At 38.0% G+C, this 144179-nt stretch overlaps 1 protein-coding gene, 1 non-coding gene and 1 pseudogene across 2 annotated transcripts; 1 reads left to right on the plus strand and 2 right to left on the minus strand.

Moving 5' to 3' along the window:
- Positions 1–18886: 18886 nt before the first annotated feature.
- On the minus strand, positions 18887–19040 carry LOC142178751 (U4 spliceosomal RNA). The gene has a single exon (XR_012707005.1). It is a non-coding gene; the product is annotated as a U4 spliceosomal RNA (small nuclear RNA).
- Positions 19041–44893: 25853 nt separating this feature from the next.
- On the plus strand, positions 44894–54167 carry LOC107790851 (uncharacterized). Its single transcript, XM_075247972.1, has 3 exons — positions 44894–45570; positions 45798–45917; positions 53694–54167. The coding sequence occupies exons 1-3, from the start codon at positions 45013–45015 to the stop codon at positions 53709–53711; spliced, it is 696 nt and encodes a 231-aa protein (XP_075104073.1). The 5' UTR covers positions 44894–45012; the 3' UTR covers positions 53712–54167.
- Positions 54168–54301: 134 nt separating this feature from the next.
- Positions 54302–105086, minus strand: LOC142178449 (lysine histidine transporter-like 8; annotated as a pseudogene).
- Between the last annotated feature and the right edge of the window lie 39093 nt (positions 105087–144179).

Genomic DNA, 144179 nt, shown 5'->3' on the forward strand with positions numbered 1-144179 from the left:
AAGAGATAGAGATTGCTATTTCTAGATAGTGCGCCAAATAGCTGGCGTTGTTTATTTTTTCTAGCCGATATATATAAATTATATGTATATTATACATAATATATATATCCGTCAGCTTATTTTAATTTAAGAAGTGAGGTGTGCAGCTATGTGAGTTAATTCTTCTACTATTATATACAAGGGTGTTATTAGCTGACCAAATAAGAAGAAAAAGATTGCCTAATTGGTTTAGTGATGTGTCCTTTTTTTCTTTTGTTAAAATTCTATATTGCGATTTGCGAGTAAATAGACATCTTTAATTATTTATAGTAAGAACTTAACTAATTCAACCACGATTTTTTTCAGGTGAAATAAGTTCTTGTTACTGAATAAAGTAATATTTGAAAATGTACAGTTGAAATAAATAAACACGTGAACTGTCATGTAACTGCAGAAGTTGTACTAAAAGTCTAAAAGCAAACCAAATCCGTAGGAGGTACACTAAAAGATCATTAGGTCAGAGATTAGGGCTAATTCAAATTAAAGGATATAGATGAGGTAGCATACGTGGCAAAAATGGCCTTTGGGAGTGCCCAAACGTCAGTTAGTAGGAAACAACAAGGGCATGTCTATGGCCGTTGACCTATGGTAGTTATTTATGGTGCGAATAAGCAAAAAATTAGTACACTAATGGAGCTGTTAGAATTTTAATTATCGATAATCGAGATTAATAGCTGATTGTTCATGATTAAAAAATGAAATTATGAAAAGCTAGCGGCGTAAGCGGCGAGTGGTTGCCGTTGGCTGGAATATTCTCCGGAATATGCAGGATTTCTCCGCCGGTCTGAGCGTGCTTTCCCCAGTTCTCAAAAGAATATTATCCTTTTGTAGCTTTCTTATAAACTATACCCCACCATATAAGACATTATCCTCTGGAGTGTGGGTCAAAGATTCTTTTTTATTGTTATAAAATCATACGATATTTTGAAACTAATTGTTCCCGACTAATTTTGATTCATGTTGTGTAGCGTTTTTAATAGGGAGAGACACTCTTTACAAGAAAAATTTTTCATTTTCAAAACTTAAATTGAGACCACTAATACCCCGTGCATTCCTTGGAGGAGTAAAACGTAAAGTTATCTTCGTATTATTTATAGGTCACGAGTTCGAGCCGTAAAAATAATCACTAATATTTACATTAGAGTAGATTGTCTACATCATACCCTTATGGTTGCAGTCTTTTCTCGAACCTTACATGAGTACGAGATACGTTGTGCACGGATCTGCCATTTGCATCCCTTGATGGCAGTCTATTTTATACGTCTATGCTTAAAATGCTTTTTTGTTTATGATATAAAATTCAAATCAGATAAATTATTAACATTTGCTGCCGAAGACTATGGGCAGGAAGGAGAAGATCTAGGCGCGCTGCTGGTATTGCTTAGTGGAGTAGTATGTTTAAGAGTTTGTAAATAATGAGCTGGCTGTGGAATACTCGACATTACCACATTATTACATTTAGTACTAAACTTTTACTGGAACCTTTTACTATTCTAGTATGTACATAACCTAAAGCACCGACAACTGATAATTTACGTTCTTTTATATTTTTACAGCATATTGCTAACCTTTCTTCTTCCTTTAAACAAACAAACAAAAAAATCAAAACAGTGAATTCCATTTTCACGTAAAAAGGTACATTTTCTATAATACTGTGCGTTATAATATTTAAAAAGAACATCTTATAGTATAATCTTTTTAACTGCAGTAAAACCAAAAAAGGAAAAACAACTAGGACCACTTATTCTCTCATTGAACATGAGAACAGCATATTTTTTCCCCTTTTCTTTGTCTAATAATTTCATACTATTGCTCTGGTTTTCTTCTCTTTTGAAAAATATAGAAGTTTATAGATGAAGCATATATAATAAAATAAAAAAATATTATCTATATAAATCACAAATGTGCATGGTAGAAATAAAGAAGTTGAATCACTCAAATTTATGTTGGAATATTGAGTCTTCAAATATATATCAGAGAGTAAAATGATTTTAAGATATGGGGTACATGGAGATTTTTTTAGTTGATAAGAGTGAGAAGGGTAGTGGAGGGAAGGTCGTTGTCAATTGTCAAATGTCTTGCCCAAAATTGAAACCTCACTAGGAAAAAAAGACATGTTTTTTTGGGTAAGACTTATCACAAATGACAACGTAGTTAAATAATGCATTTCCTTCACTATAATAGAACAAGATATTTTTTAGGTCTATTCGCTCTCCAAACATGTGGGGACCTGTAAATACTGGCTCCAGGCCTCCTTATTAGGCTTTTGGGCTGACATTGGAAGAGACTTTGGTCCATTTTCTTTAATTTAGGCATAGGCATGTAATGTGTGTTCGATGTCCGCATTAGCTGTGTGAGAGTAACTGATTTGAGGTTGAGTCAGAACCTATATCCATTTCGTCATATGATATTAAAATCATATGCATTTCAATTCAAAATATGTTTACTCTATGTTGGGCTAAAATGTTATAGTTCACGCTCAAAATTATATTTTTGGTGTTGCGTAAGGGGGGGAGGGAGTGTTCGATGTTCCATAATGGTGGTGCGGATATCTATCTCTTATATGAATACTTCTAAAATCAATCTCACAAACTTTTGGGATTAAGTTATACTTCACGGGATTTTTGAAACATGGGTGTACCATTAAAAAAAAGTTTTTTTAAAAAAGTATTAAGTGAGAATCAATCCCTAATTTTTTGGGTAAATTATTTATTCGCGCTTAAACAAGTTTACCATTTAACATTTTTGGAGCGTGTCAGCAACATATAATATTTGACAAATTTTTAAAAATATATAAAAAAAATACTTAGTTTGACAGAAAACACATGAGTTTACGATCAGCATCAAATCCGCCCCTCGACTTAGGGTCGGTACACAAAGGGGGCTGTAAATCAATTTCAGTGAGTGTAATCACATTCATTACCTTTTAATTTGCAGAAATAAATTGACATGTGTTGTCACAAGAAAATATCAGGTGCAGTGACATTCATTACCATTGATAACATCTTGAATTTATCTCTATTTGCACATCGCAGCTCCTATCAAATAAGATGGGCTGCATTATGAGAAATAATGTGATTTAGGACCACCATGAGTCCGTACCATATTAGTGGATACATATAGAGAACCATGATTTGGTGTAGATAGATGTAGTAGACCCTAATTAATCAATGAACCAACTAAAAAATACTTTTTTTACACTTAATACTCCCTCCGTTTTAATTTATGTGAACCTATTTGACTGAGCACGGAGTTTAAGAAAAGAGAGAAAACTTTTGAACTTGTGGTGTAAAATGAGGCACATATATTTTGTGTGGCTATAAATCATTGCATAAAGGTAAATTGTTTCCAAATAAGGAAAGAGGTCATTCTTTTTGGCACAAACTAAAAAGGAAATAGGTTCGCATAAATTGAAATGGATGGAGTATTAGTTTGTTCTTGTACAAAGAAAAGTCTTTTGGTAAACTAACGTGGTAGGCTGAGGTAGATCGAGGATTTGAACTTTGTGGGTTTAAATAAATAGTTCTACCACACCCTATCTAATTAAATGAGTTCAAAATTTATTTTTTGTACATATGATGAGTTCTTGGGTAAAAATACAAAGTATGAGCGAAAGATATGAGTACTCAGATGAACCCATAACCTCTATACTGAATATGTCTCTGGCTGTAGGTTTTATGTAGGGCTGTCAAATTTGGCCCAGACCCAAATGACCCGCCCAACCCGCCTAATATTGGGTTGGTTATTGACTCACCCATTTATTGAATTCAGTTGATCTTGACCCAACTAATCTCAACTCATTTAAAGTTGGGCTGATTTTTCGCGCAAATTGGTTCATGGGTAACTTTGCCAAAATATCTTTAAAATATTTTTTTTGGTTGATATGTTATATATGACTATAGATCCATAACCACAAAATGTCTTATTTAGTAATTTTATACAATTAATAAGAAAATAATATATATTAAGTAAAGTTTGATAAGAATTGGGGGTTGGATTATGACCCAAATTTTAGTTCATCTTGATCCAGCCCATCTTAAAACAAGTAACTTTTGGGCGGGTCAATAAGCTATTTTAACACGCAAAATCGGTCCAACCCCCATTTGACCCCCTAGTTTTATGGTGGCAACTAGTTGATGAATCTATTTTAGGGTAGCTTCCTCCCCATTTTGTGTTCATATGTATCGCGTTTCGAAAAAGCAAGAAATTTTTATAAACAGAGCATTAAGATGAAATATGTAAAGGTCAACACAAAATCTCAAATGTGATACATACACATTTAACATAAGAATGAAAATTTTAATCCAAAAACTTAAGAGGTCCTCCAAGTGTTCACATAAGGAGAAAAAAGGGGAAGAAGAAACATGTGAAATGTGGAAGTTTTGACATATTAATACTGCTATATCTTTCGTGCTAGAGTTTTTTCTCTTGTTTACACTGGACAGACAATTAATTGTCATAATATTACATTTGTATTATATATGTACCATTTCCTCGTTGAAGAATATGTTGGAAATGTTTTGCAGCTCTGGAGACTGGAGCAAAAATAAAAATAAAAATGGGATAACGATAAACTAAACTAAAAGTAAATAGTTTTTTGAACAACATTAAGAACAGAATGACAAGGAGATAAGAACGAGTACGATTATTACATACATGATGTGGATGCCGTGCTAGCTACGTGGCACCATGTCAGCATATTTTTGTTTTTCAATTTTCTCAAATTAAATTAAAGTAATCATATAATCGTATGCATTTCTTCCTTCATTCATTCATACTAATACTATAAGTGTGAACCTATGAAAATTGAAAGGTCAAAATATAACCCTATAAAAATTTAAGTGACAATAATACCCTTCAATAAATAAATCATACATTAAGTTAACCACTAGCCAACCTCTTCGTTGCTTAATGTATAGAGAATGTAGGGAGCTGGAGTGAAAATTAATTCAATTAATAAATAGTGAAAGGAAATCAGGCAATTTCAGTTAACCACTAGCCAACCTCTTCGTTTTTAAAACTTAAAAGAAACTGAGAAGGTGGATAAATGTACATTAATTCAATTAATAAAAATATGAATTTAAATCAAGCAATGCCAAATTGCCAGTCATGAAAAAACAATATAAAGGCGAGAAAGGGTTACATTTCCTTAAGTCTTGCTTTCCATCGTTACCGACTCTGATGCTTTGGATTTGAAGTTTTGAACTTTATTTTTTTCTTTTCCCTCGAAAAGTTTGCACAAAAAGAAAGAAGTTGAGAGATGATGATGCTAGAATCATAATAACCGTTAAATTTAACTTTCACTATCCTTAAACTTCACGGGTGTAGTATCATTCTCCAAGCGACAGAGCAAACATGATGAAGAAGACAATCATGCGCGACGACCACCATCTCCACCTATCCGACCATCAGTATTGTGATGTTTCTGATGATAACGCTGGCAAAAATATGTCAGCTATTGAGATTAATTTCTCCGGCCGTTTTGGAATTGAAAATAAGAAATTAATTATTTATTGTGTAGTCTGATTATGATAGTATTGAATGAAAATATATATGTATACTCCGTATAATATTTCATAAGTAGGTATTTACATCTAAAAAAAATGGAAGTGTGTGTATTTTGCGGGGCTTATCTAATGGTATGTTGGCTAGGACTGTGTATTTGGATCGGATATCCGAAATCCGAACCAATTCGCTCAATTTGGGATTTCAGATTTTGAATTTCGGATATTTGGACCAGATTTCGGATTATGTTTAATAAAATTTTGGATATCCGGATTAGATTCGGATTGGTATAATTTTAATCCGACCCGATCCGAAATCCGAAATTATTATGGCATATATAAATACTAAACTTTAATTTCTGATAGCCAGTACTTTCTTTACATTTTCCTCCAAGTTATTACCTTTACAATTGCTGAATTTAGCTACATTGGCACCATAGTACCCTCAAATTGCAGAAACATAAATTTTTCTTGTTGTATTGCCTCTTCTACAAAGAAAATTAAGTACGAGTTTTGCAACTTAGAGGCATAACAACTCAAACCTCTAGATAAATATTTTCTTAGAGATGCAATGATAATAAAAGGGATGAAAAGCAAAGAGATGTCTGTATTAGCACAGAACACAGAAGAAGCAGATAAGGCAGATGTATTAGCCAATTAGATTAGTAATAGCCTTAATAATATGTATAATCCGATCTGAAAATTCGAAAAATTTATCCGATCCAAACTTAAAAATTCGATCTGATATTAATTTGGATCAGATTCAGATTGCATTTTATAAAATTCGAAATCCAAAATTTCAATCTAAAATGTGCTAAATCCGATCCGATCCAATCCATGCACCGCCCTAGTGTTGGCCACTTCAATCTTCAGTTGTTTCTGGCTAGCTGTCTTCACAATGGTATTTTTGAAATTGCTTGTAAAATACTTATGATAGTTTTGAAGCGAAAAGCTTTCCATAAGTAGGGAGAACTAGATCTATTTTTTCTTCATTTAGTGTTTACAAGTACAACGCCATGACAATTATGTTTAGTCATGTGCATCACTCAGAAAGAAAGTTAAGAAATTAGAAGAATATATTATACAATTGAGTTACTGTTATAAAATAAAAGTAACTTAGTAAAACATGAACAAGACATGTTGTTATATGAAATAAAAGCAATTTAGTAAAACATAAACAAGAAATGGAGATAGAGAGAAGGAAGAGATTTTCTTCTTCAATTGTATGTATTTTCTTATCTATTACAAGGTCTTTGTATATGCATGAAAAGTGAAGAAAAATATGTCATTAAGCATAGAAATATGTCATTGAATATGTCATTAAGCATAGAAATATGTCATTGAATATGTCATTAAGCATTTGAGAAGATCATGGAGGAAGAGTAGACATCCACCATAATTTGATTTTTCTTATAACACTCCCCATTGGATGTCCATAGATAATGTGCCTCGTTAAAACCTTATTAGGAAAAAACCCTATGGGAAAAAAAATTCTAGTGAAGGAAAAAGAGTACACGTGTTTAGAAATCCGCCTTTTGGTCGCCTCGTTAAAAACCTTGCAAGAAAAACCCAGTGGGACAAAACCTTGTTAGAAAAAAAGAGTACAACGCGTATTAACTCCCCCTGATGAGAGCATCAATTCACATCCTTGAGCATTCGCATCGCAATCTTGTACACTAGTTTCTTGAAGGTTGACGTCGGTAGAGATTTGGTGAACAGATTAACCATATTATCACTTGAACGGATATGTTGCACATTGATATCACCATTCTTTTGAAGATCATGTGTGAAAAATAACTTTGGTGAAATTTGATTTGTCATATCCCCTTTATAAATCCTCCCTTCAATTGGGCTATGCATGTTGCATTGTCTTCATACAAAATTGTGGGTAGTTTGTCACACTTCAAACCATATTTGTCTCGAATAAGGTGTATTATAGACCTCAACCATACACATTCTCGATTTGCTTCATGAATAGCAATTATCTCAGCATGATTAGATGAAGTAGCCACGATTGATTGCTTAGTCGATCGCCAAGATATGGCAGTGCCTCCATATGTAAACACATAGCCTGTTTGAGATCGAGCCTTGTGTGGGTCATATAAATACCCAGCATCGGCATAACCAACAAGATCGGGACTACAATCATTGTCATAAAATAATCTCATATCGATAGTCCCTTTTAGATACCGCAATATGTGTTTGATTCTATTTCAATGTCTCCTTGTAGGAGCAGAGCTATATCTTGTTAAGACATTAACTGAAAAAGTTATGTCAGACCTTGTAATATTAGAAAGATATATTAGTGCACCAATTGCACTAAGATATGGTACTTCGGGACCAATAAGCTCTTCATTATTTTTATGAGGTCAGAATGGATGTGCTTTATCCATATATAATCGCTTTAAAATTATTTTAGTGTATGCTGATTGATGGACAAAAACTCCATCTTTCATATACTCAATTTGTGGACCAAGACAAAATTCTGTCTTTTCAAGATCTTTCATTTCAAATTCTTTCTTTAAATAGTCCACTGCTTTAGGAAGCTCCCTAGGAGTTCCAATGATATTTAAATCATCAACATACACTGTGATTATAACAAATTTAGATCCATGTCTTTTTATAAAGATACAAGGACAAATTGAATCCTTTTTGTACCCTTCTTTCAACAGGTACTCACTCAGGCGACTATACCACATGCGCCCTGATTGTTTCAATCCGCATAAGGATTTTTGAAGCTTTATTTAATAAATTTCTTGGAAACCTTAATATGCTTCAAAACAATTTAAATCATTCAATGATTTCCATTATACGCATATCACGTTTTTCTTATATTACTAGATTAAAACCTGAAATGGCGACATTCACTACAGGAGAACATGTCTCTATATAATCAATGCCTGGATATTTATAAATTTTCTTGTGACACAAGTCGTCTTTATGTTTATCGACTTGCCTTTTTTCCCGTACAAGAATACATTTATACCTCCACTGGCTTTATACTTTCAGGTGTTGGGACTATCCGTCCAACTTCATATTTTTGAGGTGAAATCAATTTTCATTGCGTATTTTTTATTTGGCCAACATTTATCTGTCCAAATTTCATGATAGATTTGAGCTCAAGATCCTCGTCAATATTAATAATATTGAGCGCTACATTATATTAACAATATCGTCGACGATCATTTTATATCGGTTCTACTATTACCCAATAAAGACATAACTTATTGAGATCTCTTTATCTTATTATTTTCAGGTACCTGAGCCTTTCCCATGAGGTCTTATGAAGTGTTATGTCGTGGTGCTCTTCTAGAGCACTTGCCTCCTTATTATGACCATCTTGAATATTTGCTCCTCTCCTTTTTCAAGGAGTTTTATCTTTGGAATCGATTAGTCTATTATACTTCATGCATGCCATAGACTCTATTCATTATGAATTTTATTTTATTTGGAGAATTAGCAGCTGAATATGATATTTAACTTTGGGTCAGCAAATACGTCTGGCAATATTTTGCAGATGAATTATCCCTTGAACTTCAAGTTCACATTTTCTCATATGAGGATCTAGATGTACTCATAATAATTCATTACATGCATTACTTTTTCAGTTGCCCATTTTCTCCCCCTATTGTTGGGATCACCGACACATATCCCTAGCCTTATTTGGGGATCCATCTTTGTACATTGTGGTGGAACAATTAAATCATATAGCACATTCATATTTCTAGATGGAAATTATTTGGTTCCTGACCCTGAACCGATTGTGATAGGGAGAACTTATCTTAATTTGTCTAGATGCATACAAGTATTGTTGTATATTAAATAATACATCATATACCAAAATTTATTTGGGAAATTTTGTTCTCATAACTAATGGTTTAGTTATAATTGGAGGCATACAATTTCTGCTAAACCAACTTGGATTTAAACCAGTATTATCAAGATAAATAATCATAATTTATATTTTGGAACTGTGCTCTAATAATTTGAACAATCAATCTTGCAAAAGCCAAACTACAAGTTGATAACAAATGCACATGTGACCAAAGAATAGATGCATCTATTAAAATTATATAATAGTAAACGGTCGACATGGCAGGTGACTGGGCCCATATATTTATCACCTTTTATTAGTTTCAGAAATCAAAAGATTCAATCCCAACTTTAACTGATATATCATGAGGATAAGCAGCACAAGAGAATTCTTGAAGAATCTTATATTTCTTCAATATATGTCAATGTAATTCTCAATTAATTTTTCGCATTATAATTGAACCGAGATGGTCAACCGGTCATGCCAACTAATATTTGTTTTAGTAAACCTCTAGTTTACTTGTGACATATGATTCCATCATCATGCTTATATTTGTGTAGTACAAATAAAAAGAAAATCGGGTAATCTTTCATATTTATCTGTTATGATTATAGAAATATAAAAATATTCAATATTCCTTTCATTTATAGTCTCAATATGCCAACTATTTTGACTTATACATTTGAAACTCAAAAAGTTTCTTTTGAGACTTTACAATATCAATGCCGTGAATACTTTTATTCATCCGGGTAGTAACAAATTAATTTTTTCGGAGCTCTTAACAACTTTTGTACTACAAGATCTTTTGTTACACCATTCATATAGTAAATGTCTCCTTCATGGAGAAGGCACAACAAAATATTTTTTGGCGTATCACATGTACGCAATCAATGACATATTCATGTAACCACACAATACTATTTATTCTGTTTATTTCACTCAAACCTCCCTCAGAGGTGAGTTGTGTGGTATTCATCCAATCATGTATTGCATGTCTTTATTAATTACTTTTATCACATATTACAATATTCACCTTTAGGAATGGGTTTTCATTCTCAATGCTTATCACAAGTCACATTCTCTTCAATGAATGTATCATAATCGGCGGCGTGCTTTATTATTTTGCATACCAATTTGATGGTAAACATTGCCTTCACATTTTGAAGAACTATTATTATTATTGTGAAGGGAATGTTTACCTCTTGAGTTAAACTATTCATAATGTCATTTGGATATAATTCTCAACAATAGACTTTCGTTTACTCAAATCAGCTAAATAATTAGTGTCAAACTGATATATGAAAATATAAAATAATATTGAAAATTCACATGTGGTCTTTGCTGCAATAAGCTTACTTCAAGATGAAAGTGATATGACTAGAATATTAAAGAAAAATAATGTATCAAATAAAATAATATAGTACTACTAGTTACCATGTACTTTTATGGAAACTAAGTATTATGTTCTCTAGAAAAACAAAGAGATATAGCAGAACCTTTAATTGAAAAAATCATTGACAATATTTTTAACATTAATGAAAAAGTCAATACTGGAATGACTCTACCATCTTTTTGCCTCCCACATCAGTTATAAAATATTAGCAGTTATGTATTTTAAGTCACAGGAAACTAAACCCTTTTTTTATTGAATGGAGTGTACTAAGAATATCGTGTACAAATAATAAAAAATTGGGTTGCAGAGATACAAACTCACTCAATTTTTCAATATACGAGAATTAAAAGTTTTGATCGGCCAATGCTAATTCAAAATATTTTTTCATTTGGATCGTATATTTATTTATCAATAACGTATGCTAGTTGTGCTATTAAGATTACCCGAGAGAAACTTACCTCACATTACCTTTTCAAAAGTCAGAATGGCGCATTATATGATACCATTAGTTAAAAAGAATTAGAAAATGTATCTTAGCATTAGTATTATATGTCTTATCATAGTGTACTGGTCTCCTCAACCCTATTGTTACTTCATTCATGTTTGATACCATTCTTTGAAATTGCTAAATGAGAAAGAAAAGCTTATCTCTTCAAGATCAATAGTAGGCACGTCAGAAACATGCCTTTTATGATGTAGGACAATTTTGTAGATGTAAGTAACTCAATTGATTAGGGCATCGTGCTGATAACGTGTTATAAAATAAAAGCAACTTAGTAAACATGAACAAGACATGTTATATGAAATAAAAGCAATTTAGTAAAACATGAACAAGAAATGGAGATTGAGAGAAGGAAGAGATTTTCTTCTTCAATTGTGTGTATTTTCTTATCTATTACAAGGCCTTTATATAGGCATGAAAAGTGAAGAAAAATATGTCATTAAGCATTTGAGAAGATCATGGAGGAAGAGTAGACATCCACTATAATTTGATTTTTCTTATAACAGTTACCATTATAAAAGAACAATGAAACACATAATAAGAATTTGTTCAATTGTTTCAAATCTTTTGTATATTTACAAACAAGAGGCTATAGATACTTTCTTAAAATAAACAATCAACTTAAAATATTAATTATACTAGTGGCTGATTTCAAACATTAATTTAAAGATTTATAAAAATTGTATAATTAATAAAAGTAATCATGGATGAAGAAATTAATCAAGGTTTCTTAAATTTTTATTTTTTAAAAGTTTGACCGTAACTTAAAATATAGAAAAGGCAACATTGGATTCCACAAGTTTTTTTTTGACAATCTATCGATTTATAGCATATGCCTTTAGACTCTAACTATTGGCATTATTTGATCATAAGTTAGGACTTTCTTTATTACATAATGCATGAATATGTCACAAGTTCAAAAGAAATTCAATTTTTGAGGTCAACACCAAGTAACTAAAATAAGATTAAATTTTATCATTTTAATTTTACACTTTTTTCCCATATTGTTTTGCACCCCACCTACATGTTTTTGTATATTTATGTGTTTTTAAAATTTTTATATTGATTAAATTTTGCTTGAATGCTATTGCTTTTTTCTCATTTTTTCTTGTGCCAGGGGTCTATTAGAAATAACCTATCTATCTTCACAAAGGTAGGGGTAAAGTCTGCATACACTCTACTCCCAAACTCTACTTGTGAAATTTTTAATGAATTTATTATTTTATTATTATTTATACTGATAGAATACTGCATTAGGGAAGCCGCGAGAGAGGTATTAGGGGTCTCAAAGGATTACTCTAGTGGTCACAAGGGAGACTGGTGGTGGAATGGAGAGGTGCAAGAAAAAGTGGATATCAAGAAAGCAGCGTATCTGAAGCTAGTGGAAAGTGTAGACGAGGAGGAGTAGAGGGCGAATATGGAGCATTATAAGTTGGCTAAGAAAGAGGCAAAGCTAGCAGTTACGGCAGCCAAGACTGCAGCTTTTAGTCGTTTGTATAAGGAACTTGAGGGCCGAGGTGGAGATAAGAGGTTGTTCAGGTTAGCCAAGGCGCGAGAAAGGAAGGCGCGTGACTTGGACCAAGTGAAGTGCATCAAAGACGAAGAAGGTAGAGTTTTGTTGGATGAAGGTAAGGCTGGCAAGTGGGCCGGTCCAGGCCCGGGACCGCGGGCCAAATGGGCCAAAGAGGCCAGGACCGTAAGGAGCAATTTTAGTGTGCCCGGGCCGGTCTCGTGGGCCGGTCCTATGCTTTGGGCCCGCCAGGACCGGGATCGTTTGGTCCACCAAGGATCGGGACTGGTCGCCTCGCGGGCCAAACGGTCCCAACGGTCAACTTTTAAAAAAAAATTGAAAAATTTAAAAAATAGTCGTTGGGCTGTCAAAAATAGTTGTTGTGCTATCAAAAATAGCCGTTGGCTATTTATAAAATAGCCATTTAATCCCCTCCCCCCAACTATGTTTTAACTCCAAACTTTTTATAATTACACTTTTTTCCTATTTTCAACTATAAATACCCCCTTATTCTTTCATTTTTCTTATTAAATCATCAATCTATCACAATTTCTCTCTAATTTTCTTCTATAATTGCTACTATTACTTACTTTATTGTTACAATTTATGAAAAATTGTGAAGTTGGTGTATTGAAATCTTCAAGTCTTCAACGATAATCAATTTTCAACAAGTTGTTCATCATTTCATAATTATTTCTTTGCAAATTTGGATTGTCAAGACTTCAAAACAACCGTACATACAATAGGTGAAAACCAAAAAATATTGTAAATTATAACATAATCGAGTTTAAGCAGTTATGATAAGGATAATGGTATCAAATAGTGTAGTAATATGTACATACGGTAATATATTATTTACTCATGTCTAATTGAGAAAATGCTTTTGATCAATTATTTACTATACAATCATATATTTACAATAACATAATTTTGTTTTGGAGTCTACTAAGCTTATGTTGTCAATATGGTTTCCCTTAATATATTTTGTTCTAGGCCAAAAATAATTTAAAGCCCCCAATTGTTGCGATAGATTTAATCTTTTTTAATGCTACAATAAAATTACAAGGCATTACTTTGAATATCCATTTACAATATTTTTGTCTTTAGACTTTAAATTTGAATTAAAAAATTTAGGTCACAATTCTATAATAAAATTTACAAGGCATTACCTTAGATATATTTTTTAACATCCTTTTGTCTCTAATTTTTATTTATTTTTTTTAAATATTGGGCCCACTTAGCCCATTTAGCCCGCGGGACGGGACCGTTTAGCCAGGGACCAAACGGTCCTAGTCCCTACAAAAAGACCATTTGGCCAGGGACCGTTTGGCCCGTTTAATTTGGGACCGGCCCACTTGGCCCGTTTAGACCCGGGACCGGCCCACTTGCCAGCCTTAGATGAGGGGCTTATATGTCGGAGATGGAAGACCTACTTCCATAGTCTCTTGAACGAGAAGGGGGACATGAGCATTATACTAGGTGATTTGAAACTATCCGGGAGTCGTTGTGACTTTGGGTATTATAGTCGGATTAGAGTTGATGAAGTTGAGGGTGCTACGCGTAAGAGGAGCAGGGACAAAGCGATCGGGCCGGATGAAATCCCTGTGGAGTTTTGAAAGAGTATGGGCAAGGCGGGCTTGGAGTGGCTCACTAGGTTATTTAATGTCATTTTTAGAACGAAGAAGATGCTCGAAGAGTGGAGGTGGAGCACGATGGTTCATGTATACAAGAACAAGGGTGATATCCAAAATTACAGTAATTATCGGGGTATCAAGATGCTTAGCCATTCTATGAAAGTCTGGGAGAGAGTGGTAGAGCTAAGGGTGAGAAGGAGTGTGACTATTTCCTATAACCAATTTGGGTTTATGCTGGAGCGTTAGACTACAGAAGCCATCCATCTTGTTAGGAGATTGATGGAGTAGTATAGGGAGAGAAATAAGGACTTGCATATGGTGTTATCGACTTAGAAAAGGCGTACGATAAAGTTTCGAGGGAGGTTTTGTGGAGATGTTTGGAGGCTAGAGTACATGTTGCCTACGTTAGGTTGATTAAGGATATGTATGATGGAGTAAAGACTCGAGTGAGGACGGTAGGGGGACTCGAAAAATATTTCGGTTATTTTGGGGTTGCATCAGGGGTCAGCACTCAGGCATTTTTGTTTTCTCTGGTGATGGACGTACTGACGCGCCACATCCAAGGGGAGATGTCGTGGTGCATGTTATTTGCAAATGATATTGTATTGATTGACGAGACGTGAGATGGTGTGAAAGCGCAATAGAGGTATGGAGGCACACCTTGAAATCTAAAGGTTTCAAGTTGAGCAGGACCAAGACAGAATACTTGGAGTGTAAGTTCAGTGGCAAGACTCTAGGAGGGGAGGGGAGGATGGACTCGCAGGTCATCCCTAGGAGAGGGAGTTTTAAGTACCTCGGGTCTATTATTTAGGGGGATGGGGAGATTGATGAAGATGTCGCACATCGTATTGGGGCGAGATGGATGAAATGGAGGCTCGCTTCCGGTGTTTTGTGTGACAAGAAGGTGCCACCAAAACTTAAGGGTAAGTCCTATAGAGTGGTGGTCAGACCAACGATGTTGTATGGGGCTGAGTGTTGGCCAGTCAAAATTGCTCATGTCCAGAAAATGAAGGTAGCAGAGATAAGGATGTTGAGATGTATGTGCAGGCACACCAGGTTAGATAGGATCAGAAATGAGGTTATTCGCGATAAGGTGGGTGTGACCTCTATTGAGGACAAGATGTGGGAAGCGCGACTTAGGTGGTTTGGTCATGTGAGGAGGAGGAGCACAGACGCCCCGGTGAGGAGGTGTGAGAGGTTGACATTGGAGGGCCTACGGAGAGGTAGAGGTAGGCCAAAGAAGAGGTAGGAGAGGTGATTAGGCAAGACCTAGCGCAACTTCAGCTGACTAAGGACATGACCCTTGATAGGAAAGTATGGAGTTCGAGAATTAGGGTAGTAGAGTAGGTAATGTAGAGTGTTCATAACATTAGTATTGGCACACATTCTCATTTTCTGTTGGTAGTAGGTTTTTATGACTAACCCTTATTTTCTTTCATTGTTGATCACTTTACTGTCTTGTTGTTTTATTCTACATTTATATGGCTTTTTGATATTGTCCCTTCTTACTTATATTTTCATTAATATGGTACTTATACTATCATGAGCCGAGGGTCTATTAGAAAGCCTCTCTATCCTTATAAGGTAGGGATAAGGCCTGCGTATATACTATCCTCCCCAGATCTCACGGTGTGAGATAATACTGGGTATGTTATTGTTCTTATATACTGATAGAATACTTGCACGCAGCGGGAAGTACTCAGAAGAGGATGCGAAGACCGTTATGGTACAGATACTGAATGTTGTTGCATTCTGTCATCTCCAGGGTGTTGTACACCGTCATCTTAAACCTAAAGTAAACAGATTCCTCAAACTCGCGTGGCAAATTAGAACACTAAGAACCAGTTTGGACATAAAAGAAATTTTACTTTTTTCGAAATTATTGTTTGGCCATACAATTTTTAATTTTCACTTGAAAATAAATTTTGAAATTTTTCGAAAATTTGAAAAATTTCAAAAAACTGTTTTTCAAAATTTTCACTCATATCATTCATAAAATTTTAAAAACAACCCAAAATTATATTCATGTCCAAACACAACTCAAATTTTCAAATACCATTTTCACTTGAAATCTATTTCACTGTTTTTGGAAATTTACATTTCTTATGTCCAAACGCCCACTAAGTTATACTTTTTTTATTTTCACTAGTTACAAAAGTATATCTAATATTCTAATTAGGGTGTGGAGGTCGAGCATTAGAATGGTAGGTTAGGAGGTAGCTGATAAGGTTCGTCCGGGTGGGAGGCTGGTCTGATAAGGTTTCGTCCTAGGCTGCTAGCGATTATTGTTGTGTCCATACTATTCTTTCATTTTTCATAGTATCGGGACATATTCACTGATTTTTGTTATTATTTTTCATCTATTTTCTGGTTCTTGTGTTGTTGCTATTACTTATATGGTTATGTTAATAGTACTAATATATTGTCTCTTTTCGTTTTCTTGAGCCGATGGTCTTTCGGAAACAACTTTTCTACTCTTCGGAAAAGAGGTAAGGTCCGCTACCCTCCCCAGACCCCACTTATAAGAACTCACTGGATATTATTATTATCGTATACTGATTAATATGTGATACACTTGCAAAACACGTGTCTATAAACTAGTTAACTAAAGACCACGTTGATTTGAAAACACTATAAATGAAGAAGTTGATGGTGATTGCTTTACTCAATATCGTTATGCCGTCTCTTTTCCTTTTCCTTTTTGAAAAACATCGTTCCATTAGCGCGCAATGATCGAAAATTTAACATATACATTTTATTTATCATTCGTACAATGATTTTAAATTAATAAAATTCAAATATTTATATATATTTATTAAATATTTTAATACATGTATATAGAATCTAAAAAAAATACTTGGTTTGAGGATCTAAACAAAACTACTAGGGATGTTCAATTCGAACCGTAATAGTAGTTTAATGGCTTATTGGCAAGGGCGGCCCTTCCATAAAGCAAGTATAACAACTACTTTAGGCTCCACATTTATGGGGACCCCAATTTTTGTTACACCTAATAGCATATGTATAAGTTTAAATGTTTTGTGAAGTGAAAATGTTTGATTTCTTTCTCTAACAAGTATAGAGAAGAAGGATTTGCAACTGCTGTGATTTTTGCCAAGTAAATTGCACTTGAAATGAATATTGAACCCGAATTTCGTAAGAAACGTATAATATATAGAAAGTAACAATTTGATGAAAATATTGATAATAAAATCTCAAAATCGTTCGAAGAGTCCTTTGGAATTGATTATTGTATACATAGTAGGCATGGTTATTTTTTTACTTTAAAATAGATTTGAACAATTCGAAGCATATGCAAATATATTTGGTTTTCTATTTAGCGGTAAAAATTAAGATCACTAGATGATGAAATTTTGAAAAAATATTGCCTTAATCTTGAATGTTCCTTAAAGCATAATAATCAATTCGATATTGATGGTTTAAATTTATTTTCGGAATTAGAAATATTAAAAAAATAGTATAATTAGAAGATAACGGTTTAATTGATACACCGGTCAAATAAAAAAAATTGATTCTTTTTCCAATGCCGATATTACTTATGGAATAATGGTAATAACTCTTGTTTCCGTTTCAGTGGAAAAAAAATTTCAAAATTAAAATTGATAAAATCTCACCTAAGTTAAACCATGTCTCAATAAAGACTAAATGGATTAACTATATTGTCAATTAAGAAAGACTTATTAGGAGTTATTGATTATAAGAAAATTATTAATAACTTTGTATCTAAGAAGCGCTAGAATAGATTTCAAATAAAAAAATATTTTTTTATAAAAAAAAAAAGTTAATGCCCCTCATAAAGTTCGGCTTTAGGTCACAAAACTCACCGGGCCGCCCCTGCTTATTGGTATCGAGTTATCAAATTAACAATTGGTGAATGAATTGAAATTTTATAATTAACGATTTTTCGGTTCAGGACAGGTTACTTAATTTCCTTATTGGATAAACTGTAAACCTGTATTTATATTTTTACCCATTATGAAGCAATTTCTTAGCAGCTTGAGCTTCAACGTCATCATAGGGTAGAACTAGGCAGATGTTAGATAGTTTGATATATTCCTGCTCAAATAAATCATTTAACTTAGTAACTGAAGCAAAACTATATCCCAAATTTATGTTAACTGAGCTTCTATTACTGGTTAATGATCCATAATTTGTATTTTAGCTTTGCTTATTGTAAAAGAATTAAAGAAGAAGAAACTACCATTAACAATGAGAGCTTCATTCGTAACTTTTATTGCTTATTTATGTAACTTTTATTGTCTATTTAATTTAGACGATAAATCGCCCGATAATCGCTAATTCGATACGCCCAATATCTTATTGGATGGCTAGATAATTAATACATTTACAAGCCTACAACAAATATGGAACCCTAAAAGCTATCAGACTCAGTAAAGGCTTTGCAATAAGTATTCCTAAACACTTTCACAGTATATCACCATTACAAATATTGAAACTTAGAATTGTAGGGCATTATCCCGAGTAAGGGAGCCCTTGCAAAAATTCTCATCGGCCAAGGCAAAACCCAGGCCGAAGAGGGGGTTTGGAAATAGTTTTCAACCAGCAATAGACGCGCCTCGGTTAGAACCTCACTAGCTGCGTCATTGCCCCAAGCGCAAAGATGCCTTATGTTTCTTATTTGCCCTGACTTATATACGCCTCGCTTCATCCATTTTCTTATTCAATATCGATATGGGACGCTGTAATTTCTCAACAAAACTGTGATATAATGGACATTCAGCATTATTAAATCGAAATCACTTCACCTAGTTGAAAAAGGAAAGTATGGTCTTTTAATTGCCAGAATTTCTATACTTTGCCTTCACGTTTTGGATTAATAGCAATGCTCTGAACAACTAAAAATCATCTTTTGCTTATGTTGATGTCAATAGCTTCAAATATTTCCTTAGCGTCTTGTAGCTGTCACATTTAGATCTTGCAAATCCTTTCTATACACACATATGCCATATCGTCGAATTTTACATTCTCTATTATTTTGTTTATCTTGAAACATTAATTTTCAGTTTCATTTGGATTAAGAATTAAGTCTATTTTTTTCTTTAATCCAAGATAAGAAACATTAATTAAATTATTGTCAATCAGAATTCTCAATCAATTTTTAACAAATTCAATAGAAAGAATTGATTATGCTAAGTTTGGCTCGACTGTCCCCGTACCTTAACCGTGAGAAATTCAAAAATAGTCAGATTTACAAGTGTTAACTGAAAAATAGCCACAATTTCAAAAGTAATCGAATTTTAGCCACTTTTCATGTAAAGATAAATCTGAACGAAAATACTGTTCAAAATCCGAAAAATATTCCGGCATAATATACTGGAGTGCCAGTATAATATACCGGTCCAGCATAATATGCTGGAAGTTCATACATAGGTGCTTCAATCTCTAGTATATTATGCTGGAACTTTTCGCGTGTTGGAGTTCCAGCATAATATGCTGGAAGTTCATACACAGGTGCACCAATCTCCAGTATATTATGCTGGACCGGTCCGTGTTGCAGCAAAATAGTGACTATTTTTCAATGACTTTACAAACGTTGACTATTTTTCAATTATCAGTATGAAAATTGGCTAGTCCGTGCTATTTTTATAACCTACTCGGTCAACCGGACAAGCACGGTGCAGCCCCTACAATTGTTTATGAGGTGGCCAATTTTCACCTTTCAATTTTTCCAAAGATAGCCAGTGTTGATAAACTTTAGACAAAATGCTGATAAAAATATATGAAGTTCAGACATACATGTCTACGAGCCAAACTTCAATCGCGTGTATCTGGAGTCTTTCTATGGCAAGCCAAATATCAATCGTGAATATTTAAAGTTTGCTTGGACAAGCAACATGCCAAGCTTCAAACGAGTATATCGAAAGCTTGGTAGTAGCAAGCCAAACACATATGTCGAATTTTTGCTTGCACAAGCAATGTATTAAAATTCATGTAAACTTTGTAATTTCTGACGTGAATTTTACAACTTCTATCGCATATGTCGAAAGTTGTATCTGAAGTGGCTAAACTTACAAAAATTATAAACCTCGGTTATGCCTTAAATGGAGGGTCTCAAAATCGGCTCTCTGTGCACTTTCCCCGTAAAAATTGTATGGGTCGCCCTATTTGGTCGCCCATTTTTAACTTGTACCCGTTTTATTTTTCGTTTTGCATCCGTACCTACTTTTTTTGTTAAAAGTATTTTAAAAAGATGATTATGTCTTTCTTTAATGAAAGACTACTATTTCTCCAAGTATACAACATATTATCTCTTGTCTCTGTCTCTCTATCCTTCTTTACAGTTTTTGATTATTTTCTGAAATTAAACGATTTTTGCCATTGCATTCTGCTTGATTAGCAATTGTTTCGTCTCTAACAAAATTAAGTATAATCATATGTATGGTCTTAATGGTTGCTTTTGTACATTGCATTAACTTTGTATAGGGTTTTAATTTAGGATTAGTTTCATGATTTAATTTCTGGATTTTTTATTGATAGTAATCTTAGTTGAATCGTTTTTCTTTTTTTATTTGTGCTAAAATAGTTTCCTAGGTTTTACTTTGATTAGTGCATTAGTTTTATAGGTTTTACTTTTACGATTAGTGTTTTTAGGTTTTTTGAAACTGTATTTGTATTTTTTATGAAAATTCTATATATTCTTCAGTGATTGTTGAAGATGTTAAAATTTTTAAAAATTTCGAGACTCAAATAGATGATGCTATTAAAGTGTGAAGTTTATAATACTTCAAGGATACTTAATTCTAGGAGCTGAAATTTTATTTTGTGTTTTGTAAAAGTAAAGTATGTTTTGTTTGCAGTTTTTGTTTTGTTTTTGATGAACTCCAGCATTATTGGAGTTGAAGTTGTATTCTGTATTTGTAAAACTACAACATGTTTTGGTTGAAGTTTTTGTTCTGTAATTGCTAAACTTAAGTATTATTAGAGCTGGAATTTTGTTCTGTATTTGCTAAACTTCAACATTCTTATAGCTGAAGTTTTGTTCTGTATTTCTCTGAAGTTAGAGGGCTTTAAAATATAACTTAAGTCAAATTGTGCTGAAATTTTAAATATATTTTTTGATAATGTTCTGAATTTATTCTTCCCACCTTTAATTTTTTTGAACAAATGGCATATACAAAGTCCAAAGCAACTAAAGATCCTAAAGCACCTAGAATACATAAAGCCCTTTAGGTCCCTGTTGTTGTACCTACAAAACTAGGGGAGAGATATTATGAGTTTCAAGATTGGTTTAACTGTCGTGCTTACTGGAAGGAGAACCACGATTTGTGTCACGACCCAAAACTTAGCATGTCGTGATGGCGTTTAACGTGATACTAGGCAAGCCGGCATTTCAAAATACTTTCAACACTTTTAAGTAAACAATAAAATAACACAGGTTTGAATAATTAAAGTCCTCATAAACTGGATAGGAAGTCAAACTCAATACGGAAGTTCCCAAAATCAGGGTGTCACTGAGTACATGAGCGTCTATACAACACAAGTCTTAATATACTATCTATGAAAAGCTGAAACTAAATACATAAAGCTGAAAGATAGGGAGGGAGAGTCAAGGTTTGCGAACGCCGGGCAACTATCTTGAAATCTCCAAATGATCAGACTGTGCGGATAATCAACACCCACTGTGATCAGAAGCACTTGGATCTGCACACGAAGTGTAGGGTGTAGCATGAGTACAACCAACTCAGTAAGTAACAAGATTAACTATTGGACTGAAAGTAGTGACGAGCTTCACGGATGCAGTTCAATTTACAGACAATACAATACAAGAAAAATAGGCATGCTTCCAAGTTTGACATTTAAAGCCAAAACAGTTAATTCATGTCAAGTTCAATTGAAACAGAATATAGAATCTCTCAGAATTTCATTACAGTGATATATGCCAACTGAAGTACAACAGTAATGAAATCAAGTGCACATACTCAGAGTAACAGTCACTCAGTCCTCTCATTCACTATCTCACAGTCATGCATTCCTCACAATCTCTCATTTCTCTCAGACACTCTGCACTCGCACTCAGTAGGTACATGCGCTCACTTGGGGTGTACAGACTCTGGAGGAGCTCCTTCAGCCCAAGCGCTATAACAAGCCAATCATAGCATAAATCGATAAAACATGATGCGCGTTCAGCCTGCTCCCATAAATATTCTCACAATCATGCCCTCAGCCTCACTCAATCATCAATCTCTCCAGTCTCTCGGACTCTCAAAAATTATGATAATCAGTCCAAACAACAATGATATAATGTATCAATAAAGAATAATAGAGACTGGGATATAATATGCAGTAAAACTGTGACTGAGTACAAAATAACAACTTAGTAGATAATTCCAACATGTAATACGACCTTTGTGGGTCCCTACAGTGCCAACACATAGCCTAAACATGATTTCTAACATGATTTGTAGTCTAATTTTTATAACACATGGAGAATATACGGATAACAAAAGATTATTCAACTATACAGTTTCATGAAATTGACCAAGTCACAATTTTTATAGTGCACACCCGCACGCCCACACGCCTGTCACCTAGCATGTGTTTCACCTCAAAACCAATCACATGGTACATAATACGGGATTTCATACCCTTAGAACCAAATTTAGAATACTTACTTACCTCAATCCGTGCAAATCCCTACTCCAACACGCCCTTTCCTCACGATCGACCTCCAAATACCCCCAACCTAGCCACAAACAGTTCGATACGATCAACTCGAGCTAAAGGAAATAATTCCACAAGAAAATACTAAGTTATTAATCAAAAGTCAATAATTGACTTAAAAGCCGGCCCCCAGGCCCACGTCTTAAAATCAGATAAAAGTCATTAAATTCGAAAGCACATTCAACCACAAGTCTAACCATACCAAATTTATCAAAATCCGACACCAAATCGTCACTCAAATCTCCAAATTAAACTCTCCAAATCCCTAACCTCAAATTCCCAATTTACACTTCAAAACCACACAATCTAGGTAGAAAAATCAACGAAGAAACATAATTATTGAACAAATTTAACCACAGGCGATTTACCTCAAGAAACCCCTCAAAAATCGCCCAATCCCGAGCTTGAAATGTTCAAAATGAAGAAAAATCGTGAACCTTTGAATTAATATGCACTGTTAGTGGCTCCACTTTTACGGTTCATTTAGCCGCTTTTGTGGCACCGCTTTTGCGGTCAGGGATCCTCACCTGCGGTCTTACACTCAACCCCCGACCTACTGCTTTTGCGGCCAAGGTCTCGCACCTACGAGACCGCACCTGCTGATCTCGTCCAATTTCACTCCTCTATTTGAGGATATGAAAATGGTCGATGCAATAATAATACCCAATAGAGTCGGGGTCGAATTCCACTGGGAGCTATGTGAATGGGTGATAGTAGTATATATCTTAATGCGTGGATTTGTATATCTTAATTTGCACTTCCGCAATATTGGGTTTTGTTTAAAAATCTAACTTAAACTATGAGTGTGATTTTAAAGAACGAAACTAGGAAATTGTTTTTGGTTGTTTTTAAATTGATAAAAAGGCCTGGGGCTATGACCTTCACCCACGTGTTCGCCTAATGGGTTATAAACTTTAAAGCTTATTTTATTGGTCGGGGTATATTGTAGCTATCAACACTCAAGTACCCACTTAATACCTCTCGGTCAGAGAGTAATTTTGCCCAATTTGGCTTTCTCAAGTCCAAATGAGTATTGAACAATGCAGTTGATAATAAGCTCAAGTTGAGTTTTACTATCTCTAGGTTCAACCCTTTAATTTGGCTTATCAATCTCTTGATTGACCCAATTTCTTGCTAGCCAAGTTTTTCTAGCCTAAATCTCTCTTTCTCAAGTAGAGACCAAGTCAAATAGGCATGAAATAATGTTTGCAACCATTAATTCTTCAAATTAAAGCAAGAACTAGGCTAGATAATCAACACCCAACCATAAACAAGCAATAAATCAAAAACCCATTAAGTTTACACACTAGGGTTGGGTTACAACCCTAGTGAAAATCTAACTACTCGTGCTTAAATTGGAAGAGGGAGAAGAAGTGATAATTAAACCCATATTGATAATTAAAATGATAAAATCAATGTTCAAAAAGCTCAAAATGGCAAAAACTACTAAAAAGAGTAAAAGAAAACGTCTACTGTAGCTGCTGATGTCAAAACTTATCCTAAAAAGGTAAAACTCTTCTATTTATACAGAGATGGAATTTTCGGACAAACATGCCCTTTCGGAGGTTCTGCGGCCGCACAATTTCATGTGCGGTCCGCACTTTGCTTCAACCTGACAGGATTGGAATCTTGCGGCCGCACAATTCTGAACCGCGGCCGCATCTCTCTCTTTATGCGGTCCACACATTTCTGAGTGCGGTCGCACATGGCTCTTTTGCAGACCACACAAATACAACTACGGCCGCGTAGCTGATCTTCTGCGGTCGCACAATAATTGTGCGGTCCGCAAAGTGTGGAACTTGACTACAGGTTCTCTGAACGTTTTGCTCTTCCCCAGGATATGCGGCCGCACATTTCATGTGCGGACCGCACTTTGCATTTGGCTCTGATGGGATTTGCTTCACAATCTGCGGCTGCGGATGATAATCTGCGATCCGCACTTTTGAGCTTTTGTTCTTGTTTTTGTCCTTGAGTTCATATCACTCCTTCTTGAGTTGGATTTCATCTTTTGGGGCTCATTTTCCACTATTTTTGTAATTAAGCATATTTCATCAGTTTTCGGGAACACAATTAAACGCTTTTGAACTAAAATGAAAGCAAAAAGGTACTAATAAGTAGTCAAAATTCTCACATATCACTTGCGGCACTGCGATCGCTTCTACGCGCCTAGAGCCAAGACCAAATTCCGCGCCTGCGACCACAATCCCGCTTCTGCGGACTCGTAGGTGTGCTCCTCCTTTCGCACTTATGATGCACACAATGCCAGACCAACCTCGCTTCTGCGCCACTCCAGCCGCACCTGCGGCCAAGACCCTCGCAGGTGCGATCACACCAGAAGGCTCCCAGTTCAGCAATGCACTAAATCTCCTTTTAGATCCGTTAACCATCTGAAATCAACTTGAGGCCCGCGGGACCTCGACCAAATACATCAATAAGTCCTAAAATACGATACGAACATAGTCGAGCCCTCAAATCACATCAAACAACATCAAAAACATCAATCACATCCAATCCAAGCCTAATGAAAACTAAGGAATTCCAATTCCTACAAACGATATTGAAATCTATCAAATCATGTCCGATTGGCCTCAAATTTTGCACAGAAGTCACAAATGACATCACAGGCCTACTCCAACTCCCAGAACCCCAATCCGAGCCCGGTATCCACATAGTCAACTCTCGGTCAAACTTCTAAATTTCTAATTTTTTGCCATTTCAAGCGTAATTCCACTATGGACCTCCAAATCACAATCCGGACACGCTCATAAGTTCAAAATCACCAAACTGAGCTAACGGAACCATCAAAACTCTATTCCAAAGTTGTCTACATATAAGTGCACACCCAGTCAATCTTTTCAACTTAAGTTTCCATCATTGAGACTAAGTATCTTAATTTATTCTGAAACCTCACCGGACCCAAACCAACTATCCCGGAAAGTCACAAAACAAATATAAATCATAAAATGAGCAGTAAATGGGGGAACGGGGCTACAACTCTTGAAACGACCGGTCGGATCGTTACAATTTGAATGGTTTAATTGCAACTTTCTTGACTCCTGCACAACAGGAGAAGCTGAATAATAGTATATTTTGGTATATCATGGCTATGGAGAATTTTCGTTACAGCATGAAGTTGGTTCATTGTTTTATTCTTTCTCGCGTATTCACCAATGATCGAGATTCCATTAGTTTCAAGATTTTTGGTTGTGATGTGTCGTTCAGCCTTGAAGACTTTCACATTATGTGCAGTTTGAGGATCACATCACATAATATTGAAAAACTAATTAAACGAGAGAGTAAGATTCTGAAGCATTATTTTGGGAAGTCTAAGGGTGTGACATTGAATGACATTCGAGAGTATATGATACATAATCAAATTAAAAATGATGATGTGAATTTCAAATACGTATGCGAGAGTGATGAAGATGCTATGAAGCTTATGGAAATTCTTATTGTGGAGTCTATTTTGTTCAGAAGAAAGCATGAATCAACTGTGTTGGAGGAGTATGCAACTATTGTTGAAGACAATGAGGTTTATCTTAATTATCCTTGGGGTAATGCGTCTTATGGGAAGCTTATTACCTCAATAAAGCATGCTTTGGACAACAAGGACAAAAATAATCCAACTGAATATACTGTAAACAAATTTCCATATTCATTATGTGTTTGGTTCTATGAGCGCTTCCCGGATATTCGGGACAAGTATTTAAAAAATGACGACTACCTTGATGTCCCTCAGGTTCTCAGGATGTTACATTATCCATCTTTGGGAGAGCCTAAATTTAAGAACTTCATGCGAATTACTTCAGTAATCATAGTGTAAGTTAATGTTCTTTATTTTTCCTTTTTTCCTGTAGTTTGTTAATATGTTGACGTATCAGTTTTTTTTTTAATATACTTTTTTTTGTATTAAACAGAAATATCGAATATTTACGGTATTGGAGATAATTCCTATCGAAGAATAATTGAATTCAATGCCTTTAATTGGATAATTACCATGCAACCGCAGTCGTTCGAAGGTACTGAATACAGTTTCTTTAACTGGTGAATCACCACGTAGTCAGAGTCGATCAAAAGAAACCAATCGAACTCCTATAACTGGAGAATCACCTCGTACCCAAAGTCGTTCTAAACGTTCTACAACGGCGTTTGATGATGAATTAGTTAACACAATATATCGTGTAAGTTTTTTTGTGTTTAATCTAAAGTTTTTAATACTATTTTTTGCTTAATTATAGGATGTTTTATGTAATGTTTTTGTTCTGTATTTTGCTGAACTTTAACATTATTTTTTGAGTTGAAATTTTTGTTCTGTATTTTGTAAAACTACAACATGTTTTGTCTGTAGTTTTTGTTCTGTTTGTGATGAACTTCAGCATTCTAGGAGCTGAAGTTTTGTTTTATATTTTGTAAAAGTAAAGTATGTTTTGTCTGCAGTTTTTATTTTGTTTTTGATGAACTTCAGCATTCTTGGAGTTGAAGTTGTGTTCTGTATTTGTAAAACTACATCATGTTTTGGCTGAAGTTTTATTTCTGTATTTGCTGAACTTCAATATTCTTAGAGCTGAAGTTTTGTTCTATATTTACTGAACTTCAGCATTCTTAAAGCTGAAGTTTGTTCTATGTTTCTATTTTTTGAAATTGTTGTGCTATTTCTATCTCTATACTAGAGGGTAACGAGGGAGTCTAAAAACCATGCAACAAAAGAAAGACGCATGATCGCGAAAGAAGTTGTTCAAGAGTTTCGACAGGATGATGACGAGCGCAAAACACACACTTAAATTATGCTCGCTAGTCAAAGATAGTATAGTATAATTATCCTCTTCACATGAATTGATTTAAACATTATTCTCATAGTTCGTAGCTAGATTGCTATTAAGGAGAATCAACAGTTGAGGTTTATATAATTAATAATCTAAAATCTATAGTTATTGACTAATGACAATCGCAACAAGGTAAGAAATAGAGTTATCAATGGGAGAAAATATAGGTTGATAGGATAGGTGCAAGATAATTGTTCGGGATCTAACTCTAGATAATTCACTTCTAATATTCAAGTGAGTTTCTCGAATTCACTTAATTATCAGTACATATGTTTAGTAGAGACTCCTCTCTCGATTAAGTCTCAACCTCACAATATGAACCAATTTGAGCTCGGTGAAGATATGCAAGAATTCGTAATGGATTTGTCTTTAGGAGAACCTCTTTCGATTATCCTCCTAACTAGGTTTAATCAAGGGTTCAACTAGCCTCTTACGATTACTTAGAAGAATCTATGAACTCAACCAACAATATAGTGCAAAGATATCACAAGTTATGCCTCTTTTGATTACAAGAACAAGTGAACATAGATGCAATAATTAAATCTTCCAAAAATGATTCAAATACATAAAAATAGAGTTATAATCCACAAACAACCATCAATACACCAAATCTATCAAAACCCAAAAGGTTCTACTCCATTGACATGGAGAAGTTCTTCACAAATGAAATAAAAGTAGAGAAAAACACAAATACAATCCAAACCCGGATCTTGAGTGAGGAAGGAATAATGAAATCCTTGTGCTTGTGTTTTTCAAACTCCTCCTTAGCCTCCTTGACCTCCCTAGGTCAAAATTTGTCCAAAAGTCTGTCAAAAATGGTGTTTTGGGGTATTTAATCTGCCCCCAAAGCAAATCCCGAATGAAACTACCCTTTCTTAGCAAAATAGGGCTTTTACCGGATAGGACATGCGCGACCACGCACCTGGTCGCGCACTTTGCACACCATTCTGCCCCAAGTGCGCGCCCAGTGTGCAATCGCGCACCTGGTCGCGCACCTGGGTTGTATAAGTTAGGAATTTGCGAAAGTGTAAAACATAAAAGATGTAGGCCTTTTAAATATCTTTCCAAACTATATATTGTGAAGCACAAACGGAGTTCCGAGCAACAAGTTATGTGCATTTTACTAGACACTGCACAATATGCCTGCTCAATTCTTTGTTTCGTTCCACTATCATCCGTTGATCCCCGAACTCGATCCCGACTTAATCCTTGGGCTTTTACTCAGACTTAAAAACTCAAAAATAGCATGAATTCATGCCACAACATTTACATGGCTCGAAATCACTCATACAAGGCATAAAACACACAATAAGTGCAAAACACGCCTAATTAAAGCTCAACATAAGTAAAGTGCAGTGAATTAGAGTGCAATAAGCGACTAAAATACAGAATTATAGCCTACCATCAGATGAGCGATCTGTTATTGTGGATGAGGTTGTGAAAAAAAATCAAGGTAAGCTTATTTATAGAGAAGTCTTTTTTCCTGCTAATGTTACTCTTTTATTCAGAATAATCATTGTTCGTAATTGTTTATAGGAATATTTTGATGAGAAGTTTGAAAAGTTGTCTGAGATTGTCGACAAGTCAAAAGGAAGAAATGATGGTGATGCAAATTTTGAATTCATGAACTATCGACAATATGATATGACTCATTCGAACCTCAATCTAATATTAATGCTAGTCATGATGGACTACATAAAGTCACAGACGAAAATATAAGAGGTGTGCAAGTATCTCTTGAAGGCCAAGTTCAAGCATTCGAGCAAGTTCAATGTGTTGAACGACAAGTTGAAGTGGAATATTCTAGTGTTGATAGACTGAGAAATGTTACTGGATATGATGAAAAACTATCAACCGAGAATGTAGGAAGCAGGAAAGGTGCAGATGATGAAGTTTTCGGTACTGAAGAACGTGTACCGACTTATGATTTGGGTAGTCCTATTGCAAAAGGCAATGTGTTTGCGGGTGCAAATGATGAACTTGTTGGTACTGAAGAACACACACCGAGTGATATGGGTACTTCTATTAGGAAAGGCAATGCGTTTGCGGAAGCATTAGTTATTTGCCAAGAAATTTTAGGTGCAGAGACACAAGAAGTTGTCACTACATGTATAAATATTTTCTATGATATATATATATATATATATATATATATATATATATATATATATATATATATGTCATTGATTTGACTATATGAATGTGATGACCCAAAATGTCATCTTTAAATTTAATAATTAAATTTGTATTCTAAGACCTCAAAAAGTACTATTTTTCATTCCTCGACTTGCGTGCGCAATCCGTAAAATTTTCCGAAAAGTTTTCAGGTGAAAAATGAATTAAAATGTGAATTAGAGCTTTAAAACTCAACAGAGTTGACCTTGGTCAATATTTTTAGAAAATGGACTCGGATCAGTGTTTTAACAGTTTCGGTAGGTCCGTATCGTGATTTGGAACTTGGGCGTATACCCAGAATCAAATTCCGAGGTCCCTAGCACGAGATATAGAATTTTGAAGAAAAATTAAAAGTTTAAATTCAAACAGTGACCGGATGTCGAATTATGTGCAAACAACCCCGGAATAGAATTTTAATGATTCCAACAACTTAGTATGATGATTTTAGACTTAGGAGCATGATCGGAATTTTATTTGGAAGTCCGTAGTGAAATTAGGCTTGAAATGGCTAAAATAGAAATTTAAATTTGGTAGTTTGACCGGGGAGTTGACTTTTTGATATCGGGGTCGGAATTAAGTTCTGAAAATTTTAACAGCTATGTTATGTTATTTATGACTTGTGTAAAAAATTTGAGGTCAATCGGACTTGATTTGATGGGTTTCGACATCGAATGTAGAAGTTTAAAATTCTTAAGATTTAGTAGGCTTGAATCTATGTGTGATTCGTGTTTTTAGTGTTGTTGGATGTGATTTGAAGACTCGACTAAGTTCGTATGATGATTTAGGACTTGTTGGTATTTTCGAACGGGGTCCCGAGTACCCCGAGTGTGATCCGGATCGAAATCGAATCAATTTTCGGACTTAGGCAAATTCTAAAATTTGCAGCTTCTAGTGTCATCGCACCTGCGGAGGGACTTACCGCAGGTGCAGACTCGCACAAACAAGCTATGGCTTGCAGAAGCGGACGAAGGGCTGCCCAGTTGGTGCCGCAGATGTGGCTCATGTTGCGCAGAAGCAAGAGGAAGGGCGCAGGTGCGAGCATGTCCGTAGGTGCGATGGAATTTTTCGCACCTGCGAAGGCGCAGATGCGGTCCAAAACTCGCAAAAGCGAAGGCAACTGGGCTGAGCAATTTCTGCAGATACGGTATTTCACCGCAGATGTGGGACCGCAGGTGCGAGAATTTTGTCCGCAGGTGCGAAAGCACTGACCAGATTACAAAAACAGAGGGGTTCCGATATTTTTGACATTTGGACATTTTCAACACGGTTTTGGACGATTTTTCAGAGAGAATTCACGGAGAAACTTGAGGTAAGTCACATGTGATCATTGTTGGTCAATTATATTGGATTATCATTGAATATTTCGAATAGATTACATATTTTTGAGGTGAAATTAGAGGATTTGGGCCTAGGAATTTCAAAATGAGAATTTGAGATTTGGAGGTCAAGTTGATGTCGGATTTTTATAAAAATGGTATGGTTGGACTCGTAGTTGAATGGGCGTTCATATTTCTTAATTTTCGTCGGATCCCAAGACGTGTTTTTGAGTTAATTTCGGATTTTATTGAAAAATATAGTATTTGCTTATGGAATTGATTCTATAATTTTTGTTGACTGTATCGAATTAATTATGACTAGATACGAGTCGATCGGAATCGGAAAATCGAGAAAAAAATATACTACTTGGTTAAATTGGAGCAAGTCGAGGTAAGTGACTTGTCTAACCATGTGTGGGGAAAATTTCCCCTAGAATTGATATTAATGTGATTATTGAAATGTGTTAAAAGTTGTGTACACGGGGTGACGAGTATGTACACGGGCTAAATATAAAAGATTATATTTTTAAATTGTGTAGATCATTGTTGCGCATTTATTAAATTATTTTATCTTCTTATATTCTTCATCATTGATCTGAGATATATACCTTAAATTTGTTTGATCTTTTCCTGCTAATTGTTATACATTTTTAGTTGAAACTTGGTTTCTTTTATTATGTGCATTATTTGAAGGGTGACATTTTAAATTTGATATTGAAGCAACGTATTAAAGATTTTGAAATATTATTTTCCTGAATTATTTATTCTTGAATATTTTGTAAGATTTTTTGTACTCATTGTGATGGAGCCGTGAGCTCTTTATTGTGAAAAAATATTATTGATGATTTATTTTGGCATGAGCCGTGAGCTCTTTATTGTGGAAAAATATTGTTGTTGAATTATTTTGGCAAGTTACATTATTTGAGCACTTGAGGTGCAAATTATGATATATTGTGGTATTGATACGCATGCGGTGGTATAATGTCTGGGTATTGAAACGCATGCGGTGAGATAAGGGTGGCTTGATGTGCGTGGCTAGTAGAGGGAACTACTAGAAATCATGTGGTGTGATAAGGATGGCAAAACGCGGGATGCTATTTCGGGAAAAAGGAAATGAGATATTGTGAATTTATTTATGATTTGGGACTACGAGGCGGTACCTCGGGAGTGCCCTTGTTGATATTGATTTATGGCCGCAGTTGCCTTTGATTATTGTTGTGATTTTCTTAAAGTTGAAAAGAATTATGTTTTGTTTCCACGAGGTATTTATTTGCCATTATTTGATGTAATTAAATGTGACATACTACTTGATTCATTTCCATTGTCATTTTATCTTATAATATTATTTAAACATTTTACCATGCCATTATTTATTCTCCAGTAGGGCCTGACCTGACCTCGTCACTACTCTACCGAGGTTAGGATTGACACTTACTGGGTACCGCTGTGGTATACTCATACTATGCTTCTGCACATCTTTTTGTGCAGATCCAGGTACATCTTATCAGACCACACATCAGTAAACTAGATGTACGAGGAGACTTCGAGGTATATCTGCCAGCGTCCGCAGACTCCGGAGTCCCCTTCTATCTTACTATGTTGTCTTCCTTATTTGCTTTAGACTCTGATGTATAGAGACATAGAGAATAAATTCTTAGAAGTTCGTGACTTATTTCTACCAGGTTTTGGGAGTTGAAATTGTTTGAATTGTAGTTTATTTATTTTATATATTTATTATTATTCCGCATTGATAGGCTTACCTAGTCTTAGAGACTAAGTGCCATCACGACATCCTACAGAGGGAATTGTGGTGCTTCAATTGATACGACTCAAAAACTCTCCGATGATGCTGCATTGCATGAAGATAGAGTCGATAAAATCCTTCCGCAGAATACTCCAAGGCTCCCCGACGATGCCGCACCATTGAATGAAGCTGGAGTTGCTGAGATCCACAAAGGTATGCAGTCTGGCGATAGCACAGTGAAAGGTAAACGTCAAGGTATTCTATACGTCACGAACTTATTACATTTGATCCAAGTTTTTATTTTCGGTTTGAAATTTTACATACTTTCTTTTCTTTTTTGTGTTTTTTGATGATTATTCATAAAGACTCGATGCGGCCAAAAAAGAAATTGGTGAGCTCATTCGGCTGTATGAAAAAGGAGAAATACATCTCTTCACACCTGTTGACTCACAGACAGGTGTGAAGTATATTTATAGTATTTTCAAAATTTAATCAGTATTATTTAATATTTTTGCCTTTTTTTTGCATGAAGATATATGCATATATGAGGGTAATGCAAGCGGATCTGTTGGTATGCAAACACCATATGTGTCGCAACACTTAGATCAGGTAGTTATTTGTTGCAATTCGATTACAAGGCATTTTTTTGCCAAATGTGTGTTTGTATCAATTGTATTTATGTATATATTTTCCTTGTTGTTTGCAGATCTCATCTGATGTATCACAACTTCTTCCAAATCCTAAGAGAATGAGTTTCTAGTATTCCTAATATTTTGCGTGACACCAGTGATATGCTCAACTTTAATTTATGTTCATTTTTGTTGGGTAGTACACAAAAGACTGGTTCATAAGCTAATTCTGTTGTTGTTGTTGTTGTTGTTTTTGAAGAGAGACAAGAAGATCATGAACAACAGGGAGTTGGAAAGGTATCTGTCCCTATCTGTCACGAGCCAAAACTAACATGTCGTGATGGCACCTATCATGGTACTAGGCAAGCCGACTACGCAGAAATTTCCAACACTCTAAAGTTTTGAAAGATATGGAAGACATTAACATTAAAGAAAACCTTTTACAAACAGAGTAAGAAATCATAATTCAATACAAAATCTCTCCCAAAATCAGGGTGTCACCGATTACATTAGCATCTATATAAAGATATAGTCTGGTATACCGTCTAGAAACAAAAAACAGAAACAAAAAAAGGGAAGATAAGGGAGGAGAGTCAAGGTGTGCTATAATAAGCCAGATCCAGGCATAAATCAATAAATATGTTGCGGCGTACAACCCGATCCCATAACTTTCACTCTAAATTAGGCTCTCGGCCTCACTCAGTCATTAATCTCTCCGGTCTCTCTCTTCCGGGCTCAAAATGTCGTGAAACTAGCCCAAAAATGATGATATGATATAGCAATAAATAGCAACAGAGACTGAGATATGATATGCAATGAATAAATATGATTGAGTACGAAATTTCAATGTAATCAATAAGTCAACAACAAGAAACGATCACTATGGGTCCCAATAGTAGCGGCATAGAGCCTAAATATGATCTCTAACATGATTGGCAGCTCAATTACTTTATCACATGATGAAAACATGGATATCAACAAGATAAATCCACTATACAGTTTCATGGAATCGACCAGGTCATAGTTCTTATGGCGCACACCCACACACACGTCACTTGGCATTTGCGTCACCTCAACACCAATCATATAACACATAATTCGGGTTTCGAACCCTCAGGGCCAAGTTTAGAAGTGTTACTTACCTCAATCAGAGCAAATCTCTACTCCAACAAACCTTTGCCTTGCGAAATAGCCTCCGAATGCCTTGAATCTAGCCACAAACAATGTGATACAATCAACACGAGCTAAAGGAATCAATTTCATAAGAAAATACTAAACTCTTAATCAAAAGTTAAAAGTCGACTCAAAAGCCGTCCTCCGGGCCCACACCTCAAAACGCGATAAAAGTCACAAAACCCGAAAGCCCATTCAACAACGAGTCCAACCATACCAAATTTGCCAAAATCCGACACCAAATTGCCACCCAAATCCCTAGCCTCAAACTCCCAAATTCCACCTTAAATACACACAAATTAGGTGAAAAAATTAATGGGAAAACACAATTGTTGCAAAAATTAGACCACGAGTGACTTACCTCAAGGAAACCCCCGAAAATCCTTTTAAGAATCGCCAAAATCCCGAGCTTGAAATGTTTAAAATGGTGAAAACCTCGGAACCCTCGTTTATAAAACACTGCCCATGATTTTCGCACTTGCGGCCAAATAACCGCACTTGCGAAACAAATTTTGTGGTAAAATCATCCGCTTCTGCGGAAACCAATTAAATACCCAAGGCTTGCATCTCCGCTCTAGGTTCTGCACCTACGGAGGCGCTTCTGCGGCCCACAATCTGCTTCTGCGGAAACAGACCTCGCCCCTCAACTCCGCATCTGCGGAGCCTTGCTCGCACCTGCGGGCTCGCAGATGCGGTTACACCCTCACACCTGCGTCCTGCTTATACCTGTTAATCGGGGCGGGGTGACCTGTTTACAACCCGGGTCAGCCCGGTACTGTAGCATTGGGGGCGGGCTGTGACGGGTTGGGCGGGGAACGAGTTTCAAATGAACAGTTTTTTGATACTGGTGCACCGGAACCCGCTAAGCCTGCTAACCCGTTAACGGGTTTTTAATGGGCTATAGCCCGGTTCAACTCGGTATCCGTTACAATTTTTTTAAAATTTTTTGGACTGTTGCCAACGGTCAAATTCAAAGAACCTCATGTTGACATGGATGAACTTACAAAAATGATGCAAAGCAAGTGATGTACTATTTCTTATTTTTTATAATTGTTGTAAACTTTTAATTTGCAAGTTCAAAAATAAAAAAATAAAAAAAGAACTTGTAACTTAATTTGAAGTATTATATATTATTCAATAAAAATATCAAATAAAAGCCTTTGGAGCTTGATCCTTACATATTGCCTATTGGTCTTATTAAATAATTTTTTGTAGACACTTACTTTCAAATTTTAATTTTAAAATTTTAAAATTCAAATTTCAAATTTAAAACTTTAAACTTCAAAGTTTAATTCTAAGCCTTAAAAGTTTGCAAACACTTAAGTATCAATAACATTGAATAAGAAAAATAAAATTTACTTAAAAAAAATAAAAATAGCCCGGCTCGGTCCAGCCCGCTAAGCCCGAACCCGGACGGACAAAAAAAACCCCGAAAGAGTACAACCCGCTAACAGCCCGCTAATTCAGCCCGCTAACAGCCCGGAACGTTAAACAGACGGGCTGGTTATTTTTGTGTACAGCCCGTCCCAACCCGCCTGTTAAACACCTCTAGTCCTACTCCAGCCCAGCCCAGCTCCGCACCTGCTCAAATCCAGCCGCATCTGCGGCCAGTCCCTCGCATGTGCGATGACACTAGAAAACTCCCAGTTTGAGCAATGCACTAAGTCTCCTTTTTCGATCCATTAACCATCCAAAATTAACCTGAGGCCTCTCGGGACGTCAACCAAACATACCAACAAGTCCTAAAACACGATACGAACTTAGTCGAGCCCTCAAATCACCTCAAACAACATCAAAAACACGAATCGTACCCCAATTCAAGCCTATTGAAACTAAGAAAATTCCACTTCTACAAACGACGCCGAAACCTATCAAATCACGTCCGATTGATCCCAAATTTTGCACACAAGTCAAAAATGACACCACTGACCTACTCCAACTCCCAGAACCACAATCCGAGTCCAGTATCCACACAGTACACTTTCGGTCAAACTTCCAAATTTCCAACTTTCGCCATTTCAAGCCTAATTCCACTACGGATCTCCAAATCATAATCCGGACACGCTCTTAAGTCCAAAATACCCAACAGAGCTAACATAACCATCAAAACTCCATTCTAGAGTCGTTTATACATAAGTCAACACATGATTAACCTTTTTAACTTAAGCTTCCAACCTTGAGACTAAGTGTCTCAATTCATTTAGAAATCTCTCCGGACCCGAAACAACTACCCCGGTAAGTCACATAGCAGTTATAAAGTCAAAGTGAGCAGTAAATATGGGAACGAGGCTACAACTCTCAAAATGACCGGCCGGGGCGTTACATTCTCTCCCTCTTAAATAAATGTTCGTCCACGAACGGGTCTAGAAACATACCCGGAGTCTCAAATAGGCATAGATAACTGCTCCGCATCTCCCATCCGGTCTCCCAAGTAGCCTTCTCAACTGGCTGACCTCTCAATTGCACCTTCACTGAAGCTATGTCCTTTGAGACGGATCACCGACATACTTCCGGAGCATAGAAACATGAAACACTTGATGCACACTCAACATACTAGGTGGCAAGGAAAGCTTGTAAGCAACCTCTCCAATCCTCTGAAGCACCTCAAATGACCCAATATACCGAGGGCTCAACTTGCCCTTCTTCCCGAACCTCATAACACCCTTCATGGGTGAAACCTTGAGCAGTACCTTCTACCAAACCATGAAAGCAACGTCGTGAACCTTCTTATCGGCATAGCTCTTCTGTCTGGACTGTGCCGTGCAAAGCCGATCCTGAATAAATTTAACCTTGTCCAAAACATCCTGAACCAAGTCAATAGCTAATAGCCTAGCCTTCCCCGGCTCGAACCAACCCACTGGAGATCGACACCATCTCCCATATAGAGCCTCATATGGAGCCATCTGAATGCTCGCCTGGTAGATGTTATTATAGGCAAACTTCGCGAGCAGCAGAAACGGATCCCAAGAACCCCCAAAATCAATGACACAAGCGCGTAGCATGTCTTCCAATATCTGAATAGTGCGCTCGCACTGTCTGTCCGTCTGAGGATGAAATATTGTACTCAACTCAAACTGGGTGCCCAACTCTCGTTGCACGACTCTCCAAAACTGCAATGTAAACTGCGTGCCCTGATCTAAAATGATGGACACTGGCACACCGTGAAGGCGAACAATCTTGCAGATGTAAATCTCAGCCAACCTCTCTGAAGAATAAGTAGTCCCAACTTGAATGAAGTGCGCGGACTTAGTTAGCCGATCTAAAATCACCCAAATAGCATCGAACTTCCTCGAAGTCTGTGGGAGCCCAACTACAAAATCCATGGTGATCCGCTCCCATTTCCACTCTGGAATCTCTAGCCTCTGAAGCAATCCACCCAGTCTGATGTCCATACTTTACCTGCTGACAGTTAAGGCACCGAGCTACGAACCCCACTATATACTTCTTCATTCTCCTCCACCAATAGTGCTGCCTCAAGTCTTGATACATCTTCGCGGCACCCCGAATGAATAAAATATCGCGAACTGTGGGCCTCCTCAAGAATCAGCTCACGTAGCCCATCTATATTAGGCACACAAATCCGACCATGCATCCTTAACACTCCATCCTCCCCAATAGTAACATCTCTGGCATCGCCGTGTTGAACAGTGTCCTTAAGGACAAGCAAATGAGGATCATCATATTGGCGCTCTCTGATGCGATTATATAAGGAAGACCGAGAAACCACACATGATAGAACCCGACTGGGCCCCGAAACGTCTAATCTCACGAACTGGTTTGCCAAGGCCTGAACATCAAGTGCAAGCGGTTTCTCACCAACAGGAATTAATGCAAGGCTACCCATACTCACTGCCTTTCTACTCAAGGCATCGGCCACCATATTGGCCTTCCCGGGATGATACAAAATAGTGATATCATAATCCTTTAGCAACTCCAACCATCTCTGTTGCCTCAAATTTAGATCCTTTTATTTGAACAAGTGCTGGAGACTCCGATGATCTATAAATACCTCATAAGACACACCATAGAGATAGTGCCTCCAAATCTTTAATGCATGAACGATGGCAACCAACTCCAAATCATGTACATGGTAGTTCTTATCATGGGGCTTCAACTATCGCGAAGCATAAGCAATAACTCTACCATCATGCATCAAGACACACCCAATACCGATCTGAGAAGCATTACAATACATTGTATAAGAGCCTGAAGCTGAAGGAAAAACTAGAACTGGATCTGTGGTCAAGGCAGTCTCGAGCTTCTGAAAACTCTCCTCATACTCATCCGACCACCTGAAAGGAGTACCCTTCTGGGTCAATTTAGTCAAGGGCGATGTAATAAATGATCTCTCCACGAAGCGACGATAATAACCGGTCAAGCCGAGAAAGTTCTGAATCTCCGTAGCTGAGGAGGGTTTGGGCCAACTCTGAACCACCTCTATCTTCTTCGGATCCACCTGAATCCCCTCACTGGACACCACATGCCCCAAAAATGCCAGTGAACTAAGACAAAACTCACACTTGGAGAACTTGGCATAAAGCTTCTCCTCCCTCAACCGCTGTAACACAATCCTCAAATGCTGGGCATTATCCTTCTGGCTACGAGAGTACACCAGGATGTCATCAATGAATACTATAACAAACGAGTCACATTTACTATAGCAATTATTTTGCGTTGGGGTATGTGTTAGAGTAATAATTACATTTATGTGACATTCATGCACCCTTCCCGGTATATCACATTGGACATTCAAATTTTCTTTATGTCTTTTCATATATAATACAAAAGTTTTTTTCGCCTATATAAGTACGCTATACCTTGTGAGTTTATTCGCTCAAGCACATATATTTTTAGTTGCTAAAAAACAAAAGAGAGAAAAATGGATGCTGTCATCAGAAAAATCATTGATGAAATAAAACAAGATATCATTGTCACGACCCAATTTTCCCTCAGTGTGACGTCGTGACGGCACCTAGTCTCTACAACTAGGTAAGCCTAATATTTTGCGGAATAATGAAATAAAAATATAAATTTAACCAACTATTCAAAAATACACAACAAATCCCAAAAACCGGAACATCGTGAATCACAAACTACAGAAGAAAAAATCTAGTATCTCTATACGTGAGAGTCTAACAAGGAAAAATACATAAGATAATGGATATGAGAAAGAGTAGAAGGGGACTCCGAGGTTTGCGGACGCGACATATATACCTTGAAGTCTCCAAAACTGTCCCGGCTCACTGATAGTGCGGCTGATAAGGTGCACCTGGATCTGCACATGAAAATAAATATGTGCAGAGAGTAGCATGAGTACACCACAATCGGTACCCAGTAAGTGCCAAGCCTAACCTCGGTCGAGTAGTGACGAGGTCAGGTCAGCGCCCTACTAGTAAATATATAATAAAACAATATAGAGAGTAATACCACAATAAAATAAAGGCTGAAAATTAACAACAATGGAATCATAGAAGGTAACAACTCAATATACAGAAACACAATAGGGGATCTCCCGAGATACCGTCTCGTAGTCCCAAACGTAAATGTGCAGGGAGATCTCCCGGAATACCGTTCTGTAATCCCAAAGTAAATGTGCAGGGGATCTCCCGGAATACCGTTCCGTAGTCCCAAGGTAAATATGCAGTACATGAGGATCTCCCAGAATACTTTTCTGTAGTCCCAAAGTAAATATGCAGCGCGAATGATAGAAATACAACTACATCACGAAATTCTTATAATTTAGACTAAGTACCAGTCAAGGAAGAAGCAGAAAATTCACTAAGCATGCTGCACATAATTCACATAAATAATTAAGATACGTAGACATGTTGTATTAGACTAAACATGATAGCTACACATATTGGAATAACTCAATTAAGAATGAAAATAGATTAGTACTCATTAAAATGGTATAACTCAAAATAACAGGAAAACATATTGTTCCTCGGTAAGAAAAATTAGGTTTTACCACAACTAGCCCGTGTACGTACTCGTTACCTCACCTACACGACGCTCACATAGCACAATAGTTCCAAATCTTAAGGGGATTTTCCCTCCACAAAGTTAGGTAAGCCACTTACCTCGAACCAAGCTCAATCAATCGATCACAATGCCTTTCCCACGAATATCCGGCTCCGAATGGCCCAAATCTAGCCAAAAGCAATTACATATCATAAATACAACAATAATAGACTCATCTAATTAACGAAATCAACATTTTAATAAAAATTTTGAAATTAACTCAAAATCGCCGGTGGGGCCCACGTCTCGGAACCCGACAAAAGTTACAGAATATGAACGCCCATCTAACCACGAGTCCAACCATATAAATTTCACCAAAATCCGACATCAACTCGAACCTCAAATCTTCAATTAAAGTCTATGAAGATTTCTACCATTTTCAACCCAATCTTTACCCATTTGAACTTAACAATCTTTCCACAACCTTATTGGTATGTATACATAATACTCTTACACCCAAGAATCATACTATTAATCACCCATCTTTACTCCAAACCCGAAATTGAAGAATTGAGGAAAGAAATTCTTACCTCTTTGAAACCCTAGCAAGATCCTTGTGAAGTCTTCAAACCTTGAACAAGAAATTGATGGATAAATGACTAAGTTTTCACTTTCTCTCTCTAAAATGCTCTCACGTCTCTCTAAAATATCAGATGAAACCCTTCAAAATGACCCCAATAGTGTTTTATAAGAATGGGGTCGGGTTTATAAAACCAGAAAAATGAAGTTCTGGAACAGGTTCTGCGGTCTCATATGCGACCGCATAATGGTTATGCGGACCGCATATCGGTCGCATAATCAGTGTCCAATACTGGCAAACATCTGTCTGTGTATGCGGTCACTATGCGGCCCGCATACCTGTTCTGTGGTCGCATAGTGAACGCAGTACAGTTATGCGGTCGCATAGTTAACCACAGATTTCATCCAAACTCGCCCTCTTCTGCCTCAATTTTGCGGCCATTATGTGGCCCGCAGAGTGATTATGCGGTCGCATAATGAACCCCAGAAATGTGTTTTTCCGCCAAAATTTTTTCTTTACTTCCCGGTGCATTGTTCAACCCAAAAAGTCCGAGCCGCGACGCCTTTGTACTAATTGATCTACCTCGACACCACAAAACCTTAATTTTTCCTTAGCAAAAATTCTCCGAGTCACTACTCATACGTCAACATCTGGTCAACTTTTTCAACTAAATTTTAAAACCTTGGAACTAGGTGTTCCAAATCATTCAAAAAAACTCACCGGACCCGAACCAATTACCCCCGACAAGTCACATAATAATTATAAAGCATAAATTGAGCAGTAAATGGAAAAATAAGGTTATAATACTCAAAACGACCGGTCGGGTCGTTACAATCATAAAGGCATTCGAGTTGAAACTCGATGAGTTCATAGATAAGTACGAAAAGGATTTGGAAGAAATCAACACAAAGCTTGACAGGTTGGAGATGCTGGCCAGAGATGGCTCCTATGATAGTCTTGGTGATCCAGTAGCCGCTCGTGGGTCTGACAATGACGACGACAATGATGGAATGGATGTTTAGTGTTTTTTTTTTTTTTTGTATAATCCTTTTCGTCAAAGGGTTATTATCTTATTTTTAGTTTTAAGTAATTTCTTTATGTAATTTTAATTTCTGTTAACGTAGTTCAATGAAGTATTATATGTTTTTGTTTTAATCTTTTTGTGCGTTATTTTTTTATATTAATTCTCTTCAAACTCAGAAAATAACAGAAGGAAAAACATAATTGCAGAAAATAATAAAAAACTTAATAATAATATTTTAATGCATAAAATAAAGAAATGGATATTCGTATGAAATTTATAATAAATATAAAAAACATTAAACATTATATAAATTTGTCCTAAAAGAGTTGAAAATTAGTTATGGATAATTTAATTTTAACATCAAATTAGTTATGGATAAAAAAATAAAACTTTAGCATGTTTTTGTATGAAATTTTAGCAAATAAACTAAATAATTTCAGCATACATTAGCAAAAACTCATTAGAAAATTACATACTGCAAGACAAAAATTTAAGCATGTTTAGTCTGAAAATTTAGCAAATAAACTAAATAACTTCAGCATGCATTAGCATGAAGTTTTAGTTTCAACGTGAAACAACTTCATGCTAAATTAGCATGAAGTTTTGGTTTCAATGTGAAACAACTTCATGCTGCATTAGCATGAAGTTTTAGCTTGTATTTGATTAAAACTTCAGACTTCAACGTGAAACAACTTTATTCTATATTCATGCATTAAATTTGAAATTTTAAAAAGTTTTTGAAGATCTATAAGTAAAAACTTCACGCTATATTCGTCAAACAATTTCATACAAGTGTGATTTGTAAATGAGCATAAGTGCAAATATCTTTAGGCGTTAATTGAATTCATATTTTATTTTTTAAGTTCAAAACTTAAAAAGCACGACGAATTACGAAAATAATTGCAGAAACATATATCATGAAGCTCAATCAGTTTCACAAACTAATGCGAATTCTGAAGATGAATTGCAATACTTACAATGTATTTTGTAATTTTGAATTCGGAATATGAATCTGGTTCAAGTTTCTGTTTTTTTGATAAAGCTGATGAGAGGAGAGGAGATCTTCGACCAGGGTTGGAGGAGATCTTCGACCAGGGTTGGAGGAGATCTTTTGAGGAGAGACGGAGTGATGAAGGAGATCTTTTTTCACGAATAAGGTTGTAGATCACGCGATTAATGCGTGATGCAGGTTTTATATCTTTTGTCAGGGGTATAATTGTCATATTATTACATATTTTTTGTCAGTTGGTTATAAAATTAATAATTTTTAAAAATAGGGTACAAATTAAAATGTGACACAAATATATGGTACGACTGCAAATTCCACTTTCACGGCCTACCAATTACCTTGGCCCAATTGTATAGTCTAGACGAATTTGGCCCAAAGCAACCACATAACTTCCCAAAGGTAAATACCAAATGAGAATTTTTCATAATTGCTTATAGATTCAAAAAATATTCCGTAATATACAACCACAATAAGATTTTCAAAATTTACTACTTTTACGTATAATCCTAAAATATGGTAGAATCTCTATAAAAAAAGGAATGTAAAGCTGTAACGTATCCAATTTCTCATCCTATCCCATAATTAATGCTTACAAATTCTGCATTTTCAATATAAACCCATTAGATTATTACTATCTCAATCTCCATCTTGGTCCTTAAAAATTCTCCATCGCCTTTTTATTTATATTATCCTTCAATACATTCTCAACAAATAATTCATTATTCATCAATTTCTCCTTCTCCGGTAGGAGAAATATTCGTCAAATAAAACTACCCAAAACAAGTGATAGTATTATATATTATATACCAATTTCATAAAAGTTTATATTATATAATATACTGTATACTATAGTTATCAGTAGTATACATCAAATAAACTAAAGTGATATTATACAATGAAGGTATATTGTATCATATACTATACCAATGTTATATAAGTTTATATTATATAATATACTGTATATGATATTTGTTAACAGTATACATCAGATTTTTCTTCTTAGTGTATACATTAGATAACTAAAAATGATATTATACAATGAAGGTATGTTATATTGTATACTTATATATTATTTTCACATTAGTTTATACTATATAATATATTGTATACTATATTAATTATTAGCACGCATCAGATACATATTAATAATAGCAGAAGAGGCTTGGGATATTGAGATATACTTGAATCCTTTTAATGAAGAAATTAGGGAAGAATTAATGCAGATAGATACATTTTAGGTTTGAGAGAATACAAGAGATATATATGAATACTTTTAGGTAACAGAATATATAACATATATTAAAAGTTATAGAATTTAAAATAAGTTGTATCTTATCGCAATTGTAACATATTTAAATAAATTTTAAATAAGTTATATTTTGGGTAAATTCCTCTACCAAAAACTCCACTTCAAAGCCCATATAGAAACGGGGAGATTATCGGCGACGGAGATTGATCCGAACCTGCGAAATTGCCAAAATGCCGAAGAAAATGGGAGTGAACAGCAAAGCCGAAGAGGCTAGGTCACGGAAGAGCGCCGTGGAATCGGAACGCAAAGCGCGTGAATCTCGAGAGAAAGAAGAACAGTACTGGCGCGAAGCTGAGGGAGCCAAGTCACGCGCCGCGAAGAAACGGGAAGAAGAAGCCGAGAAGCGAGCCGAGGCAGCTGCCAAAAAAGCCGAGGCGCGTCGGCTTGCCGAGCTGGAAGAGAAAGAGCTGGAGAAGTCAATGAAGAAGCCGGATAAGAAAGCTAATCGAGTCGCCATTCCGGTGCCAAAGGTGACGGAGGTGGAACTCCGGCGGAGAAAGGAGGAGGAGCAAGTGGCGTTAGCGAAGAAGGCGGAGGAGGACAAGCGGAAACAAAGCCGTATGGCTGCGGAGGAAGAGTATGAAAAACTGGTACTTGTGACAAATACGAATCGCGATGATTCGATTGTAGAAGCCAGTACTGTGGAGGATGCAATTGCTCATTTGGCTGTTACTGATAATTTGCCTGTCGATAAGCATCCCGAGAAGAGACTCAAAGCATCCTTTAAGGTATTCTTCATTATTTGTTATTGGTTGAATAATTGTGTTACTAGAGGCTGAAATATAGTAGAGTGGTTTCTAAGTAAGAGTTTGATTCTTCATAATTGCAAGTTTTCTACTTAAAAAGTCCAACTTGGTGGTATGGTTTACATTTTGTACTAGGATATGCTAATGAATTATTAATGTAGCACATTTACGTTTTGTTTGGTGATCGTTGTGGTACTTCATACTTGTAGGCTTTTGAGGAAGTTGAGCTACGTAGGCTGAAGGAGGAGAAGCCAGGTTTGACGCACACTCAATATAAAGACTTGATTTGGAAGCTATGGAAGAAATCTCCGGATAATCCTCTGAACCAGGTGCTTTTTGTGTTTATAAAAAATTCTGACTAATTGGATAAGACATGTGATCTTTAATGTTGGAAAGTCTTTCTATTACTTCTGTAAGTCTAGAATCCTGAATGATGTTTATGCTTCATGTCCTCCTGTGTATATCTCGTGAGTGCATGAATCGTGCAGTATCTCTGTAGATGTACAATTCTTGATGAATTCTAGGATCCCGTATTTTGCTTGCTACCTTAAACTATCAGGATTTCGGTATTAACATTGAGGATAAAAATATCTGTGGGATTTTAAAGAAATGTGCTTTATTGCTTTTCCTTAAGCAACATCGATTTCCATTTATGATGTGGTGGTGTTTGGACACTTATCGACTATTCCACTAGATACCTGCAATTTCCCACTAGCAAAGGTACCCGGTAATTCTGACCATCAAGCTTAGGCAAATAGGAAGAAGAAATTGCCTAGTGATTTTTTGTCTCAGCATTTGAACGTTTCCAAGGTTTGCACCTACTTCATTGACTATTAGGGCACACTCACACTCCTTCCTCTTGTTCCCTTTGTTCGATGGAATTCTTGTGTTTAGGCTCTATGTACTTAGTATGTGGTTGCCTATCCTTCTTTATATTTGTCTTCTTAGGTTGCGGTTATCTTCAGGCACATTATATATTCAGGAAGAAGCCCCATTACAGCCCATCATAGAGGTGTATTTATTAGTTGTTGCCTCATAGACTTTTTCTTTAAAAAGATGATTTTTTCTAGTAGGCTGGAAATGAACATAATTTTAAACCTTTCTTAAAATTTCCGATGTAGAATTAAATGTTTGCTGGTGAATGAAAACGGATCTTATAACTGGTAAAATTCAGTTTGTATTTGGAAAAGTATGGTCTGGTACGTAATTCTGATCTACACCTCAAATCTAGAAGAGTCATTTTAAGGATATGACATAGGTGAGTCCCTTAAGTATAGGCATACAACTATCTTTGTCCCTTAGTCATACTACTGGATATAAAATATACTTTATATTTATAAAAGTGGATAGCTTTAGTCTCTACTCCTTAACACCGTTACCTTTACAGTCAACGGCAACTGTTAAACTAAATGCTAAAAGAATGTCTGAGGAAAGAAAGGAGGACTTTTTCTTCTTTGCACTAGTCGTAGCCATGAGAAGGAAAATGAGTAAAAGAGAAATGTAAGAAGATGCTCGTTAGTTATTCGCAACACACGGCATAGCATGAATTAGGATCAATATGAGGGAGAGCTAATTCTTCTTCATTGTTCATCATTCTTTTTATCTAAAGAAACAACAATTTTGGTATTACTATTAGTTTTTTAGTTCCTATGTAACAATAAGACATTGTTTCCGGACGACACATTTAGTCACACAGAAAGAGAAAATGCAATTTTATCACCATTCACCAGCCATCATCTAACCAGTCAATTGAGGAACAACAATGAACTCGGAAATTTCAATGATGCCACAATCATAGGTTTATATTGTTCTGAAATTGGATAAGAATGAGAGCACCTAAACTGATAACAGATTAGGGCTCTAATAATTGTTCTTTCGATTGAACTTTGATCCATTAATTTAGGTATATATCTTTCACTGATTAGGGGTTTGTTTATAGGAATTTTGGGTAGAATGACAGAGTTTGGAGAGAAGGGTCTTAACGGGCATCTCTAGGTTGAAGATGAAGAGAATCAATGTTAGATTAACAACAGGTCAACAACCGTGATTTTTAACCAAACTTCACCCATTATCCGTTAGGTTTACTAATAGTGTTATAGACTAAAGCTGTCCATTTTTACAAACATAAGGGATGTTTTACATTTAATAATACTAGTTTCTCCTCACGTGCGTTGCACATGCATGCTTAGCTATGTAAAATCGACTTCCATTATTTTTCTCGCTAAGATTTGATTGTTCATCAACAATAACGAATCAAGCAAAACAGATTTTTATAAACTTGGACATTTTAATTCACTATTAGATCTCCACAATAGACAAATAATTTTGCTCCAAATATCCTCTCTATCAGCCGTCAAATAGAATAATTATCTTCGCTTGACTTTGGACTCATGTTTCTGTGGTGGCATTTTGTCATAATCTTCCCAGTAAAATAGATAAATCCTCATTTTGTAGCCGAACAATCATGCACTATCAAACTTGGTTTATCGGGTCCTCCTTTTTCAAATTTCTTCACATATTTGTATGTTTGAACAATACGGAAGATTCCATTAAATTGAAAAATAAGTATCCTAAAAATTTTGTAAAATATTGAAAATAATTCAATGGAGTAAAATTGTGCAAGAGAATTTTAACGAGAAATATAAAATGAATGTAGACAGGAGTTTTTCAGAAAACTATATTTAGGTTAATAATTTTTCCACATGGTGCAAATGATAAAAAGAAATACAATAACATTTACTTAAGGAATTAAAATTACACTCAATGAATAACTATCATAGGATAATTGCTTAATATATATTTTTCTCCAAAGCTGATTCACGAAAAGATAGTGGGAGAGGAATAGTCATAAAATTTCTAAACAATATGGCACAAAAAGTGTTTTTGAAGAAAACGAAAAAAAAGAATGTACGCGATACTGACTTCAAAAGGTAATTCTTCATTTGTAATTTCATATTTAAATAATAAATAATAGCTTTTTCATTCTTTGTAACTATTATTCATAAACTCAACAATTAAATTGAAAGATTAGTTGCAAAATAAAAATTATTCCTTCTCACAACTTAATTAAATATGTATTTTTTTATCACCTAAACTTCTTTCATTTAACTCCTCTTGTCTTTACATTGATTTGATTTTTGTCTTTGCAATAATCTTAGTCACATTACGTTCTGTTTTTCCATCTCTTCGCTTCGTACAAATCTCGTCTTCCATCTTTTACTTCGCTGTAACAATCTATCACATTATCAAGCAAAAAACAAGAGAATAAAAAAAATGACAAATGAAATAAATTTTTTTTTTGGAGAAGGGCCAAAACTACCGTCAGACTATTCGATTTGGTACAAATATGCCCTCCGTCCACCTATTGAGCCAAAAATGCCCCCACCGTCATCTTTCTGGCTCACTTATGCCCCTGTGACTGACGGTCAATGCCAAATTAAAAAAAGAGTTTATTTAAATTACATGTGAAAATTTTTTATTGGTCTAATTTTAAACTATAACCCCAATTAAATAAACCCACCCTTAACCCCTTTTTTTTATCCAACCCCAAAATCCGACACATCTATAAAAATGGCCAAACTCTTGATTGTTAAAAAAATTAACTTCTCTATCTTTTCAATTCTACCATCACCATAGCTGCCACCACCCCCTTTCCTCCATAACAACCACGTTGCCACCACAACCATGATTCTCATGTTTGCTCCATTCCTCCATTTTCGAACAATAACAACGAGAATTTTATGTTAATCGAAAGGGTCCGATTAGAAAATCTTTAATTTTTTTCGATTGGATGTCCCTTTTTTGTTGTAAAATTAGGATTTTGTTCAAGGGGGAGTACCTTGACCATAAAAATTTTATTTTCTACAATAAATTGCCATTTGGGTCTTAACAACTTATTAAGAGTGCGCAAAATTTACAAATATTGTGAAGAAAAAATTGGACTATTCCGGAATTCAAAGCCCATGAATTCATAATGGGTTCTTTGATTATCTCAAGTGATGAGAAAGAAAAAAAGATTCACCATTGTAAGTGACATTTGAATGTGAAAATTAGGTTTTTGACGAACATTTTCGAAAAATGACAGCTCCAATGGTAAATGTAAAATGAAGATAGATGATAAAAATATGGAAAAGGACCAAAACTGCCCCTAGACTAAAAATGTGGAGGCAGCGTGGTTGATATGAAGGGAAGGGGATGTTGGCAGCTATGATGGTGGTAGAATTGGAAAGATAGAGAAGTTATTTTTTTTGACAATCAAGAGTTTGGCCATTTTTTAAAGCGGGTCGGATTTTTGGGTTAGGTAAAAAAATGGGTTAAGGGTGGGTTTATTTAATTAATGGTCATGGTTTAAAATTGGAACTAATAAAAAGTTGTCACGTGTAATTTAAGTAAACTTTTTTCTATTTGGCGTTGACCATTAGTCATAGGGGTATAAGTGAGCCAGAAAGATAACGGTGGGGGCATTTTTGGCTCAAAAGGTGGACAGAGGGCATATTTGTACCAAATCGAATAGTCTGAGGGTAGTTTTGGCCCTTTTCCGTTTTTTTTAATAACATGAATGCTGCCTACGTACAACAGTAAGTTGTTATTTTGCCTTTGTTGGCAGTCTTCATCTGAGTCCTCTAGTCACAGGGAAAGAGTACGACATCTTGTTATCTAACGTTTGCCAACGGTTTAAAAGAAAAATTAAAAGGTATAGCTTTAGTTACTCATAATTAGAAAGACACACCTGTTAAGGAAAAGGCATACCGATTTATTTTTTATATTTTCAATTATTAATAGTCTTATTATTTTATATAAAAATTTAGAAGGGTAAATAGGTAATTTAACTTTTAAGTTTAGGGGTTCATACTTTTAATATAATATAGAATATAGATTCAATTATTAATAGTCTTATTATTTTATATAAAAATTTAGAAGGGTAAATAGGTAATTTAATTTTCAAGTTTAGGGGTTCATGCTTTTAATATAATATAGATATACATAAATAAGGGACAAAGTTAGTTCTATGCCTATACTTAAGGGACTATCTAAGTTTATTCCTCGACATAGGTCAATGTAAATTATTTTAGTTTATTTTTGATAATGATCAATCTAACTTTTTAAATATGTTTTAGGAAACAAGAAATCTTGACTGTAGGCATTTCACTGCCTTACTTTGTGAAGATGTGGAGACACGGTTAAGTTAACTTTGTTCTTTGTCAAGAGTGTTCCAATTTTTTGGTCATTCTCTATTGACACTCAATTTAGTTTTTCTACCTTGTTGAAATGGTTGTCTTGGGGCTTAATAATCTGGTTGGAGGCCTGTTAGGTTCAACCGTTCAAGTAACTCTTCGTGGTCCCTTTTTAATGTCACTGTCCAATTTATTATTCTTTTTTTTTTGCTTGGAAAAATGGTAAATTATTGATTTTCAACTTATGTGAACAATTGTCAATGCAGCTTCGGGTGTGTCCTTTTTATTTTTATTTTTTGTAAACATGAAGAATCGAGATAAACAAAGAAGGGGAGATTCTAGGGTTTACACCATGTTTAGAGAGCCAGAAGCTTCGAGACTTTGTCTCTTCTGTATATTGAAAAATGAATCAGATTGTTCTAGTTACAAAGGTGGGCTTCACTATTTATAGTGACCCAAAAAAATACAAAAATACAGTGGACTAACTATTACAAAGGGCTAATAGTACAATTGGGCTAAACAAATATAAATACAAAGTAAGTTAAAACTGGGCCCAAACATTAGCCAACATCCAATTGGCCTATTCTAACAGCCCCCCTCAAGTTGGAGGGTGACAACCCCCAACTTGCGAATGTGTAGATAATGAGCAGGACCAGGGAGCACCTTGGTGAGAACATCTGAGAAGAACTGGAAGTGTGGACAAGGGAGATCAACCCATCTCCAAGCTTGGCACACACAAAATGACAATCCAATTCTATGTGCTTTGTCCTCTCATGGAAGACAGGATTCTTAGCAATATGTAGTGCAGCCTGGCTGTCACAAAACAACACAGGTGAGGTAAGAGTCACACCAAAATCAGACAATAACCTGGAGAGCCAAGTGACTTCAGCCACAACCTTGCTCATAGATCTGTACTCAGCTTCTGCTGAGGAAAGGGAAACCACAGGCTGTTTCTTGGACTTCCTACCCACCAAACTACCACCAAAGAAGATGCAGAAACCAGTGACTGACCTCCTACTATCTGGGCAAGAGGCCCAGTCACTATCACAAAACACTTGCAAAGACAGATCAGGAGCATTATTGTAGAAAATGCCAGAATCAGAAGACCCTTCGAGATATCTGAGAAGGTGAAGTGCAACCTTCATGTGTGGCGGGCAAGGCTGCTGCATGAACTGACTCAAATGTTGGACTGCAAAGCTGAGATCATGCCGGGTATGAGTTAAAAAATTCAGCTTGCCTATGAGACTTCTGTACTCCTCAGGTTTAGGCAAAAGGTCTCCTTCCTTTGCTTTCAACTTGACATTCAATTCAAGAGGGCAAGTGACGGAAGAATCGAGGTAAACAAAGAAGGGGAGATTCTAGGGTTTACACCATGTTTAGAGAGCCAGAAGCTTCGAGACTTTGTCTCTTCTGTGTATTGAAAAAATGAATCAGATTGTTCTAATTACAAAGGTGGGCTTCACTATTTATAGTGACACGGAAAAATTCAAAAATACAATGGACTAACTATTACAATGGGCTAATTGTACAATTGGGCTAAACAAATATAAATACAAAGTAGCTTTCATTTTTTATGTTTTTCTTACAAGTAGCTTTCTGTCTCTTTTTTTTCCCCAACCTTTTAAAGGTTTAGTTCAACACTTCAAATTATCCTCACCATTGATTCGCATAGATCCTAGCCATTATGTTTTCCTACTTCCAGTTCATCATTGCACAAATATACAGTGTCCATATCACGCGTACACACAATAGGTTTTCAAATATGTTTAGCCTAGGTTGATTGAAGTTATGAATTACATTATCTCGTTTTGATACACAGCACTCATCATTTTTCAACCATAGATGACTAGGAGAAATGCTTATAATTGGTTCCTGCTTCTGGTTATTCACCTTATGAATGTGCATGGATAAGATGTGGCAAGTCGCCAGAGCAAGTGGTTAATCCCTTTTCCTTTTAATTATCTCTTAGTTGACTAATTGAATTAGTGGAAGGGGCTTAAAACAACCTTTAGACATTCAAGCGGATAATTCTTCAGACAGTAGTCAGCGAAAGGGCTCATTGACTCAGAAGTTTGAGGCGCTATGGTGTCCCAGACCCTCTTTTAGTTTTTAAAAAAATGTGTTTGCATTCTTTGCTCATATGACCTGTTATTGAGCTGGCTATGTTGTGGACAGACTTCTAAGTCACGATTTTACGCCGTTTGAGTTTCTCCCTTTAAATCAGTTTGTCATTAATTTATGGACCTGGTATCAAATTCTTTCCATAGGGATGATAGGAGTATTGCTGTTTGCCAGACTCTTTGAACTGTCAACTATGGCACATTTTTGTTTATTCTGATTTGAGATATTTACAGTGACCTTTTAATTATATATGCTTCAAACTTCAAAGTTTGCATTACTACTTTTGTGCTTTCTAGAAAAGAATTTGTTGAGAAATTCAATGCGGCCTCTATGTTATCAAGTAAAGAAGATTGACTTGTATTTCCGTCTTCTTGGCATAAGCAAAATGCAAAGGTACCTCCTTTTGGAGATGGCAATATCTCTCTGCTAGTTAATTTCTTACTGCATTGTTTGAGAACCTGTAGGAACCTGTGTAGGGGTTATAGGAACACGCAAGTATAGCACCTTCTTTAACATGTTGGCTTCTTTTTCCCCTCAATTGCCTTCATCTTTACAAGCGGCCTTGTAGTGTTTAGTATTATGTGTAAGGATATTGCAAGAGCTTTGCTAAAACTCAGTCAGTTTGTGGTCATGGTCGGAACTACAAGCGATGTATGTATGATTATCTAAGGAGTGGGAGCTATGGATGCATTAATTGTTTAACGAGTTGGGTTTTTGTCAAGTTCAACTTCCTGTCTTTTCAACTTCATGCAGATAGCATCTTCTAGTTGTCGCCTATGGTAGCTAACTTCATCTTAATCTTTTATGCAGATTGCAGACAAACCATAAGTTCTTTTCCTGTATAGGGCTGGAGTGTCTGCTTGAGGAGTATGTTGGTGGTATGTCATCTGATCTGACTTGATGTTTGAAAGTCTTCTGGCAATAGACATTTGCAATGCATGATTCTATTTGGTTGAAGTGATGACACTTCTTAATTAAATCACTTTAATAATGTCCCTTCTCCACTGTAACTGTCTACACCACAGGCCCATGATTTGTTTCTAAATATAAAGTAAATAGTTTATTCAACAAGCTGAAGCTTGTACCCTTTTGAGCAGCCAAAGGGATGAAAGGAGAAAAAGTTGTCAAATAAGTGTGTGTGTGTGTCTCTCCTTCCATGGTTGTTAATGACAAAGTTTAACAAAGCAAAAGGGCCATATACAACTATTTAGTGTTTACATACTCCTGATTTATATGATGTTTATGTTACACTTGGACATCAGAATGCAATGTTTACAACCAAAAGAGCAACAACAATGATATTGAATCAGTCGGTTAACAATTTATTCTCTATTCGGGAAAGTTTTGATTACACTGAATCAGTTAGTTAACAACTATAGGAATCTGTCTTTTTTATTTCCTCCCGACACTATTGTTCACTAAGGGCTAAAGAAGTTGGCGTCCAATCCATCAACCACCAGATTCCATAATGCACCAGTCACTTGTACGACACTCGTCAATGTGCCCAAACACCCAAGAAAGATGTTGAAACGGCACATGAAGCTTTTCGTCTCGGGTTTTTTGATGGAAATCCACATGAAGCAAGGGTAAACCAGAGTCAGTGGCAACGTAATGCCGCCAACAAAGGCAGCCAGACTTCCCAAAAATGGGAACGCCACCGATATAAAATATGTAAATCAGCCGAAGAAGAGCTTGATGCATGATCGGAGCCACCTCCGGCACGCCTTGTGCTGCCTACTTACATATATACTTTCCAAGTTGTCGAAGACAACCATGGCGTAGATTTGGAAAGTGCATAAGCAATGGATCACACCATCAAGTATATTATGCCTGTTACCTACTTTGGTGTGCTCTCTTGGTGGTACTTGGCAATTGCAGCTATAATTCCACTCGCAGGCATCTGCAAACCATTATAATGTTAATTCTATGAGAAAAATTGTAGGAAAAATGATAAGTCCATGCCCTGGGAAATCCATCCCGAATATATATATATATATATATATATATATATATATATATATATATATATTCTTCGTATATATATACATTTCTGTATGTTATATACAAAGCAATATAGAATTTTTTTTTACACTTTTGCGCCTATTAGATGCAAATAGTTTCGGTCACGGGGTAAAAGTGATCTTTGCCCAAAATTTTCGTTGATGCATAGCCCACATCTACCCTATCATCTAGTGCCTTCAAGGTGTCATGCTTAGAGTTTGCTGACTCTAAATCTTAGATTTGCGTATGTTTACATCAATGTTTTACTTTTATCTTCTTGCTCAAAATCCGAAATTTTGATTGATTGAATAAAGCATACTAAGTCTTAGTAAAAAAGAAGAAAGTAGAAAAGTGGTTTACCAGATTTCCATAAGTCCAATATCCTCCAACAGCCAGGGGAAATACACACCTAACAATTAAAGAGTATGATGATATAACTCCTCTCCACATACTAGTGCTTGTGGGATGTCTTGCACGCAAAGTTCCCTGCATGATTTCAACGAACAGGACAAAGTTTCAGAAACATGCACTTGCTAAAAATGCAATAGTAAATTAAAACTTAATAAAACCTGTATTTCCAAAACAACATTGTGACCTCTGAAAGCAATGGCAATAATGGCAAGACCATTGAGAATAGCACGAAACCGAGCCATGGTTGAAGTTGACATATCAGATGGGTTGTAAGAGACTCCATTGGGCCTGCTTTTGCTGATGGAGAGGGTCCAAACCAGAGTGAAATAGGCCACACCCATGACTGAACCAACAAAAGAGACCCAAGTTAAAGAGTGCAAATTGGGAAAAAATTGGGGGAAAAAACATAATTAGGTAATATTCAAGAAATTTTTTCAGAATCCTAGCAGGAATTAGTAATTAACAAACTAGCATCTAATTAATTACAGTCCTGACCGAAACATATAATGTTGGACCAAAAATCAAGTTTTGACATGTGTGAACAGATTCTAATCAAACAAAGAACCGAAAATCAGTCCTATTAATTACCGAAAATTAGTCCTATTAATACTCATCTCTATCAAAACGTTTAATCAGATTATACAACCCATTTAATTACCTTCAACACACATCTCTCTTCTAACATTAATGTCACTATCAAAAGGCATATATGTACGAATCCTCCAAAGGAAAGTAGCACTTATTTTATATATTTTTAGTTGTTATTTTCGTATATAGTAATAAAAATATAATTAGATTAATGAAATATTATAAGTATTTTATGGATCTGTAAACTTAAAGTTATTTCCATAGTAAATGTGTTCATAATGTACATCAAATCTAAATTAAAAATATATCACATATATATACGAAGTTTATGTTTCAAATGTCAAATTTAAAATATATCACATATACAGAGTATATATTTCAAATATCAAATATACTTAAACTATATATTGACCGCATCAAGTATATATAATTATTCATTAAATATACATAATACATATATTGAATATGTATATTTGTTTATACGTTATGTATACAAAATTATACGTTGCATAAACATAAAACGAGTTCGGTATAAGCAAATATGCATAATATATTAAACCAAAAAACAATATACATAATATATTCATTACATATGTATATATATTTAGAATTACATTGTAAAAAATATATTTAAAAATATGTTGTAAAAAATATATCACATATGTATATATACACCTTCGAACATGGAATAAAAATGTGAATTTATTTAGATTGTGTTTGATATAATAATGAAAAAGGGGATTCTAAGAGCGGGAACTTTCATAAAAATGGTAAGTATAGATTAATGATGGGAGAGAAATATGGAGAAATTAATATGGTTCAAAATTAATTCCTTGAATTGTGGACTGTGTTTAAAAATTTGAAGACTACTAAACGTACACGATTTTGAAAAAAATTATTGTAATTATAAATGAATGTGCTCTTTTTGAAATAAAACAAAAGTAATGATCTTTATTTAAATACTAGTTCTTGATACGTGCATTGCACGTGCAACCCATATTAATTAATATAAAATTTTAAGAAAATAATATTTATTTATATAATTAAAGAAAAAAAGTTGATGCATGACATATATATTCAGAAACACAGGAATGAGTATGTTTGTCACATTATTAGCATTGAAATTTGTCACTTTGAAATTGAAACATAAATGATATGCTTCCAATAAGATTTGTAAAATCGTAAAGCAATTGCATAATTCGATTCCCTAAAAGATTTTCAAGTTTTCATTTTGTATATACTGGACAATTATAAATTTTTAAGAATCAAACAAATATCATTCTTAACCACCATAAGATAATATAGAAGAATGTTTTTTTTCTTATCATTTGTACTGCTACTATTAGGAGTGGAAGTAGAGGTCCTTGAAAATTATAATATATTTACATGGTCAATTCTTTTCTATTATATACATATAATAGATGTTGAACCCCTCTAGCTCTGTCACTGGCTATCGTCACCTGTGAATAACGATTGGTTGAAGTAGCTATAGAAAAAAACTGTGTTGTTAAAGTATAACATTTTTTCGAGGAGCAAAGTTGACTCATTCCCACTCCAGGTAATTGAAAGAGATTGTAAAGAGAATGTTTTTCTCAATGTTACCAGTCTACCACTAACAAAATGGATTTTCATGCCACGAAACTCATTTCCATATTATGTCCATACATAAAACACCTTGCAGATACATGGTTATTGTTGGTCTAGATAGTACTTTTTTGTGACATAACTTCTCGATATTTTGATAAACCAGCATGTAGAAAATAATATATACCAACTGTTAAAACGAAAGAAAATACTTCGACAATAATTTGTATCAGTTTGAAATTGAGCCTTAGTTGTTGTTGTACCGTGTCAATGAAACATGATATTGATTATAGAGATAGGGAGTTGGCTAAGAGTACCACAAACAAAATATCAATAATATATTACCAATATATAGACATTAAACTTTTAAAAAAAAATACTAATATATTCCATTAAAAGAATTCGAAAGATATATCAATATGCTCTTTATATAAATTTGAACGCACAACTCACTAATAAGTACAATACTCGAATTAAAAAATTAAGATATATGCTAGCATTATAAAATGCTGAAAATTTTGAAGTGGAAAAGTGCAAGTCGAAATTGATGAACAAGTCTATTTGAATGACTACATTATAAAATTACGTAGATATTATTTAAAAGTATTTTTGAGTTGTAAAACAAAATTAAAGAAAAAAGTATGTTTAACGAAAAAATGGTATTACCTTTTCGTCAATTATTATAGGTCTTAAAGCTCCTTCTTGTTTTTTGGTTATGATCTTACTAAATCTCTTTAAATTGTTAATATTTTTACCACCTAATTAGATAATTTTTTTTGTAGTTTGTCAATAGACTATTCCAAAATCCGACTCAAATATCAGAGATTAAAGAAAATACACATAAATGTCAAGCTTTCAATTCAATCTTGAAATATGTTCAAATATACTTAGTAATAGTAACTACATACTACTCTCTTTTGTTTCATTATTTTCACAATCTCATCACTCTATGTGGATGCAATATCTGAACGATTGCATCGGTTAGCATATTTTGGTGTAGCTTCAAAACTAAAATGTTCGGAGGGCAATTGTCCCTGCTTATAGACCCGAACCTTGGTGATCTATCCATGACCAGGATGAAGCTTGGGTGAAACTAAGTGGAGGTCCGAACCGACTGATGTTGAAAAATCAACGGATGAGTTGTGGTTAGGGGTGAAATGCCACTCGAACCCAGAGCTAGCTGGTTCTCCTTGAAATGTGTTGAGGCGCAGCAGTTGACTGGACATCTAAGGGTAAATCACTATTTCAGTGCGGGCCGCGAGAGCGGTACCAAATAGAGGCAAACTCTGAATCTTGAAATGTTAAAACGGGATTTCTAGACTCAAATTATTTGAGTGATAGATTTTTCAAAATAATTGATCTTGCAACTATTACCCATTTTTGAATAAAATTAGAAAGCGTTCATGTGCTAATGTCTTTGGAGGCCAATTAAATATACCACGAGATGATGTTATTCATATGACGTGTGGGAATGTTCGAACAGAGAAACTAAGGCCTAAGGGGGAGAAGAGAGGATTAGATGCAGTTGCTTGAACTTTCCCAAGCGTTTTTTTATTGAATTACTCTATAATTAATAATTCAATTAATAATTCAATGTGCCTCTTCAAGTACTCTAACTTTATCTACCGCAACGAAGAGGTTGTCTAATGCAAGTATGATTAATTAATGTATTGGCATGGGAAAGGAATGATATTTATTTATTGAATTAAATGGTACGCTGTAACAGAAGGAATATTTATTTACTTTTATACAAAAATATTGAAAGTGTTCTAATGGCAAAATGTGGGTATTTTCGTAATTCAAATTTAGAGATAAGGGCTTCCCACTTTTAGTATAATATGATTATTTAATAAGTAACCGACAAAAAACTCAAAAAATTGGGCAATTAAAATGGCAAGGCATATAAATAACAAGTGTGAGCACCTAATTTTTTATCGTGCTTGAATATTTCCCGCTCCCATTTTCCCACGCGTGTCCCCACTCTTTGTCCCCCAAACTTTATTCCCACTCCACTTTCTCTTGTCCCCCCACACTTTGTCCCCTCTCCACTTTCCCTTGTCCCCCATGCTTGTCCCCCACTCACAAACTCCATACCACCCTCCCTACCCAATAAAAATAACCCCTAATTCCTTTCTTCTTGGAGGAGACGGATAGAACATCCCCTAGGAAGAACCCTAAAGCCTAAAAAGAGAGGAAGTGGCGCAACAACATTAGGAAAGGAAAAGGCAGCTGCTTGGAAAAGAAAAAAAAACGCAGCAGCTGCTGTCCATCTTCTTGCTCAAAAACAACCTCAAAACAACTTCATCTTCCTCACTCAATAACCATGAAAACCAGCTGAAACTTCAACCATTAAAATACCTCAAAACTCAGCAAGGATTAGCTAAATCAGAGCTCAAAATTCACCCCAAAACGACCTCAAAACACGCTCCAAAAATGAGCTGAAAACTGACCCCGAACCAACCCAAAAAGCCACATGAAACTTCCAAAACGCAGCAGCTTAACCCCCTCTAAACCCCTCCATACACCAGCTCTTAAAACCATCTTGAAATAGTCTCAAAGCAAGCACAAAAACCAGTAAAAAATACACCAAACTCTAGCTCAAAACCAGACACTTCTCTAAAAGTTTCGGCTGAGCTTTGAGGTTACCGGTGAGGTTCCGTTCGAGGTCGACGGCGTTGGTTTCACATTCCATTTACTTAATAGGCGATTTGCTGCAAAAGTACCCTTACCAATATATTGGAAGGCTTTGAGGTTCATTTTTAGCCTTATCTAGTCTCTTTTTAATGATTTCAAATGTTTATAGTACTTGCTTTAATGGCAAGTTACTGATTTTTGCTTGGGCACACTGATCTTGAATTGCTCATTTGTTTTATTTTATCTGTGTCGTTTGGCTGCCTAATGCGTTGGAAGGTTTTTGTTTGTGCGACATGAGTTTTGTAGCGTTTTGAATCTAGCTAATTTGTTTCAATACAGTAAATATTTTTGTGTTAGTAAACGTCATATTCTTGTTTCTTGCTTGAGTTTAGTATGAGAAGTTGGTTGCTTTAATTTTGTCTCCTAGTATGAGTAAGTTATGATTGTGAGTATGGAATTTAGCATGATTTAGTTTCTAAATGGATTGAAACTAGAATTGGGCCATAGATAAAGATTTGTAGGCCATGGAGAAGTGATTCTAAAATTGAGAATTGTTGGACTTTACACTTAAGTTATGATTTAAAGTAGTATGGTCCAAAATAGACTTTGTCCAACCCAATAATATCACAATCACATACCATCTCTCCCACAATAATATTTGATTCATAAGTCATGGCCTCACAATAATCTCAAAGTTTAGGAAGAATAATGAACATCGTTATAGTTGCTTTAGGCGCGCTTTTAATTAGTTTATCGCGATTATGTATACGTTCGCGCGATATAATTGTGATTTCCAAAATTAAAATCGAAGTATGTGTTCGTGCAACTTTGACCAAAACAATCTTAATATAATAAATATACTATTAATTGTGTACACGTACGCGTGACATGATTCTGGCACAATAAACAAAAACGAATTCACACACGTGATTCGCTTAAAAGAAAATTCCATATTTTAAAAGCGGATAGATAAAATATGGAAACCAATAAATCACAGTTTATCCAAATTTAATCAAAGTCAAGTTATAGTCAATAAAGCGACCGTGCTAGAACCACGGGACTCGGGGAATGCCTTACACCTTCTCCCCGGTCAACAAAATTTCTTATCCGGACTTTATTTTTGCAGACCAATAATAATAGAGTCAAACCTTCCTTTGACTAGGGATTCAAACAAAAGGTGACTTGGAACACCCGAAAATCTATTCCAAGTGGCGACTCTGAACAATAAGATAATCCCTATTTCAAATTATCACTTTAATTGGAGAAACTCTTTAACCCACAACAATCCAATAACATATTTATCTTTATGGGGGGCATAAAATGGGTGTGACAGCTCTGGCGACTCTGCTGGGGATATTCAAGAATTCGAGCTTGTACATTGACTTTATTTGGCTTTATTAATTTTTGTATATTTTGTGATTTATTTGGGCCTAATGTGTTACTTGTCGAGTTTTTACCGTTTTGATATTATTGAACTGTACATATAAATTGTATCTTCTCTCGCATCCCTCTGAGTCTTGTGATAATTAGTTATGTTGTGTTTGCCTACCAGCATCACAAAATTTCTGTCTTGAGATAAAGCGAGTTAGCCTACCAGCTTCTGGTGAAGGATTTAGTCACACGTGTTTAGGCGGGAGAGCCGTTAGCTAGCCAGTGCTGTTTTACTACTGGTGACGCTTGACGCTCCTCGGCTCGGGTTGTCCGCCCGGGTAAGCCAGGTCTAGATACCATCTCCTTTAGGATTTACAAACTTAGAAGAACAAGCCACAAGCAATGAATATCCCTAGTAGGCTACGCTTTATTTGCATCATGTGCATTTGACTTAGCAGCGCTCGACACAGAGGTCGAGTTCTGTTTTAGGACATGCTTTGTTGAGACCATTATGTCATGTTACGTGCTACTTGTTGCATTATTTGGGAGGCTTGCATGTCGACTGACTTTAGCATATATCAGTTGAACGAAGAGAAAAAAATGATGTGGTTTAGTGCATATGGTTTTTAAAGATTAATTTTCATATAAAAAAAAGAAAAAGAACATAGTCGATTTTACCGAACTACGCGGGTCTGATTCTCACCGGATGTGAGATACGTAGGCAAACCTCATCGGTTCCGGCCCCAGTTTTCAAAAAAAAGAAAAAAGAAAAAAGAAAATTCAAAAATATTTTCCTTTTCCTTAATTCCCTATTTACAATTCTTTCCTTAGAAAATCAAAAAAAAATTACTAAATCCAAAAATATTTTTTTATAGTCCCACAGTTTAGCTTTTATTTATTTATTTATATTCTTTTATAGAGTCAAAACCCGAGAAATCGGAATTTTTGTGTGTCAATAATATGTTTGATCAAAGTCTAACCCCGTGTCTGGGTAGACAAGTATACCATGAGTGGGGAAAGAGGTAAGTCTGAAAAGAGGCCCAGATCAGAAGGGATACCAGATTTTCTCATTGTCGATCAGATACCACAGTTGTTGTGGGATTGGTGGAGAGACTTTAAGGAATATGAGCGAAACCATATAAAGAAATACTTGGGACATTTGGTTCACATGATTACGATAAAGCCCAGGAGGGATGTGATTGAAGCTTTGATTCCGCACTGGGATCCTGAAAATAATGTGTTCCGTTTTACCGACTGTGAAATGACTCCGACCTTGGAGGAAATCGCCTATTTCCAGGGGTGGGGCCACAATCTTCGCCGCCAAGCTTTATCATGAGAATGTTGTCGAAAATTCTATAGTTATATCTTCGTCAAAGGAAATGATTTAAAAAAAGAAAATCTTAATTGAAATATACACAGACTAAACAAATAAAACGTGAACAAAGAAAAATGATTTTGATGATAACATTACCTTAATATAAAAGACTCGCCTGCTAAAGAGCAATTTCATATCTCGTCGGCAGAGTGCTTCAGACAAGCTGGCCTTTTTAGGCCTATTCCTTCAATTTGAAGTGTCATTATTCAAGTAGATTAGTATCTTAATAATTCTAAATTAGCTAACTTTAAACTCCTGAATATTAGGAAATGAATAAATGTCAATTTAATGTTAGAGTCCTAAATACTAGGTAAATAATTTAATTACGATATTATCCAATATAAAAATTATTTCAAAATGGTAAAATACGCGAACGACATTTCGCTAAGGGTTTTCGTGCTTTTGATATAGTACTAGTCTTATGGTAACGAAGTTACTAATTTTATTATAGATAATCATAAAAATATTCTATTAAAAATTATTTTTGAGTTATTATAAATAAATGTGTAAGTTTTTGAAAATGAAAAATATTGTTCTTATATACCAAACTCATTAAGGGGAAAATTTCCACGTAGAAGTTCTCAATCATCGATATATTGAAAATATCAATCAATATACAAATACTGAAAAAAATTTAAAGAAGTAAAGAGATCATCATTTTTTAAAAATGGCATTTGTTCGAAATTTTCTGTGTGTGTCAGGAAGGGGGTGGTGCCGTGGTGGTATGTAATTCCTTTTTCTTTTTTAAATGTTCGATTTTCTATTATGAAAATATTCATCGCTAAGTTTCGCATCAATAATTTTTCAATTTTTGTGAACGTACTCATTCATAATTTGATTTTGGTTTTAAAAAAATAACTTTTTCATTTTGTTAAAAGAAGCACCACCTTAAGATTTTAATAAGTCGGGTAGTTACTTAATTATATATATAGTAATTGCTTTTTGGAGACAAATATAATATTGAAAAATAGGTAATTATCACAAACTTAAAGTTTTACGATACAAAGAATGCCAATGTTTTGCTAATTTACTAACAAAAAAATAACGTCTAAATCTAAAAAGAATTGAAAGTAGACGAAGTTTGTCACGACCCCAATTCACCCTCCGTAGGATGTCGTGATGGCACCTAGTCTCTAAGACTAGGTAAGCCTAACAAATTGCGGAATAACATAATAAGAGTCTGAAACTCAAACCTCAATAGTTGTAATAAATGAGAACTGCAAGTCAAAGAACTACAATCTCCCAAAATACGGTAGAACCAAGTCACAAGCTTCTAAGAGAAATACTAATGTCTCTATACATCAGAGTCTACTAAAATAAGAAAAACAATATGATAATATAACGACCCGACCGGTCGTTTTGAGCCCTAGCACGTCGTTCGGCGGTTTGATTCCCTGAGTAACTTCACTTCAGTTTTGAGCCCTAGCGCGTCGTTCGACAGTTTATGCTTCGTGTAGATGTAATGCACAGGGAAAGTGAGACAGTCAGGAGTTTCCTTGAGAAGGTGTCCATGTGCTAGCAAGGCCTTGGAGTTGATCATGTTTGGGAACAAGTCAAAACAAGTGACTCTCAATAACGGTCTTAGCGGGTTCAAAAATTTAAAGTGCGGTGTCTGAGGATCTCGAGTCCGTAGTATGGTTGAGTATCGAGCTTTTGCAGCAGATTATGAAACAGGACTTGGAGTACTCTGCGTTATCTTCAGGTTGTAGTGTAGCATTTGAGAAAGGGAAGAAAATAACTTCGGATTCATAAAAGAAGTATCAGAATGGGTATACCAGTTGAAGATGAAAAAGTGCGCACAAGGAGGGATATGAGATGATTTGTGGATTTTGAAACAGCGAGGTCTCGTGAAATAAGGTCACTCGGGATGAGTGCGGATTTGAGTTCGTGATGTAATGAATGGAGCTATTATTATTTCTAAGGCAAGTTAAGAATAAATTGAGAAAAGACGGGTCAGCTAACAATGGTTGAATTGGCATGGTGGTGACAATGATCAGTTCATTCAGCGCATTGAATTATGCATGTGATTTGTGGCGGTACGTAAAAGGCTTGACGGCCGCCGTAATTGATTTTATTTGGAGGAATTCAAGTATTAGGGCATGTTATGTGTAGAGGGATCCCAAAAGAGTTATGGTGGTTTAGACCACTACTTGAGGCCGGTATTTTTCTACGGATATGAGGATCCAGTCACGTATTGTAATGGTCCTGAAATAATTTAAGTAGAAAGTTTCTGTATGATGAAGTATTTACCCTATTAGTGGTTAGGGGGTTATGATGGAATTCTTGTACTCTTGCGCATTGGCGTAATTAAGTGCATTAAGTAGCATGGAATTCGAAAGTTGAGGATTCAAGATTTCGGTTCGGTGTTGACAAGGATGTCATGAGCTCGGATGAGCAGGAAAAGGGATTTAGATGTTTAAAGCAAGATGGTATTATTTTTGGCATCACCTAAGATCGATGTCAGGTGTAAGAGACCTTATGTATTGATTTGTGGATTCTTGATATGCTTTACAGCATTAGCGTAACCGGTAGCATAGATGTGCAGACTTGTTACCTGTAGCGGAAGGTCGTGGGAGCGTGTCTCACGGAAAGATTGTGTAATAGTGACATGTAGTCACTTGATTGAGTGAAGATTGAAACCAAGTATGAAGATTGTGGTAATATCATTGATTCGAGAATTTATGACTGGAGGGCGCTCGGTTCATTTGGTTGTGGACTGTGGAATTTTGTTCCGGTTATGATGACTGTTCTTGTGTGTTATGAGAAAAAGGATTATTATGGATGCTTAAAAGGTTATTAGCCTAGTACGATGCGATCAGAATCGGCTTGAGGTTTGTGGATGGATTTGAATATGAATATGGGCTCTATATCATGCCGGATGTGTTCATTTCAGCATAAGCGCTCCCTATGGAGGAGTGTTCGGACGTTGGATGTCATTTTCTCGTCGGTTATTTCATGTAATACTGTATTGTGCCGTGTGAATTGCGAAACGGCTTGATAAATTTCTTATGTGTTGAGGTTCCGTGTAGCGATGGTGCCATATGAGACGGATGGCTCTCGAGATTAAGATCATATATCGCACCTTAGTCGTGCTTGAATTTTGTAGCGTACGGCACTGTCGGTCCTTCCAGGGATGATATTATGCACTGAGTGTGCTTGTGTCCGATATTCAGATATTTTATAGTAATGAGCATTCTAGCTTGGTAAGTATTTTCTTATAGATTCTTTTTGTGCGGATCGGGTGGTATGCCGCCACAGATATGTTGTTTGGATCGGGTTGCATGCCGAAACAGTATCATGTATGGATCGGGTTGCACACCGCAACAGTATGATGTTGAGTACAGTCCCCTATATTCTATTTTGTGTGTTTTGTGTCCCATTTTCTGAGAAAGGTTCATGACACCTTTTCGGTTGTCTAATTAGTTACGTGGGTTGAGTAATCCTTTCCAGAGTTCATTTTTCCTTAGGTATCACGTTCGGGTTTGTAGCTTATTGGCACATTATGGCACTATATGAGACTTTTGACACCGTCTGCGGTGGCTTATTGCCCGAAAAGCTTATACTGGGTGAGACGAGACTATTGGACTGGAAATAAATATAATCAGATTTATATAAGGTATAATAAGGAACAAATATAGCTATTCGGTTCAGAAGGAGATAATGGTCCTTGTCAGGAGGGGCGACCCCATGATTTGATTGATTCAGCAAGTGGTTGTGAATTTCTACACATCTCTTCCATCATGGCAGTATTGCAAGAGTTGGAACAAGACTTATATATGTCATGAGGTGCATTGTGAGCATCAGATTTGTGAAATTTCAGCTATTGTTATCAGAGGATGTTATTATGGTCATGTGAGTTATGCAGTGAATAGTCTGAATTCAGCAAAGGTATGCAATCATTTATCGGTGTATCGTGTAGTGATTGTTACGGTGTTCGTATGATAGGAACATGCCTAGCAGAGAATTTCGGATGTTGGAATTGGACTCTAAGGCTTATTTGGCTAAGTAAAAAGGGAGAATCTTCAGACTGGCTCGAGCTAGTGAGCTCAACTAAGTTACGGTAGAACGGGTAGGTGCACAATGTTTTAAACAATGATTTCAGACAACTCCAAAGCAGTTCTTAGCACGTTCGAGGACGAACGTAATAAATGGAAACTGCAAGTCAAAGAACTACAATCTCCCAAAACCCGGTAGAAACAAGTCACTAGCTTCTAAGAGAAATACTAATGTCTCTATACATAAGAGTCAACTAAAATAAGGAAAACAATATGATAATGTAATGATCCGACCGGTTATTTTGAGCTCTAGCGCGTCGTTCAACAGTTTGATTCTCTGAGCAGCGTCACTTCAGGTATTATGACTTGTACGCATGGTCGGAATTTAATTTCGGGAAGTTCAGAGTTGATTTGGAAAGAAAATTCTCATTTAGAAAGCTTTAAGTTGGAAGAATTGACTAAGGTTGGATTTTTGATTAAACGACCTCAGAATCGGGATTTGAAAGTTCCAGCATATTTGTATGTTAATAAGTGTACGAATCATATTATAAGTGATGTGGAGTCTAAGGAGATCCCTAAGTCTAAGTCAAGTTGGAAAGTACATGATAGACTAAAATTCCAAATGAGTACACACAAAACCTAACTTTGGACGAGCATGCCTATATATATATATATATATATATATATATATATATATAAAGAGTTATATAGTGGACAACCTATCAAATGAAAGATCTTCGAGTCTAGTTTCTAACGCTTTAAACCGTTCGTCATTTGGATATTTCTAGAAGGAGTTATGGACGTTTTAGTAAAAGGTGTCCAGCACTGGAAAACTTGTAATACGAGGTACAACCTGCACAGCGCAAGGTACAACTCGCTGAAGCACCCATGCCTATATAAGGCAGTCACGGGCAGCAACCATTTTTGGGAATTTTCTTGAGCTAGGGATTGGTTCTTTCATGGTGGATTCGACCTTGGGGACTACTTAAAAATACAAGATGAGTTTTTTTGGATACTTTAAGTTAATAACATCCTATTAACACTAGTATTAATATCCTTCAATCTTTGAAATTTTTAGAAATCTTTCAAAAAATATTTGAAATTCTAATATTTGTTTTAAGTTGTTATGGTTGGATAATTGATTTCATAAACCCTAGTTCATGGCATGAATAGTGTTCTTGAGAAAATGAGGGAAAGATAAATAGTGTTCTTAGAAATGAAATTAATGGATGCAATGAACCTATGGAATCATTTTCTAGCTTAGTTGGAAGTGTTCAACTAAGTAATCACCAAATTGAATGTTTTTAAAATATTGGTTAAGGAAGACGATGAATAGTAATTTGACGGTGTTGAAGAATTAATGTAGTATCATTGATAATTTCAAATGGGTATTAAATAATAAGAGTGGAATTGAATGTGCTAGTAAGTGAACCTATTAGACGATTTGAGTTGGAGGCTTGTAGCCAACTTGTGAGTCATAAATAGATATTGATAAATATTTGAGTCATATTTTGACTGTAATTAGGATTGTAATTGTAGATATCAATTTGTTGGTGGCGTATGAGCATTTTACTCAATGTTACGATGTCGGAGGAGGATTAAAAGCTTGTGAATATTAATAAAGCGAAAGCGAGTTTTGGAGCGTTGGGCATTGGTCGAGTTGTTTGAAAGACTTGGGAGTCGGCTATAGAACTTCAGAGCAAGGTAAGTCTTTTGTCTAATCTTGTGAGGGGGAAATTACCTCATAGGTGATTAAATTAATAATTTTTGTTAATTGTGAGGGCTACGTACGCATGAGGTGACAAGAGTCCGTGCGTAGCTACTATTAATGCTAAAGTTCGGGTAGTTTAGAACACAAAGCATGAATTACTTGTGTAAATTATATTCTTTGTTTAATTAATATTAATTGATATATATGAATATATTGTGAATTGTTAGATAAAGATATTAAAGGATGAAAATATCATATGCTTGATTTTCTATTTAAATTAATTAATTGTTAAAAGAAATTGTTCTTCCTCCCGAATTGATCTTATAATAAATATACTCTCTTTCCGGAGGTACATAAAAAAATATCCTCCTTTCTTGTTGAGCGGGCCGAACGCCTCGGCAGGATAGATGCATCTATGGATCGTGCCACACGTCCCTCGGCAGTGTACACCACACTCTGGGTCGGGCCGTACGACCTTGGCAGAAATCGTGCTTAATAATAATAATTACATGATACTTTGATAGTTTATTGCAGCTTGTGAAGCTAATTGATAAATTGAAAATCTTTGGAATTTAAAGAATTAATTTTCTCTGCTTGTTAAGAAAATTATTTTTATTCTTGTAAATGAGGTTAATTGATAAATTAGAAATTTATTGGAATTGAAAGAATTTTAATTATTTCTACTGGTTAAGTAAATTATTGTTATATTCTGTGAATCATGTTGATTTAGATATTCTAGTTTTATTTCAATTATTATTATTGACTCATAGTGAGTGTCAAAGTCGGCCATCTCGTCTCTACCACTTCGAGATTAGGCTTGATACTTATTGGGTACACGTTATTTACGTACTCATGATGCACTTGCTGCACATTTTATTGTGCAGGTTCATATATGTCTAGCGGCCTTGTGGGCGCAGATGTTGGTTAATAATTGTAGGGACATAGGTGAGCTGCATTCTATATTACGATCTGCTGCCAACAGAGTCTCCTTCAGAGTTATTATATTTTCTTGTCTAATTTGTATTCTGGACGGATGCTGTATTTTATTTTTAATTCCCTAGTAAATGCTCATGCACTTGTGACATCGGGTTTTGGGAATGGTTATGAATTATTTAAAAATTTAGTTGCTAAAAATATTTATCATTTACTCTATGAGTTCTATCTTTATTATTTCATTGAAGAAATTTTGATTTCAAAAATACTAATTTAATTAACTATATAGTGTTGGCTTGAGTGACAGCGGTGTCCGGCACCATCACGACTTTAAATGAATTTTGGGTCGTGACAGATAAGGATAGAGGGGGACTACGAGGTCTGCGGACGCTGGCAGATGTACCTTGAAGTCTCCGCACATAGGTAATTCACTTATATGTGGGCTGGTAAGAAGTACCTGGATTTGCACAAAAAGATGTGCAGAAGCGTAGTATGAGTACACCACAGCAGTACCCAGTAAGTGCTAAGCCTAACCTCGGTAGAGTAGTGACGAGGTCAGGTCAGACCATACTGGAAATAATAGAAAAGTAAGACAGAGGATATAATAATATAACGAAATGACTGAGAAGTGATCAACCGAGCAAATAGAGGTAAACAACAGGGGCGCTCCCGAGGTACCACCTCATAGTCCCAAAAGTAAATATGCAGTGCAGGGGGATCTCCCGAGGAACCGCCTCGTAGTCCCAAAAGTAAATATGCAGTATAGGGGGATCTCCCGAGTAACCGCCTCGTAGTCCCAAAAGTAAATATGCAGTACAGGGGGATCTCCCGAGGAACTGCCTCGTAGTCCAAAAAATAAATATGCAGCAGGTAGTCGGAGGAACAACAAATTTTTAGCAAGAACTCTTACAGTTAAAGATTTAAATCAAATCAAGGAAAAACAGGTAATTCAGCTAAGCATGTTGCACATGTTGCACGTAAGAGTTAAGGCACGTAGACATGTGATACTAGGCTAAACATGATCACTACATATGCTAAGGCAACTCAGTTAAAGAATTTAAAAGAGACTACTCAACAAGAACCGATATTTTCAAATTTAGTCCGTGTACGCACTCGTCACCTCGCGTACACGGCGCTCACATATCACAAAATGTTACAACAGTATCAAATCTTAAGGAGATTTCCCCCATACAGGGTTAGACAAGCCACTTACTTCAAGCCAAGCTCAATCAGTCAATAAGAATGCCTTTCCCTCGATTTTTCGACTCCGATCGGCTCGAATCTAATCAATACAAATTATAGAAATTAAATCCGTATGAAGATACATATTTTTCAACAAAAACCCAAAATTTAACTCAAAACTCGTCCGTGAGGCCCACTTCTCGGAATCCGACAAAAGTTACAAAATATGAAGACCCATTCAACCACGAGTCCAACCATACCAAATTTACCAAATTCCGACATCAACTCGACCTCTAAATCTCAAATTAAACTAAGAGGGTTTTCTCAATTTTCCAACTTAATTCACCCATTAAATGTTAAAAACAACCATGGATTCGGGTAATTTAACCAATATTGAATTAAGAACACTTACCCCATTATTTTTCTTGAAAATATCCCAAACATCACCTCTCTCCGAGCTCCAAATCGGTAAAAATGGAAAATGGGACAAAATTCCATTTTCAGAACTTAAACTCCCTGCCCAACGATTCCTTCTTCGCGAACACGACATGTCCCCCGCGTTCGCGAAGCACAATTTTGTGCTTCCCAATTTTTCTTCTTCACGAATGCGAGCCTTGCCTCGCGAACGCGATGCTTCACCGGGCTGCTCAATCGCGAACGAATCCTCTCCATCGCGAATGCGAAGACCAATTTCCCCCAGGCCGGCTTTCCCCTTCGCGAACGCGAGGCCTCAATCGCGAACGCGTAGCTTTGCCCCCCAAACCTTCGCGAACGCGAAGCAAAAAATGGGCCAGTCCAAATTTTCCCTTCGCGAATGCGTGAGTCCCTTCGCGTTCGCGAAGAACAACATCAGTACCAGCAAACCAGCAGTAGCAACCCAGCCAAACTTGGTCCGAAACTACCCCGAAACATACCTGAGGCCCCCGGGACCTCAACCAAATATACCAACAAGTCCCAAAATATCATACGAACTTAATCGAAACCTCAAATCACATCAAATAATGCTAAAACATGAATCACACCCCAATTCAAGCCTAATAAAACTAGGAAATTTCAACTTCTACATTCAACGCTGAAACCTATCAAATCAAGTCCGATTGACCTCAAGTTTTGCACACAAGTCATAAATGACATAATGGAGGTATTTTAATTTTCAGAATCGGATTCTGGCCCCGATATCAAAAAGTCAACTCTCCGGTCAAACTTTCAAACTTAAATTTCTATTTTTGTTTAGCCATTTCAAGCCTAATTTAACTACGGACTTCCAAATAATTTTTCGAACATACTCCTAAATCCAAAATCATCATACGGAGCTATTGGAACCATCAAAATTCTATCCCGGGGTCGTTTACACATAAGCCAACATCCGGTCAACCTTTTCAACTTAAGTTTTCACTTTGGAGACTACGTATCGCATTCATTACAAAACCTCACCGGACCCGAACCAATTACCCCGACAAGTCTCGTAACAACTGTAAAGCATAAATTGAGTAGTAAATGGAGGAACAAGATTGTAATACTCAAAACGACTGACCAGGTCGTTACATATTAATGTAATTTTCATGTGTTGTTATTTTCCTTTTACAAATTTATTATATTACATAGTTCAAATAAGGAATGATTTACTATCCCAAACAAAATTGATTTGAAGTCCTAAATATTAGGAAAATAACAAAATGTCTATTTTATCTAATGTAAAATTATTTTTTAAAGGATAAAAAAGACGACCGATATTTCGCTAAGGGCCTTCGTACTTTTAATATAGTACTAGTCTTAGAGTACGCGCTTTGCACGTGTACCTCGTCTGAGTAAGCATAGATTTTAAGAAAAATACATAAATATTTATATTACAAGTGTATTTGAGTTGTAAAATAAAAGTTAAGAAAAAATATAAGTTTTTGAAAATAATGATTATTGATTATATATATCGAACTCAATAAAGAAAGAAACTTCTCATAAAAGTATTCAATTCGTCTATATCTATGTTATCAAACTTAAATTTATTCCAACTCTATTTATTTTAGAATAAATATAGAATATAATCTTTTAGGAATTTATTATATATTCCCTCCGATCCATAATAAGTGACTTTTCGACCTCTTTATTTTGGTCCAAAATAAGTGTCCTGTATAATCAAGAAGAAATTAACTTTATTTTTTCAAAACTTTCCCTTATTTACATTGTAAGCATTTAAATTTTATAGGGTTTAATCTATAAAATGATTTGGACCATATTAAAATTCAAGACATTAGTCCAAACAAATATTGTGGCTAGTAAGTTGGGCTAATTATTTAAATCAAATTGAAATCAAAGGAAGATAAGGAAACATGGAAGGTACATAGAAGGTTTGCATTTATGGTCACTTTTTTGGGGCGTGTATTTTTCCCGGAAAGAGAGGGACGCATTGACATCCGCTTGGCAGGTGTAGTTGAGGCTCTGACCTCAGAAGGGGGTGATTATACTTTGGTCCCTATGATTCTTTCTTGCATTTTCCGTGCTTTAACTAGATGTAAAATGGGCGCGCGAAACTTTGATGGTTGTAACATTTTGTTACAGATATGGTTTTTGGAGCATTTCTATCGTCATCCTACGATCACTAATTTTAGTGAGCTATGGCCCAATCATACTTATGATCACCAGAAAAGAATTGACGAATGTGATTTACCAGAGGGGATTGGTGCCTGGAAAGAACTACTTCTTACTCTGTCTGCCAAACGGATCACTTGGAACTACGATTGGTTCTCCTCTAAAGAGGTCATTTGTGAGTCTGCATACCATTCTTATTTGGTACTCATAGGATTGGATGGTGTTCAGTCTTATGCTCCACTTCGGGTAATGCGCCAATTTGCACGACTACAGGAGGTGCCACCAACACGAGATATGAGCAAGTTCTGTTATGATTTTGGTAAAGATCAACCTCATGACGAAGAAGAAATTATGAAAATTTGGTATGCAAGTAAAGTCTCGGAGTTGAATGATATGGTAGAAGACCGAGATCATGGAGAGGTGATCCCTGAATATATTACCTGGTTTCATGACCCTTCGTTGCTTAGAGATAGGCCTGAAGGATCCAACAGGAGGAGAAATGACCAAAGAGCTATAGAAAGGTTAAAAGAGGAATTGGAGCATTCCCGGATGACCATATCTAAACAACAAACCCAACTGCAAGCCGGAGTCGCTCAAATTCGTTTAAATATTGAGAAAGATTATCAATCGGCCTTACGTGGAATGGATAAAGATCTAAAGCATGATAAAATGAGGTGACCCACTTAGAAGAAGAATTGGCAAGCACTATTGGTTTAGTTAGAAGAGTTGAGGCAAATAAAAATGCTGAAATGCATAAGCTGCAAGAAGACTTGAGTATCATTGAAGAGGATGCGCACCAACAACAATTGGAGTTTGATCAGCAGAGAGAGCAGTTTGAAAGAGAAAGGGCCTATTGGATACGCTCAAAGGGTCAGTTTCTTGCACAATTGGAAGAAATAAAAAGGCATAAGGGAGGTCATCAACATGCAGATTTTGAGGTAGAGCGGCGTCAGTGGATGATTGAGAGAGCTATGCTAAACCGCCGTATTGAAGAATACGAGGGACGCGAGACTGAGATGGGTAACGCCCTCAACACTACCCAGATATGGTTGCAGAATTGTCAGGAGAATATGGGGCAAGCTAGAGAGAAAGTACTTCAATTGGCAGAGAAAGCATCATATATTCATGACGATCATCGTCATCTAAACAATGAGAAAGTTGGTCAACAGGCACATGCCCTCGTTCCACAATTGCCGGGAGTGTTTCAGAATTTGTACGAGATGTTGGGGGGAGAGTGGAGGCCAAGGGATGCAGACCATTGATGATATCAGTTTAAGAAAGAATGCCATTGAAGATTAAAGTTTTAGTGCAGTCAATTAGTTTTTAGTTTCATTTTTCATTTGTCGTATTTTTAATTTTATATTTGTCGCATTTTTAGTCATATTTATGTCTTTAGAGTCAATTTGAATAATAATAATAATAATAATAATAATAATAAATAAAAATCAAAATTGTTATTATTTCCCCCTGAACTACGTAATGATCTGATTCATGCGGCGACATGATACGTAGGCAACCCACAAAAGGATCGATCAAAATATTTTTCAATGATTCTAAGATGAGGGATCAAAATGAGGCGTGAGTAAAAAAAAATGAGAAGAAAATAAGAGCATCAATAAGAAGCATCCTCACAAGCCGGAATAAAACATGAAGCCTCCAAAAGCATGTTAGAAATAGTGACAATGATAGCAGCATGGCACATTATGTGTGATTCATATCTATAAAATGCTTAACCCTAACACGTTTGCTGTCTCTTACGTAGTAAGCTTAAGGTGGTTGGTTTGTGGTGAAACTGGCAACACGCCATTACTTCACTAGATCTAAGGGAGCAGTAGTAATGGCCAATGATGATGAGATCGAGCTGATCAATGACGACCCCCAGGGTCAATCAGTTGAACAAGAGTCGAAGGAAATAAGCAAATTGAGACAACAATTGTTTGATGTATATCAAGTTTGGGTGTCTGGTTAGCCTCCACCCTGTGGTCCCTCAGAGGGAACTTCCACCGTACCCCTGGCTACTCAACTACCGCTCTATGCAACGAGCGACCACATCCTACCACCAGGTTATGTGCCAAACTATAGCCTCCACGTTGCTCCTGGTACCTCTAATGTGCGACCTCCAATCGCACCGGTCAGGAACACTCCTCTAGTCGTGTCTGGCGCACCGACATACACAATCCCGCCTCCACCTCCTGTGACGAGGACAATCAATGAGCCACCATCTCATGCTTATGATGGCCAATACTACTCTCCAAATATGGCTTTCGGGGTCTCGGCTCCATGTAATCAGACTCCTTAGTACGAGTCACCACTGGAAAATGAAAATCCTGCCAAGACGGTTGAGCCGGATGAGATGGCCAGGAATATAAAAAGTCTTGAACAGAACATAAAGAACATACAGGGACTAGGGGGTCACAAAAGTGTTTTGTTCAGTGATCTATGCATGTTCCCTCACATCCATTTGCCACCAGGGTTTAAGACCCCAAAATTCGAGAAGTATGATGGACACGTTGACCCTATCGCCCATTTGAAAAGGTACTGCAACCAGCTGAGGGGTACAGGTGGAAAAGAAGAATTACTGATGGCTTATTTTGGGGAAAGTATTGTGGGGGTAACCTCCGAATGGTTCATTGACCAAGATATCTCTCACTGGCATGTCTGGGATGACATGGCCCAAGCCTTCATCAAACAATTTCAATGCAACATAGATATTGCACCGGATCGCAATTCCCTGACCAATATGAAGAAAAAGCCGACTTAAAGCTTTAGGGAGTATGCAATCAAGTGGAGGGAGCAAGAAGCTAGAGTTAAGCCACCCATGGATAACCACGAGTTGATAACCATTTTTCTTGAGGCCCAAGAGCCTGATTACTTTCAGAACATGATGTCCGCAATGGGTAGACCTTTTGCGGAAGCGATCAAAATAGGAGAAATGGTCGAAAATGGCCTCAAGACTGGCAGAATTGTAAGTCAAGCTTCTCTCAAAGCCAGCACCCAAGCTATCCAAAATGGGTCGGGAAGTTTGGCAAATAGAAATAAGAGAGATGAAGGGTCCATGATGACTTCGGGATCCAGGGAAGTTCAAAGAGGGGCATCGCACCCTTATGTGCAAGTTCAGCAGGGGCAATCTAGCTACCTTCAACATTACTATCCCCCGCCAATTCCTCAGTACTCTGTGGGACCGCCACAATATACAGTATTTAATGCTCAATCATATGCTCGTCCTCCCAATCAACAGGTACGGGCACCAACTCCAAGATTCCCCCGACCTCAGCAGCAAAATTTTCGGGAACCCTACAATGCTTGTCCTAGGAAGGATTATGGTCGAGAGTAGAGGCCGGTGGAAAAATTTACTCCATTGGCTGAATCATACTCTAGTCTGTTCCAGAAGTTGAAGCAGATGGGCGTGATTGGACCCATCGCTCCCCACCATATGCATCCCGATTCACACGAATTTCAAGAAAATGCTAGATGTGAATATCATTCAGGTGCTCCTGGGCATAGCACTGATGACTGTTGGACCCTGAAAAGAGCCATAGAAAGCCTCATTGTTGAAAAATTGATTGTAATCACGAATGGCGAGGACCCTCCTAATGTGACCAATAACCCGTTGCCAGTACACAATGATGTTAATTTTATGGGAATGATTGGCCGAGATCATGAATACAAGCCGGTTGGTCGAGCATAAATGACAGTGGTAACGATTCAAGAGGGAAGCAAACTGGAAGTAAGTCCAAGCCTAGATGCACCGTTAATTGTGAAAGGCGCCCAGAGCTCAGAGAGGGCAACTTTATTTGTTCCAAAAATCTCGAGGTTGGAAGTTCGCTCCAATGTTCCAAACCCAAAGTTATACGTCCTTGGAGGTCACCCCATCACAAAGCAGAATCAGGGCGATAAGACGGGTGTAATAGAACCGATCATAATCAAGCCTGCCACACAACCCCGTGTAACAAATACGAAAACCATCTCTTGGAACTACAACAAAACTGTAGTATCCTACAAAGGCAAGGAAATCATAGAAGAAGTGGGGGAAACTGGAGGTTTGACTCGATCAGGGAGGTGTTACTCTCCAGAAGAGTTGAGGAAGGCTAAGCAAATCAGAGAAGGACAAATGCCAATAAAGAAACCGGTCACTGAAGAAGAGGCGGAGGAGTTTTTGAAAAAGATGAAAGTTCAGGATTACTCAATCATTGACCAGATGAGAAAGACTCCTGCCCAAATCTCTCTGTTATCTCTGCTCATACACTCAGGAGAGCATGCCCGTGTACTAATCAAAATCCTGAACGAGGCACATGTCTCAGAGAATACCACCGTGAATCAGTTAGAGAAGATGGCCAATAGATTTTTTGAGGTGAACAAAATTTCCTTTACTGATGATGAACTTCCTGAGGAGGGATCCGGTCACAATAGGGCTTTGCAATTGATTGTCAAATGTGAGGGGCATTATGTGAAGTGAGTCATGGTTGATGGAGGCTCGAGTGTAGATGTATGCCTCCTCTCTACCTTGCAAAGTATGAAGATCAATACAGACAGGATCCAACCCAGCAATGTTCGCATCCGGGCTTTTGATGGCTCAGCGAGAGATACCATTGGGGAGATCAACCTCACCATGACGATTGGGCCTGTTGATTTTGAAATTGTTTCCAAGTAGTGGACATGTAAACTTCTTATAACTTTCTTCTTGGAAGGCCATGGATCCATACGGCCCGAGCTGTGCCATATACCTTGCATCAGATGCTCAAATTCGAGCACGACATGCAAGAAATTATTGTTCACGGAGAAGACAAGTCATCCATTTATAAAGACCAGTTAATCCCATGTATTGAGGCCAAGGAAGGATGTGAGTCTATTATCTATCAGGCTTTCGAAGTGGTTGCTGTGGACCATGTTGAGGAAGGAAAGCCCATTCTGCATCCTTGTCTCTCCGCCACATCTGTAATGGTGGCTGCACTTATGATGAGACAAGGTTATGAGCCAGGAAAAGGCTTGGGGCCATCATTGCAAGGAATTTCAGAACCCATTTCTCCGTTCAGTAACAGGGGTACTTTTGGTTTAGGCTTCAGGCCAACACAAGCGGACAAAGACAAATCCAAGCACCGCAAAAAGTACGGGTGGGTCTTGCAGCAACCTATCCCTCACATTTTCTACACTTTTGTCGAGCCACGATTCAAACATGGTCAAAATTCTACGGTGCATGCAAACATTGATGAAATTTGCCATGGCCTCAGGCAGATATTTTCTGAAGTGGATATGATCCAGGCTGGTGAAGGCACTAGTCATGCCGATATGCAACTAATTGGCCCAGAAACCATGCTCAATAACTGGGAAGCAACCCATCTCCCCACAAGGAAGGAGTCTTGGTAGTTGACTTTTGCAGCTTCTTTATTTTGTACTTTGGGTTACTTTCAGGGTTGTAATCCAAATATCTTAGTATGATTGTTTTATTTTGACGTTAACCCTTCTATCCTTTCAAATTCAATGAAATGCAGTTCAGTTTCGTATTAAATTTTGTATCTTTCCCTTTTCCTAATTCTTGCCATTTTATTTCCATTTCAGTTTTGTTAATGCCGGCTTTAATAATATGACATGCATGCGGAATTCACGCTAGATCTCGAAAAGCTGTCTAATTTAGAAATAATGCATCAAGAGGTTGAATATGATGAAGATAAGGGTTTTGATGAAATAAAAAGAGAGTTGGAACAATTTGAAAACAAGCCTAGGCCCAACCTCAATGAAACTGAGCCAATTAATATCGTAGGTCATGAAGAAGTAAGAGAAACAAAGATAAGCATTCACACTGAACAAAAAACCAGAGATACCTTGATTCAACTTTTATTTGAGTATAGAGATGTATTTGCCTGGTCTTATGATGATATGCCTGGTTTAAGCACCGATTTAGTGGTTCATAAGCTTCCCACATATCCTGATTTTCCACCAGTCCAACAGAAGCAGCAAAAATTTAAAACGGACATGAGTGATAAAATCAAAGAGGAAATAATGAAGTAATTGAGCGCCAATGTTGTCAGAGCCGTACGATACACCACCTGGGTGGAAAATGTTGTGCCCATGACAAAGAAAGATGGAAAAACTAGAGTCTTTGTTGACTACAGAGACCTGAACAAAGCAAGTTCGAAGGATAATTTTCCTTTGCCAAACATCCATATTCTTGTAGATAATTGTGCAAAGCATAAGATACAGTCATTTGTGGATTGGTATGCTGGGTACCACCAGATTCTAATGGATGAGGGTGATGCAGAAAAGACCACTTTCACCACTCCGTGGGGTACCTATTGTTACAGGGTCATGCCATTCGGTTTAAAGAATGCAGGGGCAACTTACATGAGGGCCATGACCACCATTTTTCACGACATGATGCACAAAGAGATTGAAGTATATGTCGATGATGTCATCATAAAATCAAAGACACAAGCTGACCACGTGAATGGTTTGAAAAAGTTATTCAAACGGCTTCGAAGGTATGACCTTAAGCTCAATCCAGCCAAATGTGCGTTTGGGGTTCCATCTAGGAAACTCCTCAGTTTTATAGTCAGTCGGAGAGGCATCGAATTGGATCCATCTAAGATAAAGTCCATTCGAGATCTGCCACCCCCGAAGAACAAAAAAGAGGTCATGAGTTTGCTCGGAAGGTTGAACTACATTAGTAGGTTCATTGCTCAGCTCACAACCATGTGCGAGCCCATCTTTAAGTTGCTGAAAAGGATGCTGCAATCAAGGGGACGGACGATTGCCAAAATGCTTTTGACAGGATCAAAGATTATCTATCAAAACCCCCTGTACTGGTCCCACCTGAACCTGGTAGGCCTTTGTTTTTATATCAATCGGTGATGGATAATTCCTTTGGATGCGTTCTGGGGCAACATGATGCAACAGGCAAAAAGGAACAAATAATATATTATTTGAGCAAGAAGTTCACCAATTATGAGGTTAAGTACACCCTTTTAGAAAGGACATGTTGTGCCTTGACTTGAGTCGCTCAGAAGTTGAGACATTATCTTTTGGCCTATACTACTTACCTCATATCCAGAATGGATCCTCTGAAGTATATCTTCCAAAAGCCAATGCCCACCGGCAGGCTCGCAAAATGGCAAATCCTGCTCACAGAGTTCGACATCGTCTATGTCACTCGCACCGCGATGAAAGCACAGGCTTTGGCCGATCATTTGGCAGAGAATCAAGTTGATGATGAGTACAAGCCACTTACGACATACTTCCCAGACGAAGAGGTCAACTCAATAGAGGAAGTAGTTCCAGAGGACAACCCTCTATGGAAAATGTATTTTGATGGAGCTGTCAATATCAAAGGAGTTGGGATCGGGGCAATCCTCATCTCACATATTGGACAGTATTACCCTGTAACAGCCCGGCTTTGGTTCTTCTGTACCAATAATATGACAGAATATGAAGCCTGTATCATGGGTTTGAAAATGGCCCTCGATCTGGATATGCATGAACTATTGGTTATGGGAGATTCTGACTTGCTTATCCGGCAAGCCCAAAGCGAATGGGAGACTCGAGACATCAAGCTTATTCCATACAGACAATGTGTACAAGATTTGAGCAAAAGATTCAAATCCATTGAGTTTAGGTACATTTCCAGGTTTCACAACGAGCTAGCCGATGATTTGGCTACTTTAGCCTCGATGCTCCCTTACCCGGGAAACACCCATATCGATCCACTAAAAATCCAAGTTCGGAATCAACACGGTTACTACAATACAATTGAGACAGAACCAGATGGTGAACCATGGTATCATGACATAAAACGATTCCTGAAAATGAGAGAATACCCAGAGCATGCCAAGGGAGATCAAAAAAGAACTATAAGGTGGCTCGCCAGCGGCCAAACGAGCATGCCAAACGATTCCTGGGGAAATCTTGTACAAAAGGACCCCAGATTTGAACTTGTTGAGATGCATAGATGCCACAGAAGCTGAGCGGATCATGAGTGAAGTGCATTCGGGGGTATGCAGACCTCACATGAATGGATATGTTTTGGTGAAGAAGATTCTGCGGGCAGGGTATTATTGGCTTACAATGGAGCGAGATTGCTTCAGTTTTGTTCGCAAGTGTCACCAATGCCAGATTCATGGTGACCTGATTCACTCGCCACCTTCGGAGTTGCATCCCATGTCCTCTCCTTGGCCTTTCGTTGCTTGGGGAATGGATGTTATTGGGCCAATTGAGCCAAAGGCTTCAAATGGGCATAGATTCATTTTGGTTGCAATTGATTACTTCACCAAGTGGGTGGAGGCCGTCACTTTCAGAGCAGTCACCAAGAAAGCAGTGGTAGACTTTGTTCATTCCAACATTATCTACCGTTTCGGTATCCCAAATACCATTATCACTGACAATGCATCCAATCTCAATAGTCATTTGATGAAGGAGGCATGCGAGCAATTTAAAATTATGCATCGCCATTCTACCCCTTACCGGCCAAAAGCCAATGGAGCTGTTGAAGTGGCGAACAAGAACATCAAGAAGATTCTTAGGAAAACGATCCAAGGTTCCAGACAATGGCATGAAAAGTTACCTTTTGCTCTTTTGGGATACCGCACGACTGCTCGCACATCTGTTGGTGCAACTCCTTATCTTTTGGTATATGGAACGGAAGCTATAATACCGGCTGAAGTCGAAATTCCCTCACTTCAGATCATTGTGTAGTCGAAGATTGAAGATACAGAATGGGTAAAGACCCGATTAGAACAACTAATGCTGATTGATGAAAAACGGCTAGCAGCAGTGTGCTTTGGCCAGTTATACCAGCAAAGAATGGCACGCGCTTACAACAAAAAAGTGCGTCCAAGGCATTTAGAGGTAGGCCAACTCGTTCTGAAACGCATTCTTCCACACCAAGTAGAAGCTAAATGAAAGTTTGCCCCAAACTGGAAAGGACCCTACATCATCAAGAAAGTGTTACCAAAAGGGGTCTTGCACTTGGTAGATGAAGAAGGACGGGTACCAGACATGACTATTAATGCAGATGTAGTCAAAAGATATTATGTCTGATATATACCCACTGTGGAACTTTCACGCATGATTTTCTTAGATCGAGATGACAAAGGCTACCATTTCTCGCTATTCCAAGCAAGTGTCACCCTTTTGTTACCCCTTTTAAGCTGTATTTTTCTTCCTTGTTTTCTATTTTTTTGGAACCTGTGTACTCAAAAAAGAAGAAGAAGTCAAACAATAATTTTTTTGAGTCATTGAACTACGTCCGACCTGATTCCGAAAGGATACGTAGGCAGCCTTACCCTGGGTTCGGTCCCATCGCAACAAAAATCCATATTCCCAATACTCCAAAACTGGGGCAGAAGTTTGTTTTTATCTTACAGTTTTCCCGTAGAAACAGTTCCAAAAGTTGTAATTCAGTTCAAGGTTCTTTTCGCCTTTTCCTGTTAAGAATTTCTGATCGATCTTTGAGAATACTTGAAGTCCCCATGCCAGGGGCATTGGCCAACCTTCCGTAAAAAAAAAGAAAAAAAGAAAAAGAAAAGAAGAAATGAGAGAGTCTTATCGGTGAAAACCCGTATGAGCACTGTAAGGCGATAGTGAGCAGAGAGATGCAAAAGTCTTATTGGTGAAAACAGATGGGCACCATAAGGCAACATTGATTAGAGAAATGAGAGAGGCCAGTTAGCGAAAACCCGCAAAGGGCGCTACTAGCCAAATGAGGGTCTTCGATGCTCCGGCATGAGCACAACCAAGATAGTTTTAAGATGAACACTTGCGATGTATTTTGAGAATTAGATAGCTCAGACAGATCAGACGTCCAGTCCAAAATGTATGTCATGATTCATTGAAGTCGGCACATATCTCCAGATAAGTCTCCTTATTTCTCTCCTCGAAGGGGACACCTTTTATTTAGACACAATTCCTTTTTCACTTTCAATTGCTCTTCTATTCTTTTCCATAATTTTTCTTAGATTCCTTTTTGGTCTAATCTTGCATCAAAAGCAGAGAAAAAATGGCTGCAAAACTATCTACAGTTTTCCCGTAATACCGAGCACAATTTGGAGCATATACGGCATTGACGAAGGTAGGAATCCATCTGTGATCTCTTTTGATAAGGCGGACAAAGTGTCTCAAAGAAACTGAAAAGGTCGCCTAAGCAAGACTTGCTTCATGGGAAAAGTTGATAAGCACTACAAACACAAATTGGTTCTGAGTGCAAGACAACTAAGTTTGATTTTAAAGAAAAATTGCCTTACCTTAGATACAAGAGTTAACGGTACCGTGGACATCCGGGTATGAAACAGCCAGGGGAGACGTCAAAAAGACAAAGTCTCCAAAAAACGATACAAAGTATCCGAGCATCTCGGTACCACTCTGATAGAATCAGTTCTTCAACAACGGGGTATCTATGAACTCAAACTCCTCAGTGCATCAAGGCCACAAACCGACCACCATTTTAAAAACTCACAAATTTGCTTTGTTTGAAGCAAGAACAAAGCAGTGCAGAATGGCGGTTCTGAAAGGACGAATGTCACCAAATGTAAGCTCCTTAAAATCTTCAGCATGCATCACTACTGTCCATACCTCTCATTTTCATAGCTTAACCCAGGTAGAACCTTTTCACCTAGGGGGATCCAGCTCATAGTTCCGGGTAGAAGTACTTTTCGCCCAGGCTGTTTTAGGTAGTTTAACCCAGGTAGAACATTTTTGCCTAGGGGGATCCAGCTCATAGTTTCGGGTAGAAGTACTCTTCGCTCAGGTTGTTTTACATAGCTTAACCCAGGTAGAACCTTTTAGCTTAGGGGGATCCAGCTCATAGTTTCGGGTAGAAATACTCTTCGCTTAGTTTGTTTTACGTAGTTTAACCCGGGTAGAAACTTTTCGCCTAGGGGGATACAACTCATATTCCGAATAGAAGTACTCTTCGCCCAGGTTCGCTTTTCGTAGTTTAACCCAGGTAGACCCTTTTTGCCTCGGGGATTCAGCATTTTTTCAGTAATACAAGGCGCCAACCCCTGGTTATAATTCCTTTCCAGTAATACAGGGTGCCAACCCCTGGTTACATTTCCTTTTCAGTAATATAGTGCGCTAACCCCTGGTTACATTTTCTTTTCAGTAGTACAGGGCGCCAACCCCATGGTTACATTTCTTTTTTAGTAATACAGGGTGCCAACCCCTGGTTAAATTTCCTTTTGAGTAATATAGGGTGCCAACCCCTGGTTACATTTCCTTTTCAGTAACACAGAGTGCAAACCCCTGGTTACGTTTTCTTTTCAGTAATACAGGGTGCCAACCTCTGGTTACATTTTTCTTTTCAGTAAAACAGGGCGCCATCCCCTGGTTATATTTCTTTTCCAGTAATATAGGGCACCAACCCCTGGTTATATTTCTTTCTCAGTAATACAGGGCGCCAACCCCTGGTTACATTTCCTTTTCAGTAATATAGGGCGCCAACCTCTAGTTACATTTCCTTTTCAGTAATACAGGGCGCCAACCTCTGGTTACATTTTCCTTTTCAGTAATACAGGGCGCCAACCCCTGGTTACATTTCTTTTTCAGTAATACATGGCGCCAACCCCTGGTTACATTTCCTTTTCAGTAATACAGTGTGCCAACCCCTGGTTACATTTCCTTTTTCAGTAATACAGGGCACCAACCCCTGGTTACATTTCCTTTTCAGTAATACAGGGTGCCAACCTCTGTTTACATTTTCTTTTCAGTAATACAGGGTACACCAATCCCCTGATTATATTTTCTTACCAGCATAGGGTACACCAATCCCTGATCTCCTTACCAGTATAGGGTACACCAATCCCTAGCTGTGTTCTCCAACATAGGGTACACCACTCCCTAGTTGATTTGATTTTAAATGCAAGATACACCACTCCCTGGTATCATTGCCAATATAGGGTATCCCATTCTCTAATCACATTTTCCCAACATAAGGTACACAAATCCTTAGTTGAGACATTCTTTTGGGACAATAAAAAAAACAAAATCATCATGACCTTTTCAGGGTATACCATTATTTTTTTTTATTTTGCTTTCAATAAAGAAGTAGTTTAGAATTTTATTACAATAACTCATAAAATATTTCTAGTGAAAACTGGGGCAGAAAAATTTCGTTTGTTTGTTTGTTGTGATGTCTGAGCAGGTTTTACCTCGAGGCACAAGGTTCGAGATGAACAAAAGAAGAAGTTTGAATCCAAAATAAAGAAAAGAAAAGGAAAAAAAAGTGAATCCAAATGCAGAAGCAGATGGAAATGATATGGACTGCTCAAAACATGACTGAAGTTACGAGCTTCATATTTCCCGTTTTGCTTAGAAGAAGCCATAGAAGAATGAACTAGCACCTACAGCTAGCAAGCATCAAGGTTCAGATTAGAGTCTGCATGAACAACCAGTCAAGACTCAAGATCAAGGTTCAGAATACTTATAAATAGGAATCTTGTAACTTATAACTGATAGGTTTGTTTAGTTCCTTTAGATTTTGATGTAATAACAGGGCCACGGACCGGAGCCTCGACAGAACCTAGCTCGACTTTCGAACTCATCACTCCATCATTCTTCTTGAACTACACGCGACCTGATTTCCTTATAATCCGGGATATGTAGGCTGTCCAAAACCAGGGCCCGATTGTACCTTTTTCTTTTATTTTCTTCCTCTTTTGAATAACGATATGGTCAAAACTTAGTCACACGGCTCACTTTATCTTTGCCTGAAATTTTTTATTATTTTCAAGCAAAGAGAGGCATGTTGTGAGCAACTAATTTTTTACCGTGTTTGAATATTTCCCACTCCAATCTTTTCATGCGTGTCCCCACTCTTTGTCCCCCACACTTTGTCCCCACTCCACTTTCTCTTGTCCCCCCACACTTTGTCCCCTCTCCACTTTTTCTTGTCCCCCATGCTTGTCCCCCACTCACAAACTCCATACCACTCTCCCTACCCATTAAAAACAACCCCCAATTCCTTTCTTCTTGGAAGAGACGGACAGAACATCCCCTAGGAGGAACCCTAAAGCCCAAAAAAAGAGGAAGTGGCGCAGCAGCATTATGGAAGGAAAAGGCAGCTGTTTGGAAAAGAAAAAAAATGCAGCAGCTGATATCTATCTTCTTGCTTAAAAACAACCTCAAAACAACTTCATCTTCCTCACTCAATAACCATGAAAACCAGTTGAAACTTCAACCATTAAAACACCCCAAAACTCAGCAAGGATTAGCCAAATCAGAGCTCAAAATTCACCCCAAAACAACCTCAAAACATGCTCCAAAAATGAGCTGAAAACTGACCCCGAACCAGCCCAAAAAGCCACATGAAACTTCCATAACGCAGCAGCTTAACCCCCTCTAAACCCCTCCATACACCAGCTCTTAAAACCATCTTGAAATAGTCTCAAAGCAGGCCCAAAAACCAGTAAAAAATACACCAAACTCTAGCTCAAAACCAGCCACTTCTCTAAAAGTTTCGGCGTAGCTTTGAGGTTGCCGGTGAGGTTCCGTTCGAGGTCGACGACGTTGGTTTCACATTCCATTTACTTAATAGGCGATTTGCTGCACAAGTTCCCTTATCAATATATTGGAAGGCTTTGAGGTTCATTTTTAGCCTTATCTAGTCTCTTTTTAATGATTTCAAATGTTTATAATACTTGCTTTAATTGCAAGTTACTGATTTCTGCTTGGACACACTGATCTTGAATTGCTCACTTGTTTTATTTTATCTGTGTCGTTTGGCTGCCTAATGCGTTGGAAGGTTTTTGTTTGCGCGACATGAGTTTTGTAGCGTTTTGAATCTAGCTAATTTGTTTCAATACAGTAAATATTTTTGTGTTAGTAAATGTCATATTCTCGTTTCTTGCTTGAGTTTAGTATGAGAAGTTGGTTGCTTTAATTTTGTCTCCTAGTATGAGTAAGTTATGATTGAGAGTATGGAATTTAGCATGATTCAGTTTCTAAATGGATAGAAACTAGAATTGGGCCATAGATAAAGATTTGTAGGCCATGGAGAAGTGATTCTAAAATTGGGAATTGTTGGACTTTACACTTAAGTTATGATTTAAAGTAGTATGGTCCAAAATAGACTTTGTCCAACCCAATAATATCACAATCACATACCATCTCTCCCACAATAATATTTGATTCATAAGTCATGGCCTCACAATAATCTCAAAGTTTAGGAAGAATAATGAACATCGTTATAGTTGCTTTAGGCGCGCTTTTAATTAGTTTATCGCGATTATGTATACGTTCGCGCGACATAATTGTGATTTCCAAAATTAAAATCGAAGTATGTGTTCGCGCAACTTTGACCAAAACAATCTTAATATAATAAAAATGCTATTAATTGTGTACACGTACGCGTGACATGATTTTGGCATAATAAACAAAAACGAATTCACACGTGATTCGCTTCAAAGAAAATTTCATATTTTAAAAGCGGATAGATAAAATATGAAAATCAATAAATCACAGTTTATCCAAATTTAATCAAAGTCAAGTTGTAGTCAATAAAGCGACCGTGCTAGAACCACGGGACTCGGGGAATGCCTTACACCTTCTCCCCGGTCAACAAAATTCCTTATCCGGACTTTGTTTTCGCAGAACAATAATAATAGAGTCAAACCTTCCTTTGACTAAGGATTTAAACAAAAGGTGACTTGGAACACCCGAAAATCAATTTCAAGTGACGACTCTGAACAATAAGATAATCCCTATTTCAAATTGTCACTTTAATTAGAGAAACTCTTTAACCCACAACAATTCAATAACATATTTATCTTTGTGGTGGGGGACATAAAAAGGGTGTGAAAACAAGAAGCATTGAGCTCCACTCAAAGATCTGTTGCGACAATTGGAATCATTTCCACACATTGCATTGTAGAAAAGTTGAAGGGTACCTTCCCTGCAATAATGGACATAACACAAGTACCCTCTGATAGGTATATTGTTGGGAATGTGGCTAGACATTTTCCCAATTTTGTTCCTGAAAATAATGTTAAACAGGATTAGTTTCGTTTTAAGTGAAGAAAAGCAGTGTGGGGCGACTGATAATGCACTATGAAATGCAAAACCAAGATATTTTCGAAAAAAAAAAAAACCAAATGGTAGGTTTTTGTAAAAGAACTAATGCAAATTCTCTCCTAAACGTTTTCGCGAAAAATCATTCACACTTTTTTTTCCGAACCCGTTTTCTAATTAAAGCGTTAACTTTGGAGACTTTAGAAAAAACCGTATAAAAAATGCTACTTTGAAATAAATCTTAAGAAATATGCTAGTTGTTTGTTTTTTTAAGTAAAAAAGTAAAAAAGATACTCTTTCGGTCCCAATTTATATATACTTTCCTCTTTAATCTATTCCAAAAGAATATCATCTATCTTTGTTTTAATATAAATTAACTTTATAATTTTTATTTTATCTTTATTGAGATGATTTATAGTCATGTCTATGACTTATATTAGACCATAATTAAAATTTTTTTTTTCTGTCACTGAGAAAGTAGGACAAGTGGAAGAAACGTTAACTTCTAAATTGCTGTCAGCTTGCTAGATGACAAGAATATTGAGTTGCAACAAGATCAAATAATAAGTTTCAAGTTTTTAAATTCTAATAAAGAAATAATATTGGTCAGTAGTTGTTTAACTTAAAGGGGTTGTCTGGCTTGAAGAAAAGTTACCCAACGATTATTATCCTGATATTTTTTTCTTATTGAATGTTTGGTATGTTGTATTAATTTTGAGATTGTCAATTTTATAATTTTATTCTGGAATAATTTATTCTGAGATTACTATTCCACCTCTGACAGATCCCAGTTAGGGACGGACCCACATAATATCAAGGAGGTTTAGTTGAACCCGCTTAGTTAAAAAATTATATTGTATATATTGATAAATTATACTTAAACAGATGACAGTGGTAAAGATTTTATAAATTGAACCCACTAAATTTCCCCCCCCCCCCCCCCAAGAACTCACTAAATCAAATGTGCTGTTTGTGGAGGTGGTGGAGCGGGTTCAAAATGTCCTGGGGCTGCCCAAGTTCGATCCCCATTTTGCCTATTTTCCAATTGTTATTTTAATCTGTATTTTGGGACAAAGTGTACGCAACCGATGGTTACTTTATCTTTCCTTTTTGTCGGAATACAATAAAAATTATTCTATAGTTTAATCTGCTCAAAAAAATCAAACCTACTTACAAAGTGAAGTTGGTTCGTTTTTTCTTAAAATTTGATAAAATGCCAATATATTTGTTGAAATTATTTATAATTAGTTAGTTTTATTTAGTTTAATGACGTTTATTTTCTTTATACTTAATTTTCTAGTTTGGTATATAGCTCCAAAAAGTTGTTACGTGAATTAGTTTAGTGTTTATAGATTTAGAGCCCGTTTGGCTAATAAGCATCAAGAAAATTATAAATTAAGTTATCCATTTTTATTATAAAAATGCAAAACAAAAAATAGATATCCAACACTATTGTCATTTCTAGTGTTGAATTGAAATTATTTTGTTAGTATTAATATTGATTTGAACTTTATTTGAGTTGCTACATTATGGACTATAAAACTTATTGGATAATTCAAGAATGTTAAGTCCAAACTTGAAATAATATTTTAAAAGATAAAATTGGGAAAAAGTTTAAGAAATATTTATAAATTACATTACAATGTATATATAACTTATTTTTAAAATTATATAAATGTAATGTCGGGTTGGTTTGGTTTCGGTTTGACTTTTTTAGTTAAAACCAAACCAAACTAATAATGGTCGAGATTTTTTTCTAATACCAAATCACATCGATTTTTTTTTTCTTATTTAATTCGGATTATCGGTTTGATACGATTTATCGGTAACAACCCCGACTAATTAGACGAGTTTGAACTAACCGAAAGCTGCAACAGAGAGTTGAAGGTATCTGCTGTAACGAATTCCAGTGGATGATTCGTGAAGATGAACTAATAGCCACAGCGTATACGGCCGCCATGCAAAAACCACCGTCAGAACCACTACTCCCCACGCCTTGCCCAAATATAAGAGTTAGTGACTATTAAATTTAATATTATTGCTTCCTGACTTTTACACTATTGTATTTCTTCTCTATACAATAGTGATTTTGCATGCTTGCTTGAAAATGAAGATATATCTCGGAAATAAACTCTTTACCAACACAAAATAAGAGCACAAAATAAGAGTAAGACTACGTACTCACTATCCTAACTACCTACACCTTATTTATAGGATTACACTGAATTTATTATTATATTCAAAAATAAATAGACTAGCAAAATGCAGCCATATATGAGTGCATGCATGATATAATGTACTGAATAATTTTTGATTTTTTGGTGATGAATTCAATGCAAAACGTAACGTAGGAGTAAGTGCACCTCTTATCACCAAGTACAAAGTTGCCAATAAAGAGTTTCTTTGCACGAGTATGAAACCAATGTATTTACACGGGTCGTCCTCGCTCTGTATATGATAAGAATTTCAAAAAATTGTAACTAAAATCTCAATAGCTTTAGTTCAAATTCCGTATGTCTGTGCTAATTTACGTACTATCCTAACCAGGTGAAGGCGAAGGGAAGAGCAAGTGCCGGAGTTCCAATAACAGAACATAGTGTATACGGTCAAACCGATTTTGACCTTCGTATGATTAGTCAAGATTGGAACATAGTGGACCGAGGAGTGTCTTCGTAATATCATGATGAGATCTGAAGCCAGGTCACCGAGCTCATGTTTTAGGAACCAATCAAATTCCGAGCTCGAAGCCATTGTCGAGCTCGAGCCTATATCGAGCTATGATGTGAAATGGAGTTATCGAGCTTAAGAGCCAGAGACCGACCAATACCGAGCCCAAGTCAATACCGGGCCCCGAGTCAATATCGAGCTCAAGTCAGTATCGAGTCCAATCAAGATCGAGCCAAGGGACAAGAGCCGTTACAACAGCACTAAGGGAGAGAATCTCGACGGGAATCAGGGAAAAACTAATCTATCATGAGTTCCCCACTATGTATTTTTAATTATATCCAAAGTAGGATCTCTCCACTATAAGAAGGGAGGGATCTTCTTATATTGTTGAAAAATTATATTGTGGGTGACTTCTTATAGTAGAGGGATCCTACTTTGGATATAATTAAAAATACATAGTGGGGAACCCATGATAGATTATCTTTTCCCTATTTCCCGCCAAGATTCTCTCCCTTAGTGCGGCTGTAACGGCTCTTGTCACTAGGCTCGATCTTGATCGAACTCGATACTGACTTGAGCTCGATATTGACTCGGGGCCCGGTATTGACTTAGGCTCGGTATTGATCGGTCTCTGTATCTTAAGCTCGATAACTCCGCTTCACATCATAGCTCGATATTGACTCGAGCTCGACAATGGCTTCGAGCTCGGAATTCGATTGGTTCCTAAAGTATGAGCTCGGTGACCTGGCTTCAGATCTGACCATGATATTACGAAGACGCTCCTCGGCCCACTATGTTCCAATCTTGACTAATCATACGAAGATCGAAACCAGTTTGACCGTATACAGATAGTCCCCTCATTTCTCGGGAAGGATGTGGCGAGAAACGACATGATTTTTCAACGGCTTGACTAGATATACACTGGCGTTTGCATCAAGCCCAACCATGACGTACGTGATAGATGCCCCGTCAGTTCAGTTACCAAAGCATTAAACGCGTGTTAGACGACGGTCGACCACTGTTGATATTGAACCGTCATTGCCCAATCTATAAATAGATTCTCTCTTCACTATTTTTCACTTTCAGATCTTCAAATATTCTAAGTTCCTTTTCGCATCTTCTGAGTTTTTTGTCTGCAAATTTGTGATTTTCACTGCAAATTCCTTCTCTAAACACCAAATACTTACGATATTCGTCCACATAATTATAGATGGCAAAAACGTCTAAAATTATTCCGCAAAAAGAGACCACTTCTTCATCTCGACCCGCCAGTGGTGAAGATGTGGAGGAGCCTCACCCTGAGGAATTCATTTCGGTGGGGGTGTTCAACTATAGGCGATTTTAAAATTGAAAAGCCTTCTCCGGTACCGGGCCGATGTGAGCCGATGTCGAGGTACCAGTGTTCGATTACCAAAAGAGTTTTCGAGAAAGTCATACAAGAATGCAATTGGGATAATAAGCTCGTAGTAATCCCATCGCCTGACGAATCCATTACTACTCACGTGGAAGGGTTCTTAAGTATTTACACTTATCTTTTCACGTTGGGTCCTCTAGACCCCGTCATCGTCACCTTTTGCAAGAGGTACGATGTGACCCTTAGCCAGATCCATCCTTTCTTCTAGAGGATAGTGATTCTTCTCGAGCAAGATTGAGGGGCGTATCTTCACCCTCGATCACTTTATGCGCCTTTATAGTCCCCGACTTTACCGAGGAGTGTTAATCAAGCTTGCTCGCCGAGGATCCATAGCGCCGTTCTCGAGTATTGATGAGACTCACGATCGGGGTTGGATGGGACATTTTGTCCGAATCAAAACCTCGGACCTGATCCCTACCGATGACTTGCCGTTTCCTGAGAAATGGAACACGAACCATGAGTAAACGTTTCCATTTGTTCGTCTTGATTTTATGACTCCCTTTCATTTTGTTGATCCATTTTTCTTTTCTTGTCACAGCCGTAGCTCGGATGCCGGAACCGATTCCGAATCTTAAACAATGGGTTGAAGGTATGGTGCTGCAGAGACCATACTCCGAGCGTGCTTGGGTCGAATTATTAAAGGGTCGATGGGAGGCCCGTAGTCATGGTAAGTCTCTTTCTCGATTTGTCTGTTATTTGTTCTTCTTTATTTGCTTATTCCTTTTTTTTGTAGGACTTGGGAAAAATGTAGCCATGAGGACCCCATCTGGTGATGAAGAGGTTCCTTCCCCGCAACAGGTTAAAGAAAGGAAGAGAAAAGATGTACCGAGCTCTCCGAGCTTGGAAAAGAAAATATCGGCTAAGAGATCTCGCAAGCCAAAGGGGGGCTCCGGTGTCATGCCTTCGGAAGTGGTCCGCCGATTAAGGGACGAGCCCAAAGGAGGAGAAGAGGATTTAGCCTGTGTATGGGATAATGTTGTGATTCAACATTCTTCCGAATTGGCGGAAGCAAATCAGAGAATCCTGGCCATAATCCCAAAACAAGAAGAAGCCGAGATTATCCCTTCTCGAGCTAAGATGATTGAAGGGGAGACCGAGGGTAGGAGTTCTCGGGTAGTAGAAGATATTTCAAGGGATGAGCTCGGGATAGTTGATATTAGTGGATCCCCTCAGATTTCGGACACCATGATCCGAGAGGCCAGCATGTTGGAAGGTCGGTCCTACGAGGGTATTCAGGAGTCGACTGATATCTACGATTTTCTAGATGGGCTCGAGTCAGATGCCTCGGAGGAGGTTACCGATTTTGGTGGAATACCGATACCAAAGAAAGCGTCATGGTCAGGTCCTGCCGAGCCTTCATCGGTTCACAAACTGGTGGACCAATTCCTAGCCCCGAGTGTCGATCCCGACCGTAGGCAAAAGATAGTGTTCTCCGTGCCTGAGGATACCCGAATTTTTTCTCCCCCCGTGGGGATTTCCAGTTACCTTCGGTCCTTGGTGACCGAAGAGGATCAATCAGTGATGAATGCAGTGGGGCCCTTCTATCTTTTCAACGAGGCCCAACATGCTTTGAATCGGGTAACATTGATGGCATCTTTGTTGTTTCTTTTATACTTAGAATTGTTGGTAATTCTAACATTTTTCCTTCTATTTGTAGGCTTCGGTGTTGCATCACGAGGCCTTCATCCGAATCCGAAAGGAGCACGATGCTGAGGTTCAGAGCCTCACTGAGAAGAGTGACTCTTACAAGCTCCTTAGTGAAAAACTTCGAGCAGATTTGACAGTAGCCCAGGAAGAGCACGAGGAGATGGCTGAGCAGGTATTCCGAATTTTCCATGATAGTGAAGATGAAAAAGAGATAACCAATAACGATCTGATTCTGCAGGTTCGACAGAGGATCGAGCAGATCGGATGGCTTAACTCACAGGTAGATGGGCTACTGGCCAAGGCAGAAGAATTTAAAAGGAGTATGAATATCCTTGCCTCAAAAAAGGAAGTCGTTCAAGCTCAGTTGGAGTTGTCTGATACCCAACTTCGATCTGCGAAAGAAACTTCCTCGGGGCTGATCGAGAAGATGAAAGAGCTTCAGCATCGGTTGGATTTGGCCATTTATGATAAAGCAGGCTTGGCTAATGAACTTGAAATGGCCAGATCTGAGGTGATCGAGGCCAATAAAAGAGCCGATGCTAAAGTGGCTCAGTTCAAGATCGATGTTGAAGTTAACCAAGCCAAAGACAAGAGTATGGTCGAATATGCTAAATGGAAAGCTCGGAGAGAAGCTCTCGAGGAGGTCAGTCCTCATGGCTTCAATGTTGGGGCCGAGATTGAAGTTGCCAGGGCGGAAGAAAACAAGGCTCGAAGGCTGGCCTTTCCCGAGGAAGACTCCGATAACTCGAGTGAGTCTGAAGGTGAGGAAGATGCCGAGGATATAGACTTCGATGAAGATCAACTCATTTAGGACCTTAGGTAGTTGTTGTTTTTTCGTTTTGAGGCTGATTTCGGTCTTTGTACGAAGAACTTGTTTTGGGCCGAGTTGCCTTTGTATAAGATTTGTATTTATAAACATTTCTCCTTTTGAAGCAAAATAGCTTTTAAGTTGATTAGTTCGATTTTGAATCACTGTTGCCTTCGGGCTTTGTGGGTAGTTTTCCCTTCGCTTATCGGGATCGAATAGTCTTCAGGCTTATATAGCCGAATGAGTGTTTGTTCAGACTCGAAATAATGAGTAGTCCCTTAGGCTTAGTAGTTGAATGAGGACTTGCTCAAACTTGAAATAAGAATAACCCTTAGGCTTAGTGGTCGAGTGAGGACTTGCTCGAACTCGAAATAAGAATAACCCTTAGACTTAGTAGTCGAGTGAGTGCTTGCTCGAACTCAAAGTAATGTAGCCCGTAGGCTTAGTAGTCGAGTGAGTGTTTACTCGAACTCGAAGTAATGTAGCCTGTAGGCGTAGTAGTCGAGCGAGTGATTGCTCGAACTCGAAATAAAATTATCCCTTAGGCTTAGTAGTCGAGTGAGTGCTTGCTCGAACTCAAAGTAATGTAGCCCGAAGGCTTAGTAGTCGAGTGAGTGATTTCTTGAACTCGAAATAAGATTATCCCTTAGGCTTAGTAGTCGAATGAGTGCTTGCTCGAACTCGAAGTAATGTAGCCCGTAGGCTTAGTAGTCGAGTGAGTGCTTGCTCGAACTCGAAGTAATGTAGCCCGTAGGCTTAGTAGTCGAGTGAGTGCTTGCCCGAACTCGAATTAATGTATCCCGTAGGCTTAGTAGTCGAGTGAGGACTTGCTCGGACTCGAAAAAAGGTAGCCCCTGTGCTTTGTAGATAGTCCCCGAGTGAGAATGGTTGCTCGAACTAGAGTCGGGGTAGCCCTTAGGCTTTATAGTCGAGTGAGTATTGCTCGAACTCGAAATAGGGTAGCCTTTGGGCTTCGTAGATAGTCCTCGAGTGAGAATAAATGCTCGAACTCGTTGCTTTTTCTGTTGGAAGTCCCCGATTTATGGGGTAATGGTGGGCCCTTAAGCCTGTTTGCATAATAGATCTCGAAATAGAGGAATATTTCTGGGATATAAGATATCGGTAAAGAAGACATTTTTCTTTGTAAGTCATTATACATGTGTTCATGTTTTGTGCCATGGCTCGGGCCAACTACATGGGCATGGCTCGTTTGACCATTTGGCCCTTACAATTTTTTCTGTCGAGACCCTGTTGCCATGAAGTAATGAAGTAACTTCCTTTGCATCGAACTTGATAATCATCGTTGATATATTTGATGACAATGCCTCCCAGTATTTGAGGTTGATTGTAAGGAGTCCTAAGATACTGTTGGATTGTTCCAAGTTAGCACGATCAATGGTTGCCTCATTAAAAAACCTTGCCAAAAAACCCATTTGGGATAAAAACCGGTCTAAGGGAAAAAGAGTGCAACGCGTGCTTTCTGGCCTAAAGGCTTCGAGTTGAATAATCCATTCCTGTCTTTGGTCGAACACCTGTAAGGGTTAGATTCGAAATATAATTGAACAAGGGAGGATCGTACCTTAGCAGTAGTATCATTTTAGGCGTGGCACGTTCCAATTGCTTGGTAGTTGATTGCCGTTTATCACACCGAGCTTGTAGGATTTTCACTATACGTCAGGTATCGGTCTCTGATCGACCTTTGTTCTCGGTTGTTATCCCTTTTAATAATGGACCTAGAACCCAACTGGTCGTCTTCAACTCTTATTTTGGATTGATATCAATTATACACATTGGCCCAAGTAATAGCTGGGTACTCGCTCAGGTTTTGCTTCAGCCACAGTGAAGCCATCGAACTTCGTTCGTTTAGACCTTGAGTGAAAGCTTGAACAGCCCAATCGTCTGTGACTGGTGGTAGATCCATTCTCTTCATTTGGAAACGAGATACAAATTCTGTCAGCATCTCATTATCCTTTTGTCTTACCATGAATAGGTCCGACTTCCTGGTCTTGACCTTTATGGCCCCAGCTTGTGCTTTTACGAAAGAATCTGCAAGCATAGCAAAAGAATCGATAGAGTTAGACGGTAAATTATGATACCATATCATTGCTCCCATTGTCAGGGTTTCACCAAATTTTTTCAATAATACAGATTCGATCTCATCATCCTCTAGATCGTTCCCTTTGATGGCACATATGTAAGAGGTGACATGTTCATTGGGATCGGTCATTCCATTATATTTAGGAATCTCGGGAATGCGAAACTTCTTTGGGATCGGTTTAGGAGCCGCGCTCGGGGGGGAAAGGTTTTTGTAGGAACTTTTTAGAATCTAAGCCCTTCAATATCGCTGGTGCCCCCGAGATCTGATCAACCCTGGAGTTATACATTTCCCCTTTTTTTTTCGTTTGCCTCGATCCTCCTTCCTCCTGACTCTATTCGTTTTGTCAGTTCTTCGAGCATCTTAACAATTTCGAGATTAGTCCCCGATTCTTGCTCATTTTACCTTACTATAGCTGGCCCCGTTTTGTGGGTGACTTCTTGGGGTGGACTGGGCTCGAGTCTGGTCGGAGCCTAGGTTTGGCTATGCAACTGGGTTATTGCTACTTATTGAGCTTGCAACATCTCGAAGATCATATGCAAGCTGATTCCATTTTCCTCGGCGTTTTGGGTATTTCGAGTTGCAGACCGAGTTCCACCATGAATGATGTTTTAAGGGTCAGAATGTTGGTTTGCTTCGATGGCTGCATGTGAATTGCCGTCTATTGGCTCTTCTAACCGAGCTGCAACGGGATCGACGAGTGGCCTTCCACCCCCGGGGGTTAAGTTGTTATTCTCATCTTAAAGGCCAGCTTCGTTGTCGATAGGTAGGGCCATTAATTGGGAATTCGTTGTTTTCAACCTGAAATCAAAGATATTTCCAAGAGCAAGTGTAAAATAGTGTGTTTTGTAGAGATTCGTACCAAACAACCACTGTTATCCTTAGCCCCACGGTGGGCGCCAAACTGTTTACCCGAAAAACGAATAAAGTTAAATTTGTACGTAGTTTTAAGGGTACATGGTATAAATTGACACAAATCGTAAAAGTAAGTAGAAAGATCGAATATTGACTGTAAAGAATGAAATACAAACCAAGTTGAATGGAGAATGATTTATGGATAAGCTAGATGAATCAATGTATAAAGTTCAAAAGGATAATTTCCCAAAATGAAAGTGTTTCAATAGTATCTGAGTTATATTATATGAATGCCTTGATGATTTTCCTTTACAGAAATAATAGCCATCCTTTTTATAGTGGAGAGATACTACTTTGGATATAATTAAAAATACATAGTGGGGAACCCATGATAGATTAGCTTTTCCCTGATTCCCACCGAGATTCTCTCCCTTAGTGCGGCTGTAATGACTCTTGTCCCTTGGCTCGATATTGATCGGACTCGATACTGACTTAAGCTCGATATTGACTCAAGGTCCGGTATTGACTTGGTCTCGGTATTGGTCAGTCTCTGTCTCTTAAGCTCGATAACTTCGCTTCACATCATAACTCGATATTGGCTCGAGCTCGACAATGGCTTCGAGCTCGGAATTCGATTGGTTCCTAAAACATGAGCTCGGTGACCTGGCTTCAGATCTCATCATGCTATTACGAAGACGCTCCTCTGTCCACTATGTTCCAATCTTGACTAATCATATGAAGGTCAAAACTGGTTTGACCGTATACAAGGTCAAATGAGCAAGAATCGGGGACTAATCCTGAAATTGTTAAGATGCTCGAAGAACTGACAAAATGAATAGAGTCAGGATAAAGGAGGATCGAGGCAAACGAAAAAAAAGTGGAAACATATAACTCCAGGGTTGATCAGATCCCGGGGGCACCACCGATATTGAAGGGCTTAGATTCCAAAAAATTCGTACAAAAGCCTTTCGCCCCAAGCGCGGCTCCTAAACCGATCCCAAAGAAGTTTCGCGTGCCCGAGATTCCTAAATATAATGGAACGACCGATCCTAACGAACATGTCACCTCTTACACATGTGCCGTCAAAGGAAACGATCTAGAGGACGATGAGATCGAATCTGTATTATTGAAAACATTTGGTGAAACCCTGACAAAGGAAGCAATGATATGGTATCATAATTTACCGTCTAACTCTATCGATTCTTTTGCTATGCTTGCAGATTCTTTCATAAAAGCACATGCTGGGGCCATAAAGGTCGAGACCAGGAAGTCGGACCTATTCAAGGTAAGACAAAAGGATAACAAGATGCTAAGAGAATTCGTATCTCATTTCCAAATGGAACGAATGGATCTACCACCAATCACAGACGATTGGGCTGTTCAAGCTTTCACTCAAGGTCTAAACGAACGAATCTCGATGGCTTCTCGGCGGCTGAAGCATAACCCGATCGAGTACCCAGCTATTACTTGGACCGATGTGCACAATCGATATCAATCCAAAATAAGAGTCGAAGATGACCAGTTGGATTCTGGGTTCGTTATTAAAAGGGCTACCAACCGAGAACAAAGGTAGATCAGAGACCGATACCGGTCGTATAATGGAAATCCTACATGCTCGGTGCGATAAACGACAATCAACTACCAAGCAATTGGAATGTGTCACGCCTAAAACGATACTACTGCTAAGGTACGATCCTCCCCTGTCCAGTTATATTTTGAAACTAAACCTTGCAGGTGTTCGACCAAAGACAGGGATGGATTATTCAACTCGAAGCCTTTAGGCCAGAAAGCACGCGTTGCACTCTTTTTCCCTTAGACCGGTTTTTGTCCCAAATTGGGTTTTCGGCAAGGTTTTTTAATGAGGCAACCATTGATCATGCAAACTTGGAACAATCCAACAGTATCCTAGGACTCCTTGCAATCAACCTCGAATACTGGGGAGTATTGTCATCGAATATATCAACGATGATTATCAAGTTCAGTGCAAAGGAAGTTACTTTGTTACTTCATGGCAACAAGGTCTAGACAGGAAATATTGTAAGGGCCAAATGGTCAAACGATCCATGCCCATGTAGTTGGCCGGAGCCATGGCACAAAACATGAATACATGTATAATGACTTACAAATAAAAATTTCTTCTTTACCGATATCTTACATCCTAGAAAAATTCCTCTATTTCGAGATCTATTATGCAAAGAGGCTCAAGGGCCGACCATTACCCCATAAATCGGGGACCGCCAACCGAAAAATCAATGAGTTCGAGCAACCATTCTCACTTGGGGACTATATACGAAGCCAAAGGACTACTCTATTTCGAGTTCGAGCAACACTCACTCGACTATAAAACCTAAGGGCTACCCCGACTAGAGTTCGAGCAACTATTCTCACTCGGGGACTATCTACGAAGCCCAAGGGCTACCTTAGTTCGAATCCGAGCAAGTCCTCACTCGACTACTAAGCCTACGGGCTACATTACTTCGAGTTCGAGCAAGCACTCACTCGACTACTAAGCCTAAAGGCTAATCTTATTTCGAGTTCGAACAATCACTCACTCGACTACTAAGCCTATGGGCTACATTATTTCGAGTTCGAGCAAGCACTCACTCGACTATTAAGCCTATGAGCTAATCTTATTTCGAGTTCGAGCAAGCACTCACTCGACTACTAAGCCTAAGGGCTAATCTTATTTCGAGTTCGAGCAATCACTCACTCGACTATTAAGCCTATGGGCTACATTACGTTGAGTTCGAGCAAGCACTCACTCGACTACTAAGCCTAAAGGCTAATCTTATTTCGAGTTCGAACAATCACTCACTCGACTACTAAGCCTACGGGCTACATTACTTCGAGTTCGAGAAAGCACTCACTCGACTACTAAGCCTTTGCTCTATATTACTTCGAGTTCGAGCAAGCACTCACTCGACTACTAAGCCTAAGGGCTAATCTTATTTCTAGTTCGAGCAATCACTCTCTCGACTACTAAGCTTACGGGCTACATTACTTAGAGTTCGAGTAAAAACTCACTCGACTACTAAGCCTACGGGCTACATTACTTCGAGTTCGAGCAAGCACTCACTCGACTACTAAGCCTAAGGGCTATTCTTATTTCGAGTTTGAGCAAGTCCTCACTCGACCACTAAGCCTAAGGGCTATTCTTATTTCAAGTTCGAGCAAGTCCTCATTCAACTACTAAGAATAAGGGACTACTCATTATTTCGAGTCCGAACAAACACTCATTCGACTATTTAAGCCTGAAGGAAACAGTGATTCAAAATCGAACTAATCAGCTTAAAAGCTATTTTGCTTCAAAAGGAGAAATTTTTATAAATACAAATCTTATACAAAGGCAACTCGGCCCAAAACAAGTTCTTTGTACAAAGACCAAAATCAGCCTCAAAAAGAAAAAACAACAACTACCTAAGGTCGAGCCTTGTTTTCTTCTGCCCTGGCAACTTCAATCTTGTCCCCAACATCAAAGCCCTGAGCACTGACCTCCTTGAGAGCTTCTCTCCGATCTCTAAGCTTGCCATTTAGCATGTTCGACCATACTCTTAGCTTTGGCTTGGTTAACTTTAACATCGATCCTGAACTGAACCACTTTGGCATTAGCTCTTTTATTGGCCTCGATCACCTCAGATATGGCCACTTCAAGTTCATTAACCAAGCCTGCTTTATCAGAAATGGCCAAATCCAACTAATGCTGAAGCTCTTTCATCTTCTCTATCAGCCCCGAGGAAGTTTCTTTCGCAGATCGAAGTTGGGTATCAGACAACTCCAACTGAGCTTGAACGACTTCCTTTTTCGAGGCAAGGATATCCATACTCCTTTTAAATTCTTCTACCTCGGCCAGTAGCCCATCTACCTATGAGTTAAGCCGTCCGATCTACTCGATCCTCTATCGAACCTGCAGAATTGGATCGTTAGTGGTTATCTCTTTTTAATCTTCACTATCATGGAAAATTCGGAATACCTGCTCAGCCATCTCCTCGTGCTCTTCCCGAGCTGCTGTCAAATCTGCTTGAAGTTTTTCACTAAGGAGCTTGTAAGAGTCACTCTTCTCAGTGAGGCTCCGAACCTCAGCATCGTGCTCCTCTTGGATTCTGAGGAAGGCCTCGTGATGCAACCCCGAAGCCTACAAACAGAATAAAAAATATTAGAATTACCTACAATTCTAAGTATAAAAGAAATAACAAAGATGCCATCAGAGTTACCCGATTCAAAGCATGTTGGGCCTCGTTGAAAAGACATGCGGGCCCCACCGCATTCATCACTGATTGATCCTCCTCGGTCATCAAAGACCGAAGGTAACTGGAAATCCCCACGGGGGGAGAAAACATTTGGGTATCCTCAGGAACGGAGAACACTATCTTCCGCCTACGGTCGGGATCGACACTCGGGGCTGGGAATCAGTCCACCAGTTTGTGAACCGATGAAGGCTCGGCAGGACCCGACCATGATGCTTTCTTTGGTATCGGCATTCCACCAAAATCGATAACCTACTCCGAGGCAGCTGACTCGAGCCTATCCAGAAAATTGTGGATATCGGTCGACTCCTGAATGCCCTCGTATGACCAACCTTCCAACATGCTGGCCTCTCGGATCATGGCATCCGAAATCTGAGGGGATCCACTAATATCAACTATCTCGAGATCATCCCTTGAAATATCTTCTACTACTCGAGAAGTCCTTCCCTTGGTCTCTCCTTCAATCATTATAGCTTGAGAAGGGATAATCTCGGCTTCTTCTTGTTCTGGGATTATGGCCAGGATTCCCTGATTTGCTTTCGCCAATTCGGAAGAATGTTGAATCATAACATTAGACCATACACAGGCTAAATCCTCTTCTCCTCCTTTGGGCTCGTCCCTTAATCGTGGACCACTTTCGAAGGCATGACACCAAAGCTCCCCTTTGGCTTGCGAGATCTCTTAGCTGGTTTTTTCTTTTCCAAGCTCGGGGAGCTCGGTATATCTTTTCTCTTCCTTTCTTTAACCCGCTTTGGGGCAGGAACCTCTTCATCACCAGATGGGGGCCTCATGGCTACATCCTTCCCAAGTCCAACAAAAAAAATGAAAAGGGAATAAGCAAATAAAGAAGAACAAATAACAGACAAATCGAGAAAGAGACTTACCATGACTACGGGCCTCCCATCGACCCTTTGATAATTCAACCCAAGCACACTCGGAGTACAGTCTCTGAAGCACCAGACCTTCAACCCATTGTTTAAGATCCGGAATCGGTTCTGGCATCCGAGCTACGGCTGTGACAAGAAAAGAAAAACGGATCAACAAAATAAAAGGCAGTCACAAAATTAAAACGAACAAAGGGAAACGTTTACTCATGGTTCGTGTTCCATTTCTCAGGAAACGGCAAGTCATCGGCAAGGATCAGGTCCGAGGTTTTGATTCGGACAAAACGAACCGTCCAACCCCAATCGGGAGTCTCATCAATACTCGAGAACAACGCTTTGGATGATCGACGAGCAAGCTTGATTAACCCACCTAGGTAAAGTCGGGGACTATTAAGGCGCATAAGGTGATCGAGGGTGAAGATATGCCCCTCGATCTTGCTTGAGAAAAATCAGAGAATAATCACTATCCTCCAAAAGGAAGGATGGATTTGGCCAAGGGTCACATCGTACCTCTTGCAAAATGCGACGATGACGAGATCTAGAGGATCTAACGTGAAAAGATAAGTGTAAACACTTAAGAACTCTTCCACGTGAGTAGTAATGGATTCGTCATGTGATGGGATTAATACGAGCTTATTATCCCAATTGAATTCTTGTATGACTTTCTCGAGAACTTTCTCGGTAATCGAACACTAGTAACTCGACATCGACTCACATTAGCCCTGTACCGGAGAAGGCTTTTTAATTTTAAAATTACCTACAGTTGAACACCCCACCAGAATGAATTCCTCAGGGCGAGGCTCCTTCACATCTTCGCCACCGGCAGGTCGAGATGAAGAAACGACCTCTTTTTGCATAAGGGTTTTAGACATTTTTGCCATCTATAATTCTGTGGATGAAGATCGGAAGTATTTGGTGTTTAAAGAAAGAATTTGCAGTGAAAATCAAAAATTTGCAGACGAAAAACTCAGAAGATGCAAAAAGGAACTTAGAAGCTTTGAAGATCTGAAAGTGAAAAATAGTGAAGAGAGGAGCTATTTATAGATTGGGCAATGACGGTTCAATATCAGAAGTGGCCAACCGTTGTCTAACACGTATTTAATGCTTTGGTAACTGAACCGATGGGACATCTATCACGTACGTCATGGTCAGGCTCGATGCAAACGTCAGTGTATATCTAGTCAAGCCGTTGAAAAATCATGTCATTTCTCACCACATCCTTCCCGAGAAATGAGAGGACTATCTATATACGGTCAAACCGGTTTCGACCTTCGTATGATTAGTCAAGATTGGAACATAGTGCATCGAGGAGCGTCTTCATAATATCATGATGAGATCTAAAGCCAGGTCACCAAGCTCATGTTTTAGGAACCAATCGAATTTCGAGCTCGAAGCCATTGTCGAACTCGAGCCAATATCGAACTATGATATGAAGCGGAGTTATCGAGCATAAGAGCCAGAGACCGACCAATACCGAGCCCAAGTCAATACAGGACCCCGAGTCAATATCGAGCTCAAGTTAGTATCTTGTCCGATCAAGATCGAGCCAAGGGACAAGAGCCGTTACAGCCGCACTAAGGGAGAGAATCTTGGCGGGAATCATGGAAAAACTAATCTATCATGGGTTCCCCACTATGTATTTTTAATTATATCCAAAATAGGATCCCTCAACTATAAGAAGGATGACTATTATTTTTGTAAAGGGAAATCATCAAGGCATTCATACAATATAACTCAGATACTATTGAGATACTCTCATTTTGGAAAATTATCCTTTTGAGCTTTATACATTGATTCATCTAGCTTATCCATAAATTATTCTCCATTCAACTTGGTTTGTATTTCATTCTTTACAATCAATATTCGATATTTCTACTTACTTTTATGATTTGTGTCAATTTATACCACGTAGCCTTAGAACTACAGACAAATTCAACTCTATCTATTTTTTCGGGTAAACACATAGTAAATGAAATGCCGCCGTATAAGCATTCCCCTTTCTTGATTTCGTTATGGGCATGTAGCTGTCCAATTCTTCTGAAATATTCGTATCCTTCTTCTCCTTGCCGCCTTCAACCGCCGCCGTACATGACGGTGCATCTCTTCTTTCCAACTGAATATTATCAAAGTAATCATCATTATCAATGGGTATTACTCTGAATGAAGAGAAAGATGATGACCCCATTTCTATACGTCGTTCAGCCACCTCTACAATATTATCTCCCATTTATTTTTCTGAATATAGTTATGTTTACCCGAAAAATAGATAGAGTTGAATTTATACGTAGTTCTAACGGTACGTGGTATAATTTGGCACAAATCAGAAAAGTAAGTAGAAATATATTGGGTATTGACTGTATAAGGGATGAAATACAAACCAAACTGTGTGGGAGACGTTTTATGAACAAGCAAGATGAATTAATGTACTAAGACCAAAAAGGGATAATCTCTATATCAATATTAGTATGTTTACTCTGTGAATAATATAAAAATATAGGAATGCCTTCCATGATCAATGCCTTACAGAAATAATAGCCATCCCTCTTATAGTGGAGGGATCCTACTTTGGATATATTTAAAAATACATAGTGGGGAAACCATGATAGAATAGCTTTTCCCTAATTCCCGCCGAGATTCTCTCTCCATAGTACGACTGTAACGGCTCTTGTCTCTTGGCTCGATCTTGGTCGGATTTGGTGTTAGTTGATTTCTTGATTTAGAGCTCGATATTAACTCGAGGCTCAGTATCGAATCGGGCTTTATATTGGTCGCTCTCTAGTTCTTGAGCTCGATGACACCGCTTCACCTCATAGTTCGTTTTGGACTCGACCTCGGTAATGACTTCGAGCTCGGTATTTGATCGATCCAGAACATTGAGCTTGGTAACCTGGATTCAGATCCCATATCGATATTATGAATCTTCAGTCCATTATGCTCCAATCTTGACTAATCATACGAAGGTCGAAAATGGTTTTACCCTTTACAGATAGTCCCTTCGTTTCTCGGAAAGAATGTGGCGAGAAACGACATAATTTTCCAACGGTATGACTAGATTACACTGACGTTTGCATCGAGCCCGACTATGACATACGTGATAGATGTCCCGTTGGTTTAGTTTACCAAGGCATTAAATGCGTGTCAGACGATGGTCGGCCATTGTCGACACTTAACCGTCATTGCCAACCCTATAAATAGCCCCCTTTTTTATACCATTTTTTACTTTTACATCTCCAAATCTTCTAAGTTCCCTTTCGCATCTTCTGAGTTCTTCATCTGTAAACTTGTGATTTTCACTGCAAAATCCCTCTTTTAGAACACTAAATCTTGTCATCTTCATATATCTTCAATCTTCAGATCCTAATGGCGAAAACATAAAAAATCGTTCCTCAGAAAGAAAAAGTTTCTTCTTCGCGGCCCGCCGGCGACAAAACATTGGTGGAGCCACGACCTGAGGAGTGTGTTCCCGGGGGTATGTTCTTACCTCCAATTTTAAGATCGACAAAGCTTCGCCGGTCCTCGGTCGATGCGAGCCAGTATCGAGATATATGTGCTCGATAACCGAGAGCCATCTTAAACAGTTAAGGAAAGATTGCAACTGGGAAAGTAGATAGCTAAAAAAAAAACTTACTCGTCCACAATATTTATATCAGACCACCAGCTTCTCCACTGCAGCAAAGTAGATAGCTCTTATTGAACTCGCTCCTTGTTATTTGACATACAAATAACAAAAAGGTATACCTTCGGTCTCTTTTTAGATTAAATAAGTTATGTTAAGACTAGTTTTATCTCAATTTATTGAATAAAAATACCAGTTTAGCATTATTTGACCAGATTTTATTTACTCCAAAATCGGATAACAATTGAATTTATACGCGGTTTTAAGGATATATGATCTAATTTGATACAAAGTAAAAAATAAGATTTAATATGGAAGAATAAGTAGAAAAATAAATACAAACCATGCAAATTGAACAACTTAAGCCTCGCGAGGTTAACTTCCTTCGAATTTAGGAGTGATATTATTGGAGCCAGAATATAATTGAAGCCAAAACAATATGAACAAGGCTGGAAAAGATAGTATGTTGTTCTTTTTTAATATATAACAATGTGTCTAATAAATTACTCAGTTCCCTTTATATATCCAGGGAGATGAAGCTTTTAAGTCATTATTTTATAAGGAATTATGTAGACCGTTGGCTCCCTTTTTGACTTAATCCCGTGATTTTCGCCACAATGATTGGTTAATGGCGAGAATCACGGATCCTTGTCGGTTGAGTTGGCAAAGCTTTTCCCCGAGGCCATTAGAAGCAGGATCGGTCATGCTTTCGATAAACTCGAGGGCAAATCTGTGTCACGATCCCAAATTCCTTTCGTAGGAGGTCGTGATGGCACCTAGTCTCTAAGACTAAGTAAGCCTATCAATGCGGAATAATCATAAATATATGAAATAAATAAACTACCATTCAATTAATTTCAACTCCCAAAACCCGGTAGAAATAAGTCACAAGTTTCTAAAGAAAATAAGGAAGCAATATAACAATGATAGAAGGGGACTCCGGAGTCTGCGGACGCTGGCAGATATACCTCGAAGTTTTCGTGTACAGGTAACTTACTGATGTCGGGGCTGGTAAGGAGTACCTGGATCTACACAAAAAAATATGCAGAAGCGTAGTATGAGTACACCACAACGGTACCCAGTAAGTTCCAAGTCTAACCTCGGTAGAGTAGTGACGAGGTTAGGTCAGACCCTACTGAAAAATGATAATTGCATGGTAAAATATTTAACAATATAATAAAATAAAATGATAATGGAAATGAATCAAGTAGTATGTCACCATTTAATTACATAAAATATTGGCAATTAATATCTCGTAGAATCAAAACAGAATTCCTTTCAACTTTAAGAAAATCACAATAAATAAATCAAGGCAACTGCGGCCATAAATCAATATAAAAAAGGGCACTCCCGAGGTACTGCCTCGTAGTCCCAAATCATAAATAAATTCACAATATCGCATTTCCCTTATCTCACCGCGGGAGCCTTCAAAATTTATTTTAAAAAAAACATTTTTTCTGAAATAGCATCCCGCGTTTTAGCCATCCTTATCACACTGCATGACTTCTAGTAGTTTCCCTACTAGCCACGCGTATCAAGCCACCCTTATCTCACCGCATGCGTTTCAATACCCAGACCTTATACCACCGCATGCGTCACAATTTGCACCTCAAGTGCTCAAATAATTTAACTTGCCAAAATAATTCAACAACAATATTTTTCACAATAAAGAGCTCACGACTCATGCCAAAATAAATCATCAATAATATGTTTTCACAATAAAGAGCTCACGGCTCATACCAAAATAAATTATCAATAATATATTTCCACAATAAAGAGCTCACGGCTCCATCACAATGAGTACGAAAATCTTACAAAAATATTCATGAATAAATAATTCAGCAAAATAATGTTTTAAAATCTTTAATACATTGCTTCAATATAAATTTTAAAAATGTCAAATACTTCATATTAATAATATTTATTTTAAAGAAAATCAACCTTCAAATAATGCACAGAATAAAAGAAACCAAGTTCCAATTAAACAGGTAAAACAATTAGCAGGAAAAAGATCAAGCAAATTTAAAGTATATAAATCAAATCAATGATGGAGAATATAACAAGATTTAATAATTTAATTAATATGCAATAGTGATCTACACAATTTTAAAAACATAATCCTTCATATTTATCCCGTGTACACACTCGTCACCTCGTGTACACGACTTTCATCACATTACAATTAATACCAATCCTAGGAGAAATTTTTCCCACACAAGGTTAGACAAGTCACTTACCTCGACTTGCTCCAATTTAACCAAGTAGTACGCCTTTTCCTCGATTTTTCGATTCCTGTCGACTCGTATCTAGTCATAATTAATTCGATACAGTCAACAAAAATTATAGAATCAATTCCATAATAAAATACTATATTTTTCAATAAAATTCGAAATTAACTAAAATCTCGGAATCCGACGAAAGTTACGAAATATGAACACCCATTCAACCACGAGTCTACCCATACTAATTTTACCAAAATTCGATCTCAACTTGACCTCCAAATCTCAATTTCTCATTTTGAAATCCCTAGGCATAAATTCTCTAATTTCACCTAAAAAACATGTAATCTATTCGAAATATTCAATGATAATCCAATGTTATGGAGTACGAAGGCTCACAAGGGACTTACCTCAAAATTTCCCATGAGTTCTCGCTCAAAAAATTGCCTTACCCGCTTTTGAAATTGTCAAAAATGACAAAACCTCGGACTCCTCTCTTTTTAGCATTCTGCCCAGGAGTCTCGCACCTGCGGAACATGGTCCGCTTCTGCGCAACCGCAGGTGTGACCATGCCTTTCGTTTTTGCGCGTCCTTCGCTTCTGCGGTATGCTCAATCGCAGAAGCGGCTTCGCTTCTGCGGAGCTCTTTCCACTTCTGCGGCTCCAACTGGACAGCCCTTTGTCCGCTTCTGCGAGCCACAACTCGCTTGTGCGAGTCCGCACCTGCGGTCAGTCCCTCCGCAGGTGCAAAGACACCAGAAGCTGCAAATTTTAGAATTTGCCTAAGTCCGAAAATTGATTCGATTTCGATCCGGATCGCACTCGAGGTACTCGGGACCCCGTCCAAAAGTACCAATTCACATCAAACAACGCTAAAATCACAAATCACACCCCAATTCAAGCTTAATGAAACTTAAGAATTTCCAACTTTTACATTCGATGTCGAAACCTATCAAATTAAGTCCGATTGACCTCAAATTTTGCACACAAGTCTTAAATGACATAACGGAGCTGTAAAAATTTTCAGAACTGGATTCCGACTCCGATATCAAAATGTCAACTCCCTGGTCAAACTTCCAAACTTAAATTCTTATTTTAGCCATTTCAGGCCTAATTTCATTACAGACTTCCAAATAAAATTCCGATCATACTTCTAAGTCTAAAATCACCATACAGAGCTGTTGAAATCATCAAAATTCTATTCCGGGGTCGTTTGGATATAATTCGACCTCCAGTCACTATTTAAACTTAAACTTTAAATTTTTTAATCAAAATTCCATATCTCGGGTTAGGGACCTCGGAATTTGATTCCGGGCATACGCCCAAGTTCCAAATCACGATGCAGACCTACCGGAACTGTCAAAACACTGATCCAAGTCCGTTTGTTCAAAATGTTGACCAAAGTCAACTCAATTGAGTTTTAAAGCTCAAATTCACATTTTCTCTATTTTTCACATAAAAACTTTTCGATTTTTTTTTACGGACTGCGCACGCAAGTCGGGGAATGATAAATAGTGCTTTACGAGGTCTTAGAACACAGAATTAATTATTAAATTTAAAGATGACATTTTGGATCATCACAATCTGATGGTCTTGTCGAACTTCGAACCTCGACATCAAGCTCGGTTTCATCTGTAACTTCGATCTCTTACAGATGTGCCGATCCTGGTCTATCATTCCAGATGCTCCATTAAGCATCGAGCTCAGTTCTACCCGTATACAGATAGTCCCCTCTTTTTTTGGAGAGTAAGCGATGAAAAACGATATGAACCCTCAGTCCTCACTTCGATAAATCATGACGATGGATACATGACGTAGGTGAAAAGAATAGTGGAAACGTCTTATCAGTCTAGTCTTCGAGGCATTAAATGTGTGTCAGTTGACGGTCGGCTACCTCAGGAGGTGAACCGTCTCTTGAGAAACCTATAAATACCCTTTAATCCATCTATTAGAACTTTTACACTCAAATTCTTCTTGTGTTCTAAGAAAATTTCTCCTTATTCATCTTTTGGTTTTGTAACTGTTAACCTCCAAGCTTCCCTTACCAACAATTTCTTTCCTTCGTTTTTTATAAAAAATGGCAAAGACTTCAAAATCTATTCCTAAAAAAGAAGCACCTTCTTCTTCAAAACCTTCTGAAAATGTTTCTCACGCTACTACTGAGGAACCCTCTCTGAAATCATACATCCCTATTGGGTGCCCAACTGTGGCTGACTTCAAGATTGAGAATACGCCCATGGTACCGTGTCGATGTGAACCAGTCTTGAGGTATATATGTACGATTATAGACAACATCCTCGATAAAGTTAAAAAGGACTGCAACTGGGTATACAAACTCGTAGTGGTTCCTACCCCTGAAGAATCAATCACCACCTACATAGATGGTTTCTTAAGTGTTTACACTTACCTTTTTATGCTGGGTTCTCTAGTCCCGGTTATCATAGCCTTTTGCAAAAGGTATTATGTGACTCTCAGGCATATACATCCTTCATTTTGGAGGATCGTTATTCTGCTTCGATTCTTTGTGAGCAAGTTCGAGGGATGTCCATTCACCATCGACCATCTCATGTGCATGTACAACCCTCAACTTTACCGAGGAGGATTAATTAAGCTTGCACACCGAGCTACCAAGACCTTGTTCTCGAGTATCGGGACCGGGGCTGGTTTGGTCGATTTGTTCGAGTGAGGACTTCAGACTTAATCCTGACTGCGGACATGCCATTTCCTAAGAAATAGAACATGGAACGTAAGTTTAGCTTTGCCTTTGGTATTTCTTTTATTGCTTTTCATTCAGTTGGGTTCTCATCGATGTTATGTGATGCAGTTGACGCCCAAATGCCGAACCCCGTCCTGAACTTAAAGATTGGGTCGAGGGCATCACGACATAGAGACCTTACTCCGAGCGCTTATGGCGTGAGCTCTTGAAGGGCCGATGGGACTTGTGACTTGTAACTTCTCTAAGAATATCCGCCACTTGTAACTTCTCGGAGCGCCCAAATGCCACTTGTAACTTCTCTAAGAATATCTACATTCGTTCTTCTCTGACCTCGAATGTTCTGTCAACTTGGTTTACCACAAGGAGGGAGTCGCACTTGGCTTCTATCACCTCTGCTCCCAAGCTTTTGGCGAATTCAAGGCCTGCAATCATGACCTTATATTCGGCCAATTTCACAGTCTTAATAGATTGTCTAATTATGTTACCTGTTGGTGGCTTTAGTACGATACCAAGTCCGGACCATTTGGCGTTCGAGGCCTTGTCTGTAAAGAGGGTCCAGATTCCCGAAGATGTCCCTGAATTAACCAATAACTCTCTTTCGACCTTAGGTATCAGGGCCGGTGTAAAGTCGGCCATGAAGTTTGCCAATATTTGGGACTTAATGGCGGTCCGAGGTCGATATTCAATATCTTAACCACTTACTTCCACGGCCCATTTGGCCAATCGGCCCAAGAGTTCGGGTTTATGCATAACGTTCCTTAACGGGCAAGTAGTTACGACACATATGGGGTGACATTGGTGTTGATACCCAATTTTGCCCTCATACTTTTCAAATAAGTATATATACTTTCAAAATATCATTTTGCATCATTACTTAATTTACAAGATTTATACAAGCATTTTTCTATAATATTTTATAATTTATAGCTTTAAAAATTAATTTTTTCTTGCATTTAAATTACTTGAATATTTACTAATTATTCTCTTAAATTATTTGCAATAACGTAATCATCTAAATTTATTATTTTACATTCACATACATGTTTTAAAATATTGTACATCTATATTTTAGTTATTTATGTAATTTTGCAATAATAGCCTATATGTTATACATAATTACAATTATTATATTATTTATGCTACAATAGTATTTTTTATGTTTTATAAATGTCAAGTTATTATTTTCAGTCATTTTATTGCATAAGTAATATTTTATTATTTATTAATTATTTTTTTATTTAAAACAATTTCGTGTATTTAACTCCTAGCCCAATTTTAGGCTAATTTCGGACCAAAACCAGGCCCAAAGCAGCTGGCCCATCTCCATTACACCATTCAGCAGCCCAAACCAAACAACCCTTTTAAAAATTCGATCACGACCCGTTTTGAACCCGCCCCACTCCTATTTCAATCCTGGCCGTTGATCTCAAATGATCAACGGCCCATAATAATTTCCCTACCTTCCTTATATCCCATCACCCTAACCCTAATCCCCATTTTCCTAAATACTGCCCCCCTTCAACTCACACTCTCTCCCCTATGAGAAACCCTAGCTGCAATACCCTCGAATCCCCTCAGAATTCGGCCCCAATATGGGGTCCTTTCATGATTCTCTTGCCTTATTCTGCTACTACTCAGGCGTTCATGGTGTTACTTGATATTTACCTAATTTTGGTAAATGCTACCTTTCAAGAAGGGCCTGATTTGGCTCTAATTTTGTGAGGATCTGTCCGATATTTCATCTATATACACTCTACACTGAACGATTCTTACATTTCCGACCAGATTCATGACCATTGGACTCAATTAGGTTTTGAAATTTTGATTTCTCCTTTACCGGTTCTATTATTGATTGCATGAGATATTTTTCTTCCTTATTTTGTGTTTGATTGAATGTTTTCTATGTTTGTTTGCTTGATTTCTACTACTATATAAACCCCTCCATATTCCCCTTTGAAGCAGACTTTTTAATCACGAGATTCACCAAAAACTAAAGGCTGTCACTCTATTATTCTCTCATTCTCTTGTTTTATACTTTGGCTCTTGGCCGGATGAAAGACAAGGCCACCGCAATTTGATTTTCATCTTTTCTTGGTGCAAGCACTGCCCGGGGTTCGTTTGAAGCCTTTGGAAACTCTGACGCACTAAGATTATGGGTTCTATTGCTCTTTGCTAACGTTCAGAGTATTGTGGAGTTTGTTCTTTCTTGTTTTTCTAATTGTCAAGTGATAACTGGTACATTCCTTAGTTTTTTTGCAATTTTATTCTCCCGTGTTCATGATTTGCATATTCATACCTCTGAAATTTTATGACCTAATGTGTTCCTAGACTATCTCTATGTGCAACTTTGTTGGCATTGAACTTGTTTTGTGATCTGAACTTCTTTAGCATTTGATTTTACCTAAAACTGCCAGTTCCGAGATATGTTTATGCTTAACTTAAATAATTTGGACTCACAAGTTTGTTTAGCCTAATGTGTTGGTACCTGAATATTTACATTTGCTGCTTGGCATGAGTTTGCTCCCCTGCTTTGTTATGGGTTCCTGTAATGACTGACTCGTATCTATAATGTTTCCTAATCTATGTTAAGACACTCAATCTAGCTATGACCTTCTCCCATGATATTGTTTCACTCATTATGTCTTCGGTTGGCCTAATCCTGTATCCCCTGGTGATTAGTTGGGACCTTAGAATAGCCATCTTAACGTGTGTTTTCTTATAATGTTTGATATTGTTTTGCCTTAGTGATATAAGTTGGCATGTCTACTTTCTGGTGCTGTGATGGATATTCAACCTAATTTGGACCCCTAGGCTTTAAATCCTTTAAGTTAGTGCCTACTTTAGACTTTTTTGGCATTGTGCACCTTTGTATGTTAATCTTGTAGTCTCAGAAAACCCGATTCGCCTGCTTCTTACAAAATATTTTCTGCCTAATATGCTAAGTGTTTGAACTTGCGATATCAACCTGTCCTTTGAGTTTTATTGATTCTCTTTGCTTGTATATTCTTTGTTTAATCACCCCTGCTATGTCTGCTTCTAAAATATAAGTGCACCTTTTCAAATTCTATCACTTGATCACTGTCATCTTACTCTCATTTGTTACCTACACTATTCTGAATCTATCACTCTTGGCCGGCTGAAAGCCAAGGCCACCAAAACTCTCTCTATTGACCTCCCTAGTGTGAGCACTGCTCGAGGTCTGTTTGAGACCCTTGTGAATCCTGACACACTAGAATTTGAGGTTCTTTAATCACTCTCTTTGCTGCTGGAACTTTAGCTGTCTCTGGCATTTAACTTTTCTTCCTCACATTATTTGTATAATCTGCAAACTGGGTTGTGTAAGTGATTTCTGGGTAATGCAATATTTGGGTCGTATGGGCAATTTGTGATTGTTTGGTTTGGCTTGTGTTCCTCTATGACTTTTGGGCTGTGTTGATGGGCATAGTTCCCTGTTTGGGTTTGGGCATGCTATTTGCGAAGAAGGAGTTTGTTGAAGGCCCAAGCAATACTGGGTATCTCCTTTGGGCCTGCTGTAGGCCTACTATAATTACTTGTGTAATATTTGTACTTATATTCCTCATCCGGTCTGTAATAATAAACAATTGGGGTGTTAGTGAAATTGGGAAAACGGTATATTTCAATGTTTGCATGAAAGGGTAGAAAACATGCCTATAGGATTCGTATGATTTACGTGTTATTTCATCTAACCTGCCATATGTCGCGCCCCGTTTTTCTCGTGAAAAAAGAGCGGGCTTCGACGTTGTGACAACTCCTTTTTTAGGATGGGAAATAGAATGCTAAAGGAGAAGAGTCACCACCTAATGATTTTTAAGGTGCGTTAGGGCACCTATTATGAAAATGACTCTATTTTACTAGTCAACGCCACCAAAGATCGGGTAAGGGCTCAAGTTACCTCAAAGAGAAGGTGTTAGGCATTCCTCGAGGTCCACAATTGTGGGTCCCAACCGAATTTAAGATTATGTGGATTATGATTAAGCTAGGTGATCAAATAAACAAAGGGAATTCCGAAGTCACAGAACTTTATTACAACATGATTAATACAGATCTTAGTGTGAATATAGGGATTTAACTATTTAGATCTAATAACAACATACAAAGAGGAAGGGGGGTCTTAAGTTTTTTAGCCTAAAGGATCACCCCGTGCAACATAAATAATACTTCGTAACTCCCTCAAGATGGGGTGTTACTCATATTATTTAGCAGACACAGACTATCATCTCCTGCTACCCAATTACTATGTTAAAGTTTTTACCTAAGGCGTACTAATTCAATTATAAGTCGTGCCTTATACGTGCACTACTCGTCCCATACCTATGGTCCAGGAGGGAATTGGACCTCTATTTAGGGTGGTTCTAGACTTAAACTTAAGCTGCTCAAAATGATAAAATTAGGCGACATACAAAACACATTGGACTTCAAATATGGCAATAAAGGGGGCTCAAGTTTGCCTCCGCAATTAAGCAGTAAATGCACGTAAAACAGGTTTTTCATGTTAGGAAGTTCAGAATTAAGGAACTTAAATCCCTGTAGACATGATTTTTATGTGATAAGGCATCAAGGCATGCAAGCAGTTTCAGGAACCAGCGTTGTTCATAGATAAGATTATAAAGGGTGTTGCCCACTGATTATTGAAATGACAGATTCCCAGTTATTAGTCCTGTAGATGTTGCGCCTAGGTGATTATGTAACAAAGACAGTGAAATCTATCGAGAGAAACCCAGAATTACTCATGCTCTGGATAATGGCCTAAGTGAGCGATGAACAATATTGAGAGGGGGCGTCATTAACAGTTGTTAAGGCGAACAATGGTATTCTATAAACAAGATTCTAATGATTAGCACTTGCGAACCTGATTTTATTGTTATACTTTAACCTTATAGGCAGGTTTTCTAGGTGAACAATGTGATGCAATAATAAATGAAATGATTAGAGTCCTATAGGCATGATCTCTAGTGGATATGCTGCAACAATGCAAATTAAAGAAAGTTCAACGGTATTTATTTCCTACGGGCAGGTTTTCTAATCAACATATAGCTACAAAGATATTGAGACATTTGAGTTCAGGCTGTACTAATAAACAAGTAGTGCAAGTGTGTGTGTTTCTCTAATGGCATGCTTTCTACAGTGTACATAGAGAATGAACAACATAAGGCAAGGCATCATTCAATCCTATAGACATGTTTTCTACCCATCATATGTTAATATTAGAATCTACCCCATCCCCTTTTACTAATACCCCAATCGTTTATACAAAGATTATTATTACAGATCCAAATTAATAATAAAGTAGTAATATTACATGGCAATAGACAAGCCTATAGCAGGCCCAAATAGAATAACTAAATGCCCAGCCTTACTGGGCCTTCAAAACTTCTGGCATAGCAGACTTAGGCCTTCAACAAAGAACCACACGATCACAGGTCCATAGGGGAGTTCAGACCCCTTTCAATGAGCCATAACACCAAATATTGCATCACTTGGAGCAACCAACATAAAATACAATACATGATAGGGAAATAGAACATTAGTGATAGTTTGGAGGTTAAGAGGAATGACTAGGGACAAACCCCTAGTGCGCCAGAGTTTACAAGGGCCTCAATAAGACCCTGAGCAGTGCTCGCATTAGGGAGGCCAACAGAGAACCTAGGTAGCCTTGGCTTTCAGCCGGCTAAGAATAGGAATTCAAAATACCAAAGCAGCAAGTAAAGAGAAAGGACAGAAATTCCCAGAGTGATCATACAGCATAACTGGTCAGGTAGACCAGCAAAATTCAGCAAAGTTCAGTAGCAAAGCATCACATAGACAAACATCATAAGAAAAGGAAAACAAGTTTGCAAACATACCTAGATTGCATTAGTTGACATTTAAGGGCCTAAATTAAGTCAAGTCTAACCTAAGGCCATATCAATACTTGGACATAATAGAGGTATACATATATTGATTATCACAGAAAGGAGAAAGTAGCAAGTGAACCAAGGCATACTGAAAAAGCATGTTAACCTAGGAACAAGGTCCTAGTCAGTTGAAATAGAATGTTTGCCTTTAGAAAATTAGGATAGCAAGACACAAGTTTACAATAGATATTTGGGCAGTATTACAAAAAGCACCCCAACATACACAAGACTTAGTAAAAGTTCATTCAAGTAAAAGTTAGGGTATTATCTAAATACAATAGACAGAAACAACATACAACCACAATATTGAAGTTCAAAATTAACATGTTAAGATGTTACAGGGTGCAGAACTAGTCTTAGGAGATAGGGAATTGCAGAGTGAAAATCATAGTGAGTTATGACATGAACAATACACTACTCTCATGCGTCAATTAACATAGAATGACATCAAGTCGAACACCATCATAGTTGAACCAAAATTCAGATACATGTGCAGAAAGAAGGGAAGAAAGTAAACATTATAAGGGTTTAAACACTAACCAGTAGCAGAATTAAAAGAGTGTAGAGTGTAATAGCAAAAACCCCAAATCTCCGATGCTCCAGAGTTCACAAGAGCCTAAAAAATGAGCTCCGAGCAATGCTTGCACCAGAGGAGGTTATTCAATAATTTTAGAGTGTTTTAGGGTAACAGTGAGTGAGTGAGAGAGTAGTGAAAAACAGTAGCCGAAATTAGGGTTCAGAAATCTCTCTCTTAAGGGGTTTCATGAGAGGGGTTTATATAGTGTAGAAATCGACCAAGTAAATATGGAAAACAAATTATTGAAACACAAATAAGGAAGGATATACTTGAATCAATTAGAATCGGTTTTTAGGGCATGCAACAAAGGGGTTGAGTAAATCAATAGAGAATAACAATTATCACGCAAATAATACTGAAAAATAAAGGAATACAGAAGATTAAACAGAGAATAAGGAAAATATCATACCAAAAATCATTTAGAGTCAGATTTAGGGCAAAATAAAGTAGAAAATAGGAAAACATGACAGATTAAACAGAAATAAGGAAAAGAATAGTCAAACACGGAAAAGGAAAAGTATCAGTCAAGAATAAGTAAGGAACAAGGAAAAATTCAAACCCTAGTTCAAATGGAGGCATAAATAGTCGAAGATCTCACTGAATCGGACCATATAAAGTGTATATAGACGAAATATCGTCTAAATCTCATAGATTGAAGGTGGTGGAATCCCGTTTGGGTACTGGTACTTGCCAAAATTGGGGCAAGTACCATATAACATCATAGTCTTGCACATAATAACGAGGTAACACATAAAGGCGAGTAAATCATAGAGGGAGTCCATGATTTACTCGGATTTGGAGAAAATGAGGCAAGTGGCTAGGGTTTCTGAAGGAGGAAGAAGGGAGATGGGAGGATACAGAGGCGGAGGACAAAGGGTGAATGAGGTTAGGGTTAGGAGCCATGTTAGTTAAAGGGAGAGTTTAAATGTGGTCCGTTGATCTTGAGAGATCAACGACCAGGATTAAAAGAAAGCTGGGGCGGGTCGTGTAAGGCAGGTACCGACTGGGTTGGGGTTAGTGGGTTACTTGTGTTGGGCTTGGGGTAATTGGGCTGAAGTCTAGGTAGTTTTAGGTCCGAAAATCGGTCTGTTTTGGGCCAGCTATTTAAATACACAACAATTATTTTAAAGATGATTTATAAAATAATTAATAGGTAATAAAATGCTAATTGTGAAATAAAATAACTAAAAATAATAACTCAATATTATAAAAAATATAAAAATGATACTTCGTCATAAATAACATAATAAACGGAATTATTCGTAGAATATAGGCCATTATTGTAAAATTAGATAAATAGCTTAAACAATGCTAATGCAATTATAAAAAATAGAATAGAAATCTTTGAAACATGTATTATGGATGAAAATAATAATTTTGGGTAATTAATTCATCACAAAATAATTTGAAGGATAATTATTAGATATTTATATAATAAAAATATAAGAAAATTAATTTAAAGCTCTAAAAATTATGGAAAATTATAGAAAAATGCTTGTATAGGTTTGTAAACTAAATGATGATGCAAATATGCTATTTTGAAAGTATATATGTATTTTTAAAAATATGAGCGAAAAATTGGGTTTCAACAACTGCCCCTCTTTACCCGGGAATGATGAAAGAGTTGCCGGGTAAAGAAATGATGACCGAATTTGACCGAATGGGGTGATTTGAAAAATGGAGGCCAAACCCTGGTTCTTGAGTTGCCTACATATCCCTGGTATTACGGGAATCAGGCTGTGTATAGTTCTAGATCCATCGGAGAACTGAACCGGTGGAGTTGTTGTAGGAATGGTCATATGTTTTGAAAGAGGTTCTTTTAGGGTAGGACAATATTAGATGAGTTTATACAAAATCATGAATGTGAATTTGAAAAGTTATGGATGTATCTTAAAATGAATATCTGAACGGTTGTCGAGTAAACGTGGGTAACCGATGGTGATTCGTTACGTTTGAAATAATTGCACGATGTGAATGTTGAACGGAAACCGGAGCGAAGATTGCTCCCGTTAGGAGAACGATTACTTCCTGGATTACCTGCAAAACTTAAAACACAATGCATGCAAGTATATATAGATTATTGCGAGAATTTACACATGATGCAAATTCCCTTTGGACCATGAAAGTTGGCTTTGGACGGTGGGGATGATGTCCTCAGACCATGACATCCTGGGCCATGAATCATGTGATAAGGGATTTGCAGGCCATGAAATGAGGTCCTCGGGCCATGAAAATGGTGCCTCTGAACCATGACGCCTTTGAATAATGATGTGCAATACTGAGAGATACTCAGACCATGGAATGGTGTCTTCCGGCTATGAGGATGATGCCTTCGGACTATGACGCCTTTGGATAAAATGGCAATGTTTCAGCCCATGGAATGCAAAGACACGGTGTTTGGTCATATGCAAAGATAAGACACGACAAAGCTTAGTCTTGGGTAAGGTGAGGGCAGTGCTTAGCCCTGGGTGAGTAGAGGATAATGCCAGGTTTTAGATGGCGTAATGAAGATAGCATTTAGTCTTGAGGAAAAGGCAGTGCTTAGCCTTATACAAAAAGGGGAGGCAGGGCTTAGCCTCATGCAAATAGGAGACAATGCTTAGTCTTTTGCAATGGAAGGCAGTGCTTAGCCTCATGCAAGGAAAGGCAATGCTTAGCTTTATGCAATTAGGGAGGCAGGGCTTAGCCTCATGCAAGAAAAGGCAGTGCTTAGCCTTATGCAATTAGGGCGTCAGGGCTTAGCCTCATGCAAAATAGAAGACAATGCTTAGTCTCATACAGATAGGAGACAATGATTAGTCTCGATGCAAAGGAAGGCAATGCTTAGCCTTATGCAATTAGGGAGGCAGGGCTTAGCCTCATGCAAAATAGGAGACAATGCTTAGTCTCATGCAAATAGGAGACGATGCTTAGTCTCGATGCAAAGAAAGGAGACAATGCTTAATCTCATGCAAGGAAAGGCAGTGCTTAGCCTTATGCAATTAGGGAGGCAGAGCTTAGCCTCATGCAAAATAGGAGACAATGCTTAGTCTCGATGTAAGGAAAGGCAGTTATTAGTCTTATGCAATTAGGGAGGCAGGGCTTAGCCTCATGCAAAGAAAACGATGAGTGATAGTAGACTGTTTCTTAGCTGGAGATGCTTGGGATAGATAATCTTCTATCTTGAAGGTAGTGACTTGATGTGTCTGTAGATATTATTGTCTTACTATGCCTGTATCCAAAGAAAAACTGTGAGTTTCGTAGGGGAAGGTTGGTTCGCGCTTTTATCTTATGTTTTGCCTGTGCTCTTATCTTGAGATCCCGTTTGAGTCACCCTAGGTAACATATGGTTGTTTATAGAAATAAAGTTTTTTTTTGATAGAAATGCGTGCATTTGATGAATGTAGTTATTTAAAATATAGTAGTATGCAATATCAACTAAGTTAGATAAACCAATGACCGTGACATATTTTAGAGACATTGCGACCTCATTGCTTTAGAATTTTGAGGGTCCTTCTCAAAATTCTGCCCCAGTTTAAAAGCAGTTCTTTGATTGTTCTGCGTATGACGAAATTGGCTGGACTTGCTTTAGAATTTTGAGGGTCCTCCTCAAAATTCTGTCCCAGTTTCTGACCATGGAAAAAATGAAGATTTTATTGAGATGTGACTGAACCCATAGGGCTGCCTACGTATCCCCTCTTAAACGAGAATCAGTTCAAGCGTAGTTCAGTTATAACAAATGAAGAAATGTAAATAATCTAAACATAGTATCTCTTGACTGCGTCTGAGTTGATAGGTTTTGGCCAATATTCTCCATCCATCTCTGCTAGTATGAGTGCTCCTCCTGTTAGTACTCTGTGAACCATGTAGGGCCCTTGCCAATTGGGTGAAAATTTCCCTTTGGCTTCATCTTGATTCGGGAAGATCTGCTTCAGCACCAGCTGCCCTAGCGTGAATTGTCTAGGCCTGGCCCTTTTGTTAAAAGCTCTGGACATTCTGTTCTGGTAAAGTTGACCGTGACATACTGCGTTCATTCTTTTTCCGTCAATGAGAGCTAGTTGTTCATAACGACTTCGTATCCATTCTGCATCACTAAGTTTATCCTCTTGTATGATTCTCAAAGAAGGAATTTCTACTTCGGCGGGAATGACGGCTTCAGTGCCATAGACCAGCAAATAAGGAGTTGCCCCAGTTGATGTGCGAACTGTGGTACGATATCCAAGTAGGGCAAATGGTAACTTCTCGTGCCATTGTTTGTGATTATCTACCATCTCCCTTAATATCTTCTTGATGTTCTTATTGGCGGCTTCCATAACTCCAATCATTTGTGGTATGTATGCTGTGGAATTCATATGCTTGATCTTGAAGGTTTCACACATGGATTTCATCAAATCACTGTTAAGGTTGGCGGTGTTGTCGGTGATGATTGATTCCAGTACCCCGAATCGACAGACAATACGATCCCTAACAAAATCTGCTACGACATTCTTAGTTACAGCCTTGTAAGATGCGACTTCAACCCATTTTGTGAAATAATCTATGGCCACTAGAATGAATCGGTGCCTATTTGAAGCGGCATGTTTGATTGGACCGATGACATCCATCCCCCAAGCGGAGAAAGGCCATGGTGCACTTGTTACATTGAGTTCATTGGGTGGCACTCGTATCATATCAGCATGTATTTTATGACACTTTTGGACATACCTAATGAAGTCTGTCTCCATAGTCATCCAAAAATACCCTGTTCTTAATATCTTCTTAGCTAAGATGAAGCCATTCATGTGTGGTCCGCAAGTTCCGGCATGTATCTCTTCAAGCAATTTGGATGCTTCCTTGGCATCAACACACCGTAATAACCCCAGATCTGGAGTCCTTCTGTACATAATTCCTACGCTTTGGAAGAGGTGGTTAGATAATCTTCGGAGTGTGCCTTTCTGAGTATGATTTGCGTGCTCCGGGTATTATCCTTTTGCCAAGTATTCTTTGATATCATGAAACCACGGATTCCCATCAGTTTCTTCTTCAACATGAGCATAATAAGCTGGATGATTATGGATCCCTACTGGAATATGATCGATAAAATTCTTGTATGGGTGTTGTATCATGGAAGATAGAGTGGCCAACGCATCTGCGAACTCATTCTGGATTCTCGGAACATGTTTGAACTATATCTTTGTGAATCTCTTCCTCAATTCTTGCACATAGTACATATACGACAATATTTTGGTATTCTTTGTAGCCCATTCTCCTAGAACCTGGTGTACCAAAAGGTCTGAGTCACCAATTACCAGCAATTCCTGAATGTTCATGTAAATGGCCAACTTGAGCCCCAAGATGCAAGCCTTGTATTCTGCCATATTATTGGTACACGGAAATATAAGTTTTGCGGATACCGGATAGTGTTGACCCGTCTCTGATACCAAAATGTCTCCAATACCTACTCCTTTGAAGTTTGTAGCTCAATCGAAGAACATTCTCCAACCGTCATAAGTTTATGTGATATCTTCTCCTACGAATGATACCTCTTTATCAGGAAAATACATTTTTAGTGGTTCATATTCTCCACCCACATGATTTCTGGCAAGTGATCTGCCAATGCCTGTCCTTTGACCGCTTTCTGAGTTACATAGATGATGTCGAACTCTCTTAGTAGTATCTGCCATTTTGCCAACTTTCCCATAGGAATGGGTTTATGGAAGATGTATTTTAACGAATCCATTCTTGATATGAGATATATGGTGTAGGCACAGAAGTAGTGCCTTAACTTTTGAGCTATCCACGTCAAAGCGCAACAGGTGTGCTCCAGCAAAGAATATCGTACTTCGTAGGGTGTGAACTTCTTACTTAGATAGTATATGGCTTGTTCCTTTCTTCCCGTCTCGTCGTGTTGTCCCAAGACAGCTGAAAGCTCCATTCAGTACAGATAAATAGAGTAGCAGAGGTCTCCCAGGTTCTGGTGGGACTAGAACAGGTGGTTTGGATAAATATTCCTTGATCTTGTCAAAGGCTTTCTTGCATTCTTCAGTCCAACTTGTTGCAGCATCTTTCTTCAATATTTTAAAAATCGGTTCACAGATCACAGTTGATTGTGCTATGAAACGACTGATGTAATTGAGATGCCCCAAGAAACTCATCACATATTTCTTGTTCTTCGGAGGTGGCAAATCTTGGATAGCCTTGACCTTTGACGGGTCTAGCTCAATTCCTCGGCGGCTGACGATGAACCCTAACAACTTTCTAGTAGGGACTCCGAAGGCACATTTTGCGGGATTTAGTTTAAGGTTATATCTTCGAAGTCGATCAAAGAAGTTCCTCAAATCTGCTATATGATCTGTGTTTCTCTTGGATTTGATGATGATGTCATCCACGTACACCTCTATCTCCTTGTGTATCATGTCGTGAAAAATGGTTGTCATGGCCCTCATATAAGTGGCTCCAGCATTCTTTAGGCCAAACGGCATCATTTTTAACAATATACTCCCCATGGTGTAATAAAGGTTGTCTTTTCGGCATCCTCTTCATCCATCCAGATCTGATGATATCCTGCAAAGCAATCCACAAAGGATTGGAGTTCACGCTTGACACAATTGTCAATCAGTATGTGTATATTGGGCAAAGGGCAATTATCTTTGGGACTTGCTCTGTTTAAATTCCGATAGTCGACACACACTCTGACCTTCCCATCTTTCTTTGGAACTGGCACAATGTTAGCCAACTATGTCGGATATTCAACCACTCTGAGAACCTTGGCTTTGATCTTCTTAGTGACTTTCTCCTTTATTTTCAGACTCATATCTGGTTTGAACTTTCTGAGCTTCTGCTTTACAGGTCCACATAGGGTTGGTAGGTAGTTTATGAGCCATTATGGACGTGCTCAAACCGGTCATATCATTATAGGACCATGCAAAAATATCCTCATACTCCTTCAAGAACCGGATGTACTCTTCCTTCTCTGACGGTGATAGGTGAATGCTTACACACATTTCCTTGAATGTTTCGGAGTCTCCCAAATTAACTATTTTGGTCTCATCCAAATTGGACTTAGGCCTTTTTTCAAAGTTTTCCACTTATTTGACAATTTCCTCGGGTATTATATCCTCTTCCAGATCCTCTTAATCGTTATCCTTATGTTACATTGTCTCATTACATGTCACAGTCGTAGGTTCATCAGGATAGGTAATAATAATATTGTAGAGAAAAAATGTAAAGAATAATAATAAATACTAAAATAACAATGCATTAGATAAATCTTGAAAACGTCAAACAAGTACGGCTCGATGACTCGAGCAATTATTTCAAAACAAAATATGCTTAAAACAAAATACTAAAAATGTCTTAGATGCTCATAAAATTGCTTTCAAAATAAATGATGCTAATTGCCAGGCTACCCAGGAACTCGACGGGCCCTTGATGGTGCAGCAGTCCAGTTCTTGAGAACAACTCCCTTCTCCACGGTCTGAATAATAAGGCCTTCCTCCTCCTCCTCCTCAACTATCGCACTGCAATCCATGTCTTCATCATCCAAAAACAGATTCCTTATGCCAGCTAGAACTTTATCTTCTTCGGACTCCCACATCATGTCAGCTTGATGAAATGACTGGTTCAAATGTGGTACTGGTTGCTCTAGAGGGTAATAAGGACCATGCCATGGTGGTGACCAATTCTGATACTCGTGCCAGGTGTATTCATACCCAAGCCCAAAAGTTGTGCCGTGACACTTTAGCTGTATCGGTTTGGTGATCCCCTGGAGATTATTACCGAGACCCTTGCCAGGTTCATACCCTGTCCATGCCAATATGCCTTCTATCTTACTGTTCCACCATTTGTTCTTTTCAATTGCATTGATGCGCTCGATACGATGGTATGTTTCTCCACCCAACTTTATTCTATTCTCGATGACCAGAATATTTTGATTGGTGTAAATGGGATTACTTCTGTCCCCTTGGATGATCACTTCCTGATGGTTCCACTCAAACTTCACAACCTGATGTAGAGTAGAAGCTACGACCCCAACGACATGTATCCAAGGTCGTCCCAACAATAGGTTGTAGGTAGCAGATATGTCCAACACTTGAAACTCAACATCAAACTAGGTTGGGCCCATTTGTAGGCTGAGGTTGGTCTCCCCAATTGTGGCCCTTTGAGACCCATCAAATGCTTTCACATTAATACTTCCTACTCGTATCTCGTGCAGGCCTTTACCCAATCTTTTCAGAGTAGTTAGTGGACATATGTTGAGATTCGAACCCCCATCTATAAGGACTCTGGCAATGAACTTGTCCTCAAACTGCACTGTGATATGCAGTGCCCTGTTGTGACTTAGTCCTTCTGGTGGCAGCTCGTCTTCATGAAAAGTGATCTTGTGGCTTTCCAATACTTTCCCTACCATGTTGGCCATCTATCCACTGGTGATGTTGTTGGATACATAGGCTTCATTCAACGCCTTCATCAGGGCATTCCTATGTGCCTCAGAGTTTTGCAGCACTGATAAAATGGATATTTGAGCAGGGGTTTTGTTCAGATGATCAACCACAGAATACTCTCTTGCCTGCACCTTTATCCAAAGATCATCTGGGCCAGCCTCAATGACAGGCGGTTTAGAGGCAGTTTCTTTGCTTGTTCCTCCCAAATACTTGGGTGTATAAATCATACTAGTTCTGGTCATGCCTTGCGCTGCACCTGTTTCTTCCATTTTTGCCTTTCCTTTCCTTCTTGCTTCCGCAACATTATCCCATGGTATAGCATTAGACTTATAAGATGGCGTAGGTGCTACCATCACGGTGAAGGGCATTGTTACTTCAACCTCAAACGGGGTTGGTGTAGCTACCTCAACTTCAATTGGTGCCTCAGTCTGTACCATGTGAGAGTGACTGGAGATGTTTCAGAATTATCCCCTTCTCGAATGAGTCCAATTGATCCCTCTGAGTCCCATTCTTCATTGGTCTCTACCACGTTTACCCCTCCACCCCTATGATCCGGGAGAGGATTGTTACGGACATTGGGTGCAACCTCCTTTGCCTGTATGACTTTGATGTCAATTAATGTCTGAATCTTATCCTTCAAAGTACGACACTCATCAATAGTATGAAATTTCATGCCTGAGTAATAGGCACATGTCTTATTTGGGTTAATCCACTGGGAAGAGTTTTCCATAGCAACAACGGGCACATGCCTGTTTTGGGTCAGCTATTAAATACACAATAATTATTTTAAAAATGATTTATAAAATAATTAATAGATAATAAAATACTACTTGTGCAATAAAATGAGTAAAAATAATAACTCAATATTATAAAAAATATAAAAATTATACTTCGACATAAATAACATAATAAACGCAATTATTTGTAGAATATAGGCCATTATAATTAGATAAATAGCTTAAAAAATGCTAATGCAATTATAAAAAAATAGAATAGAAATGTTTGAAACATGTATTATGGATGGAAATAATAATTTGGGGTAATTAAGTCATCACAAAATAATTTAAAGGATAATTATTAGATATTTACATAATAAAAATATAAGAAAACTAATTTAAAGCTCTAAAAATTATGGAAAATTATAGAAAAATGCTTGTATAGGTTTGTAAACTAAATGATGATGCAAATATGCTATTTTGAAAGTATATATGTATTTGTAAAAATATGAGGGAAAAACTAGGTATCAACAACTGCCCCTATTTGAATTTCCATGTACACTAGTAGAAACCATGCCATTAGGGGAAATCACACATTCGCACAACTTGTTTACTATCAAAGCATGAGCTTAAATACTCTGTTTATTCCCATGTCCACTGCTATGTGTCACTAGACAGCATGCCTATAGGAAACAAATGCCAATAACCATCCTTCAATTTGCATAACGACAACATGTTCATTAGATACCATGCCTATAGGATTATACTAGCTTATGCTCTACTGGTCCTCATCTAGATATCATGTCCATAGGTTCTTAATTGATTCATCAGCTACTGTTATATCTATCGCTCACCTAGAAAGCATGCCTATAGGGACGAAGTGTTACAGAATCAGTTTTCAACTGCCAACCATTAGAACCTAGCTATACAATACTGCTACTTACTTGGAAAGCATGCCAATAGGATCAAACACAGGTAATTCTGAGTATTCGCAATGGTTTTCATTCCCCCTATTGCGTAAATCACTTAGAGACCATGTCTATAGGTTTTAATAACTTATAATCTGTAATCCCAATAAACACCATAAAAGTACCAGATACTCTTAAACTGAGTAGTTGTTTAGGAACCATGTCTATAGAGCTTAATGGCTTCAATTTGCCTCAATTTTGAAACCGTCTAGTGCCTAACATAGAAATATTTCTGTATGCATTTATTGTCTAAGTGTGGAGGCTAACTTGAGCCTTAACTGTCCTTAAATGAAGTCCTATTTGTTTTGAATGTCGCTTAGTTTTATTATTTTTGAGCAACCAAAGTAAAGTCTAGAACCACCCAAATAGAGGTCCAACGCCTCCTGGACCATAGGCATGGGACAGGTAGTGCAGGCATAGGACGCGACCTGGAATTGAATTAGAATACTCTAAGTAAACAACTTCAACATAGTAATCGGGTAGCAGGAGATGACAGTCTGTGTCCGCTGAATAATATGAGCAACTCCTATCTAAAAGGAGTTGCGAAGTATTATTTATGTTGCACAAGGTGATCCTTTAGGCTAAAAAACTTAGGACCCCCCTTTCTCTTTATACACTTAGTCATCTAATATAGACCGTTATAGTTGTATCCTTGTAGTCCTTAAGATTTGTACCAATTCTCATTGTGTTATAATGAAACTCTTTGACCTTTTTATTCTCTTTGTTTATTTAATCATCTTGCCTAATTATAATCCACATAGTCTTAAGTTCGGCCGGGACCCACAGTTGTGGACCTCGAAGAGTGCCTAACACCTTCTCTTTGAGGTAATTTGAGCCCTTACCCAATTTTTGGTGGAGCTGATTAGTCAAATAGAGTTATCTGCATAATAGGTGCCCTAACGCACCTTAAAAATCTTTAGGTGGCGACTCTTCTTCTTTTAACACTTTACCTCTCACTCAAAAGAGTTGTCATAATGTCGAGGCCCGGTCTAGCATGGAGACTCTGCTAGGGATTTACACTTAGGCTCTTACCATAATGAACTTGGCTTATGTGGATTAATTTCTTTGTTACATGCACATCCTTTCCCCTACTCACCTTTATTTGTTTAAATCCGCTATGACATGTACATTCCTTCCCCTACTCACCTTTATTTGTTTAAATCTGCTATAACAGGCACATCCATTCCCCCTATTCACCTTTACTTGCTATGATTGCTCTTTTATCTTGTCAAAATTGCTCTATCATGCCTACTTCCTTACCTGCTTTATAACATTCCCGCATATATTTTTATGAACTAAACTAACTCCTTCCTTTTGTCTTTATTCTATATTATTTCCATGTTTACCTTTGCTATATTATTTACTGCTTTTACATATCATGCAAATACTTGACAACGTGTTATTATTGCTTCATAAAGCATGCTCCACATCATACTCCACTCGTGCACACTATCATCATAGCGGCACTTGATGAGTGTCCGCGCTCTTCCAAAAATTACCCTTTTAAATCGAAAAGGATTATTTGCGGTAGACTAGTCGATCAACAGTGCAATCGACAGTCCCATACCTTTCCCTCTCAAGTTGTCCACTTGGGAGTACCAGTCTAGAACATTCTACTCCAACTTGAAATGTACATGCATCATGCTAAACCTAGTATGGGTTGAAGCGTTATTAACATAACAACCCGCTAAGATGAACTTCGTCCAAAATACGACAATGGACGCTATCATACTATGTGCATTACTTAGAGAAAATATGCCAACGTGTTAATCATTATTGCGTAAACATTTTTGGCATTAATGAAATGACGTAAATATTGGCATCAATTTTCTCCAAGTCTACGTGTCGCTTAGGCCTACCTCGGGCACAATGAGATCCCCAAATTAGGATGCGAATTATTGCATGACTATTGAAACATGTTTTAATATCGCAAACACTCTTTTAATATTCCTTACTAGCTGTCACGACCCGGAATTCCCACCGTCGGGACCGTGATGGCGCCTAACTTTTCACTTGCTAGGCAAGCCAACGTTAAAGAATCATTAAACCAAATCCTTATTTCCATTAAGTAAATAAGAAGAATTAGCTAAGAGGAAATATAATAAGTGCGGAATAACTTAAAAACAATATTAATTACTACTACCCAGATCTGGAGTCATAATTCACGAGCATTCTAGAATTTACTATAAGTAATAGTCTGAAAGAAATACAATTGTCTGAATGAAAGAAACAGTAAAACAGGAGGATAGACGGGGACTTCAAGGTCTGTGAATGCCGACAGATCTACCTTGAGTCTCCGGATAGCGGGTCAAACAGCTAAAATCTTGATCAACCCGAGCCGATACCAAAATCTGCACAGAAAGTGCAGAATGCAGTATCAGTACAACCGACCCCATGTACTGGTAAGTGTCGAGCCTAACCTCGACAAAGTAGTGACGAGGCTAGGGAAAGGCACCTATAATTCAACCTGTATAATTTAACAGTGTATATACAAATAACAGTAATGAAGAGTTAGACAGGAAATATCGGGAGGGGGAAACATGCTGGGGGAAATACGAGATAGAGAACCACAACAGAATGATAACTGGAACAACCAATATATAATGGATCAACAAGAACACGAATACAGTAAAGGAAAAATGCACGGTATCACCCTCCGTGCTTTTACTCTCAATCTCACCATAAAATAAATAGAAACGACACGGCATCACCCTTCGTGCATTAACTCTCATATCATGGCACGACATCACCCTTCGTGCTTTTACACTCACAATATGGCACGACATCACCCTTCGTGCATTAACACTCACAATATGGAACAACATCACCCTTCGTGCTTTTACACTCACAATATGACACGACATTACCCTTCATGCATTAACACTCTCCCTTACCATAATGCATTGCATAAATAACAACATGGAGATAGAATAACAAGTACAAGCCTTACTTCAACATTTGGTTCCACAATATTAATCTCAACTTTGAAATAAATACTCAATTATCACTAGAAAATCCGTAAACATGATAAGAACGATCAATTTAACAACACTAGTATAAACACGTAGCACTTAGGCATAAGAAAGAGACGATATAAGAAAAATGGGAGAAAACAGGGAAAATAGGTAAATTGGCGGCGCATAAGTACTCGTCACCTTACATATACGCCGCTTACATGAATTTCACATAGCAAATAATCTGAGGTTCCTAATTCCCTCAAGTCAGGGTTAAACATAACACTTACCTCGCTCCAAAGGCCACTTAATACTCAATCACAACCTTTCCTTTAGAATTCACCTCCAAACCACTCGTATCTATTAAAAAACGACTCAATAATATCAAATATTGCTAAAGGAATCAATTACATTGCATGTATTTAGATTTTCCAAATTTTCCTCCAAAAAGTCGAAAATCAACCCCGGGCCCGCTTGGTCAAAACCCGAGGTTCGGACCAAAATTCATTTACCCATTCACCCCCGAACCCGAATATATAATTGGTTTTGGAATCGGACCTCAAATTGAGGTCTAAATCCCCAAATTTCCGAAATCCCTAGTTTCTACCCAAACCCCTAATTCTACCATGAAAACTCTAGATTTTAGGTTGATAATTCATAAAATGTAATGGGTAATTGAAAGAAAATTGTTTAGAATCACTTACCAACAATTTGGGGAAGAAAACAACTCTTGAAAATCGCCTCAAGTCCGTTTGGTTTTTGAGAAAATGAAATAAATGGCCAATTCCCATTTTGATTCTGTTTTAAGTGCTGGGCGACAGTGTTCATCGCGATCGCGTGAACACTGTCGCTTTCGCGAAGGGCAGCCTCCTAAGGAATTACGCGATCGCGGGGGCTTTACATGTTCGCGAAGGTTTAGCCCGCCTTACCTTCGCGTTCGTGAGATTGGGATCAAGTTCACATATAACTTCCCAGGTCCCCTGCCCAGCCTAGCTAAAACTACTAGTTCGCGTTCGACGGGTCGCGTTTGCGTAGAGCAACTCCCCAAAATGCTCCGCGTTCACGACCATGGTCTCGAGTTCGCTTAGAGTAAACCCTCCCCAGCCCAGATTCGCCTTCGTGATCGCGAGAGTGACTACGCGATCGTGAAGCACGATATATTAGATACCAGGTACAGCAGAAACACCAGATTTCTTTAAGTCTAAAACATCCCGTGGCCTATCCGAAACTCACCCGAGCCCTCGGGGTTCCAAACCAACCATGAACACAGGTCTAAAAATATCATACAAACTTGCTCGCGCGATCAAATTGCCAAAATAACACCTAGAACTACGAATTTAGCACCAAATCAAATGAAATTCTCAAGAACACTTTAAAATTTCTATTTTCTCAATTGGGCGTCCGAATCACGTCAAACTAACTCCGTTTCTCACCAAATTTCACAGATAAGTCATAAATATTATTTTGGACCTATACCGGGCTCCGGAACCAAAATACGGACCCTGTATAAACAAGGCCAAACATCAACAATTCTTAAAAACAAATAAATTTTCAGACTTTTAATTTTCATCAAAAATTCATAACACGAGCTAGGGACCTTCGAATTCGATTCCGGGCATACGCCCAAGTACCATAATTCGATACGGACCCACCGAGACTGTCAAAACACAGATCCAGGCCCATTTATCAAAAATGTTGACCGAAGTCAACTAAAATCAACTTTTAAGGCAAAAATTCTTATTGCCATCAATTTTCAACATAAAAGTTTTTCGGAAACATGCCCGGACTATGCACGCAAATCGAGGAGGGTAAAATGAGATTTTTAAGGCTTAAGAGCATAGAATCGAGTTCTAAAACATAAGATGACCTTTTGGGTCATCACATTCTCCACCTCTAAAATAACCATTCGTCCTTGAACAGACATAGAAAAGTACCTGAGTTGGTGAAAAGGTGGGGATATCTACTCCGCATATCGGACTCTGACTCTCAAGTGGCTGCCTCAACAGACTGACCTCTCCACTGCACTCGAACTGAAGGGTAACTCTTTGATCTCAACTGGCAAACTTGCTGGGCTAGAATAGCCACCGGCTCCTCCTCGTAAGTCAAATCCTTGTCCAACTGGAAAGAGCTGAAATCTAACACATGGGACGAATCGCCGTGATACTTTCGAAGTATGGACACGTGGAATACCGGATGAACAACTGCTAAACTAGGTGGCAACACAAGCCTGTAAGCCACCTCTCCTACCCTCTCTAGAATCTCAAAAGGTTCGATATACCTAGGGCTCAACTTGCCCTTCTTTCTGAACCTCATTACACCCTTCATGGGTGATACCCTAAGAAACACTCTTTCTCTCCGACCATGAATACAACATCACGAACTCTGCGGTCGGCATAACTCTTCTGCCTGGACTGAGCTGTGCGAAGTAGATCCTGGATAATCTTAACCTTATCCAAGGCATCCTGTACTAAGTCTGTGCCCAACAACCGAGCCTCCCCCGACTCAAACCACCCAACCGGCGACCGCCACCGCCTACCATATAATACCTCATAGGGAGCCATCTGAATGCTCGACTGGTAGCTGTTGTTATAGGTGAACTCTGCAAGGGGCAATAACTGATCCCACGATCCTCCGAAGTCTATAACACATGCACGAAGCATATCCTCCAAGATCTGAATAGTGCGCTTGGCCTGCCCATCCGTCTGAGGATGAAATGCTGTGCTCAACTCAACCCGTGTACCTAACTCACGGCGTACTATCCTACAGAAGTGCGAGGTGAACTGCGTAGCTAGATCAGAAATGATAGATACAGGCACACCGTGAAGACGAGCGATCTCACGAATGTAAATCTCTACCAACCGCTCCGAAGAATAGGTAACTGCCATAGGAATGAAGTGCGCTGACTTGGTCAGCCTGTCCATAATGACCCAAACTGCATCAAACTTCCTCTGAGTCCGTGGGAGTCCAACAACAAAATCCATAGTGATATGCTCCCACTTCCACTCAGGAATCTCTAACTTCTGAAGCAAACCACCAGGTCTATGATGCTCATACTTTACCTGCCGGCAATTTAGACACCGAGCTACATATGCAATTATGTCTTTCTTCATGCTCCTCCACCAATAATGCTGCCGCAAGTCCTGATACATCTTGGCAGCGCCCGGATGAATAGAATACCTGGAACTGTTGGTCTCCTCAAGAATCAACTCACGAAGTCCATCCATATTAGGCACACAAATACGACCCTACAACCTCAAAACTCTGTCATCTCCAACAGTAACCTGCTTGGCACCATCGTGCCACACCGTGTCTCTAAAGACAAGTAAATGAGGATCATCATCATTCTAATCTCTGATGCGCTCAAACAAAGAAGACCGAGCAACTGTACAAGCTAGAACATGGCTGGGCTCAGAAATATCCAACCTCACGAACTGGTTGGACAAGGCCTGAATATACAATGCAAGTGGTCTCTCACCAACTGGAATATATACAAGGCTACCCATACTAGCTGACTTCCTAATCAAAGCATCAGCCACCATATTGGCTTTCCCGGGATGATACAATATGGTGATATCATAGTCGTTCAATAGCTCCAACCACCTCCTCTTCCTCAAATTGAGTTCCTTCTGCTTAAACAAATACTGCAAGCTCCGATGATCCGTGAATACCTCACATGGAACGCCGTAAAGATAGTGCCTTCAAATCTTCAGTGCGTGAACAATGGCTGCCAACTCTAGATCATGAATAGGGTAATTCTTCTCGTGAACCTTCAGCTGCCGTGAAGCATATGCAATAATCTTGGCACCTTGCATTAATACCGCACCCAGACCAATACGAGATGCGTCACAATATACTGTATAAGATCATGAACCTGTGGGTAACACCAATACTGGTGCCGTAGTCAAAGCTGTCTTGAGCTTCTGGAAGCTTGCCTTACACTTATCTAGCTACCTGAACGGGGCACCCTTCTGGGTCAACCTGCTCAACGGGGCTGCTATGGATGAAAACCCCTCCACGAATCGACGGTAGTAGCCCGCCAAACCCAGGAAACTACGGATCTCTGTAGCTAATGTGGGTCTAGGCCAGTTCTGAACTGCCTCAATTTTCTTAGGATCCACCTGAATACCCTCTGGTGATACAACGTGACCCAAGAAAGCAACTGAATTCAACCAAAACTTGCATTTTGAGAATTTAGCATATAACTGGCTGTCTCTCAGAGTCTGAAGAATGATCCAAATGTGCTGCTCATGCTCCTCTCGGCTGTGGGAGTAGACCAAGATATCATCAATAAACACAATCACAAAGGAATCCAAGTAGGGCTTGAACACCCGGTTCATCAAATCCATGAATACCTCTAGGGCATTTGTCAGCACAAATGACATCACTAGAAACTCATAATGCCCATACCGAGTCCGAAAAGCTGTCTTAGGGACATCAGATGCCCTAATCCTCAACTGATGCTAGCCAGATCTCAAATCAATCTTCAAAAACACCTGGGCACCCTGAATCTGGTCAAATAAATCATCAATCCTCGGCAGTGGGTACTTTTTCTTGATGGTGTCTTTGTTCAACTGCCATTAATCTATACACATCCTCATCGATCCATCTTTCTTCTTTACAAACAACACAGGTGCACCCTAGGGCGAGACACTAGGTCTAATGAAGCCCTTATCAAGCAAATCTTGTAACTGTTCTTTCAATTCTTTCAACTCTGGAGGGGCCATGCGGTATGGCGGAATGGAAATGGGCTGAGTGCCCAAAGCCAAATAAATGCAGAAATCAATATCCTGTCGAGTGGCATCCCTGGCAGGTCTGTAGGAAACACCTCTGGAAACTCACGAACAACCGTCACTGAATCCATGAAAGGAACCTCCGCACTAGAATCGCGGACATAAGCCAAATAAGCTAGACACCCCTTCTCGACCATATGCCGAGCCTTCACATAAGAGATAACCCTGCTGGCAGAATGACCAAGAGTCCCTTTATACTCTAGTCGAGGCAACCCCTGCAAGGCTAAGGTCACCGTCTTGGCGTGACAATCTAATATAGCATGATAAGGTGACAACTAATCCATAACCAGTATGACATCAAAATCAACCATGTCCAGAAGTAGAAGATCTACACGAGTCTCAAGACTCCCAATGGTGACCACACATGAATGATAAACATGATCTACAATAATAGCATCCCTTACTGGCATAGACACATACACAAAAGCACTCAAAGAATCACGGGGCGCAACCAAATATGAAGCAAAATAGGATGACACATATGAGTAAGTAGATCCCGGATCAAATAGAACTGAAGCATCTCTACTGCAAACTGAAATAGTACCTGTGATAACAGTGTCAGATGACTCAACCTCAGGCCTGGCTGGGAAAGCATAACACCGGGCCTGGGCCCCACCACTCTAAACTACGTCCCTAGGATGACCTCTAGCTGACTGGTTTCCACCTCTAACAGCCTGACCTCTACCTATAACAATTTGGCCTCTATCTCTAGCTGCCTGACCCCTGCCTTTGGCTGACTGAGTAGGTGGTGCAGCGACTGGTGCCGGAACCATGGCATGAGAATTCTGATGCTATGAGGTGCCCATTGCCTGAGGACAACATCTAGCAATGTGCCTCGGATCACCATAAGTATAGCATAACCTCGGCTGCTATGATTGCTGACCCTGTCGACCTGAGTAACCACCCTGATAACTCTAGAGTGGAGGTGCACTACTAGGAGCTGGTGGTGCACTGTAAGCTAGCTGGTCGGAATAGGGCATATGAGGACCACGACCACCTGAGGCACCGTGGGATGCCTAGAGTGCTGGATGAAACGGTCTGGGAGGATGGCCCCTACCGAAAGTACCCCTACCTCTAGATGAGGCACCGCTGAACTCACCGAAATGACGAGGTCTCTTGTTAGACCCCTGACCTCCCTGAGCAAGAACCATCTCGAATCGCCTGGCGACACTAGCAGCCGCCTGAAAAGAAATCTTACTCCCAGTCTCCTTAGCCATCTGCAATCTGATAGGCTGAGTAAGTCCATCAATAAACCTCCTCACTCTCTCTCTCGGTGGGAAGCAGAAGAATAGCATGACGGGCCAAATCCACAAAACGGGTCTCATACTGAGTAACAATCATTCTGCCCTCCTGGAGACACTCAAACTGATGGCGACGCTCCTCTCTCAATGGGATAGGCAGAAACTTCTCTATGAAGAGCTGAGAGAACTGGTCCCAAGTAAGAGCAGTTGACCCAGCTGGTCTGGTCAGCAAATAATATCTCCACCATTTCTTGGCGCAACTAATCATCTGAAATGCAGCAAAATCGACCCCATTGGTCTCCACTATATCCATGTTCCGTAGAACCTCGTGACAGCTGTCGAGATACTCCTGGGGATCCTTTGAAGGAGCACCACTAAAGTGAACTAGGAAGAGCTTGGTAAACCTGTCCAATCTCCATAAATCCTCAGAAGACATAGCTGACCCATCACCGGTCTGCGCCGCAACAACCGGCTAAACTACTCTGACTGGATGAGCTGCTGGAGTGTGATACTAGGGAGCTATCTACTCCGGAGTGGGAGTAGTGGGAGTCTGGGCTCCTTCTCCAGTCTGAGTGACGGCTGGTGCTATGGGGAATGCTCCCGTTTGGACCACATTCTCCATAAGGCCCACCAAACGGACCAAAGCATCATGAAGTACTGGGGTGGCAATGAACCCCTCTGGAACCTGAGCTGGCCCGGCAGGAACAGTCTGGGCTGGAACCTCCTCGTCAAGCTCTATCTGAGTCTCCACTGCTAGGGCTGCTGCTCGGGCTCTAGGCTGAGCCCTGCCCCTACCTCGGCCTCTGGCACGTCCTCGACCTCGACGTTTGCCCCGCGTGGGAGCTACCACTGGAGTCTCTGGTGGCTGCTCAACTGAGGAAGCGGTACGTGTCCTCACTAGGGCTGTTCAAAACCGAACTGAAACCATTACCGAATCAAATCGATGGCTTATTTGCTTATTGGTATCGGATTATCGGGGTAATAGATGGTGAACGGATTGAGATTTTATAATTAACGGCTTAACAGTTTGGGGGCGGATTACTCAATCTTCTTATCGGGTAAACCGTTAACCCGTTAAGAATTTTTATATTTACACTTTTACTTCTATGTATATAAAGTACTTGTCACAACCCAAAATCCCACCACAAGCGTTGTGATGGCACGTAGTCTCTAAGAATAGGTAAGCCGATTTCAATTATATTTTGAAGCCATTTGATTTTTGAATTAAATAAGTAATCAAAACTAACAGCGGAACAAATATGAATATACAACCTCCCAAGACTGATAGTACCGAGTCACGAACTCTAACTGAATACATGGGATGATTACGAGGACCGAATATACAATACTATTTGATTAAAAATTAACAGTATAATGAAATGAAACGACTCCAAGGGACTGAGATGACCAACCAGCTCTACCTTGAATCCTTACGATCCCGCTTAAACTCTGCCCAAGTCCGATATCTTCAATACCTGGCTATGCACAAAAATGTGCAGAAGTGTAGTATGAGTACACCACGATCGGTACCCAGTAAGTATCAAGACTAATCTCAGTGGAGTAGAGACGAGGTACAGTCAAGACACTCACTAGTCTAATAACCTGTGCAATATAATATACAAAATAATAGGAGACAAATAACAATAAGGGCAACATAAAACAACCAGTTATATGCACAGTAAGACAATAAAATCACCATTAATATCGCTCAACAATTGATAAATACAATTACACCCAGTTAAATCAAGTTCTTCAATTAAATATCTTTCGCATATAATTCTTACGAATAAAACTCTTTTTCAAATATAATTTCCTCAAATAAATATCTTTCAAATAATTCATTTGAATAAAAATCCTTCCAAATAAATATTTTGGATATAATTCTTTCAATTAAAAAGTTACCATGTGACACCTCATTTCATAATCATAAAAATACGGGTCTCAACCCATTTTCATATTTTTCATAACACGGGTCTCAGCCCATTTTCATATTTCCACGGCACTTCGTGCTCATAATTAAATCATCATATTTCCCCGGCACCTCGTGCCCACTTTTCATATTATTGCTGTACGGACAATTCACGTGCCAATATTATTATCATTTAATCACGGCACCTCATACCCACTTTTTATATCACAATTGTACGGACAATTCACATGCCATTAATATCAATGTATATAAGATCCACATGATCAATTTATTCCCAATAAAGTAAGTTTAAATTTTTTTAAAAACAAGTAGGAAATCAACAAAGGAATGAATTTATTTTAGAAATCATTTGGGTGGAGAAAAATAACATTTCAATTAAAATGAAACACCCGATAGTTGCCGATTTGTATGTAAAACTTATAAGAATTAAAACATACAACAATTATTTTTATTCAAAACAACTTAACCTTAACAATTAGTAAAAACTAGAAACACAAATCCTTAGAGTCTCGTACAAGATCCAAAGCCAATACATTACAACCAGGAATACAAACACATAATAAAATCAAATAATACATCACGGAAGAATACAAGAATTTACATATCACGGAAAAATAAAATAACCGAAGGCAAGTGCAACCATAGAAATATATCAACAAAAGGGCACTCCTGAGGTACTGCCTCCTAGTCCCAAGAGTAAATATGAAACATCAACAACACCGCCCCCAGGCCATCACAAATCAATCCTCGACATAGCCCACCTTGTCTAGCCACAAATCAATCTCCGGCATAGCCCACCTTGTCTCACCACGTGTGCAATAGTAAAGTGAATGCCCGCCTTGTCTCGCCACACGCGCACAATAATGTTCTCACCTTGTCTTGCCACATGCGCAAGCCCATATATATATATATATATATATAGCCCGCCTTGTCACGCCGCATGTGCATAAATCAATAGTAATAATAGCACGGCAGAAACCTCGTGCAAACACCCGAACAAAACTTCCCAACAAAATAACGTGCCAATATCACATCTCATAAACTACACCTCAAGTGCTCAAATATTACAACATATCACTCATTTGCACATCAAGTGCTCAATTATTACAATTTATCACAGATTGCACATCAAGTGCTCAAATATTATAATTTATCACAGATTGCACATCAAGTGCTCAATATTACAATTTGCCACAAAATTCAATAATACATAAATTTCCATAATAAGGAGCCCATGGCTCGACCATAGTGTGCACAAAATTTTAACAAATATATCCGGGAGTGAGCAACTCAACAAATAATATTTCACATAAGAATAGAAGTGGCAATCCCACCGAATCATCATATAGATGCAAAACCAACAAAACAAGAATTTAGGCAAGACAATTAAAGGATTTAATTGTTACCAATAATTTCCCATTTAATACATAAGGCGTCTAAGGATTTTAACCAATGTAATTTGCACATATAACCCAAGTACGTACTCGTCGCCTCGCGTACTTGGTTTTCAATTACACAAATTTCACATAAGACTCAATGCCTAAGGGGTAATTCTCCCACTCGAGGTTAGGCAAGATACTTACCTTTTTGAAGTTAGACCGATATTCCAAAATAGCCTTCTTTCTTGAATTGACCTCCGGGCAGCTCAAATCTATCCAAATTAATTGTATAACTTCATTAAAATTCATCGGAAATAATTCCGGATAATAATGCGTTGACTTAAACATTTATTCCAAAAGTCAACAAAAGTCAACGCGGGGCTCGCCCCTCGGAACCCGACATAATTTTCATGAAATCCGAACACCCATTCCGATACGAGTTCAACCATACCAATTTTATCGAATTCCAATAACAACTCGACCTCCAAATCTTAAATTTAAACAAAGAGAGTTTTCACAATTTTTCCAACTTAATTCACCGATTAAATTTTAAAAACAATCATGGATTTGGGTAATTTAACCAATATAGAGTTAAGAACACTTACCCCGTTGTTTTCCTTGAAAAACTCCCGAAAATCGCCTCTTCCTGAGCTCCAATCTGTCAAAAATGGAAAATGGGACGAAGTCCCATTTTTAGAACTTAATGTTTCTGCCCAGGCATCAAAGCATCGCGATCGCGAAAGAACGAATATGATCGCGTAGAAGGAAAATGGCTACTGCCCAAAAGGTGTTACGCGATCACGGGCAGATTTGTGCGATCGCAAAGAAGGAAAATTTGGTGCCCACGAACTGAGCTACGCGAACGCGTGAAGAAGCAGGCGAACGCGAAAGAGGGAAAGGCATACTTATTCGATCGCGGACAGAAGAATGCGAGCGCGTAGAGGAAATGATCACCAGTCCTCAGCTCACAGTTTTCTACTATGCGAACGCGAATGTGGAGCTGCGAACGCAAAGAAGGGAAAGGCAGACCTTCGCGATCACGGATGGAGGCTCGCGAACTCGTAGAACAAATAACTCCACCTCCACAATAACTCTTCGCGAACGCGAAGGAGATGACGTGAACACGATTAAGGAAACCATATGACAGATTCATCAGTTCAAAAACAGAAGAAAATGGCCCTTAGCCCATCCGAAACACACCCGAGGCCCCCGGGACCCCGTCTAAATATACCAACAAGTCCCATAACTTAACACGGACTTGCTCGAGGCCTCAAATCACATCAAACAACATCAAAACGATGAATCACACTTCAAATCAAAATCTATGAACTTTGAACTTTCAAATTCTATATCTTGTGCCGAAACACATCAAATCAATCTGGAATGAATTCAAATTTTGCACACAAGTAATAATTGACATAATGAAGCTATTCAAATTTCCAGGATCGTATTCCGACCCCGATATCAAAAAGTCAACCCTCCGGTCAAACTTCCCAAAAATTCATCTTTCACCATTTCAAGCCAAATTCCTCTACGGACCTCCAAATAATTTTCTAGACATGCTCCTAAGTCCAAAATTACCAATACGGAGCTATTGACATCGTCAAAATTCCATTCCGGAATTGTTTACTCAAAAGTCGACTCTCCGGTCAACTCTTTCCATTTAAGCTTCTAAATAAGGATTGTTCTTTTAATTTAATTCTGAATCTTCAGTAAATCAAATTCGACCACATCCACGGGTCATAATACTTATTACGAAGCTGCTCGAGCCCTTAAGTCACTGAACGGGGCGTAAATTCTTAAAATGACCGACCGGGTCGTTACAGCACTATTGAAACCCTAAATGGCTAAATCCCCAATTTCTATTTTCTAATTCTCAATTTTCTGCAGCCACCAGAGGCAGAGAAATCGTCATTCGCGTCTCTCTCTTGAAATAAGAACTGAGAAGTCGAAGAATCGAAATATGAATGTTTGATACATGTATGTCTATATGAGTAGTCTTGATGGTATTAAAAATTTGGTTAATACGTGTATGACAGTATGAGTAGTCTTGAAGACTCTTCAATTCAAAAATACCATTTGGTTAGATCTTAGATGGTAATAAAAATTTGGTATTGATTTGAAACTGTTTGGTATTGATTGAATGATTGTTCAAAAAATTTCTATTTGGTTTAGCCGATAAGCCGCCCGATAATTGTTAATCTGATACCAATCCGCCCGTTGTCTTATTGGATGGCTAGCAGATTACTACATTTATAATCCGATAACTGTTAAGCCAAACCGTTAAGCGTAATTATCCGCCCGATCTGCCTGATAAGCACCCCTAGTCCTCGCCATCTGCGAGAGAATAAGAGTAAAAGAGTTCAATCAGTATTGAGAAAACAAAATCGCACGACAGAGAAGAACAGAAGTGAAATTTGTTCCTAAACTTCATAGACTCTGGAAGATAAGCACAGACGTCTCCGTACCAATCCTCCAGACTCTACTAAGCTTGCTCATGAATCATGAGACCTAGGCAACCTAGTGCTCTAATACCAACTTGTCACGATTCGGAATTCCCAACGTGGGGACCGTGATGGAGCCTAACATTTCACTTGCTAGGCAAGCCAACGTTAGAGAATCATTAAACCAAATCTTTATTTCCATTCAGTAAATAACAAAAAATATCTAAGATGAAATATAATAAGTGTAGAATATCATAAAAACTGTATTAATTACTACCACCCAGATCTGGAGTCCCAATTCACGAGCATTCTAGAATTTACTACAAGTAATAGTGTGAAAGAAATACAACTGTCTGAATGAAAGAAACAGTAGAACAGAAAAGATAGACAGGGACTTCAAGGTTTATGAATGCTGACAGATCTATCTTGAGTCTCCGGATAGCTGGTCCAATAGCTAAAATCTCGATCAACCCGAGCCGGTACCAAAATCTGCATAGAAAGTGCAGAGTGCAGTATCAGTACAACCGACCCCATATACTGGTAAGTGTCGAGCCTAACCTCGACGAAGTAGTGACGAGGCTAGGGCAAGGCACCTACAATTCAACCTGTACAATTTAACAGTGTATATACAAATAACAGTAATGAAGAGCTAGACAGGAAATATCGTGAGGGGGAAACATGCTGGGGGAAATACGAGATAGAGAACCACAACAGAATGATAACTGGAACAACCAATATATAATGAATCAACAGGAACACGAATACAGTAAAGGAAAAATGCACAACATCACCCTTCGTACCTTTACTCTCAATTTTACCATAAAATCAATAGAAACGGCACGGCATCACCCTTCATTCATTAACTCTCATATCATGGCACGACATCACCCTTCGTACTTTTACGCTCACAATATGGCACGACATCACCCTTCGTGCATTAACACTCACAATATGGAACAACATCACCCTTCGTGCTTTTACACTCACAATATGACACGACATTACCCTTCATGCATTAACACTCTCCCTTACCATAATGCATTGCATAAATAACAACATGGAGATAGAATAACAAGTACAAGCCTTACTTCAACATTTGGTTCCATAATATTAATCTCAACTTTGAAATAAATAATCAATTATCACCAGAAAATCCGTAAACATGATAAGAACGATCAATTTAACAACACTAGTATAAACACGTAGCACTTAGGCATAGGAAAGAGACTACATAAGAAAAATAGGAGAAAATAGGGAAAACAGGTAAATTGGCAGCGCATAAGTACTCGTCACCTCACATATACGCCGCTCACATGAATTTCACATAGCAAATAATCTGAGGTTCCTAATTCCATCAAGTCAGGGTTAGACACAACACTTACCTCGCTCCGAAGACCACTTAATACTCAATCACAACTTTTCCTTTAGAATTCACCTCCAAACCACTCGTATCT

The sequence above is a fragment of the Nicotiana tabacum genome, chromosome 24 (assembly GCF_000715075.1).
Source record: "Nicotiana tabacum cultivar K326 chromosome 24, ASM71507v2, whole genome shotgun sequence".
NCBI classification, from domain to species: domain Eukaryota; kingdom Viridiplantae; phylum Streptophyta; class Magnoliopsida; order Solanales; family Solanaceae; genus Nicotiana; species Nicotiana tabacum.

Excerpts from the sequence above, each read along its gene's own strand:
- LOC107790851 (XM_075247972.1), top strand. The coding sequence starts at position 45,013 with ATGCCGAAGAAAATGGGAGTGAACAGCAAAGCCGAAGAGGCTAGGTCA. Across the intron at positions 45,571-45,797 it reads GACTCAAAGCATCCTTTAAG|GCTTTTGAGGAAGTTGAGCT; the intron begins GTATTCTTCATT and ends TCATACTTGTAG.